The sequence below is a fragment of the Furipterus horrens genome, unplaced genomic scaffold, assembly GCF_987537825.1.
Source record: "Furipterus horrens unplaced genomic scaffold, mFurHor1.1.pri manual_scaffold_5, whole genome shotgun sequence".
In the NCBI taxonomy this organism is placed as follows: domain Eukaryota; kingdom Metazoa; phylum Chordata; class Mammalia; order Chiroptera; family Furipteridae; genus Furipterus; species Furipterus horrens.
In genome coordinates this window covers 46,724,685-46,837,130 of record NW_028327175.1, presented here as the reverse complement: position 1 = coordinate 46,837,130, position 112,446 = coordinate 46,724,685, and the positions used below count along the sequence as shown (strand labels likewise).

Below are 112,446 nucleotides of genomic sequence, written 5' to 3'. Positions count from 1 at the left end.
TTCCATTAAGTACAGAGAATTTCAAAGGAAAGATAACTACTAGTGATTAATGGTTCCCTTTTTGATGACTAGAACACTCCACTACCTAAAATGGTTTCAGTAATTTTAGAAAAATATCTTGGAGGTTCATGATTGCATCAAATTGAACATTACCTAGTGTCTGATATCTACTGTGATCTGCTTTACCCTTAAGGATTACCTTCTAAAATTTGGTCACACCAGCAAACTGAAACAGATTCTTAATGTGTAAATAAAGAATTTATACTAACATTACTCATCTGTGTAACAGTATTTTACAAATACATTTCTGCCTTGTATGTCCACTAACATTGGTGTTGTGTTTTAGGTGTTATCCAGTATTTCATGGGTGTGATTAGTTACACTCTGTTTGCATATTTACTATCAAACTTTCTTTGTACAATATAGTTCATTTGCTTATTTTTCGTTCTAAAAAATAAGCAGACCTCAGTTCTGTATTATCAAGTGCTTACCTTTAGTTGATGTTTTGCTTTCACCTTCCAAAACCTAAGTCATTTATACATTCCCCATTTCTATTAGTGGCAGAATCATTTGTTAAAATCTAATTGTGAGAAAAGTTCAGCTTCTGTTACCCTGAGGTAATTGTATTATTATAGGGATAGTCATTCCCAAGGAACTAGCCTAGCTTTTCTCCCTAAGTGTCTGTGTTCTAAAACTTCTGTTTATAGATCTTAGAAAAGATACTAATTATTCAGAATAGCAAGTCTAACCGAAATGCTCATGTTTGTTTCCTTGACAGTTTTTTCTTTTTTTAAGTTTAAAAGTAGTAATTAAACCTATATTTTGTGATTGTTTCCTGGTCTGTGTTTGAAATTCTTGCCCTTTTCTTTTCCCTGATTTCATTGATGAAAGTGTGTTTAGATACTGAATTTGTTTATAGACAAATGATTTTGTTAAAGGCACAATTAATCATATTGTTCTACCTTTAAGACAGACTTTAAGAAATAAACCAAATTTAAAACAATGACTATAGATTAATATAAAGATCTAAATCTCAAAGCCACAAACATATAATTCATTATCACAGAAGTGCTTTGACCTAGTTGCGACACCAACATTATCTCTTTTATATTATATGTGACTACAAATATATTTCCCTTTAAGGACATCAGTGCAATCTTTTTCTTTTTGAAATCCTTTTTTCCTGAAATTATTTAAATTTTTCCAGTTCTAAAAATATACTACCCTAAGTTCAGAATATAGAAAAGGCTAAATGTATAAACATTGGTTTTTTTTTCATGTTTCAAGTAGAAAACAGTTCCAACTAGGAATTACTATAAGTGATGAGGAAAAAAATGTTTAAAATACCAACTACTGATTTAATGTCTTAAGAAATTAAGAATTACAGGTGAAAAGATAGATCTAAATAAGTTCTTCTGAATTCAATTTAGTGTAGTGTCCTTTTCTCATATACCTTTAATGTGAATACGGTAGTTTATAAACTTAAGTAACATTACCAAGTATTAATGCTACATTTCTTAGGATTAATGATGAATAATGAAGTGTGAGGTGTTATATATGACAAAATTTTACAGCCTAGGCCCCATATTAAGTGTGCACTAACTCTTAGGATAAAAGGTATTTTCAATGATACTGGCTTTTCCAAAATGACAGATGCTGATATAGTAGGATATTGCTTAAACTGCTTTTTTTAATCATTCAATTTCATGAACATCTAAATGACAACCCCCAAAATAAATACCAATTTGTAAAACTGGGCCATTTTAATGTTCTTTACAATAAAGTAAATAATTTTCTTGATGGCTGCGGACATGTAAGCCCTTGTAATATTGTACTATGAAGAAACGTCATACTCAAGTTACTTGTATGAAACTGCTATCAAACCAGTAAGACTGCATTTATACATCCATCATTTTCAGGATTATTGGTAACCTGGGCGTATTTTCCTAAGGAAACAAGATGGAGAAAAAGAGGATGTCAGCTAATAAAAATTGTAGAGAATATAACTTTTGCCCCCAATATTTCTAATTTACTGCTTTTAAGAGTTATAAAACTTTCTTTTCTTTCAAAGAATATTCAAGTTTGGAAATATCTGGGCACTAAAAGCAGAAAAATAAAATGAGGAAAAAATATTTATAATTGCTACATGATACACTTCAGTTTTTAATTATTGCTGAAATAATGTGGCTGTTTGATATATGCTATCCTCCCCCACTCATGGTTAATTTATTGTATCTTCTTCCAGTATTTTTTAGTTAAACCTTTGCCTTTGCTTCCCTTGTAACTAATGCCGTTTTAAATAAACAGCATCAAAATCTAGCAATGTAGTATACTGCATAACTAAAACTAATAAGGTAAGTTAATAACAATTATATTCAAAACTTTCTAAAAAAAGTATTCTTTTTAAGGTTTAAATCTGATTTACATCCAATTTTAGCTTATCTAGCTCTTGTGCATTAAAACTTGCTGTGTACTTTATGTCAACTTGAAAATGTCTACTTTCAGGATTAGAAAAGCAACATCCCCACACTAAAAAATTTACTTACCCCAAATAACCTTGCCTCCTTGGGTCACAAGGCCCAACTCGCTTACATTCACCTCGATGACAGTACCTTTGGTAATAACACCCAAAGTTGTATAGAGTGGGGATGAAGGATTCTTCTTTACACCAAGTATTGGCAGGCAAAAGGTGGCTTTCAGTTCAGGATGTGTTACGTGGGCCTTCTTGAAACGTAAGCCCTAGTAAGTTAAACACAAGAATGTTAGAGCCCAAATTGTTAACTATTGAGTAATGATTCTTTTTTGCTTTTTTTCATTTAGTCTCAACAACAACAAAAATGGATTGAATGTGAAATCTTAAGGCATCACATAAAAATACTAAAAATTTGAGTTATAGGAAAAACACAATTTCCCTTATTAAAAAATAATAGTAATAACAAAACTAGGATTAGCAGGTTAAGACTTGTTCCCAGGTTATATAGTATGTGGCTAGAATCAGACTTTATAAACATTATGATTCCAAGTCTATAAACCTCATCTAACTTCCATGATAAAAAAGCAGGCTGGTGGTCAGCTTTCTTTACACTGTTGGTAACACTGGTCAAGGACTGGAAGATTCCAGAGGAGTCTCTGTTAGAAGACACCACAGTCACCCAGTCACCTAGATTCAGTCTTCGGAGTGTAGCACGTTAAAAAGCCGCAACACTGCAGTCTCTTAAATATGATAATTACCTATACAGAGGTAGGGAGCAAATGATACTATCAGATGGCATTCAGAATGGTATAATTTTCTTATGTCAGGCTGGTATGAAAATTATACCATTCCGAATGCCATCTGATTAATTCACAGTGAGATACATATATATGCCAAGCTACTGAAAGCCCAGAACAGCCTGACTGGTATATCTTCTCCCTGTAGAACTGATAAGGTTACTAAACTGTAAATGACTGTGAATATGAAATCAAAACAAGGGGAGTCCATGGTGTAGTCTAGTGATATAGGTGGCTGTTTTCTTAAATGACCACAGACACTCAACATTTTTAGGCTTTGCAGGCCATATGGTCCCTTGAAAAACAGTGCAGAAAAAGAATTGCCATGGACAATATGTAAATGAACAGGCATGGCTGTGTTCCACTAGAACTTGATTTACAGAAAAAGGCTGTTTGACATTTTATAATCCAATTATTTAGGTCGAGAGCTTGAGTAACAGTGCCAACTTTCCTCTCTGATTCTTTGTTTCTCTAAGTACGCTGGATATCCCGTTGGGAGAATAATTCAGTCTGTTTAAAGGATTTTCAAAAATTATCTTCAATTATATTTGGGGGTGGGGCAAATGCTTTTAACCATTACTGGTATAAAAAGAAAGTCTCACTTTTATATTAAATTCTCTTTTTGCAATGATGGCATACTGAATGTTTTCAAAAGCATTACTACTTTCCTTCCTAAACCAACACTGACTCGAAGAAAGTCCTGTTCAGGTTTTTTAATTATTCTCAGATAAGTGTCAGGCATATAGTAGAACACTTACTGAATGAGTAAAATGACTTCATTTGGAAAATAGAGATTCTAATATGTCGTTTTTAAAAGTCAAGATTCAGTGACAATATAATTAAAATTTTTGGGGGGAGATAGTAAATGGATCTTTATTTATTTTTACATGAAAATTCTTTTTCATCTCAAGTTCTTATTGAAGCTTTAGACAAGATTTTTGACAGCAGGTAAAAATCCTAGGCAATACCTCTCATTAACTCAAAATACCAAAACTGGCCTTAAAACAGCTTTCAACTTGTTTTTTGTATTAATTTAGGAATTTCAGGAAATTGCACGTACTTATGCAGTTTAACAAAGGAACTAGTATTTGAACCACTGCGCTCTTGCAAGGGACTTACCATTGGCCTAATGAATCTTTCATATTTAGGTGGTTTTCTAGTAAAGCCATCTCCAACAAAGCAGACTTTAGTAACCATTCTCTTCCATGCTTTTTTCTTTCTCTTTCCAGTTCGAATAACTTTTAATACCTCTGTTTCTCCCTGGGCACGAACTTTGGGTAGAGGGACTTCCCATTTTCCCTAAAAATAGACCAGTTAAAATTTATATTGTTAGTAAAAGACAATGAGGACTTACGGTCAAGATGGGAGCAAAGGTAAACATGCTTCACCTCCAGCACAACCACAGGAAGAATTACAACTAGACCTCAAAACAATGCCCAGAACTGTCAGAAAATCGAGCTGTATGGATTTAAAGAAGCCACGTGCATACAGATGGGTAAGAGGGTCAGAGCCGTGGTGTGGCATAGAAAGGCAGTGGCAGCAGAATGGGCAGCGGATAAAAATCAGGAGGGCTACCTTGGGAGCGAGTGGTCCCAGCCCCAGGCCAGACCCCTCAGCCCAGGGTTCCAGTGCCAGGAAGATAAATCCTCATGATTTCCAGCTGTAAAAACCAGTGGGGGTTGGGGTGGCAGAGTAAATTGCTTACAGGGCCTGCACAAACTTAAACATACACAGACCCAGCCCCTCTGGAATTCTGCACCAGGCAGCAGCTGGAAGGGCACCAGTCACATAATGAAGTGAAGTGACTAGAAACAGGGTGAGTGCCAGGCAAACGTCCAGAAGCCAGGCAGCAGCATTGTTCCCTCTCTCAGCCCTCCCCACAAAGTGGTGAAGTGGGTGGTCCTATCCTGCCAATTACCTAAAGCTCCCCCCACCCCCCATGATAATTTATAGGTGACTTTTCTACAATAGGCCATGCTAAGATAGGAAGTCAAAGCAGCTCTACCTAATACACAGAAACAAACACAGGAAGGCTGCCAAATTAAGAAGTCAAAGAAATGCCCAAATGGAAGAGCAAAACCCCAGAAAAAGAACTAGATGAAATGGAGATAGCCAACCTATCAGATTGAGAGTTCAAAACAGTGATGATCAGGATGCTCAAAGAATTCACTCAGTATGGCAACAACATAAAAACACCGGGAAGAAATGACGGTTACACTAAGTGAAATAAAGAAAAATCAGCAGGGAACCAACAATGGAGGGGATGAAGCCAGGATTCAAATCAACAAGTTGGAACATAAGGAAGAAATAAGCATTCAACCAGAACAGCAAGAGGAAATTTAAAAAAAAACAATAGTATGGAGAGCTTTTGCCAAACGTACTGGGTGGAGTGGGGTAAGAAGGGAAAAACTGGGACAACTGTAATAGCATAATCAATAAAATATATTTTAAAAAACCAAAAACAAAAAAAAGACAATAAAAAGTTAAATATATTTTAGTTATACAAAGTATTCGCTTTTTTTCTTAAGATTTTGGCGTCAGTTGTTTTCTAGAGGTCTGCTCAGTCTCCTCACAAACCCCCAAATAACTGGAACTAATTTACATATCAAAATGAAATGGTTTGCTTAAGCTAAAAACCTCAACACCTTGTTATGGATGAAAAAATCCTACACCTGTAATAAGGCAGTAACTTCTCGAGACAGTAAATATGCTCAGTACTAAGTAGTTAAAACTAAAACTAGAAGACTGTCTAAGACTGTCTCCACCTCATATCTGTATTTCTACCTCAAGTGGATTTTGAGATCACTAGTAAGACAAAACCATCACCAAGTATTTTCTACTTCCCTAGAACGCAGACTGAACGAAAAAACTGAAGCAATGTAGCCAGTAGAAAGAATTCTGGATTTACTACTAACACTTAGATTCTAGAGGTTACTCTACTATTTATTTCATAGATACATGACCATGCATAACGATTCAGCCTCCTGGACTCCAGTCTCTTCATCTAAACCGAGGAGGGGTTAACTAGATAATCTCTTCAAGTTTCTTTTGCTGCTCAAGTTCTACCATTCTAATTTTGGTAACTACACACCAAAAACAAGCAGTAACATTTTAAAATTTGAATTTGGAGACTGTAAGTTCTTTATAATTAACACATATTTTGCTGCTACCTGAATTTCTGTAGCAGTCTATCCACAGTTGCTTAAAAAAACAGTATCTATGTCCTTTTTTGTTTTGGTGCAATCCAGAAATATTTTTTTAAAAACTGAATTTTTCAGTTCAGTCACTCCAGGATGTTTCCACTATCCAACTTTCTGACCAATTTTGACACACTACAGGGCAGCACAAACAAAAAGCAGTTGTACAGGAAGCTGTTAAAATATTAAATTTGAGGTTCATTGTTTACTCACTTTTTAATTGTATTTTTAAAAAATCTAAAGTGGCTTTCTAATAAGTTAAAAAAAAAAAAAAAAACCTGTTTAAAATGTACTGGGTGATGGAAAAGCAATTTTACTAGAACTTCAACATCTTAGTGTGACTACCATAGCTGGACTTTATGTTTTCAATTAAATTAGAGAAATAAACTAAGAACATCAAATTTGAATATAAGTAATTCTCCTGAACAACAAAAAGAAATAAACACTGTTTATTGCTTACCGCTTTCTCTTTTCGTTTCTGTTTAATCATATTGGAAAGTACTTTAGCTCGGGACTGTCCCTCTCTGTCCAGTAGGTACGCAGGTACTGCTCCTTCTGGAGTCTTTTCATCATTCTTTTGTTTGGTGTTTCTCTTTTCATGCATCTTGATACTAACAAGAAGGATAAAGATAATCATTTTTAATAACTGTCACTAAAAAGATCTTAACTTGCTACAAGAAATAAATGATCACTTACGTCTTTTTCATTTGTATTTTCTCAGCATGGCGCTGTTTATGGTAGAGCTTAGCCTTCAGACCAATCATCTTTTTTGCCTTCTTTGAACGTTCGTGAGCCTCTCGGCCTTCCTTCTTTCTCTTTTTCTCATGGTAATCCAAACGATATCCATAGCGCTTCCGGTGTAACTCAATATACTCGTTTTGTGGCTATAAAGGTGCAAGAAACGTTAATTTCTTTTAAGCAACATGTGAAGGGTAGAGTACCCTATATCACCCAAGTGTTCTCCCCTTTAAATAACTCCTGCAGTATTAAGCCTATTTACATGATGTATGTTAAATAAATTTTGATCCTGGATGATGTGAGGCATCAGGATCTGCATCTAAGAATCTCAAAGTTACTTAAAGGGAACTATCCAAAATTCACTGAACCACAAAAGGAATGATCTGATCCAGGACCTCATACAGTGAAGGTTTTGACACTATACAACTCTAACCACCAAAACCAAGATAAGAGAGTATTTCCATGCCCCCAGGAAGTTGCCTTGTGTCACTTTGAGGTCAATCCTTTTTTGCCACCTCCAATCTAATTTCTTTTGCTCTAGTTTTGCCTTCCCCAGAATGAAATGTAAATGGCATCTACAGTATGTAGCCTTTTGCATTTAGCTTCTTTCACTTAGCATAAAGCTTCTGAGATTCCCCATGTTGGTGCATGTACTGGCACTTCATTCCATTTTTTTTTTACTGTCACGTAGTATTCCACAGTATGGATATACCACCATTTGTATATCCATGGACCCACGATGGATATTTGTGGACACCCCCTCACCCCCGGTTTTCGGCAAATAAACGTGTACGTATGTGTTCATTTATTTAGACATATGCCAGCTGTTTTCCAAAGTGGCTGTACTATTTTGCATTTCATCATCAGTATGAGATCCCTTTTGCTTTTAAAGTGCCTTTTTAATTTAATATGTCAATTTTGTTTTACTTTAAACGTGCAGCCCCAGTCCATTTGTATTTTAAGACTGCAAAAATAAAATGATACAAAGCCAACTCCATCACGGAGAACAATACTAAATAACAATCCACAAGGTACCTCAGCAAAAAAATGACGTGGCAGCAGGATTACTGCCTACGAGAGCGGTTACCGTAGGCCCTGGCACCAGTGGCCACGCAAGCCACGCAACACGTGGCGAAACCAGGAATTTAACTGAGTGAAATCTGTCTCGTCCTAAAGCTTGCGCTCTGGCAAATACCCCATTCTGTGTCCCCAATGTGAGTTCTTTTTCATTCCAAGGAGCCAATCTTTCGAAGTCTACCCTCATTCCCTTGAGCAGTACCCCCCCCACTTCCGCCTACCACGCCTCAGCCCCAGCTCTTGGGGACCCTAGGCCACAACAACACAGACGCCCTACTTAACGAAGGCCGGAGGCAACCTCCTTACCATGATTACGGCCGCCGGGCGGCCGGGCGCAGTCCCCCGCGCGCGAAAACGCTTTCAACTTCCAGGTCTCAGAGACCCACGAACCAACTCCAAGCAACTCGCGACAGGAAAGGGTCACTTCTAAAACAACCGACTCCAGCAAAAGCGCTATGTATCCGTTCCGAATATCCGTTCTCCGCTCCTAGCGTGCAGGGCGGAAGTTGCTGGCAGGAGGTATTTGAGTGCTGTACCGCCGGAAGTTGTGCCTTGCCGTGTGGCGTGAGTCTGCCTAGAGAGGTTAGAAGTGAGAGGTTATAGGTTCGATTTTGGAGGTAACAGGACGTTCCCTGAGGAAGGCGGACGCTGCAACTTGAAACCTCTGCAGACTTTGGCGCGTCCTAGACCTATCGCTCTCCACGGCCAGTAGGGAAAAAGCCGGCCTCTGGGATGCGATTGAGTGCCAGGTGGGTACCGGACCGCGCGGTGCGAGTCCCGCGTGCTTAAGACCCTGCCCTGCCTTGGGCACCGCTGACCTTCAAGGATGTAACAGCCCTTCTTATACCATCGGGTTTGTTAAACAACTTCTAGTGAGCACGTAAGTATTCTCCAAGGCCTAAGGAAGTCTCAGCGTTATAGAAACTCAGTTGACAGGACCGGTAGGAAACCATTTTCCTTGAAGTTCGTTGACATATAGGGAAGAAGAAAATCACTGGAGAGTCATAAATGACTATCGGGCAAAAAAGTTTGAGGCATTGTGCTAGGTAGGCACTGCTGGTAAGAGATCCCTCCTTTTGCGGAGCTCACAGTAGTGGAAGTTACTTGTAAGTATGATGTTTGTCATGAGTAACTGTAAATCCAAGTGTTATGAAAACACACTAGAGAGGTGTATTAAAACTTTCTAGGAATTTAGGAAAGGCTTCCAAGCTGGGGATCAGGGGATTCTAGGATGCTTTCAGGCAGTGGCAACCTGGAAAGGTGTAATGGTGTCAGAACATAGTGTTTCTGGGGAATTTTGGCTAGAGCTCCCCCCGTATAGAGTAGGGAATAGGAGAGTACAAAGCTGTGAAGGTAGTTGGGGACAGATTTGTCATGTTAAAAATCTTAAGTAGGGAAGTGACATGTTTATTTGAAGGATATATGTAAAGAATGGATTAAAGCAGTAGTTCCTACGTTAGGGATTCGAGTATGTACTACCTTGTAAGACTGGTCATAGCTGATTGTCATCTGTGCTGTTATTTACTTACTATTTTCCAGAAATTAATTCACACTTTTATTTAAATTAACTTGATCCGAAACAACACTATCAATAAAATCACAGGTTTTGTTGGCTATTTTTTTCTAATATTTATTGTCAACTATTTTTTTTTTTTTTTTGGTCTATAACCTAAAATAATCATGGGCGTTCTCTTTGGGAAACATGGTGTTGGAGTAAGTGTTTCAGAATTGTTGGTCCACAGGAACCCTTCACGCTCTTAAAAAAGATTCAGATCTTCAGAGAGGTTTGGTTGTGTAGGTTATAATTGATATTCAGGTACTAGAACTTAAAACTTTAAAATATTTTAGTCATTCATTAAAAAATAATCCATTTTGTTAATGTAAGTAATATAGTTTTATGAAAACTGCCTCTTTTCTAAAATAGTTTGAGGAATGTTTTACATTGCATTACAGTTTTGTACAGTAAGTCTCTTTAATGTCTGGCTTAGTAGAAAACAGCTGGGATCTCATACCTGCTTCTGTATTGAATATGTTACTATATATCTTTTTAAATTTTTGGTTGAAGTGTAAGAAAATTCAGCCTCATATATACATGGATATGAGGTTGGAAAAGGAAGGTTTATTTTAATAATCTTTTCAGAAAATTGTAGAACATCTTAGATGCTGTACCAGGCTATGACAGTGGTAGTTTCTTAAAGGTTAGTTGCAGTGTGGAATCAAACCACATTAGTGAACTTTTATTGTTCTGTTATGTGAGAATCCATTGTTCTCTTTTAGAACAGATCTAACATGCATGATTTTGCAAACATCCTGAACTTAGGCATTTAGAAAAGAAGAAGAGGGAGTGGATTCAAGATATATTTAGAAAATAAAATCAAAAGGATTTGGTGACTTCCTGAATATGTATAGTGAATGTTTGTGTCTTAAGACACAGAAAAGAAGCAAACTTGAAAGGAATAATCATGAGTTTTGACATGGCTTCTTATATAATATTGGGCACAGTGGTGTAACCATATCTGTTTACTTTTCTCCCCATCCAGTCAGATGCTTCCATGCATTTCACATAGCTTTGATAGTGTACTTGAAACAGAGTGAATATTTAGTAAATGTTTTAAAACTAAAGTTGCTTAGTTTCTATGATCATAGAAGAAGAGGACTTGCTTTTGTGTATGTGTGTGTGTATTTTATATCAAATTATAAAGAAATTTTATTTAGAAAGTTACAAAGGAAGTAGAAGTGAGCCAGCTGGACTGCGTAGGCTCAGGAAACAAGTTTTAGAGGCAACAGAAGGACCCTTGGAGCTTAGGAGAGAGAAGGGCACAGATAATGTGCCTTGTGGGAAGAAGCGGGGGACAGGAAAGTCATGGGCGTGCTCTCAAGAGGGAGAGCACCGCTTTTGTAAATTTTCTATATGGTTTTACTTTTACATATTTATGGTAGAAAAATCAGGATATACAGATAAACTAAAAATTTATATTACCAATGAGAAATTACCCACATGTAGATGTTTGCTTACCTTTCTATACTTAATTCTGTACACTCACATAAAAATTTTGGTTCGTATGATGTAATTTTATAATTTCAAAAAATCTCTTTCTTTAATAGCTTCATATCTTTCTTGAAGAATTAAAGCATGTTGAAAAAACGGGACATTTTAAGCTTGGAATCATATTCCTCATGTTTAGTCAGAATTTCTATTTTCTGAACAATGCATTGCTTTTGATAGCTAAAAATATTGTTTCTACTTTTTAAAAGTAATACATTTTTACTATATATATTACATATGCCTTACATGTGTTACTGACATTTAATATGTAAGCTTAGTTTTATAATTTTGTATTTTTCTTTTCCAGAGAATAACAGAGGGCCAAGATGTTGTCTAACTTGAGGATATTTGCAGTGAATCATAAGAAAATATCCAGCTTGAATGTTAATGTAAGTTGGATTTTTTTTGTAAAATTAAATGCACTTCAATAACTTCAGTTAAACATATAGTGTATATATATATTAGTCTTTATCTTCAGCAGTTCTTGACAGGTAAGGGAGAACCTGTAACCAAGAAGAAGCATGCCTTATCATTAGTTTCTAAATTCATTTTGCCACTTTAAAATCACCTGTGCAGCATTTTGAAGAATAACTATTTCTGTATTCAATTTTGAGGTCATTAGTGGCCCAAGGAGTTAGTTTTTCTTCAGTGTTCTCATTGCTGCTGCTTTCAGACTATACACCCTGTCTTACCTTGGTGGAAATTTTAATAGCTTTGAGTATCTTCTTTACTCTTAACGTATTTTCTTAGGATATTAGTGTTTTATTGCTAGAAACTTGGTAACTAAAGTAGAAATAATATAGAAGGTACAGGCATGCATTCCAAGATACTATAAAAGGCAATTGTGGCAATCCCAAATCATTACATACACTAACTGTAACAATTCCAAATATATTGTCAGCCATTAAATGTGTATCTAGTGATCTAGGGATAAATTGGGGTGAAGAATATTCATCTTCTATGTGGGAACATTAGAAGATACATAGCCAGCTTTTTAAAATGCCAGTTTTTTCTCTCCTCACCCCAAATATTTTTTAAAAACCTTTGAGGTTTTTCTAATGTGTAGCCACTATTAAAAATCCTGGAAATAGCTGATGGTTTTAGAGTTCATCACCCCCACTAGCTGTAGAGGAGAACCAAGGAGTAGCCAGGGTGAGACTTTTAACCTTTGAGAGTCTCTGGGAACTTCAGAATCTTGGTTCCCAAACTGTAGCTATCAGAGTCACCTGGAGAGTTTGTCAAAACACTTGCTCTACTCCATTCCCCGAGTTTCTGATCCTCCTGTTTGGAGTGGGTCCTGAGAGCTTGTCTTTCTAGCAAGTTCCCTGTGATGCTAATGCTGCAGGGCTAGGAGAACCAGCATCTAAGGTCAGCTCAAAATAGAAAACCAGTATTAATTTTATTCTTTTTCTTTCCTGTGGTATAATTTGGGTTGTCACTTTTAAAAAGAATTGGAGTTAATAAATTGGGACTGCTTTAAGGACACAGTATTTTGTCCCCTGACAAAGCATAGTTATAATGGTAAAATTACTATAGTAAGTCATACTAACATAGGATTAATGTTGTTTCTTTTTCTCCTTACTAGAATATGTATTGCTCTAGAATAAAAGCAAGTTTAAAAAGAATAAAGCCACATGTACCTCTTGTAAGAAACTACAGTTCCCTGCCAGGTAATACTGCTAGATTTTCCTCATTTGATTTAAACTGCTTGCTTGCTTGCTTCTCTCTGCCTCTCCCCTCCTCTCCCCTTTTCCCTTCCTCCCGCTTTCCCCTCCTCCTCTCTCCCTTTCCTCCTCTTCCTTCTTTCTGTCCCCCACCCCAATCTCTCTCATTTGTAAGCATCTCCCTTATTAGGGGGCTCCAGCCATTTTGGAAATAGTGGCTTCTTTTACTTCTTGGCTATTTTCTTGAGATTATTAGAAATTGGGTGTATTCTGAAAGACACCAGGAGGGAATACCAATTGACTTATGCTCCTCATCTACTCGCCATCCTAAGGAGCTGAGTGAAGGGAAGGGTTGAGTCAGCTTTAGTAGCTGGCTCAGAAATTTAGCAGGTGAGTCTACTTGTAGAGTGCTCTTGCTATAAATTGATTTTCTAGTCCATTTCTGGTTTTCATACAAAAGTATTTTCTGCCAATAGAGGTTTACCAGAATGATTTATTTTGAAGGCTCGTGAGAGTAGTTTGGTTAAATATTTATCTGGGATAGTTTAGGTTAGATATTATGGCCATTAAAAGCAGGAAGCTAGAGGAACTGCTAATTCTGAATGTTCTTGCTGTGTTTGAAGTAAGCAAGCCTGTGGGAGACTTGATGAAACTAGTTTCATTCTTCTGTTATTACTATCTTTGCCATGTGAGAAAACTGAAGTAAAAATACCGATTGTCTTTGTGACTTGTAAGGGAATGTGAATTTAGTGGCCTGGCCTGCATTTTTGGTATGTATCTAGGCTTCTATATTTTGCTCACGAAAATTTATCTGTAGCAGTACAGATTACCTTTTCATCTTCAAACCTCCATGAGGTTTCCAAAATATAATAGAACTCTTGATTTATTATAGAAATTAGGGAGAACTGGTTTAAATAGCAGGAAGGTATAGATTACATTTATAAATTAACTGCATTGTTGCTTTAGCATTTTTAATAAAATATATGTCAAGCATGGAGTAAGACAATAAGGGCTTTTTTTAATTCCAGAAATACTACTTGGCCTTTTAGAAGTATATTATTGTAGTTTTTGTTCACTAGTATCTTTCAGCCCGACTTTAAAGGTATTGTGTCTGTGGGATTGCTGAAGGAAGGCAGGTTCCAAACTGTGCAAAAATTCATTATCAGCTGATACGGGGATCACTCTTATCTCTTCAAGCCTTGACAATGTAGGTTTCTAGGACTGTGTGTTTTATATTTTTCTTTGATTCAAGATGTACTGTCTTAAGATTATTTTTATGAACATTAATTCTAATTCTGCAGTTCTATTATGGAATTGTAGAAGGTTGCAGAGATTGGGGTAAATATATTTTTCTAAGGTTGTGATCTAGAAATTGATACTTAAAAACTTTACCTTACTTTATTATCATCCATAGCCCTTTTTTAGAGATTGCAGGAAAATAAATTTTAGGTAAATGGGCCTTCTTTTTTAATTAGAATTACAGTATTTGCTTAAAATTATATTTGTTTCTTTATCTGGAAATTAAAGGAAAATTTCCTAAACAGTTTATTTTTAACCCTCTTTCCATTAGGTTTAATAGGAAATGATATTAAATCTCTTCGTTCCATTATCAATCCTCCTATAGCTAAGTAAGTATTATCTTTTCCTTGATATTGTCTTCTCCATTGGCTGCCATGAAAAGCTACAGATTTCTCTCATGGGCTTGATTCAGCATTGTTAGTGAATGCTCTAATTTCTGTAACTTTTTGCTCTGCCTTATAAATACATGTTGGTATGTATCTTAAAAGCTATTTTGTTTTCATAATTGAATGATAAAAATTTTAATGTATCAACAGCACACTGTTCATAGAAATAAATATATTTCACAAGATTATAGTTAACTCTTTTGTTACTTATTTTGTTGGAGTTCTGTGGTAGTGATATGTTTTCCATTTTTCTAGTTTTTACACTACTATATAAATTATTGAAATACTAACCAGCTTCAAAATTTGCACAGCATAGATACTTAGGTTTTACAATTTTAGTCATGTCCACTTAATAATACGTGTCTTTTTTTCCCCCATTTTAAACAGAATCCGTAATATTGGAATTATGGCTCATATTGACGCAGGCAAAACTACCACCACAGAAAGAATATTGTACTATTCTGGATACACAAGATCACTGGGAGGTTAGAATGGATTCCTCCTTTCCCTGCCCCCCATTAGCAAAAACATCTTGGGAAAATACTTTGGGTAAGAAATCAACCTAGAGATTTTGAGTGTGGCATGGAGGCACTGATGTCTAAACCACAACATAAAGATAAGGTAGTTGCAACACCCACTGAAGGGTCTTTCTAGTTTTAACTAAACATTCAGACTCGTGAGACTGTCTTATGCCACAGTGGGCACTGGCCTACTTATGCTATAGAACAGAAACCATAACTTACCAGTGGACCAGCAATAGGAGTTTCTTTCTATAGGAGTTCTAGCAGCCCACATGCCTATCTAGGAACTATCTTCTTTGACTAGCCAAAAGCGATAGCTCAGTTGCAAGGTAACAAGATTCTCAGGAGCCACCCTGGTTAGAAGACTCATGACCCCTAGAAATGAATATCTACAGCTCCATGGACTGTCTTCAGGGTTTCCCACAAGGGACATGGCATACCCCACTCAGGGAAACCTAAAGCTATGTATCTCTACCAGGTATTTATAAATTTATTTATAGTTCTTCCCAGTTCAGATGTAGCTTCCCAGTCAAATTTCTTCCATAAGAAGTGTTGCCTACCTGACCAGTGTGGCCCAGTTGGTTGGAGCATCACCCTGTACATCAGAAGATTGGGAGTTTGATTCCTGGTCAGGGCACATACCAAGGTTGTGGGTTCGTCCTGATTGGGGCACGTATGGGAGACAACCATCAATCTTTCTCTCTCTTTCTCTCTCCCCACTCAACCCTCCTCCCTCTCTCTCTCTTTCTCCCCCTCTACCTCCCTCCCTCTCTCTTCCACTTTCCCTCTCTTCCTCTTTCTGTAACCTTAATAAACATTAAAAAATATTTTTAAAAAGAAATGTATTAAAAATAAAAAAAAGATATGTTGCTTAGCTACATAGTTGGTGTGCTTCTATTTTCTGATTTTTAGAAGATGAGAACCAGCGAGTTAACCAGAGGTCAAATTCTCATGCAGAGAAAGAAAGGATTTTGTTAATTTTTGCCCACAGTAGTAGTATGATTTATCTAAGTTTTGAATTTATTTTTTAAATTATAACATGTCAAGAACTGTTGCTCTTGACCAGGCACTCACTTTTGAAACCCCATGTAGCCTTTTTTGTTGTTGTTTTGTTTTTAAATAACCATGTCCTTGCTCCACTTTGGAAATTAAGAACCAACACACCTGTGGTATGGCTTGGATGTTCAGTGAGTCTGGGGTATGATGCTTGGGTGGTGTCGTCTATTTTGAAACTCTGTATGTGACTCATACACATTTATGATTATTATGGTTCTTTAATGAAATCAACCCTTTTATCATTATGAAGTGACTTTCTTTATCTCTGGTAAAACAATTTGGGTTGAAATTTAAAATGGAGGTCATCAGGTCTATCATACCAGAAGTGGAAATATCTTTTACCAAAGCTCCATAGTGGCTTTGAAATGCTCTGTATTGAGAAGCATTTCTCTGGACCCTTGGAGTTTGTTCTCAAAAGAGTTCATTTCAAATGGAGATTCTAGTCCTGGGTGTTCTTGTTCTCCCAGGATTATAATATTCATGATGATATGTTTCTAAATGTAAAGCACAAGACATTCTTATAGAATTACTGCTATGTCAATTGGAATATAACAGGCAGCAAAACATGTAACATTGTCAGGCTTCCTCTATTGTGTCACGAATCTGATGAGGATCCTTCCCTCACAGCCCCAATTTATATTCCTGAAGCAAGAGTCTGGAATGAGGAGGGCCCAGGCAACTTTCAAGTTATCTGTTTTTTAATTGTGGTAAAAAACACATAATATAAAATTTACCATCTTAACACTATTATCAGCACTGTTAAGTGTATTAACACAGTTTGCAACCAGTCCCCAAAACATCTTATAAAACCCAGACTCTCACCGCATTTAGCGACTTCCCATTTCTCCCTCTGCCCAGCGCCTGGAAACCACCATTCTCTTTTCTCTTTCTATAAATGTGACTGCTCCATACAAGTGACTGACTTATTTAACACTTAATGTTCTCAGGGTTCATCCATGTGTCAGAATTTACTTCTTTTTTTAAGGCTGAATAATAAATACACTGTATGTGTATGTAAGATAGATTTTGAGGTTCAGACAGAGGCCTAGAAACCATCCAATTGTGGCAGAACTTGTTCCAGCATTGATTTTCTTAGTCATATTAGTAATCATAAAGAGAGAATAGGAAATAAGTTTTTATTGTTGGGAAAAAATCTTGATATTATCATGTAAGTGATTTAAAAGATTACTAGTTTAGAACTTTTGGTTAGTTTTTGGTCTTTGTCTCCTTAATAATATTTGTTTTCTTGGTTAGTTATGTTGTGAATAACTAGCAATACTAATATATTTCTTTCTTTTTTTTAAGTGAAGGCCGTCAGGCTTGTCATGCCATTATGATCTACAGGCTTCTCGGCTGTAGTTCTTTTTTTAAAAAATATTTTCTACTGTTAGCTTTTATTTATTTATTTATTTTAGGTTTTATTTATTTATTTTCAGAGCAAGGGGGAGGGAGGGAGAACGAGAGGGAAACGTCACTGTGTGGTTGCCTCTCACACGCCCCCAGCTGGGGGCTTGGTGTGCAACCCAGGCATGTGCCCTGACTGGGAATCAAACCAGTGACACTTGGTTCACAGGCCGATGCTCAATCCACTGAGTCACAGCAGCCAGGGCCTAATACATTTCTTTAACATAGATATTTAGAGTTGCTAACAGATATATTTTCTTTTTATTTCCCTTTCTGTTGGTGCATATGTGTATATATATTTATGTACACATGTGCACACACCAAAACATGATATGGGGAAGCTAGCTGTATTTTAGAGGTTGAATGCTGATATAAGTAGTAGTAGTATTATAAGTCCGTGATGACTTGCGTTTTTTAATTTTCAATGGTAAAAATCAGCTTTTTTTCATTTAAAAAAATGTTTTTCAATTATAGTTGACATACAATATTATATTAGTGTCAGGTGTACAACATAGTGGTTAGACATTTATATGACTTAGGAAGTGATCACTCTGATAGTTATTACATCATTATTGACTATATTCCCTTTGCTTATTTTACATCTTTGTGACTATTTTTTAATTGTATTTTTTTTCCATTACCATTTAGTCCCCTTATACTCCCTCCCCCTCCAATCACCACACTGTTGTCCATGTCTGTGAGTCCTTTTTCCTTTTTACTCAATCCTTCTACCCACTAATCCTTCCCCCCACCTTAGCTGTCAGCCTGCTCTCCATCTATGAGTCTGTCTCTGTTTTCCTTGTTTGTTCAGTTTGTTCATTAGATTCCACATATGAGTGAAATCATATGGTATTTGTCTTTCTCTGACTGGCCGGGGATTGTAGGTGCCCTGACTGGAAATCGAACCCACAACCTTTTGGTTATGACATGATGCTCCAACCAACTGAGCCTTACCAGCCAGGGCAGTTTCTTTTCTTCTAATTGCATTTTATCTCCATTCAACTGTACAAGTTCAGACCTTTATCCCTTCCCCTTTTATGTCTTTGTTGTCTTATGCTTTGAGTTCATTGCCATATTACAGTAGCTATTGTCTTCTCTTTTTAAATGTGTTTACCTTCGTTAACCATTGTTGTATTTAAGTTTTTAATATTCTGTGCTGAACAAGGGTTGCAGTTTCCTGCTCTGTCTGTCTGTTAGTCATGTTACTCATAGTTTTGTATCCTTTTGTCTTTTTGTTTCAGGTAGAACAACCTTCAGTATTTCCTATAATTCAGGTCTTGTGGTAAATTCCCTTAACTTATATGTATGTCTAGAAAAGTCTGTTTTTCTTCTTCATATCTAAAGGATAACCTTGTTGGATATGTTATTATTGGCTGGTGATTTCTCTCTCAATAATTTGAATATTTGATTCCAGTCTCATAGCTTGTAGGGTTTCTGCTGAAAAATCTGATGATTATCTATTGGGATTTCCTTTAACCTATAGGTTACTGTCTTCTTTTCTCTGACTGCCTTAAGATTTTTTTTTTCTTTGTCATTAACTTTTGACAGTTTTAATATAATGTACTTTTTGGGTTGAGATGATTAGGTGTTCTGTTAGCTTCTTGGATTCAAGGATCCAGTTCTTTCCATTGATTTGGAAAGTTCTTATCGATTATTTGTTTGAATAAGTTGTTTCCTTCTCTGACTCTTCTTCTGATATACCCATTATTTTTGTACCCCTCTTTCTAATGGAGTCAGATGGTTCTTAAAGAGTTTTCTTTTATTTTCTCTCTTTTTTTAAACTCTTGATTCTCTTCTTATAGCTGGGTCATTTCTAGATTTCAGTCTTCTATGTCACTAATTCCTTCTGTGTGGTCTACTCTATTTCCTAAGCTTGCTAGTTCATTCTTCATCTGTTTGCTTTTTTATAATTTCAGTCTCTTTAGTGAAGTACTCCCTTTGTTCATTGATTTTATTTCTGAGTTTGTTGAATTATTTTTCTGAGTTCTAGTGTCGTTGAGTTTTCTCAGAACTGCAATCTTGCATTCTCTCTCATTTAAATCAGACTTCCATGTCTTTAAGTTTATTCTCTGGAGACTTTTCATTTTATTTCTGAACTCTCTTGTTACTTTGGTTATTTATTGGGCGTAATGGATTATTTCTCTGTCTGGGCATTTGTGGGAATAAAATCTTTCTTGCTTTTTTTAAAAAGTATTTGACTCTTCACTGTTCAGGTTTATAATAGAGGTCTTTCTTTTGTTTTCCAGTAGGTGGTGCTGAAGCACAATTTTTATTTTCTCTTACTGGTACTTCTGGGCCTTTTGGGTCTCTGTGGGGTAGTGTTGCCTGAGCAATGGAAAACGCCCCATATTCCCTGAGCATGTGGGGATTCCCTTTACAACTTAGTTGCTTTCATATCAGGGCACCATCCCATGTTGGGAAGTGGCAGGTGGAGGGTCTCCTGACCTGTGTGTTCCGCATGCAGCCTTCCTGCAGCTGAAGGCTGCCAGCTGTGCCACCACAATGGGTGGGAGAGGGGAGGACTTGGGGAGGCAGGTTTGTGAATCTGCAGCTCTGTTCTCTCCAGTGGTTTTAGCAGCAATGAGTACAGACCACTTATGTTGGAAAGTTTTTTTCTGGCCTTTTATGAACTGTTGAGTGAGGATTTTATAGCTGGGCAGGCCCCAGGAGGTTGGGAGTGGTGAGTTCCTTTGTCTAAGGATCCTTGTGATGGCGGTTTGTGGAATGTTGTCACCTTTTGCACAGCTTCCCTGCTTCTAGCCCTGAGCTCAGCCTCAGTGTTTGCCAGCCTCCCAGGCCTGATTATCGCCTCTGCCCCTCTGGTCTGGTCTGCTTACTTGGGGCTGCATCCCCACCCTTCGCTGCTATAGCATTCACTGGGACTGCAGCGAGCACCAGCCTGTGTGTGCAATTTCAGTCTCTGTTCTTTTTCCCCGTCCCGTCTCCCATGTTCGCTCTGGTAACCAATGAGCCCACCTTCAGAGGTGTCAATGCGTGGATCTCTCAGACGTGTCTGTGTATTGAAAAGGGAATCCTTTGTTGAATTATAGCTGTCCAACTTGTAACTTCAAGGGGAGAGACTTAGAAGTCCTCTTTCACGCTGCCATGTTGCTGCCATGTTGCTGACATCCATGTTGCTGACGTCACTCCCCTTATTCATATTTTTTATGTTTTTCCTTTCTTCTTTTAGAAGTTCTCTTAACATTTTCTGAATACTGGTTTAGTGGTGATGAACTCCTTTAGATTTTATTTTGTCAGGGGAGCTCTTTATCTCTTCTTCAATCTAAATGATAGCCTTGCTGTGCAGTCTTGCTTATAGTTCCTTGTCTTTCATCACTTTGAGTATTTCATGCCAATCCCTTCTGGCCTGCAAAGTTTCTGTTGAGAAATCAGCTGACAGGCTTATGGGAGCTCCCTTGTAGGTAACTAACTGCTTTTCTCTTAGTGCTTTTAAGATTCTCTCTTTGTCTTTAACTTTTGGCATTTTAATTATGGTGTGTCTCAGTGTAGGCCTCTTTGGGTTTATCTCATTTTGTACTCTCTGTCCTTCCTGGACTTATGTCTATTTCTTTCACCATGTTAGGGAAGTTTTCTGTCATTATTTCTTCAAACAGGTTCTTAATCCCTTGCTCTCTCTCTTCTTCTGGTACTCCTATGATGCAAATGTTGGTACACTTGATGTTGCCCCACAGGTCCCTAAGCTACCCTTATTTATTAACCCTTTTTCTTTTTGCTGTTCCAGTCATTTTTTGCTACCTTGTCTTCTTCTAATCTGCTGTTGATTCCCTCTAACATATTTGTTATTTCAGTTATCATATTCTTCATTTCTGATTGGTCTTTTTCTTTTTTTATGTTTTTTACATCTTTGTTGAAGTTCTCCCTGAGTTCATCTATTCTTCCCCTAAGTTCATTAAGCATCCTTATAACCAGTATTTTGAACTCTGCATCTGATAGATTGTTTGTCTACATTTCATTTAGTATTTTTTGTTTGTTTTTTCCTGGAGTTTTGTTCTGTTCTTTCATTTGGGACATGTTTCTTTGTCTCTTCATTTTGGCTGACTTCATGTGTTTGTTTTTATGTATTAAGGAGATCTGCTATGTCTCCCAGTCTTGGCAGAGTGGCCTTATGTAGTAGGTGTCCTATGTGCCCCAGTGGTGCAATCTCCCTGGTCACCTGAGCCAGGTGGTTAAAGGGTGTCCCTTGTGTAGGTTGTGTGTGCTCTCCTGTTGTAGTTGAATCTTGATTGCTGTTAGCACGTCAGTGGGTGGAATTGACCCTCAGGCTGGCTGGCTGTGAGGGCTGGCCATGAACACAGCAGATGAACTGTTGTGCAGTTATTGACCCCATGGAGTGGGAGTCACTTTAGTGGGGCTCTGGTGCCAGCCAAGTTCACCGTTCTTGTGTGTCTTTTGTGGAGCTGGTTGGGGATCCTCTGGTGTGGTTTGAAGCTGGCCATCAGATGTGTTGGTTCTTGAAGCTCTTGGGAGGGGCTCTGATGCCGGGCAAGGTCAGCTGCAGCTTGTGCCTGGCTTGGGTCATCGGGTGGAAGCTACAAAGTAATTTTGTGGTTGGTTGCCATTTGTGCTGGGCTGAGAGGCATTTTGGAGAGGCTATGCTGTGACCCTGGGCTGTCCGCCACAAGTCTGGGCTTGGGATCCTTTGGTGGGCACCACGATGTGAGCTAAGGCCGGCTGCCACTTGTGCTGGGCTTGTGCCCACTTAGCCTAAGCTGTGTTCTAAAGCAAGACTGGCCACTGTTTATGCCAGGCTTGGGGGTCACCTGATGGAAGTCACAATGCAAGCTCAGACCAGTCACCATTTGTGCTGGGCTTAGAGCTGCTTAGCCAGAGATTCAGAGCCCACCATGGCCAGCTGCTGCTTTTCAGGATTTTAGGCCTTTGAGAGATTTTAGGAAAGTCTGCAGCTTGAACCAAGGCAGGCCACTTGTTTCAAAAAGCTGCTGGAAGAGGTTTGGTTGGGTGCACAGGCTGGGTGAGGTGGAATCTCAGGGCATCAGCAGGGCAGAGCAAGAGGTACAATGGAGAGCAGATTTGGTTCCTGCTTGTGCTATCTGTTGATTGGGGGTGGACTCAACAAAGGAACAGCAGTGCCAGCTCTTCCATCTCCAGCCCTTTCAGCCCTTGCCCTAAAGCTAGTCAGTTTAGTTCCTCCCAGTGTGTCCCTGGTGCTTTTCAAGCGGCTGCCCCTGTGTTGGAGTCCAGAGCAAGTGAGTTTGTGAGCAAGCAAGTCCTGGAGTGGGTGCCTCAAGAGGATGCCCAGCTCTCCAGCAGTCCCTCATCTTACTTAGACTCAGTCTCTGCTGGCTTCACAGCCATATGTTAGGGGAACTGCTATCATTGGCACTGGAGCCCTGGGCTAGGGAGCCTGGTGTGGATGCTACCCCTGCCACTGTGGGTGTGGGATCTTCCTGTTCTGTGTCTCCCCGCCTCAACTCACCAGCCTCAATATAGCTTCTTCTTTATATCTTCAGCTTTAGGACTTCTGTTCAGCTAGTCTTTAGGTGGTTCTCAATAATGGTTGTTCTATAATTTAGTTGTAATTTTGATGTCATGGAAGGAGGCAAGCACAGCATTTACCTACTCTACCATCTTGGCTGGAAGACCTCTTTTTCATTTCTTTTACTGTACAAATTTAATCAGACTAAAATGCATAAGTTCAGACTTTTAGGGGAAGGAGGTTTGAGGACTGGGTGAGAAAAGTGAAGGGATTAAGAAGTACAAGTTGGTTGTTATAAAATAGTCATGGGCATATAAAGTATGGCACAGGGAATACAGTCAATAATTATCTTAATAACTATATATTGTGTCAGATGGTACTGGAACTATCAGGGGGAACACTTTGTAAAGTACATGATTGTCTAACCAGTATGTTGTACACTGGAAGCCAATACAGAAAAAATATTGAATGTAAACTAATTGAAATAAATTAATTTTAAAAAGAACTTTTATTGCAGATTAATTTCAGTGACCTTTTTGGTCATCAGGATGAACTTTATCCATGACTTTATGCTGTAGAAGTTCTACCAACACTTTATCTGCATTTGTACAAGGAAACCTACCCCCCCTTTAAAAAAAATTTAGTAATGAGAATAGTTTGTAAAGGATAAATTGAGGAGTTTTTTCTCTACATTTTTCCATAGAGCTACCACTTACTTAACATTTACTGAGCTGGATACTTTATATATATATAGTCTTCTCTCATTCTTATCACAACCCTGCAAATTTGGCTTTATTAGCCTGCCTTTACCAACTAGGTTAAGCAACTTGCTCGAGTTCACAGAGTAGCAAGCAATAAAGTTGGGATTTAAATCTAGCTATGTGCTCTTTCTTTGCACTGCTCTGCCTTTGATCAAGATACCAGGTGAAAGAAACATCAGATAAAGAAGGGATAATGTAAGTTAAATAGGAAAAAATGAAAGAAGTATATGGTTCAGTAAAATTAAAATATTTAAACAGATTTTTAATCATAGTTATAGAATAAATTTTTTTATGGGAAAAGTACTAATCTTGCTGAAAAATCTTTTTCTATAACAAGGATTTATTTAGAGAAGGGTTAAGGACTCTAGATATTAAACCAAATATTTTACAAACAATGTGTTTAAAGCCAATGAAATTGTCAGATAGATATCAAATACCAAGAAAAATACATTTGCAATTAAACCTAAGTATGTCATTTTTTTCCTGATTAGATGTTGATGACGGAGACACAGTGACAGATTTCATGGCTCAAGAGCGAGAAAGAGGCATCACTATTCAGTCAGCTGCTGTGACGTTTGATTGGAAGGGGTATAGAGTCAATCTCATTGATACACCAGGTATGGCGATGTTCCAGTAATGTAGAGATGCTGCCTCATTTGAGGTTTTTGTTTGTGTATGTGTTTTTTTTTTTTATTTTTTATTGTGGTAGAAAACATATATTGTAAAACTTACCATATTAACCATTTTTAAGTGTACAGTTCAGCAGTGTTAAGTGTATTGACATCGTTGTGATGTAGAGCTCCAGAACTTTTTCATCTTGCAGAACTGAAACTGTATCCATTAAAAAACTATTCTTTTATGTCTCCTCCTACCACTCCTCCTACCACTCCGTTCTACATTCTATGTCTATGGAATTGACTACTTTAGATACCTTACATAAGTAGAATCATACAAAATTTTTGTTTTGTGACTGGCTTATGTCACTTAGGATAAAGTCCTTCGGGGTTCATTCATGCTGTAGTAGGTGACAATATTTCTTTCCTTTTTAAGGCTACATAGTATTCCATTGTACATATTTAACACATTTTGTATATATACCATTAATCCGTCAGTAGACATTAGGGTTGCTGCCACCTCTTGGCTATTGCGTATAATGCTGCTATGAACATAGGTGTGCACATATCTTTTTGATATCCTCCTTTCAATTCTTTTAGATATATCCCAAAAGTGGAATTGCAGAGTCATACTTTTAAATTTTGTTTTAAGATTTTAAGTGTTATATTTTTCATCTTTTTCTTAGGTCATGTGGACTTTACTTTGGAGGTTGAGCGCTGCCTAAGAGTGTTAGATGGTGCCGTGGCTGTATTTGATGCCTCTGCCGGTGTAGAGGTAAAAAAAAATTGCCAAAGTAAAATAAAAATAGAACAGCATGATTCTTTTTTTAAAAAGTAGACTGTATCAGATTTAGTTTACTATAACCCTTTATTTGGTAAGCTGATAATAGATCAAATTAAGATTAAAGGAAATTAGGCTGTTAGACTCCACTAGGCACAGATATAATAGATTCAAACCATTTATATCTAATATGTACAAAAAGTAGAATTAAAAGGTGTCAAAGAGAAAAGCATATCAGAATTGCAGTTTATAAATACAGGTATTGGCTTATTTTTTCCCCTTAAATCTTTTTCAGTTTACATGAACATTCAAACAGTTATAGTAAAAATACATGGTTTTTATCACAGAAGCATTTTTATAGTATGCCTCTATTCTTTTAAAATCACAGCTGTCTGAATTAAGATAAAAGTCTGTATTTCACAGATCAGAACATGTAAGTTCAGTGTTGTGTTACAGTACACAGGTAAGTGAAGCCAAACAAAAAGTAAATCTTCTGATTCTTAGTTAAGTCCTCTTTCCATGACTCTCATTACTTCCTAGGTGTGATTTCTCTTTGTGTGGCAACCTATTTCACCCAAAGTATTACTGAGCATGAAGCATACTGTTCATCACACTTCGTTACATTCTTAGCTGTGTTAATCTGATAGCAAAAGAATGACTCTGGAATTGTAAATACAGTGTGGCACTAATTCTTTGCTAGAATAAGGCCCAATTCCATGTTATAGTAGAACGTTAGATCTCTTTATTCCATGTGTAGTAACAGTTATTTTTTTCCCAATGTGTGCTCTTTGATTTAGGCACAAACTCTCACAGTATGGAGGCAAGCTGATAAACACAAGATACCTCGAATATGCTTTTTAAACAAGATGGACAAAACTGGAGCAAGGTATTTATTTAAAGTGTGTTTCTTTGGTTTATCAAAGTAAGAATACAATTTGACTTTTAATTAACTATAACTTAAATTTAGACATAGCTTTTCCCTATAGAGTATGAAATCTTTATATTTAGTCTCCCTTTTTAAAAAAAGCATCTAATTCATAGGTTAAGTAATAATGTGAGATTAATGGAGAGCTGATAGATGGCGAACCATCCCGATTCTAATATAGAGAGACTATATTCTGTTTTCTAGGATGGTGGCAGTGCTATGTCTTGCTGGTTTCCATTGGTTCTATTTAGAGCTATATGGTATAGTCCCTGTACATATTGCTAAAGGTTATGGTGCCTCCTATGAGCATTGAGGTTAGAGAATTGTTTCCTGTAGTTGCCTCAGAGAACCATGTCTTCCTTGCCCCCTGATTTTCTTTAGCTACTGAGTAATATTCTCTCCATAGAAGGGAACTGGGAGAGGAGAATGTAGATAAATGTTTTAAGACTTGCATATAGAGCAAAAGTTACTGCTCAGAGACTTACAGAATGGTAGTCCAAGATGATTCATTATTCTGAGAACATGGTTCAGAATTCAGAATATCAATAATATGTGAAGCATTTGGAGAAAATACGGAAGAGAGAATCAAGAATACAAAGGATTGTAGGAAAATGTGATAGGGACTTCAGGCCAAGATGGAGGCTTAGACGGACACGCTCGGTCTCCCTCTACAACTAGAGAGGAATACAACTACTTCAAAACAAAAGATAACTAGAAATTCCAGAAAATAAAACTACACGGAAGCCCAACGTACAAAGTTATAAACCAGCGGCGCCCTTTGGGCAGGTAAGAAGAGCGAAAGGGGGCGGAGCTTTTGCGGTAGCACCAGGGACAGCGGCAGGGAGAACAATCCCGGCTGCAGTCTAACCCCGGCAGCTTGCGACCCCAACGCTGGGGAAAGCAGCCACCACATCACCTCGAACAGTGAGGCCCAGGGGGGCGGGAGGACAGATCCCAGTCTCCTAGCGGAATAACTGCAGGAATCCATCTTGGACCCCTGCCCCCACACAAAGCGCCACAGCGCTGCGAAATAGGTTGTGGATAGCCACTGGTCGCTGGGCAGTGACGACAAAGCGCCACAGCGTGGCGAGAAAGGTTGCGGATCGCCGCCGGTCGCTGGGTTGTGACGAGTACACAGGCACCGCCCCCTATAGCCAGACCAAGAAAACAAAACGCATCTGCCAAAATGAGGCAGACAACTATAGAAATCCCGGTGGCGCAGCTCACCAGGCAACAGATGAAGAACCTGACAGATGAACAAATAAGAAACCTGTCAGAGGCTCAGTTCAGGGCCATTGTTATCAGGTGGCTTACAGAATTAACAAAAGATCTGGAAAAAGATGAGAAAGAATTGAAAAACACTCATACTGAAAGGAACAAAACCTCATACGAGACAGATGGTGAGGAAATAAAATCCAGAGTTCAAATCAACAAATCAGAACATAGAGAAGGAACAAACAGTCAACCAGTGCAGAGAGAGGAAACGGGAAGCAAGGAAAATGCTGAGAGGATCAGAAACCTCTGGGACAGCTGTAAGAGATCGAATATACGGATTATCGGATTGCCAGAGGGCGAAGAAGAAGACCTAGAAATTGAAAAATTAAGTGAAAATATAATAAAGCAGAACTTCCCAAACTTGGGGAAGGAAATAGACTTACAGGTCCAGGAAGCACAGAGAGTTCCAAAACAACTGGACCCAGGGAGAACCACTCCAAGACACATTATAATCAAAATGTCAAAAGTTAAAGATAAAGAGAGAATATTAAAAGCAGCAAGAGAGAAGAAAAGAATCATGTACAAAGGGGTCCCAATTAGACTATCAGCTGACTTCTCAAGGGAGACCCTGCAGGCAAGAAGGGACTGGCAAGAAATATTCAAAGTAATGAAAATCCAAAACCTACAACCACGAATACTTTATCCAGCGAAGTTGTCATTCAGAATAGAAGGGCAGGGAAAGTGTTTCCAGGACAAAGTAAAACTGAAAGAGTTCATTAGATCCAAACCACTGTTATATGAGATGTTAAAAGGACTGGTTTAGAAAAAGGAGGATCAAAACTATGAACATTAAAATGAAAACTGCATCACAAGAAACAACAACAGAAGCTAGGGAATTGAAACAAAGGCAAACTAAATAGGCAATGAGAGTGGAAAAAGTATAGGTATGGGGAGCATATGTGGGGGAGGTCAGCAAGGAAGGGGGAGAGGGAGGGAGATGGTATAGGAATTAAGAAACATCGTAGGAGGGAATGGAATAGACAGAGAGAGGTTGAGAAGAACTATGTACAACCAATGGACATGGACTAAAAGGGGGGGACAAAGGGAGGGGGGGGCCACCAGGTGGAGGGGAGCAGAGGGAAGGGAAATTGGAACAAATGTAACACTGTAATCAATAAGACACATTTAAAAAAATAATAATAAAGACTACAATACATAAAGAAAAAAAAGAAAAAATGTGATAGGGAGAGATCCTGGTCTGTGGTGGCAGAAACAAACATAAACTATTTCTTCCCTAAAACCTCACAGTAAGCTTGTGCTTATATAACTTGACAGTAATTCTAAGGCTGTTTGTTTAAAGGACTTTTGTTTTGATTCATAAAAGCACAATCTTCAAAGTGTTTGAGACTCAAATTCTGACCCTTTTCTGTTTGGAGTTCCTTGAGGTAAATGAAAATACTACTTTTACTGACTTAACGTACCTATGATGGTGAGAGAAGTGACTAGATACTAAGCTGATTCTCAAAGACATTGGGACCAGAATAAGTCAGCCTGTGTGCCAAAGAGGACATCTGTGCCATAGGTAGCCAACCCCAGTGTTAGCAGATAATGTTAAGAATACCAAGATAAAAGTATAGAAAAATTAGACTGGCTCTTGGAAGAAAGCTGGTAGCTGTGTGTAATAGCAAGTGCAGTTATTCAAAGAATCCTTGGCTTGTAATCACAAATCTTGCATTTGAATCCTAACTGCAATTTATTATCTGTGATCTTGATCAATTCTGCTAACCTTAACCTCAATCTTTAGTTAAGGTGAAGCTAGCAATGATAATACCTCCTGTATGGCAGGATTCTGGTATATACTCAATTACTGTTATCTGAAATTGACATTAAAATTTTATTCAAGATGTCCTATATTCCTGTGAATTTGTGAATATTAGGGACTATGAAAAGGGATATAATTTTAGAGAGCATTCTTGAACCTATTTTTAAAATCTTAACGTTGTTAACTACTGTGTAATTATTTTGCTTTCTACAGTTTTAACTATGCAGTTGAAAGCATCAGAGAGAAGTTGAAGGCAAAGCCTTTGCTTTTACAGGTTGGTTGATTAATAATAACAGCTCCTCAGTTTCCTCATCAGTTTATTTTATTGTGACATACACATTTCTGAAGCGGTCTCAAATCTTTTTTGGAAGAAATTGGGATATAAATAAAAATAGGTAAGATAATGGTAATAATAGTGGACATTTGGGGGAGAGATATGATTTATCACCAATGCTGTTCTAATTGAGTGATCATTTAATAATGTTAGTCTTACTTTGATTTATAGTTACCAATTGGTGAAGCCAAAAATTTCAAAGGAGTGGTGGATGTATTAAGTAAAGAAAAACTTCTTTGGAATCCCAATTCAGACGATGGAAAAGACTTTGAGAGAAAACCCCTCTTGGAAACGAGTGACCCTAAATTGCTGAAGGAGACAACTGAAGCAAGGAATGCCTTAATTGAACAAGTAAAATAAATATTTTCAGTTTAAAATTGCATAACTATTTAGAAACTTTAAAAACATTTTTGTGAAATGTAATATAAAATTGCATAAAGAACATGTAAAGTATAAGAATATTAAAGTGAACACCAATATATGTACCACCTGGCTTAAGTAATAGAATATTAGTAATACTCTTGAATTTCCATGTGCCACTTCCTGCTCATCTCTCTCTCTCTCCCACTAATTATCTACTCCCCCAACTACTATATTGATTGTAGAGTTTATCTTTCATTTGCTTTTCTTTATAGCTTACTACAAATGTATGTATCATTAAAGAAGTAAGTTTTTTATGGTTCTGAACTTTATATAAACGGAATTACACTTTTTGTATTTTATTACATTGTTCAGCGTTATGTTGGAGATTCATTCATGTTGTTACGTGTGGTTATACTTCACTCACTTTTAGTCTTATATTGTATGTCAATATATGATGGTATCACAATTTATTGTCTGTTTTCCTGTGATGAATTTTGAGGTTACCTTTTTTTTTGCTGTTACAAACAGTGTAGCTATGAACATTTTTGCATGTATCTCCTTGTGCACATAAGCAAAATTTAGTTTAGAGTTAAACTTAGGAGTGAAATTGCCAGATTAAAGGGTACATCCATCTTTTACTTGACCAGATGTCAAATAATTTAGAAAATTTTTAAACTATCAATTTATAGTTAATATATAATTTTAGACCTCATTCACCTTCAAAATTTTAATATAGAGTAGTAATGTTGTTAATATTGGATTGGCCAAAAAGCTTTTTTTCTGTAAGATGGCTCTCATAGCGCTTAGATGTCTTTAACTTCATTTGAAACAATTTTGTTAGATTGTATTGTGACAGCTGTCATATCAGCATGCATTTAAAAAAAAAAAAACATTTTGGTGAATTTTTGTGTAGTCATTTTAATATTGAAGATGGAAGAAAATACACAACATTTTTGGCATGTTATACTTTATCATTTCAAGAAAGGTAAAAATGCAACTGAAAAGCAAAAAAAAAGATTTGCGCAGTGTATGGAGAAGGTGCTGTGACTGAGTAAATGTGTCAAAAGTGATTAGTGAAGTTTCATGCTGGAGATGTCTTGCTGGATGATGTTCCACGGTCGGGTAGACCAGTTGAAGTTGATAGTGATCAAATCTAGACATTAATTGAGAGCAATTAACATTATACCATGCGGGAGATAGCTGACATACTCAAAATATCCAAATCAATAAAGTCATTGGTGAGAATGAAAAATGTATTTTATTTTATGGCAAAAACTAAACAGACTTTTGGCTAACTCAATATAATATTTATAGGATATTTTTAGTATATAGAAAATAACTAAAACATCTTAAATAAAATCCCTGAATTTTATGGCAGAGAAGAACATTTGAGTCTGAACTCTGTTTTTCTTTCCTTTAAATTTATTTATTGATTTTTTTTTCGATGATTCGAGAGAGGAAGAAACACTGATGTGAGGGAGAAACATCACTATGATAGAGAAACATCAACTGGTTGCCTCCTGCATGCACTCCAACCAAGGACTTAACCCTCAACCTAGGCATGTGCCCTAACAGGGAATCTAACCCACGACCTTTCCGTGTATGGAACTGATGCTCCAACCAGGGCTGAACTCTTTGATTTTCTTTTAAATTAAACTGGTCAAAATGGATCTCATAATTAATTTTTTATTCATTTTTTTGTATGAAGTTATTTTTGAAGTAATTATTTTCCATTATAATATAGTAATTATCAAATTTATCATTAACACAATAATCATTGTTATTTTTATTATCAGATAATAGTTATTGAAGACTTATGATCTAGCTTAAATGCTTTACATATATTATTTTATCCTCACAACAGTCTATTCTCATTTTACAAGTGAGGAAACAGAGGCTTATGGTGCTTAAATAAGTTGTCATATAGCTAATAAATAGCAAAGCTGGAATTTGAACCCAGTTCTGTGTCAGTTTAGAGCTAGAGCTCATACTCTTTGCCATACTGCTTCTCAAATTTGGGGGAGGGCACATAGAATAAAAATGGAGTTGACATTTATTAATCAATAATTAGGTGCATAATTGGTTCTTCTTTGAGGTTTTGTTTTATTTAATGAAGGGGCTGTCAGAATAAACCTAAGATGGATTTTATAATCTAGTTGAGTAGCCAATGTAAACTTGCATATATGTCTCATCTTGTTCGAGGACATGAAAGGCACAATTTTATTTTCATTATATACTGTCAGTAGATAATAAAGTGGTAATTACAAGGAATACATATGTATGTAAAGAATTAGTAATACCACATCACACCTGTTAGGATGGCTACTATCAAAAAAATAAAATAAGTGTTGTAAGGCTGTGGAGAAACTGCAGCCCTTTTGCATCGCTGGTGGGAATGAAAGTGGTGCAGCCACCATGGAAAACAGTGTGGTGGTTCCTTAGAAAATTGAAAATAGAATTAACAGATGATCTAGCAATTCCACTTCTGGGTATATATCCAAAAGAATTGAAAGCAGGGTCTCAAAGAGGTATTTGTACATCCTTGTTCATAGCAGCATTATTTATAATAGGGAAAAGGTGGAAGTTGTTTATCAACAGAGGAATGAATAAATAAAATTTGTATACACACAATAGAATATTATTCATTATTAAAAAGGAAGGAAATTCTGACACAGGCATTATTAAAGAACCTTGAGGACATTAAATTGCTAGTTAAAATAAGCCAATCACAAAAAGACAAATACTGTGCGATTCCACTTACATGAGATATCTATAGAAGTCCAGTTTATAGAGACAGGAAGTACAATGATAATTGCCGGGCTCTGGGTAAGGGGAGAATGAAAGTTATTTTATGGGTCTGTAGTTTTGGTTTTGTGAGATGATAAGTTCTGGAGAGTAGTTTTGTATCACTGTTGATATACTTTGCTGTTCACTTAGAAATTACTAAGATGGTAAATTTTCTTTTTTTTTTTTACTTTTTTTTAATGTGTTTTATTAATTACAGTGTTACATTTGTTCCAATTTCCCTTCCCTCTGCTCCCCTCCACCCGGTGGCCCCCCTCCCTCCTCTTGTCGCCCCCTTTTAGTCCATGTCCATTGGTTGTGCATATAGTTCTTCTCAACCTCTCAGTCTATTCCATTCCCTCCTACGATGTTTCTTAATTTCTATACCATCTCCCTCCCTCTCCCCCTTCCCCTTCCCTGCTGACCTCCCCCCAATATGCTCCCCATATCTATAGTTCTTTTTCCACTCTCATTGCCTATTTAGTTTGCCTTTGTTTCAGTTCCCTAGCTTCTGTTGTTGTTTCTTGTGATGCAGTTTTCATTTTAGTGTTCATAGTTTTGATCCTCCTTTTTCTAAACCAGTCCTTTTAATATCTCATATAACAGTGGTTTGGATCTAATGAACTCTTTCAGTTTTACTGTGTCCTGGAAACACTTTCTCTGCCCTTCTATTCTGAATGACAGCTTCGCTGGATAAAGTATTCGTGGTTGTAGGTTTTGGATTTTCATTACTTTGAATATTTCTTGCCAGTCCCTTCTTGCCTGCAGGGTCTCCCTTGAGAAGTCAGCTGATAGTCTAATTGGGACCCCTTTGTACATGATTCTTTTCTTCTCTCTTGCTGCTTTTAATATTCTCTCTTTATCTTTAACTTTTGACATTTTGATTATAATGTGTCTTGGAGTGGTTCTCCCTGGGTCCAGTTGTTTTGGAACTCTCTGTGCTTCCTGGATCTGTAAGTCTATTTCCTTCCCCAAGTTTGGGAAGTTCTGCTTTATTATATTTTCACTTAATTTTTCAATTTCTAGTTCTTCTTCGCCCTCTGGCAATCCGATCATCCGTATATTGGATCTCTTACAGCTGTCCCAGAGGTTTCTGATCCTCTCATCCTTGCTTCCCGTTTCCTCTCTCTGCACTGGTTGACTGTTTGTTCCTTCTCTATGTTCTGATTTGTTGATTTGAACTCTGGATTTTATTTCCTCACCATCTGTCTCGTATGTGGTTTTGTTCTTTTCAGCATAAGTGTTTTTCAATTCTTTCTCATCTTTTTCCAGATCTTTTGTTAATTCTGTAAGCCACCTGATAACAATGGCCCTGAACTGAGCCTCTGACAGGTTTCTTATTTGTTCATCTGTCAGGTCCTTCATCTGTTGCCTGGTGAGCTGCGCCACCGGGATTTCTATAGTTGTCTGCCTCATTTTGACAGATGCGTTTTGCTTTCTTGGGCCGGCTATAGGGGGCAGTGCCTGTGTACTCGTCACAACCCAGCGACCAGCAGCGATCCGCAACCTTTCTCGCCACGCTGTGGTGCTTTGTCGTCACTGCCCAGCGACCAGTGGCGATCCGCAACCTATTTCGCAGCCCTGTGGCGCTTTGTGTGGGGGCAGGGGTCCAAGATGGATTCCCGCAGTTATTCTGCTAGGAGACCGGGATCTGTCCTCCCGCCCTCTGTGCCTCACTGTTGGAGGTGATGTGGTGGCTGCTTTTCCCAGCGTTGGGGTCGCGAGCTGCCGGGGTTAGACTGCAGCTGAGATTGCTCTCCCTGCCGCTGTCCCTGGTGCTACCGCAAACAGCACCACCCACTTTCGCTCTTCCTACCTGCCCAAAGGGCGCCGCTGGTTTATAACTTCATACGTTGGGCTTCTGTGTAGCTTTATTTTCTGGAATTTCTAGTTATCTTTTGTTTTGAAGTAGTTGTATTCCTCTCTAGTTGTAGAAGGAGACCGAACGTGTCCGTCTAAGCCTCCATCTTTGCCGGAAGTCTAAGATGGTAAATTTTATGTTATGTTTATGTTATGTTATACCACAATTATGCATTTTTTAAAAGTTAGAGAATAAGATAAGTGTGGATAGGAATCAATGTCCTGTGTCCTTAAGGTGAGCAGTGAAAATAATAAGTGATATATTTTCTGTGTTTACTATATGTTTGGGCAGCATAATTAGAATTGGTTACTTAATCCTCACAATAGCCCTGTGAGGGGGTTACTGGTATTATCCCCATGAGTAACCAAGGAAAAGAGAGGTGGTGACATACGTGGCCAGTTTTTGAATAATTTCTGAAGTAGTGGAGTCATGTCCAGGCAGGTTGACTCCAGAAGCTGTGCTTAACCATTCCATAGGCTGCTTTTCAGGAGGATGCTTTGGTACATTTTTGCTGTAGTTAGCTGTTAAAAGTGTCTTTTTCTCACCAAGTTTACAAGTTTTGTTCCCGTGTACTGATAGGAACTTTTGAAACTTTTACTCATTTTATGGTCAGCTGAATTCTTCTGTTTCATAATGGCAGATGATTATGAAAAGAACGTGAATTAGATAATTGCATTTTTATTATTGAAATTACATCTACAAACCCCCAACTTAATGTATTTCCTCAGCGCAGGATTAGTTACAGTAGGATTAGTTCTTTTAATTTGACTGTCTCAAGAGATCTTGTGAACATTGGGATTATTTTATGAACTAAGACCCCCAAATTTATCTAAAAACAGCAAACCATTGTTTATCATTGACTGTAAATTGTGCTTTTTTTTTTTTTTTTTTTTTTTTTTTTTGAGCAGAGTAGATAGCACTTTATTTTCTTTGAAAGGAAAACTCCTAGAAGATAGGAAGAGGTCCTTGGCCTGGATAAGTTAGGTCATGTAGCTGTCTTGAAATATTTGGATAATATAGATTTGTGGTCTCTAGACTTAAGTTGGTAGTTGGACAAAATGCGAGTCATAAAACTAAAGGCCTTTCTTTACAGGTTGCAGATTTGGATGATGAATTTGCTGACTTGGTTTTAGGAGAATTTAGTGAAAATTTTGATCTGGTACCAGCTGAAAAGGTAAATTTTATTATTCATTTACCATGACCAAATTTTACTAATTGGATTTGCTTTGCTTTCTCTGTTTTTTTAAACTTTGCATAGCATTGGAAACTATGTTGACTTAAACAAAAATTAGGAGAACATAAAGATAAAGCCACTACTGATACACAAGTACTTAATAATGGCAATTATTTACTATTCTTGGCTATACATTACAAAATGAGAAATTGAATCTTTTTTACTTGAGTCAGAAGAAGTTAATTGTTCATTCTCAGCCTTTTCCTCTTCATCGTGATCATTTTTCTGAGCACTTTTTAGGGAAATTATAGGTAGAAATTTTGTATTTAAAATTTACGAGCTTTTCAAAGTACTATGATGATCATTTTAATCAGAACTTTTTTTATCTAAATCTCTTTTAATTTTTAGAGGAAGCTTATTGCAGGTCTTATTTGTTTATTTTTTTGAAAAATATTAAACCAGAAACTAGACAAGTAAATACTGGTAATAATTGAATTATGACAGATTTCTTCAAGGCATTCATGTTGTTTGTTTGTTTATTTTATTTTGTTTTTCCTGCCAGGGACCTTTTCCCATGAATTTGACAAACCCACTCTTTATTTTCCTTCACGAAACAGAAGAGTTACCAAACAAAGTGTTTTTAAGTGGTAATGTGTTTAATATTGGGTTGGCCAAAAAGTCCATTTAGTTTTTTCTGTAAAATAGAAGACACATTTTTCATTTTCACCAAAAACTTCATTGATTTGGATATTTTGAGTATGTCGGCATCTCCTGCATGGTATAACATTGATATCAATTAATGTCTCAATTTGATCTCTATCAATTTCAACTGGTCTACCTGACTGTGGAGCATCATCCAGTGAGAAATCTCCAGCATGAAACTTCACAATCCACAAACTTTTTGACACCACATTCAGTCACAGCACCTCACTATACACTGCACAAATCTTTTTGTGTGTTTCAGTTGCATTTTTACCTTTCCTGAAATAATAAAGCATAATATGCTGAAAATATTATATATTTTCTTCCATCTTCAGTATTAAAATGGCTACACAAAAATTCACCAATTTTGAAACGTTTTTTTTTAATGCATGTTGATATGACAGCTGTCACAATATAATTAATAAAATTGTTTCAGATGAATTTAAAGACAACTAAGCATTACTAGAGTCATCTTACAGAAAAAAACAACCAAACTTTTTGACCAACCCAATAAGATCCAAGGTGAGCCCAACAAATTTACTTATTTTCCCCAAAAAGAATTAAAGAAAAACATGAGATCTATAGATTAATTTTAAGCCGTTTAAAGTTATTTGAGGTGGGAAAAATAGTTTTCTTTTGAATGAAATATCATAATTTTGAATTTTTTATGTAGTATTTGAATGCTTAAATGTGATGTTTATTATGCCCTTCAGTCACATAACATGATTTCTGTTTTCAAAGAGTTTACAGCCTAAAGTGGACTTGACCCACCATTTCTCTTATCAGTAGCTTGCAATCATACCCAAGCTTTTCTTAGTTTTTGAGGTCTTTCAAAAACAACTTCTACTTTGGTTTCTCATTGTCTTTCAGATATTATTTAATATGGATCCAATTCATTTGGAAAAATTGTAACTCATATTTATATATTTAATGTCTTACCAGTTTCTCTATTTGATTAACAACATTAAGTTGCAAGCATATTAACTCATTTTTTCAAAAAGTATTTTCAAATACCAACTTTATTTTAAGCACTTCTCTGGTTTCTGGGGATTTAGCAGTGTTTTCATTGGACCTTACTATAATGCTCATATGAATTTTACATGTTAGTGAAAGGGGAGACAGACAATAAACTAATATATATTTATTATTAATCACTACCAGGTAGTGACTAATGTTACAAGGAAAAACAAAGAATAAGGCCATAAAGAATGATGGAAGGACGTGAGAACTGCTGTTTTACATGGTTGATTAGGAAAGACATATAACTGTGAGCTATTTTGGTGACACCAATATACTGTATATATGACCATCTTGTGGTCACATAAAATATTTATTTATACCTCTGCTTTGTAGCTACAGACTGCAATACACAGAGTAACACTGGCTCAGACAGCAGTGCCTGTGCTTTGTGGAAGTGCCCTGAAAAACAAAGGGGTCCAGCCCTTATTAGATGCCATTGCTATGTATTTGCCTTCACCTGAAGAGCGCAACTATGAGTTTCTGTAAGTATGCAAGTACGTAGATTAAAATCTTATAGCCTTGAAAAAACAGGTAGGCAAATGGGTCTTTTTTTTCCACAAAAAGTAGTTGAATCACCATTTTTGAATAACATTTGGTGAGAAATATCATTGTAAATAATATATAGTGCCATAGTAGTTTTTACTTGAAAGGGACATTTGTTATCTCTTATAACCTGCTACCTTTACAGATGGAGCTAAGGATGTAGATTTATTTATGTGTAAAAGTATGCTGTCCCTGCCATCTCAGTTTTTTTTTAAGTAGTATACTGGGGACATTTGATAAATGTTCTGTAGATATATTTATATCTAGTCTATATTCCAAGATTTTTTGTAAGTTCAAAATATTTTGGAACTGTAAAGAAAGGTCATTGTTTTACTTCTATTGTCACTAACAATTTGTATTTATTAATAAATCCTCTAACATCTGCTTGAGTAGTGTTCAAAATGGCAGACAATACTGTACTTTAATCATTTTAATGAGGACATTACTCACTTTTCCTATCAGCTGCAGAGGCATTACAGTGAAGTGATTATAAGCATGGACTATGTACTAGCTGTATTTAAATTCCAGCTCTTGCAAGTTGTTTAGCCTCTCATCTCTGAAATGCAGAGAATAGGACCTATCTCATAGGATTGTTACAAGATGCAAATAAGTTAATACTTATAAAGCACATGGAACAATATTTATTAAGTAAAGTTAAAAACTGGAGCAATAATATTGGAGAAGTTCTGTAATAGAAATGTCTGACCTACTTTGAGTTATGGACTCCATTGAAACTAACGAAAATACGGAGCTTGTCCTAGGAAAAATATACCTGTGCACAAAATTTGGCAATTTCAGAGGGATCCAGAGTTTCTGTAACCTATTGATGAACACAACTTAAGGACATCATTCTGTAAGAATGTGCCATGTAAACAAGTTCAGATTTGTAGTATCAATTTATATTGTTATGTAACTGGAGAGTAAGTGGGAGGAGAATGTAAAAGTAATAATTGGAAAGTACCTTTTTATTTACCCTGCACAGGTGTTTTGAGAAAGTGGTGTAATGTTCCTAGGTATGTTTCTTGAAGAGGAAACTCTTGGCTCTGGAATTATTTGCGAATAGAGGTAATATTTGGAAGAGACCTCATTGTTTTTAGTTTTGAGGGATTAATGGTAAGATCTCCATTAAATAATTTAATCCAATGGAGGAAGAGAGGTACTGACATTACTTAATCAGCCTGGGTAGCTAAACTAGAAGATATAAAGGCCCTATGGAGGACTTCAAGATTAAGTTTGCAGTGATTATGACCTGATCTGTGTAAATATACGGAAAGTGTATTTTAAAGGCTTTTCTGGAATGTCTCCTTAATTTTTATAGGCAGTGGTATGAGGGTGACTTATGTGCACTGGCATTTAAAGTTCTCCATGACAAGCAGCGGGGACCCCTGGTTTTTATGCGCATTTACTCAGGCGTGATGAAACCCCAGTTGGCCGTCCATAATATTAACAGAAACTGCACGTAAGTAGAAGCTTAGATTGTTTTCTAAAACTACTTGTTTCTTTAAAAATGCTTTTACTAATATATATCATAGTTTTACAGGGAGAGAATAAGTCGTCTACTTTTGCCATTTGCTGACCAACATGTAGAAATCCCTTCACTGACGGCTGGTAACATTGCTTTGACTGTTGGCCTTAAACATGTAAGTGACTAACAAATGGTTTCTCTTAGGAAGTAACAGTTTATATATTTAATTAAAAGTAGGTATATTTTATAATAGCAAAAACCCATAAATAATGCAAATGTCCATCAGTAATGGAATAATGAATATTTTAGCATATTCGTCAACACGGTTGAATCTCATACACTTAACAGAAAGAAAGGAAGAGTATGGCTCAGTGGATTGAATGCCATATGGCAAACCAAAAGGTTGCTGGTTTGATTCCTGCTCAGGGCAACATGCCTGGAATGTGGGCCAGGTTCCCGGTTGGGCGTATGCAAGAGGCAACCAGTCAATGTTTCTCTCCTCCTCTTTCTCCCTCCCTTCCTCTCTCTCTAAAAATAAATAAAATCTTTAAAAAAGAGAGAGAAAAGTACAAAAGACTATTAATAATATGGATTATATTTATATAAAGTTCAAATTCAAGTAAAGTACTATTCTTGGATACGTATGTATGTTTTAAGATTATATAAAACATTGTTATTTCCATTAGATTTGTTTTCCTATTTTGATCATTGCACACAATTTCATGTAACCTTGTAACCAATCAGGTATTAACTGAAGATATTTTGCCAGTGAAAGGCTTCATGAGGGCACAGATTTTTGTCTCTTTTATTCTCTATTCTTAATCCTTAGACTAGTGCATTAGGAACTTTATGACTTCTATAGGATGAAAATACTTGAAGCTATCTGTATATGTTTTTGGTGGGTGAAAACTAAGGATATTTCACTTATATATGGATTAAGTCAAATACAGTTTCTCATTAAACTTGTGTGTATTTGGCATTAGAATAAACATTGTTATTTTTAACTTTTTTTTTATTAGTTTATTAAAATATAAAAATAAAATTTTACCTTTTGCGACAGCATAGCTAGACCTGGAGAACATTATGTTAAGTGAAATAAGCCAGTCAGAGAAAGACAAATATCATATGATTTCACTCATATGTGGAATCTAGTGAACAACCTGAACTAGCAAGCAAAATAGAGACAAATTCACAGAGAGAGAGCAGCCTGACAGCTCTGGCAGAGGTGCGGGGGATGGGGTATGTGGTTGTTCGGAGGGGGAGGGTTAGAGCCAAAAAGAACTCAAACATGGACAACAGTGTGGTGATTTTGGGGGGGGGGGGGGGTGGAGGTAGAAGAGAGTATAAGGGGGTTAAATGCTAATGGAAAAAATAAAAAATAAGCTTTTAACATTTTCAACTCTTTATGAATTTGCAAGATTTAAAATCCTTTACAGAAACTTCCCATGGTCCGGAACTCGGACTTCTAGCATTGCAGTGTCCTCTCTGAAGGCAGGGGCTCCTTGTACCTATTTGAAGGAGTTACAGAAGTCTGTCTGGGCTAGTGCTTGAGTAGGAATATCTTTACAGAGACAGAAACTGGCATAGAACTTTATAATATATAAGTTTAAAATTAAAATTATAGTTTAAAAAAATAACTGGAGTCTACAAGGAAGCTATCAGTTTTGCATGGTTAAGGGTATTCTGTTTAATTGCATATTTTAGTTAATAGAGGATTTTTGGTAAAATAGTAATAAATTTTTACTGGTGGTAAAAACTGTTGGATTTCTACCTAACTTGTCTTTAATGATTGAAAATTTAGGACGGTACATTTGTTTTGCCAATTGAATTTTGGATATATATATATAGTGTGTGTGTGTTTTATTGTTAGACTTACAATATTATTTTGGATATAACTTATACAAATTAAATTATATTTACTTGTGCAAAATTATAATAAGCTTTACAAATCTGTCTCTTTTAAGTACTGATGAAAAGAAAGTGCTATGTTGAATTTTTTCTCATTCCGTGGTTCTTGGTGGAAGTTGAGTGCTTGCCAACAGCCTGTTTTATTCCAAGGCATCTTCTTTGCTTGTAGACGGCCACTGGAGACACCATTGTCTCCTCCAAGTCCAGTGCATTGGCTGCAGCTCGTCGAGCCGGAAGGGAGGGAGAAAAGAAGCATAGACCAAACAGTGAAGCAGAGAAAATCTTACTGGCTGGGGTGGAGATTCCAGAACCTGTTTTCTTCTGTACCATAGAACCCCCTTCAATGGCTAAGCAGCCAGGTACAAATAGTCTTGGTCAATCAATTAATTAGTGCTCTGATAATTTAGATAAAATAGTTACATTATACCTTCAAAAGATTTCTTATGTGGTTGAGTTTAATTTTATCAGAATTTATTGGTAAGTCTTGTGATGAGTCTAGCTTTTTATTTAAGATATTTTGATTTTTACGAACTCCTTTTATTTATTTTTTCCTTTCTTATATCTTGGCCATTTTTCTCATGTCATATTCTTCCTTAGTCTTATTTTTGTGGTACTACCTATGGAATTCCAAGTAACTTACCTCTGGATTACCTTTCCAGTGTATTAAATTAGTGACCAAAACTGATTCAGTTTCGCATCACCATTTGTAAAATTGCCACTTTTTCTTGTTTTCTAGATTAACCTTTGGACCTTAGTGAAGATATTAGTAAACTATGTTAATGTTGACTGCGCTTTTTGAGTGTTTTGTACTTTATTTTTAAGCATATTCACTCAGAATTCTTCGTGGCTTTTCATTACTTAAAGCACAAACCCTAACTCTTTAGTATGGTATATATAACTCATTATTCCAGCTATGTCATTTCCAATTAAATTTGGTTAAATATAGCAGAAAATCCTCAAGTAGCAGTTGCTTTAATGACAAAAGTTTACTCTTCTCTATTGTAAACTGGACCTAGAGTAGGCAGCCCAGGGCTTGGGGTGCAGCTCCACTCTGTCATCAGGCACCCTGGCTCCAATCTTCTGTCTTGCCTGAGTGTGTGGCTCCTGTCCTTAGTCATCTCAGGATGGCTGCTGGAGCCCTGGGCATCACACTGGGGTTCCTGGCAGCAGAAAGGAGTACCGAGCACAAAGAAGAGGTACCCCTTTCCTTTTTAAGATTTCTTATATATCATTGGCCATCACTTAGACATATTGCCACCCAGTTGCAAAGGAGTCTAGGAAATGCAGCCTTTTAGCTAGGCAGCAGCAAAATGGAATGGGAGGCTACTAGGAGTCTTTGCCACCAGTTTTCTTGCCTGGCCTCCCTTCGTGAAACTTCTTCCTTTGTTCTGAACCCTCTTCTTTCACCCAAACAAAAATAAAAACAAACTACTGACACCTCACACTGCTGTAATAAAGTAGTTCTGATGTCCTGAAGATACCATGATCTTTTTGCATTGCTATTTCTTTTCCTTTGTTCTCTTTTGCATTATGAGGGCACCCCTGAATTTGTCTGCTTGGAAAATATTGACTCTTTCTTTAGGTCTCAGTTGAAGCATCATCTGGTTTTGAAATCCTCACTGAATTCCTGTATTAGACTGTTAAAGGACAAACTCGAGTTCTGTAGGTGGCATTAGAAGCCATTTTCCCCCATTGAAAACAAGCTGGACTCGCGGATTATGGAAAAACAAAGGCAACCTTTATTGCCTCCTGTGTCTTTTTGAGTACCTAGTGCCTAGTGGGAAAGAAAGGAGGATTCCTACCCAAGTAGTGGTTCCAGTTCCTCACCTCTCCAGCTGAAGGTTACATGAAAGAAATCCAAGTACCGGTATAAGTCCCCAACTACTGAAGGAAACTGAGTCTTGTCCAGTTGGTAAGGGAATGGCTAGATTCAAACAGGAGGGAGTTTTCTTGTTACCTTAAAATGGCCTGAGGCTGGCTGAAGTAGTCTGGGCTCTGGGAAAGGATCAGGTGACAGGAATGTGGTTCCCAGTTACGTCAAGGTTGACCACACACTTAAGGACGGGGGCTCCCCAATCAAAATAACCTTTGAGTTCTTTTACATATATATGGAAGTCATTTCATATGTCCAATGTAGTGTGGCCACCTGTATTGCTGGTCCTTGGACCCAACTTTGAGGTATTGCTAGAACAGCCGCATTTTTCAATAGAAATACAACATGATCCACTTATGTAACTTAACATTTTCTTACAGCAACATTTAAAAAATTCACAAAATTAACTTTAGTAATTTGTTTTACTTAACCCAGTATATCAAATACATTAGTTGAACATATAATCAATATAAAAAAATTGAGGTATTTTGGTCTTAAAAAAAATTTTTTTTATGATAAGTCTTTGGAACCTGGTGTGTATTTTACACTTATAGCACATGTCAATTGGAATGGTAACACCTACTGATGGCTAGTGGCTACCATTTGGGTAGTGGTCTACAAAGTCTGGTTTACATACCCAAGAACAGCTTACATGCGTGACTGATGAGGTTAGTTCATTAATCCATTGCTCAGTTCTTCAGCTACCCTTTGTGGACCTTATAACATTTTTTATAAAGAGGTAGGAAATAAAAATCAGTTAATTGTATTAAAGTATGGTTTTTGATGTGTATTTAATGAAAATAATATGTTCTTATTTCCTCTTTGGTTCTGATTATTTATCATAGAGTGATTATGTTACCACCTCTTTATTCATGATGTAATTTAGCTTCCTTTTACCAATTTTTCATTATTGCCTGTATTTTTGAAGGCACTTTGCTTTTTTGTCAGCTCTTAGATTGATCTTTGCAAAGCATAATCAGATGCTGTTGCTATTCCACTGAAACCCCTCAGTGGCTTCCCATTGCAAATTCAAACTCTTCACCGTGGCCTACGAGCCCTGCAACACATCTCCCCTCTCATCCAATGCCACCCTTCCTTCTGCCCACCAGTACCAAGCTTCCCTGGTGTTCTCATTGTTTTTCCAGTAGCAGATTATTCCTTGCACAGCCTTTTCCTCTGTCTGGAATTCTTTTTCTTCAGCATTTTGCTCATAAGATCATTTTTTAAATGTCTCTACCCAAATCATAGTGGAGAGGCCTTCCCAGATCACTTAATATCAAGTAGCCTCCCGTCACTATCTTACCACCTTATTTTATTCTCTACAAAACATTTACAGCTGTGTGAAATTTTTTTTTCAAAATTTGTTTGCTTCTTCATCTGTTTTCCCCACTAAAACATATTGTACATTATCTAAAAAATGAAATGTAAAGATAATTGCTTTTGCTTATCCCCCAGATTTGGATCATGCACTGAAGTGCCTTCAGCGTGAAGATCCTAGTTTGAAGGTGAGGCTTGATCCTGACTCTGGACAGGTAGGCATATTGTTACTTAATCCCAGAAATCTGTCAATAATTTATTGTGTGTTTGTGTGTGTGTGTGTGTGTGTCTGTGTGTGTCTGTGTGTAAGTGACTATATCTAAAACATTGATTAGTCTATAGCCCTGAAAAAGAAACTTTATTTTTGGTTCTCATAATAAAAACTTATCATTATTATGTTATGTTGACTGTTAAGCTAAATAGACAAATTCTCCTTAATTTTTAAAAATAATTATACCTCACTTATCTCACTTAATATAAGCTACTCTGCAACATTTAGACTGTGGTTCAACCCCGAGACAAAGCCTTGAGCCTCTTATGCCAAGGCTTAGAGAGCGGGCATACTAAAGGGAGGGCAAAGGTGCTTTTAATGATAATGTAGGTACAGAATTGGGCTGTATATTACAGCACAAAAGAAGAACAAATGTTTATTCTTTATCTTCATTTTAGGAAGGCAGGTCTAGAAGGCCAGGTTTATATAACTAAGAATAGTTTAAATGTGTAACTGATAAGGTTAGTTCATTAATCCTGTGCTCAGCTCTTTATTTCAGCTACACTTTGTGGAACTTCTATCTTTTATAAAGAGGTAGGGTACACGTATCAGTTAATTGATTGTATTAAAGTATCACTTTTGATGGTGTATTTAATGAAAATAATTAAATAGGGTAAAGTTTACATAAGATTTTAGAAAAAGTTCCTTAAAACGATTATAAATTTGTCTTAAAGAGGATGAACTGATGTAGTTTATCTGAAAAATATGGGGTACTTTATTTTCCCAAATGCCAGGTAAATGAGCAGTAATTTAACTGACCCTTAATGCTACAACAGCAGTTAAAACAGAAAGCTTTCTATTTTAAAAACCGCCAATGAAATGCATGTTTTTTAAAAAATAGCAAATAACACACACGTGTGTGGATTAAAGAATTAAAATTTCCTTGTCTCTTAGTCCTGTTCTACACAGGTAATCACTGAACGCTTGATGAATATAGCCTTTCACATGTTTTTAAACATTTGTTCTTCTGCTGTGCTATAAGCACAGTATATTTTTTCTAAATTATATATATATATACACACACATATATATATTTACATACACACACACATACACACACACACAGATATTAACAAGTCATTCTGTTATTCTATGACTTTGTTTTGTTCCAAATAATTCACTTCTTTAACTTTACATAAAAGTATAATAACCATACCCAAAGTCTTTTGTGTTAATGTTCCTTGCAATTATATCTTTATTCCAGCAAAGGATACAAATTAGAACCAACCAAAGGAAGAGACTCACAGGGGCAAAGTCTGGGACAGTTCTAAATGAGAAGCTTTCTTTATCCTCAGGGATGTATTACCCACCTGGCAAAAAGTGTGGCCAACCAGGAAGCCCTACCTGGGCCTTTGGTGTCTTAGTTTTTATTGGTGCTCAAGCACATACAGCCTGTGTGGTTGACCTGTATCCTATAATACCTGTAGGTTTGCATAGACACTTTTACTCTCCAGGTTGGAACTGATGTGGCTCTTCCGAAGCCTGTATCATAAATCACATTGACTAGACGGTAGATAGAGCCCCCAGACCAGCATAGACACTCCTATCAGGCAGCATCCTGGCCTAGATGTAATTTCTCAGTAGCTGAGGGCAACAGCCAGATCTCTCTTTGGGTAAATTCTTTACTACACAGATGGCATATGAATAAAATGGCGCAAATACGGATTTCTTGTACTATACTTTCTTATATACAAAGACCTTATTTAGGAATAGCTATTGTTGCTTTAAAAACAAAATGCATGTCTTGATTGGTTTTGATACAATTTTGGCTTTTCTAACAATGGCCCAAAATAACATTGGTTCTTAGAAAATAAAAGTCAATTTCTCTGTCACTGGTCTGGAAGTTTGGCCTGCCCACAAAACTGTAAGGTGCCCAGGATGGTTGGGAAATACCCACATGGATGGAAATGTTTGGGAGAAATTTATTTCTTCCATTCATGGGATAGTGCCCTTATCCACCTGTTTCAAGACAGTTGCCTACTTCTTCCTTCAGAGAAGGAATTTTTCTTTTCCTTAAAGGCACAGCCCAGAAGTTGCCAACATCAGTTACACTCATGTTCCATTGGCCAGAACTTAGCTATGTGGTTGGGGAGTGTAGTCCTAGCTGGATTCTATTTGCTCAGCTGATAATTCAGCTATTATGGAATAATAATATCATAGAAAAGAATGGCCTGGTAATTCACTCTTAATTGATTACCCCAATCAGAAAAGTGAAAAATTGTTTTGATGTAGGACCCCAAAAAATTTAAGAGAAACTCAGTTTGTAATTAGTGAAAAATAACCTAGATTGATATACCTCTATATAATATTTTGAGATAAACATAATTTTTCTTGATCTTTGTTTTATTTTCTTTCTTTTTTTTAACCAGACTGTCCTATGTGGAATGGGGGAGTTACATATTGAGATTATTCATGACCGAATCAAAAGGGAGTATGGACTGGAAACCTATCTGGGGCCTCTTCAGGTGGCGTACCGAGAGACCATCCTAAATCCAGTTCGTGCCACAGGTAAAAAAGACAACATTTGCTGTTTTTGTTTATATCTTTCTCACCAGGATCTGTTTTCTGAATTTCTTAATTTAGTTGCAAGCAGGATTCAGCTCACAAGTGTTTTTCATCAACAGGGACAGGTTTTATTTGTATATTTTTTTATTTTTTAGAATTCAAACATTTTTTAATTTTAATTTTAAAGCCCTGTTCCATTACCACTCATTACATTTGCTGGACAAGCCACTCATCAATCAGATGTGCTTTTCAGGAGGCATAGAATGGAATAAGCCATTGAAGCAGATGGCTCATCCCAGTCCTTCCTGCCAGAATGAGTATGTGAATTTGAAGTTGAATCAGATGCATTCAAAAGAAAAAGGAATACTCTATATATGAAACTTTCTTTTTCATAAACCTAAAGGTAACCACACACACACACACAAAAACCTAAACTGAGACACATAGATAACTTAAAAAAAAGGAAACAGTGAAATGAAGTTGATGTGCTATTTTTACTCTATAAAATGAATGGAAAATAATTTCCACTATTTAATAAATATGGTAATCCTATGCTGACGGAAGTGCAGTTTTTATATTTTTGTTGCAAAATGTACGAATTCATGATTCATAGTTTTAATTCGATTCCCTTAAGGAAAAGAACATGATATTATTACTGTTCTTCCCAAGAAGACAACATGGACAGGTTTATTTAAAAATATAGGGAAAAGATTTTTGGTATAACTAGGTGCTCTTTAGCGACTAAGTGATTTCTAAAATGGGCAGGTGGTTACTTTTCACTAAAACTTGAAAAACTAAACAAATAGAATATAGGAGCAGATGACATGAGGTTTTCTGACTCTGAACTTTGTATATCCAGAAAAACTAAAAATACTGGGAACATATAAATGACATCTTTAAAATGAAAGTCTGAACTGGTTAGAACGTAATAGAAATTTCCAGGGGTGAAAAAGGAAGCTGGAGCAGGAATCTTGTAAAAAAACTCAACACCAATGCCACTAGCTATTCTGGAGGAGTCTGTAGTCATATCTAACCTAGGAAATAATTAACTAGGAAAGTCTTCTTCATAAGAGAAGAAAAGAAAACTTGTCTCACTGGCTGTGGGAACAAGGGGCAAAAGTCCTGACAATTTGTAACCATAAGCAGCTTCTGATGGGATTTTCAGCCTAAATTTATAGAATCAGTATGACCTGAAAAAATCCAAACTGAGAAGAATTTAGTGTCAAGTGCATTCATGGATTGGTAATATTCCCAGGAACCTCGTGAAAATAAAGGGCCTCTATACATAAATGTGTCTTCAGCCCAGGCCTCAAAGTAAATCCCACAGATCAAGAAAAGTCACAATAAAAAAAAGTTTTAAAACCATGAAAAAAGGCACAATGAGCAAAAAGGCAATACAAACAACAAACATTAGACCAGCAAAGGCCTCTGATATTAAAATTATCAGATGCAGAATATAAAATAAGTATATTTTTTGTTTTTGAAGAACTAGACAAATAGACCAGTGCAACAAACCAGAAAGCCTAGAAACAGGCTCATACATAATGCAGAAATTTAGTTTATGTCGGAGTAATATTGCAGCTCAGCAGGAAAGGATGGACTATTTAATAATGCCCTGGGATAAATATCCACATGGAAAAAGATTTAATCAGAGTCCTACTTCATACCATACACAAAAGTCAATTCCAAATGAGTTTAAAGACCTAAATATGAAAGAAGAGTTGCAAAATCTCCCTTGGAGCAACAAAATATAAATAAAATAAGTGCTAGCTCTGGCCGGGTGGCTCAGTTGTTTAGAGCATCATCCTAATATACCAAGGTTTTGGGTTCGATTTCCGGTCAGGACACTTAAAAGAAGCAGCCAATGAATGCATGAATAAGTGAAACAACAAAATGATGTTCCTCTTTCTCTCTCTCAAATCAATCCATAAAAATAAATATACATTTTAAAGCAAGAAAATAAGTGCTAAAGTATGCCAAAAACAAAACAAACAAACAAAAAAAACCCATAAACTTTATGATAGATAAATCTTGAAATTTTTGGAAGAGAATATAGGAGAATTGCCTTACTAACTAGGATAGGGTTGGACTTACATAACACCAAAAGTTGAAAGTAAGAGATTGCTAAATTTGATGTTATTAAAACTAAGAATTTGTTTGTTAGAATATATGGTAAAGCAAAGATATACCAAAAGCTGAGAGATGATATTTGCGTCCCATAAACTGACAAAAGAGTAGTATCCAGAACATATATAAAGAATTTCTAGAGATCAGTAAAAACATGACAACTAAGTAAAAAAATGAGCAAAAGATATGGAACAGGTATTTCACCAAAAAAAGAATACCCAGAAGGCTCCTAAACATATTAAAATATTCTCAATCTCAGTAATGATTAGGATCATGCAAGTTAAAAGTCTGAGATGCCATTTTATACCATCAAAATGGGCAGAAATTAAAATCTGACAATGCTAAGTGGTGAGATGTTGTGCTTTGGAAACGCTTGTAAAACTTCTGGTATAAGTGTAAAGTATGTAACAACTATGAAAACAATTTGGCAACTTTCTTGTGAAGTTGACCATGTGCAGACCTTACTATTTAGCAATTCCACTCCTAGGTATATGCCCTAGGGAAACTCTTGTACATGGAGAGACAGATAGGCATCTTTGTAATAGCATTGTAACTTTTAAAAAAATGCAGTAGAAAAAGAGCCTAAATATTTGTGGACAGTGGAATAGATAAATAAATAGTACAATGGTCACATGGTGGAATACTATATAACAGTGAAAAATAACGGTCAATATCAACATGAATCAGCCCATGTGACTCACAAATGTGAAGCCAAAAAAACAAGTTGCAGAATACACACTTTATACTAACAAATTCAGAATGAAGCAGAAATAAATTGTATTGTTTGGGATATATGCATATCTGATACAACTCTAAAGAAAATCATAGTAATGATTAAATATGATGTCATGATAGTGGCTGCTTCAGAAGGTTTCTAGGTTACTAGTAATGTTCTGATTCTTTAGTAATTTTAAGTTTCCTGAATGTTTATTTTATTTTTAGCGTATGCACATATTTGTAAGTATAAAATAGTTCATAATATACAAGTTAGCTTAGAAAGGACTTAAGGTTCTGGCCATTGTGGCTCAGTTGGTTGGAGTGTTATCCTGTAAATTAAAAGGCTGCGGGTTTTATTCTGGTCAAGGCACATGCCCAGGTTGCGGGTTCGGTCCCTGGTCGGGCTGTGTGCAAGAGGCAACCTATGCCAATCAATCAACTTGCATCGATTATTCTCTCCCTCCCTTCCCCTCTCTCTAAAACCAGTAATCGTGTCCTTAGGAGAGGATTTAAAAAAAGGAGTTATGAAGAAGAATTGTAGACTGTTATTAATCCTTAGTTTTGTATTACATGGCCATTCACATAAATACAGCATAATTTGTTAGAGTAAAATACTGCAGATTGTGATAGCTGTTGGTTGTTGGTTAATGAAAGATAATATTTTTAATTTTACAGAAAGACATTTCACTAGTTCTTTTGGGAAAGCATAAACTTTATATATATATATATAATATTACTAGAAGAATATATGAAATTTAAATTTTTAGGTTAGCAGGGTTAATGTCCTTTTAATTTTCATTAGACGACTTCTTGCACTCTAAATGTTTTACTTTTAAATAAAACTTGTAATTAAAAGGATTTCTTATAAGAGATGTTTCAAAAAGTTTGAGTGTAACCTGCATATCAAAATTTGTGTGATCATCTGGCTCAAAGCATCTTTTTACTAAAATTTTATTTATTCATTTTCAGAGACAGGGGATAGGAGTGAGAATGAGGGGGAGAGAAACATCAATTGGTTGCCTCTTGTATGTACCCCAACTGGGGACAGACCCGACAACACAGGCATGTGCCCTGACCGGGAATCAAACCAGCGATCTTTCACTTTGTGAGACGATGCCTAACCAACTGAGCCACACTGGTCTGGGCTGCCTCAAAGCAACTTAACTAAAGCAATATTAATAGGTGATTCACAGCAGGTTTTTAACATTGATAAACATGGAAGCAGATACTTTCTTGGTAGAACTACTTTGACATTTTTATACTGTATTTAGTGCCATTATAAATATTTTCTCCCACTTTATCTTCCATGAGAGCTTGGATTTATTAATTACGAGTTTTCCAAGTTGTGACACCTTGACAGCTTTTCAGAACAACTCTCTATATTCAATTTGTTTACAGATACCTTAGATAGAACCTTAGGAGACAAACGGCATCTTGTGACTGTAGAATTGGAAGCAAAGCCCATTGAAACATCATCAGTTATGCCAGTTATTGAGTATGCTGAAAGTGTTAGCGAAGACATTTTGAAGGGCTCCCAAGAGGCCATTGAAAATGGAATTCACACTGCATGCCTGCAAGGTAAGGTACGCAGATGAGAGCAACATGAGTACCACACTCAACCATTCAGTCCCTCCCAGTACTGCAGATTATTCCACTCTTTTTCCTAACTGTGTAGAGTTTTCTCCTTTTCTCTTCCTATTAAGTGTACGTTATACCTTTGATAATTATTTCATAGTCCTTGGGTACTCTTCTGTTTTTTCAGTCTTCTGTTCACTTTGCTTGTCAGTTTTGGAGGTTTCTACTGATATATAACTGAGAGTTTTTCCTCAGCCCTGTTCAGTCTACTTATGAGCCCATCAGAAGCTTTCTTATTTCTGTTACAGTGATTTTATACTCCAGCCTTTCTGTTTGTTTGTTTGTTTGTTTGTTTTTAGAGAGAGGGGAAGGGAGAAATAGAAACATTGACACGAAAGAGAAACATTGGTCAGACGCCTTCCATATGAGCCCCAGCGAACCCATAACCTAGGCATGTGCCCTGACTGGGAATTGAGCCCACAACGTTTTGGTGTACAGAACAATGCTCCAACCAACTAAGCCACCCAGCACCCAGCCAGGGCTCTGTTTGGTCTACTTTATCTGTTAGAGCCCTATTAACCATAGTTGTTCTACATTCCCAGTCAGATCATTCCAACATCCCTGCTATATCTGGTTCTGATGCTTGTTCTGTCTATTCAAATTGTACTTTTTGCCTTTTAATATGCCTTGTAATTTTTTCTTGATAGCTGAACCTTATGTACTGGGTAAAAGGAACTACTGTAAACAGGTGTTTAGTAACGTGGTGGTGAAGTGTGGGAGATGGGAAGCGTTCTGTAGTCCTGGGATTAGGTCTCAGTCTTTTAGTGACCCTGTGCCTCTGGACTGTGAACTGCACAAGTGTTTCTTATGGTTATTTTTTGTTTGTTTTTTGTTTTTTTCATCCTCCTTAGGTGGGACATGACGGTCAGAGTGAACTGGAATAGGGTACTTCCCCGATCAGACTCTGACGATGATGATACCCTTGCAGGTTAGGTTCTGGTTAACTAGGTTTCCCTGAGGGTAGGCCTTGTTAGGAACAGACTACTCTGGCCCTGGTCAGATAGCTCAGTTGGTTAGAGCATCATCCCAATATACAAAGGTTGTGGGTTCAATCCCTGGACAGGGCACATAAAAGAGTAAACCAATGAATGCATCAACAAGTGGAACAGCAAATTGATGGTTTTTTTTTTCTCTCTCTAAAAATAAATAATAATAATAATAAAACCAAAGTGCTCTGAAGTACCGGTTTTGATTTGAAGTTGGTTGAATCACAGATGCAAAACCAATGGATGCAAAGGAGAAGGGTAGACTCTTAGTTTTGGGGATGTCAAGAGTTACACGCAGATTTTTGTCTGCTGGGGGTTAGTTCTTTTAAATCCTCCATATTGTTCAAGGGTCAGCTTTATTTCATAATGGTTTCTTTTCCCCTTTCCCTGCCAGAAGCACAAGGAGACTTTTCTCTGATATTTACTGTGAGAATTTGCTTGAGTTCCTGGAGATAAATTTCACGGAACTGCCCCCTGCCTCTGCCCACCCTCTAGTCCCCAGCAAAAGACCAGGTCCCCCTAGAGTTTTTAACTCTCAAACTTGTCCACACTGAGCCTCCAGCAATTTATCAATTACAGTTCAGTTTTTCCTACCTTGGCACTGGTTCCTGGGACTTTTCCTGCTAGTAAGTCTCTACTCCAGGAAGCTTTGACTCCCTGTGTTTGCCTTCTCTCCATTCTTGGGGGAAATGGTTTGCCCTGTGTTCTCCCCTCCTGCAGATCTAGTCTGTTTTTCTTTTGCTTGTTAGGACTCAATGATGACTTCCAAGCTCCTTATATGCTGAACTGGAAACGAAATCCTCTCCCTCTTTCTTTACATTTCTCAGTTACTCCTCACTGCATATTAAGTCCTAACACAAATTTTCCTCCTTGCCTAGGACCATTGCTTGGATCCCCAATTCAAGATGTGACAATTACTTTACATTCACTGATAGTTCATCCTGGTACTTCTTCAACTATGATTTCTGCCTGTGTCTCAAGATGTGTACAAAAGGTATGTAACTACCCTAATGCTTTTTGCTTTAAGGTGACTCTCCTGACACTGATCCATGGACAGCTGCACTTGTAGTGCCAACCTTGTGCCTTTTCTTCCTGAGCCTTATAGTCAACGAGAGTTTTTACGATGGAGAAGCTTTGGTTTGTTTTTAATCACTAGGGTTTTATTTGCAAGATGATCTAAGAACTTACTGTTCAACATAGGTAGCTATGAAATATCCTCTGATTTTGGCAAATAGGCAAGTTTCGTTAAGTGGCAACTCTGCTTTCCCCATCCCAGACACATAGCCATTGCACTGTGAGATCTGATTTTCTATAGTCTTATTTCAATCCATAATTATAAAATTAACCTTACATACCCTAAGCCCCTGACTTAAGAAGGCTGAGCTTATGAGGTCTGTCCGGGGAAAGTGCATTGTTAATATAATGAGAATGGTTTGCATGACAACATTGATGAAAACTGGCTGCCTAGGAGAGTGGACTGGAATGCACATGCGTGAATAGTGACGATTTCGCTATACTAGTCAGTGGCTGTGGTAGACACCATTGAGTGAGCATGTGTCCTGTGTGGCTGTCAGTTCAAAATTACTGAGTGGGTAGAGCAACAAACCTGCATGAAATGTTGCATTAAGTTTGAACATTCCTTGGCGGAAACTATTTGGATGAGTCAGAAGGCCGCAGCTATGGGCAACTGGTGATTGGCAGCCTCATCACAACAACGCACCTGCTCATGCATCACATCTCACGCAGAGTTTTTATGGTGAAGCATCAAATCACCCAGGTGATTCAGCCCCACTACAGCCCAGATTTGGTGCCCTGTGACTTCTGGCTCTTCCCAAAACTAAAATCACCTTTGAAAGGGAAGAGATTTCAGACTGTCGATGAGATTCAGGAAAATATGACGGGGCAGCTGATGGTGACTGGGAGAACTGTGTGAGGTCCCAAAGTGCCTACTTTGAAGGGGACTGAAGCGTCATTGTCCTGTGTACAGTGTTCCTTGTATCTTCTTAATAAATGTCTCTGTTTTTCATATTACATGGCTGGATACCTTCTGGACAGACCTCATATCAGAGGAGTTGAAAGTCATACTTTTAAAAAAGTTTTTGATTAAAACACTATACTTTAAAAATACAATTATTTGATATTGTTTGCCTAAGTATATAGTTAGAAATATCACCTGTAGTCATGATTAAATTGTTAAAAACATGTACCTTCTAGTAATTTTTAAAGTTTCTCCTGAAATTGGTGTTAATATTGAAGTAGTGATAACCTGAAAGAAGAGTAATTTTCTAAATTAACCCAAGCCCCGATATATTGGCCAGTCCTTCAAAATCTAATAGGCTTTCTAAAAATAAAATTGTAGGTGTTTCGGAGTTGGTTAACCTTTTTATTAAGATCATAACTAGAAAAGAAGAATTAACTTTATGGGGCCTTACATTTATTCTTTAGTTTTAATTCATTACTTTAGATGAAATACGCCTAAAGAAAGTACGCCAGCCCTTGTTGAGCTTTAGCTAATGGGGAAGCTACTTCCCTCTGCTTATGAGAAGTTACTGATGGTTCTTATATTTATTGAGCCATCCATGGTGTGTTACACTGCACTGAAATGGACATATAGAATGCATGTTTTTCTTGACCATTAAGAGCTTTAGATTTAAAAGGGAATTAAATATAGCTAATAGCCAAAATATTAGGTAGAACAGACTGAGAACCATAAAAGCTGAGAAGTGCGATCTGGGTAGAACCATTGGAAAGAAATTAATATCGGAGCTGTGATGATTTGGAGAATTTGGGCACAGTGGGGAGCATTCCAGATGGAGAAATTAAAGAGCCCCTTTCACTGTAGGTATCAGATGGAGGCAGGGGAGCAGTGAAAAACAGTGTTGGAAAAGTAAAGTCAAGTCAAACTGGAGAGGAACCTTTAAAAGGTATGTTTAGGAGTTTGAGGTTTGTTTTGAGAACAGTGATGAATTGTTTTTGAAGAGGGCAGTATAGTCATTAGGATCCAGGAAGGATTAGAGTAGGAAGGAGCTACTTTAGGACAGGGAATGGGCTAGGTCTGTACTAGGACCACAGGCATGGAAATGGGAATGCAAGAGGAATGGAAGTCGCAGGTTACTTGGGGACGAGGCAGTCAAAGATGCACGTCCAGGTGAAGTCAAGTCTGGTGATGCTGTCAACAGAAATAGGAAAGAGCAGACAAGCGGGTTTGGAAAAGGAAATGCTGAGCTTAGTTTGGGTTGCCGTAGGGTATTAAGACACTATCCAAAAGCAGGCCAGTGGAGTACAAGGCTAGAACACTCAGAGACTGTGAGCTGGGTGAGGTGTAAAGTTTTGAGGAAGATACGTAAGGACATCTTGGAAGCACTGCAATTAGGCAGTGTTGACAAGGAAAAGATTGTGAAGAGAAAAGAGGACCAAGGACAAATCCATGAGCACAGTATGTCTTGTTTAAGTTACACAGAACTCAATTCTTTCCTGAGTTGTAGCATTTTTCTTCCTAATTTTTACCTTTTCCCATTCCCTTATGCTATTCTAAAAGACATGTGAAGTGGCACAGAGCTCTTCGTAAGAACTGACAAGATACAGAGGGTATCAAATTAGTTGTTTGCTATTGATTGTCATTCTTTTAGCAACATTTAATTCAAAGACTATTAGATACCTTTTCTATAGATATCATTTCAGTTGATAATGATTTTAAAGGCTTAATTAGCTATGAAGAACTGAAAGATTGTTTTACTGTGTGCTTTTTGAAATTTCTATGATAAAGAATATACTCTTGGTTTTACTAATCTGTCCATTTTTCACGATTATGAGGGCAAGTAGGGAGGAGAGAAAAAGGAGGGGTAGCTGAGGTATCAGGGAAAGAAGGGTTAGAGGCCCAGAAACTTTGACAGTATAGGTGATGATAAGGGCCCCATCAAAGGCCTTACTAGTAATGAGAACTGTGGCCACCTGACAAAAATAATAATTTTGATCCATTCACACCCGATGGCTATTATCGTGTTGGCTGTAGTCATTTTTTTATTTGACAATCTAAGGGAAAAGAGGTCAGTGCCCCTGACTGAAAAGTCAGGTACTGCATGTTTTAAAGAAAGATTCTTGTGGCTCACCTGTTGAAAATCACTGTGTTAGAGGGTTAAGATTTTTAGGTTTTGTTTCAAGACAAATTAAGACAGATTCTAGGTGGAATCATCCAAAGCAATGTTTCCTCTTTCAGATTGTTTTTAAAGGGGGAGAGAATAATCCTTTTACTACTTGATGCAAATAACTATAATTATTTGCAAAGCAGTCTTATAAAACAGAAATTGGCTTCTCTCTTCCTCAGCCTGAGCCATGCATTTTGTCATAGTTGGTGTCATGGATGTGGCAGCGATTAACCCAAGCTTTCTCAGGGAAGTTCTGATTTCAAAATATTAATGGATTATTCACGGTTTTCTCTTATTAGTCAGGTTATGTGTCATTTCAGGGTTAAAAAATACAGTGAATGATTAGGATGGAATATTCATTGCTGTTTTTTGCCAGCTTTCTTTTTCACTAAAGGTTGACTTGATAGTAAATATTGAGAATTGATAAGAAAATTATCAGGAGGTACTGCTTTCCTGGTTATTATGACATTTATAAAACATTTTTTAAGAAAATCATTCTCTCAAATTTAATGTCAGCTAGAAGAAATTGGAGGCAGTATGTGCTCTGGCTAAGATCATGGTCTCTGAGATCAGTTTTGGATGCACCCCCTGACATTTACAATCTTTTAACCTTGAGCAAGTTTTTTATTCTTGTTCTGTCTGTTTGCTCATCAGTGAAACGGGAATACCAAGGGGACTCACCTCACAGAGTTGTGGAGGGAGTACATGTGACACAGGCATAATAAATAGTGCTTGGCACAGAGTAAGCACTCACTGGCTTTGGATATGCTACGTTGAGCTTGGGACGTCTCTTAAATAAAAACTACCTTTATGAAAACATTTCAGAAAGTCCAATTTACACTTCAGATTACATTTATAGTTTATCCTTTCCTCCAGGCAATATAAACATGCAAGTTTTAAATATATGAAATGCTAAAAATCTTACATTAAGGTCATATCTAGGCTAACTCCTTTGGATCTTAGTGGGATTGGGAACTGATCATAGTAGCCCAACACAGAAATTAGGAAACAGAAAAAATTTCAATTCTTCTCTGAGGAAAAACAATTAATAAATATAATGGGGGGGGTTGTGCATGTGTGTGTGTGTGTGTGTGTGTGTAAAGAGAGGTCATACACATATTTATTCATATAATACATTGTAGTGAATTTAAATTCCAGAGAAGGAAAACTCTGACTCCAAAAAACCTCCGCTGCCTTGCGGCATACCTCTTCAGGGGAAAGGCTAAGGGAGTAAACCCTGACAGAAAATCCGGAGCCAGAGTCCCTAAGGCGGTTTGACGTTGTAGTCAACACCGGCAACTCCTGCGGCGCACCTGAAGCCAAGCTGTATTGACTCCGTCTTTCCCTTGGACCCTTCAGCTGCGAAGAGAGGGGGGGTCTGCTGCATGGGCAACAGCAGACCCTCCATATCACCCTGCCCAGGCTCTGTAGCTTCAGCGTCATCGCAAGATGTCGATTCAACACGGGAGGAGACAGATACGATGTCACTCCCGAGTCGGACTGCACAGCCATTCTCGGCGGTGCAGATAGACTCTTGGGAAGCTACACCATCGTCTCTCGAGATGGACGGCTGCCGACGACGACGACGACGGGGTCGGTTGGGAGCAGAAAGATTATCAGCCAAACTCAGATAAGGGTGAAGGCACATTCCAGAGCCAAACTCTCTTGTTTATATGGTTCCCATTGCTAATCCTAAATTTATTACATCTCACCTGATAACCAGAGGCTTAGAATTTGTAGGGTATTGTTTTGTTACTTTTCAAGTCTGGCAGGCTGGAGAAGATAGCTTTTTAAATCACTCACCAGTACTTATGGTATTTGCAGACTCCATCCAAAGCCCACTTACCAGGTTGTTTGACGTAATGATACCATTAAAGATGGTTTCTGACTGGTAGCACCAGTAAGTTTTCTTTATATTACTGCTCCTTCCCCAGTTTTTGCACACTTCCTACTTGCCCTACACTATTTTTGCTTTTTTCAATTTCCATATTCTTTTATGTGCTTGTTCTTCTTGGCCTTTAAAATCTAAAATTCTGAACAGATAATCTACAGGGGTGGGCAAAACTTACTTTTTTTCTTACGGAAATTAATAAATAATAATACAAGAATAAACTGTGTTTCATGTATTCATGACTGTAAACCTACTTTAGCCAAATCCGTATTTATTTTAAATAGAGGATGCATTTCTATTACCTTATTGCATTAAATTTCTCTCTATTTCAAGCTTTCCCCTTTGCTTCCCTCTCTGATTGCCCTGACACTTGTCATAGATTGTAACTATAAGCATCAGGAACAAAACAGGACATTGAAATGTGAAGAACTGAGTCTTTGATTGAAGGCTTATTTTCTTGCACGGTACCTTTGACCACATATTCACAGGTGCTCTCTGTAATTTGGCTTTCCTAAGCTCCACCTCCCATACAAGAGATCTCAGATGTACTGTTGTCACCCAGGTACAAGTAAACATTGAAGTTTTGACTTCTTATAAAACGATGTCTCTATAGAGAGGAGTTAAAGTAGGAGTATGTCCTTTTGCCAGAGCTCTATGCTTAAGAGTATGGGAAGTATTAATTTTTTATGAATTTAACAGAAATTTGATTTCCAATCTAGGGAAGAGGGATTAACATTCTTTGCCTTTTTTTTTTTTTTTAGGCTCTGAAGAAAGCTGACAAGCAAGTTTTAGAGCCCCTGATGAATCTCGAGGTTACAGTGACTAGAGATTACCTCAGCCCAGTCCTGGCAGATCTGGCACAAAGAAGAGGGAATATCCAGGAAATCCAGACTCGTCAGGACAACAGAGTTGTTATTGGATTTGTTCCCTTAGCAGAAATTATGGTAGGTACTTTGTGATTGAAAAGGATGCATTCTTTTTTTTTTTTTTTTTTTTTAATACGGGAGGTATATATGCTGAGCAAAACCAGACAGTAACACTAAAGGAAGCATTGGGGTTTTGATTTAGAGGGTGCATGTAAAATTTCAGCCACTGGGAACCGTGAGGACTCTGGATTTAAACTGTAGGGGAAATCCAGGGGATTGCGGCAGCATGGGGGTCATTTCCAGTCCTCAACAAAGTGTGCTGTACGAGAGTGTGGCACCAGTCCACCACTTTTTCTCTTCCAAGCTCTTATCCTCTTTCTACGGTTGCCAGCGTTCAGGCCAGTATCCTTCTCCCCGGCAGCCTCTTCTGCTCTAAACAAGCACCTGAGTGCTGGCAGAGGCATCTCACCAGCTGCTGGGACCAGGGAACACACCTGAAGGGCACCCACCCTACTCTGTTTGTGTCCACCACAATATTGCTGTATCAAACTTTTCCTGAGATAAATGGTTAAATGGCCCATTTGAAGTGATGTGGTTAAGTTACATAATCACTTTTCCTGGGAATGGTCAAAAGATAAGCAGCCAGAAGAGAAACTTGAAGCTTAAATTGGATGAGCTAACTGATTTACATTATTTCGATTAGGGTTATTCAACTGTGCTTCGAACGCTAACATCGGGCTCAGCTACTTTTGCCTTAGAACTATCTAATTATCAAGCCATGAATCCTCAAGACCAAACTACACTGCTCAGCCGCAGAAGTGGCTTGATGTAAGTGCTTTTAGAGCCTTGGAGAGAAATTCAGGACCACCTACCTATTTTCAGTAAGAACAATTTTTATTGCTTTATTTATTAGACAAATAAATTACTGTTTCAATACATTCAAGGAACTGAAAGATATAACTTAAAACTGACAGTGGCACTGTAGCTGCCCCTTCTCCTTTATGTCATGAGAAATGTGCTTTGATGTTGAAAGTTAATGTACGTGAACTATACGTGTATATACGAGGTCATTCATGTCAATAAAGATGCAGCCTTCTTGAATATATTCAATGATATATATATATATTTTTTTTAAGATTCTATCACAGAAAATTGCCCGTCTTCTATAGATAATGTATCAGATAGTTCAATTAATACAAAGATATATTTTATTCAAAAACAATATACCAAATCTTAATTTATGTGATTTCAAAACCAACAAATGGCTGTGGGCTTTCTCCCTCCTAGTTTCAGCTCATATGTCACAATATCCAGTAAAAAGAGGCTGTGCATCTATTCCGCGGCTGTAGGAGATAACAGAAGAATAAAAGATGTTTTAGATTGGTATAACTCACCTCCATTTTAAAGAGCTTACTAGCTTAAATCAGAATCACCAACAATAGCACTAATTATTGAAAAAAGATTGTTAAAGTGATTCAAGATGGAGGTCCAAGTTACACCCAAATTTAACATAGCTATAAAATGGTTATAAGTCCAAATATTACTTCTCCTTATAGGCATTATTCTCAATTTTTTCTAATTAAATCACTACTTCTTAGGTGACATACATTTCTATTTATTGCAAAAATACTCAAGAAGCTAGCTAACACTAAGGTTAAAAATCACCCTGGACTTAATAGTATCCTAGCTTGAAAAATAAATAGTCTTACCTGACCATTCTGCAGCGGTGAACTGTTAGTCTTTTGTAGGCATCGTCTATGTTTCTGATCTCTTTCTGACTCCACAGTCTCTCACCAACAGCACTTGCCCGAGGCCTAAGAGTTAAACCACATGTCTCCCAAAGCTGTTTAAATTCATGTTTTCTTAAAGAAGTATCTAAGTTCTATGCTTGGGGAAATTCCTAATGCTTTCCAACTTGGATGGAAAAGGAAAATTAAGGCACCTTAATGCAAATATCATCACTTAAATTCCATACCATAGTCTTGGAGTGAGGTTGGTTGCATCCACATATTCTCCCCATAGACAAGCTTCTCCACCAATGACAAGTTGTTTCTGTTCCTGAGAACCTGCATTAAAATCATTGGATTGATGTAAGTTAAGTAGTTGCAGCTTAAGGCTTATATACTGAGGCAATAACGATTCCTCCTTCTATCTTTGTCCCGGGGCAACATCTTTCTCCCGTGGTCAGCTGGATCTTGGCAGACGTTCCCGGTAGTGGCATTGTAGTCTCACCCCAACCCTGTGGTTCACAGAGCTTTGTAGCATGTGCCAGTATTAAAGATACTGATTTGCAAACCGATTTGGTCCCCAGAAACATTTTTTCCCTATGAATAGTGTGCCAGGGAATAAAAATTGGAACACTAGTGACTACCACTCCTGCTTTGAATATCTATCTCTTGGTAGTAAAAGAGACTAAGCACCTAATATTTGTTTTATAGTAATTATGGCCTCGATTCTCAGAAAAGGCTTTCCAGAGAAAGATATATCAGTTCCTAATAGACCTACAGTTCTGAAACTTTGTAAAACAGTAAAATCCTTTTTCTCAAAAGAAATTTTATATTAAAGTCTAGTATACACAACAGGACAGAGTAGAACTGTTCTTAACAAAAGGGGTCTGAGAGCCTGAAGCTCCCTCCATGCCTGCTGCTCAGAACCATACGACTACACAACCTGATATCCACTGAACGAGATTATAGCCTTGCTTAGGTGCCTTGGAGAAGCAGTTCAGAAGAGGAGATGCAAGGTTAATGCAGTCAGACATCTTTAAAAAGTAGAGAGTAACAAGACTCACCCGTGAAAATGGAGATAAAATCTAAGGGGATCTGCTTTTCAAGTTCTCTTATTTAGGTAAGACTTTGGTTTCTTTCATAAAGTTTCAAATGATTCTGATGCCCTTCTTTTTAAGTAAACACAGATGAAATCAAGGATTAAACATAAAAGGGAGGATAGGTAGTAGGTAATAACTAGGTAAGGACTTCCTGTTGGGAAGGTAGGGAAGAAAACCAGGGTAATGATGGTTGCTTCACTTACCACTAAAATCAAGAGGTTCCACTTTATAGTATTTTATCCAATCTTGTCCATAACTGATCAAGTCTAAGTACCACGGAGCAGAAAGGATCACAGGGAAGCCAGCGGCTGTGATTACACTTAGTTCATTAGTATACATTTCCTGTTTCCATACTTGAACAACAGTGCCTTGCTGAAGCTATTAAAGTTAAAAATTGCAATATATATTATTAGATCTAGCAAATACAGTAGATGAAATTGAAAGTCCAAGACTTATAACTGGAAAAACAACTTTAAGATCCTTGAAAAATGTATGCATTGTCTTCTTTCCCTTTCCCCCTCAGGGTTAGTGCCAAAAGCTATTCCTTATAGAAACTTAAAATTAGATGTTGCATCAACCTTCAGGGTGGATATAGAACGTTTGCCTACTTATGACATGAGGCAGGTGTAATGGCCTAAGGCTGCAGTCCCATTTCTACCATGGTGCTGTTTCACTTCCCGTGGAACTGGAGGATGCCACCAGCCCTTCTGGAAGGGGAATACTAATAGCTGGACTTGCAGATTCTCAGTTGCCCCAAAGGAAAATAAGGAATTCTGACTATGTTAGAGAGATGCCATTTAAAGGAAAAAGTATACGTTGACAATTTTACTTAAAGCTACCTTAATAGCAATAAGGACTCATCTGTGTATTTTGCCGTTCCCTGCAAAAAGGAACTTATTTCAAAGTACTTCAATTTGTGATTAATGACATAGGAGGGGAGTGATGAGGAGGAGGCACTAAAGATTGAAGTAAATGGAAGAAAAGAAACAAATACCATTAACACTGGTCTCAGTTTATAGCTATTGCCTAATAAAAGTTTAAATGGAAAAGGAAGCTAATTTCCCCAAAGTGTGAGGGAGTGTTTCATAAGGGTTTGTTACATCCAAAACATTAGAATATTAAGCCTCTTAGATTATCAGAATCAAATGCAGGTTCACACATCTCACCTTCATTACATTATCAAACACCTCTTGCCAGACTATGGATCCCTTCTTTATAGTTGAAATAATATCCAAAAGCCTAGCATTGAAAAAAAATGTTTTAAGTTATTTCAGATAACAAGGTTAACAATCTGCATACTGTCTACCAAGAACTTCAACGTTGATAAGTACCTTTTAGTATAGCACAGCTTTACAGCAGAACCAGCTCAATGTGGGCAGTAAGCCATGAGGCTTCTTCTTTCTAGAACATGCTCAGATGTTGACACAGCAGAGGGGTTTAATAGTCATCTGCTGAATGACTGAGCCTTTAAGCATGCTCCCAAAACAGGGAGACGTGGCAAGTCATAGGGAGGCGTCCAAACAGTGATCTCTAATAATTTCATGGCTATCTTAAGATAAAAGAAACTGTAATCTAGCTTATAATGTTACCTAAATAACATTCAACAGTTTCTCACAATCGGTCCACAAGTATTTCCTGATGCGTACACAATGCCATGTACTCTGCAGGATAAATAAATTAGAATGTATCACATGAAAAGCTAAATAGGAACAGGCTGGAATCTGGGCTTGCCCAGTGCAGGAGTGGGCACACGACAGCCTGCAGCCTGCTTTTTGTATGGCTCACGAGCCGAGAACAGTTTTTACACTTCATCAAGTGTTGTTTAAAGAAATAAAAATGTGCAACCAGATGTGGCCCACAAAGCCTTAGCAGCTACTATCTATCTACCCTTTAAAGAAAAAAGTTTACTGATCCCTAGTGCATAGCAGCACCGTCCAGTAGGACATGATGCAGTGATGGGAATGTTTTATACATGAACTTTCCAATATGGGAGCCTCTGACTAGTCTCCTCCAGCTAATGAACACTTGAAATGTGGCTAATGTGACTGAGGAGCTGAAATTTTAATTTCCTTCAGTTTAAATGCAAACAGCTGCCTGTGGCTGTGGCCACCACACTGGACAGCACAGGTATAAAGTTAAAAACAAGAAACAAGAAACAACCACCCTCCTGGAGTTGAGACAAGGGAATGAATTGCTGGATGGTGATGAAGACTTCAAGGGCAGCCAGGCTTCCTGCTGAGCTCTCAGAGCATGTGACTGCTGTCCTAGATTTCAACAATTAGTCACTGCAAAGGTTCAGCAGTGCCATGTTACTCAGTTGAAGAAAGCAGTGGTTATTGCTTCCCTTTTTATGATTTTTCATACAAAGTGTACATCTAAACTTTAGCAAGGGGGGGAGACAAAATGCAAAAATAAAACAGTACTAGTAACAGCTAAAACTGTTACAAAAGGCATTGAAATAAAAACACAAGTCAGCTTTCAAGTAACTTACTTTTGCATATAGAAAGATTCTAGCTTTCTAAAATCTTTGCTGAAGCCTTTCTGCTTCATGAAATCCTGGATATTTGGATTGGACTCCCTTAAAAAAAGAAAGAACAATGACTAAAATTTCATTAAAAGTTTGCTATGCCTAATCTATTTAAAGCAGCAAACATCCTTACTATCATTTGGGCTAACTTAAAACTGTTAAAGTTGCAGCGAGTAAAATAAGCCTAAAAACTTAGTTATGAGTTATCTTTGTGTTCCACTACAAATAATTTTTTCCAAAAGCTGACTTCTTGTAGAAAAGGCTTTCCTTACCTCCTGCCTCTCTTCACCTGAGGCTGTTTGCAAAGAGGATGTTTTTATTTGAGAAATCTCCCCACTCACTCACTTCCCTCTTTCACTAAAGCTGTTCTCAATCATTATTGTCTTTTTTCTAAATCTCCATTTTCTTCTGCATCTTGATTCTCCTTCCTAAAAGCTTTTACTTTCTTATACCACTTAAAATCCACCACCTCAGGTGTTGTGTTGACAAGTTAAAACCATGCAAGCAGAGATATTACTCCAAAGCTTCCCTTTTCATGTGAGGACCTTTAAACCTGCTTCAAGTGCAACGGTTAAAGAAAATAAGGTTTTAAAGAACTGTCATACCAACAAGCAAATTCCACTTCATCTCCTCCCAAATGAATGAACCAATCTGGAAATACCGAACTAATTTCTTTGAAAAATTCAGTTAGGAAGCTGTAAGTTGTATTCAAAATAGGGTTTATAGGTCCAAAAGTCCCAGACTGACGTGTGTTGTAACATGGGGTTAGGAGATCTTTCTGACCTGGAGGAAAACATGAAGATTCTTTTCTTAAAAAGTATTTTAACCAAAAGACATGGCTTAGCACATGATTATATTATTTTATTTTGTTGAAGCTATAAGAGATTTTATACAGGAAAAGATAAGCATGTTTACTAAGAGTTACTATGGTTATTTCTTCCAAATAAGATGAGGGAGAATTGTTTCCAGAACCCTACCCCTGTACCTCTGTTCTCTTTCCATCAGCCATTTTGAGTTTTATTCACTTCAAATTTAATCTTGAATATTAATGACTCCCAAATCTTCAGCTTGCCCCAACCCTGTTTTCTTGAACTTCAATCCATATTTCAGAATCCCTGCTGAACACGATTAGATATTTTATCTGCCCTTCAAATACAGTCTAACGAAAAACAAATCTTCTGTTCCATAAGCTCCTTCTGTAGCTTCTCCTGATTTTTGTATTATGGTAATAACACCATCCTCCTAATCTATAACAATTCCCTCTCCTGAAGTCAGTCAGTTGCCAAGTTCTGTGAATTATACTTCCAAAATGTCTCTCAGCTCTCTACATTATTTTCCACTTCGCCATCACCGTTCTGACCTAGGACTTCAACTTCTTTTTCCTCCCATTGTGTCACGTTCACATAGGTTTTCCAGAAGTGTGGCTCCCTCAAGTCGCTCTTCTGTTCCACGACATTCCCTGGTTTCTGTGTCCTGGTGACACCCACATTCCTCCCTCAGGGCCCTCTACATTGTACTTTGCAAGCTCATTTCCCACTCTTCTCCATGCCTACCATACTAATAATATCTATTGAATGGTTGTAAATGTTAGGTGATATGCTGTGTGCTTAAAAAAAATTATCTGATACCTACTTCTAATACAACCCATTCTAGAGATGGGGAAACTGAGGATGAGATGCTCTATAACTTACCCAAGGCCACTCAGTTTATAAATGGCAGAAGCAGGATTCAAACCCAGGCAGTCTGGCTCCACAGCCAGTTCTTAACCACCCTGTAGTAAAAATTCCTCCTACTCTGCTGCGCTATACTCCAGCTGAATGCCTTTCCCCATGTTATTTCCTCTACCAGAAACATGACTATGTTCTTTGATCTCTGAAAAGCATTTTAACTGTTAGCTCATAAAACCATTTCTTGAATTTACCTATGTTCTACCTGCCATGGTCATATTTTCAAGCTTCCTTTGTCCCTTGATTTTATACTTTAGGCAGTGCCTAGACACAGGGACTTGCTCACAGCAGCCACATAATAGTTTTGAATTTTATCTGTCAATAGTGCTACCTTTTATGTAAATCACAACTAAGAACAAAATGAGAAAATACCAAGTCATAAAATAAGAGGTGCAGAACCTCAAATATTCACTTTTTGCAACTCATAAAACACTTACCTTTCCCCCAAGACTGTGTATGTCCAGGGGTATCAAATTCTGGTATGACTCGAATCCCCCGTAATCGGGCATATTCAATCACCATGCGGACTTCATTTGGTGTATAAACATGAGATAAAGAATAGCTTCCCTGAAAAAACCACATTGATTAAAATTAAAGCGTATGAAATGGATTTCGTCCTGAAAACTGTTAACAGTTCTGTTTGCAGTTTCATGTCTCATAGCTGACTTTTCCAGTATCACAGTGTATTAAGTGATGTTTGATAACTCATTTAAATTGTTTGCCATATCTTATCCATATGCTCTCAGCACACTTAATTCCACATTTACTGATAGAACCAACTGTCAAAACCAACCCCTCTTGTTTCAGGAATGTTTACCATCATGCTGTTTCAACTTCGTGTAACCATATAACAAAACAGAAGCAAAATGACTCCAAAGTGAAACTTCTGAAAATGAAATATATTGCCTTTGTCAATTCAGAATCGAAATTCACAGATTACTACAAAATATAGCTATTATCTTTCAAAGTCATTTTAATTACTATCAGCTTTAAAAAATTTTCCCTGAGACATTCTGGTGACCAGTGTCTTAAGGTTACCCTCGGTCCCTTTATAAATCACTTGAAAAATCAGAACTCAATATTGATTGTAACTAAAGATAATGGTCTACTAAAGGTATTACTGTAGCACATTTCTCAAGGTATAAATATATATATTCAACTCCTTAAAGTAGCCTTGCCCCATCCCCCAAATAAAATTTGTATCTAAGCAAGACTAGATCTAATATCAAGTCTACCAGCAGAACCTGTTAAGTGACTCTACAGGAATGCAATTAGCAAAACCCAGACTATGGAAAACTATAGGACAAATGACTTAATTTCTTCATCAAAAACTAACAAATTATAAGAAAAAGAAAAGATGTGCAGGGGTGGGCACCTAAAGGTCAAAAAAGAATTAGTAGATATGAACTGACCACAAGTATGGACCTTAGCACCCCAATGCAAAAAAAAATTATTTTAAGAAAAAGGTCTTGGTGAAATGTAAATAATGATTGGCTATCTGGGATTTTGTTAGTTTTTTATTATTTTTTTTAAATGGGCCTTTTCACAAATGAGATATGATGTCTTGAATTTGCATCAAAACAATGGTGGGAGGAAGTGTAGGTGATATAAGATTGACCATGTACTGACTATTGAAGCTGGGTGATGAAGACATGGAAATCTGTTAACTTATTCTACTTCTGTATACATTAAAAATTTTTCATAATAAAAAGTAAAACCAAAACATCAGCGCTACTAGCATTTCAGCCTATGCTATGTTATAACATTGGAGAAAGCTTTGGAATTATCGCCAGAGAACGAAATTCTGAGTCCTGGCTCTACCCCTTTCTAACTGCAACTATGGACAAGGCAGCTTCTCAGTTACTGTCTTTGCATTATAGAGGGATTAAAAGTACATGATACTGAGGCTCACTCCCAGCTCCACTGGTCTATAATACAATCAGTTTGAATACTTGTGAGACTACCATTATTTTCTAAGAAGCTCTCATTTCTAAAATTCCCTACTTCATGTAGCTTTTCAGAGAGAAAAAGAAATAGTCATTACAGAATTCAAAGTAGTTGTTTCAAACATATATATAGTTGGACTACTTGAGAAATATAATTAGTTAACCTTACTTGAATCATGAATGCGTCAGGTCTCCTACATTAAGGTTTTTAAATTTTATTTATATAGCCCCTAGAGATTATTTACATTTATGATAACAATTATAAAAACAGAACAGTTTTATGGATCTAAAATGCTAAGCCACCATCTATTTAAAAAACCAAATATTTAAAACCACAAATATCTAACTTTTACACTTCTATCCATAAGAAGAAATATTAAAGCTACAAACTGCTAGTGAAACTACCAAAAATTTTAGTAGACAGACTACAACATGAATTACTCACTTTATTGCTTAATTCTGGAAAAGTGATGCTCTGATAAGGGAAAGACTGGTCATCAACTATGTGCCAGTGGAGAACATTAAACTTATTAAAAGCCATAGCATCCTGCAAAAAAAATGTTTAAAAATTATATACCACAGATAACACACAATCCAATTTACATATCTCCACTCAGAATTGTTTCCATTGTGTGTGCTTCCTTATAAATTTTTCAGCAAAGAATATGAAAGAAGTTTAATTCTATACCTAATATCGTTTACATGGCATGTTACTTTTCAAAAAACCTCTACAGGGTTTATATTAATTTTGAACAGTAAGCTATAACTTTGCTGTATGGGGAGGGAGCAAGCTTATAAATTCCCAGTAAGTATTTAGGAGTCGGCCAAGAATGGAAAATAGTTCTTGGCTACTACTACTATGTTTGGAAATGGAGCAGAGGAAAAATGAGGCATTCATTTAAGTACCAGGGTTTCTAATTTCCACAGTTCTGAGATTTGATTGCCAGCCCTTCCTCAGAAATAAAAGAAATATGGTACAAATTGAATACAATTCCAATCAAAATTCTCAAAAGTTTTTAGGGGAAATTGACATGTTTACTCTGCAGGAAATAACAATACAATGTGTATATAAAATATAAGTAGATTATTCAGAAAGGAAAAAAATAGTAAGGGGGAATATTTGCCCTACAAGATAATCAAAATTTAAAGCTTCCCTTCTCCTTCATCAGGACTGAAGAGATTTGCTGATGCATTTGGGAGATAGCTTACATACAAGGGAATTGTGCAAAGAAATAAGTATATGGAGGATAATGGCAGGATTTGCATTGTCAGAGAAGCACGTTCCTTGTGGCTTTTAATAAAGACCAGGAGATGGCAAAGGGCCAGAAAATAAATATTTTTATTTTGGAGCCATATGGTTGTCACAACTGATCCTGCAGTTGTAAAGCAAGACAATGTGTAAACAGATGGACACAGCTGTATTCCAGTAAAACTTCATTTGCAAAAACAGGTGACAGGCTGGGTTTAGTCCTTGGGCTATAGTTTGTCAGTCTCAGTACTGCAGTTATTGAGATAAGTGCTGTTTTTTAGGAACTCCAAAAAAGAAATATTAATGGGTATCGGGGCATGTTGTTTGCAACTTACATATGGTTTAAGAAAAAATACCTTTAAATAGAGGAAGAATAAGGCAAATATGACAAGAATTTTTAATTGCGTTGTTTGGGTAAACAGTATATGGGAATCCTTTGTACTCTTCTTACAACTTTTCTGAAATTTGAATTATTTCCAAATAAAAAGAGAAAAACTCTTCTAAAGTTATAGAATTAAAACCATCTGTAGTGGCCCAAGAAGATAAACTGGTAAGTAGGACAGACTGGGAGTTCAGAAGCTGATTTGTGCATTTATGGAATTTAGTGTTTGCTAGTCATGATGCTGAAAGCAGTGAGGAAATTATAGATTGCTCAGAAATGATGTTGGGACTACAGGCTAATCAGTGGCAAAAATAAAATTAAAACAATCACCTATAATACACTAAATTCTAACTGAATCAAGAATTTAATAAGAAAAATAGAATATTAAAAGAGAATTTGAGAGGCTATTTTTATATTTATACCTTTGTTTTAGAGACCTCTCTTAACACACCTCCCAAGGTCAAAAAACAATAGACAAGATTGAAAGATAATAATACTTTATAAAGAAATTAAAACTTCTACTGGCAAAAGACACTATATAATAAACACGGTTTAAAAACCAAATTTAGAAAACTCCACAACAATATACGGTGGATGAGAATATCGTATACATATAAGCATATAGAAAAGTATCACTGACACCTCTGTAAACAAATATACCATTAAAGAACTTTAAATTAATAAGGAAGGAATTAATGTCCTAGAAGATAAAATGGATATAAAAAATAAACTTGTAGTTTGCAATGCAAAAAATCAAATAGCTAATAAGTAAAAAGAGGTTTATATTCACTAAAAATCAAAGCAGTACAAATTAAAACAAGGAGATACTTTATCACCAGATTAGCAAAGAATATGGCAAAGGTGTGCCTCACTGTTGGCCAAACATACCATGGTATGACCATGTGGCAGTCAGTACCAGAAGATAAAAAGTACACATATTTAAGCCCAGAGATTCTCTTCTAAGAATTTATCTTCAGAAAGTAATCCTGACAAATGTGCAAATATAAAAATGTTTACTCTGCAGTGCTGTTTGTGATAATAATACATTAACCTAGATGTTCATCAGCAGGAAGCTGGTTAAATACACATCACAATATGTAAAGAATATTCAGCTGTTTACAAAGATGATATAGACCTTATATATTCTGTCATAGAGAGATGTCTATAACAACCTGTTTTAAACGTAGCAAAGTATAATCCCATTTAAGTTTTTAAAATATATTATTTGTTAGTGTATTCATTTTTTAAGTCTAAATGGGACATAAAAGCTTAAGTTCATCTTTGGTAAATTATGGGATCGTCGTCGGCAGCCGTCCGTCTCGAGAGACGATGGTGTAGCTTCTTAAGAGTCCATCTGCACCGCCGAGAATGGTTGTGCAGTCCGACTCGGGAGTGACACGGTATCTGTCTCCTCCCGTGTTGAATCGACATCTTGCGATGATGCTGGAGTGTCCTCTCCAGTGAAGCTGAAGCTACAGAGCCTGGGCGGGGTGATATGGAGGGTCTGCTGTTGCCCATGCAGCAGACCCCCCCTCTCTTCGCAGCTGAAGGGCCCAAGGGAAAGACGGAGTCAATACAGCTTGGCTTCAGGTGCGCCGCAGGAGTTGCCGGTGTTGACTACAACGTCAAACCGCCTTAGGGACTCCGGCTCCGGATTTTCTGTCGGGGTTTACTCCCTTAGCCTTTCCCCTGAAGAGGTATGCCGCAAGGCAGCGGAGGTTTTTTGGAGTCAGAGTTTTCCTTCTCTGATGTGCCCTGACTGGAAGATCGAACCAGCGACACTTAGCTCGCAGGCCGACGCTCAATCCACTGAGCCAAACCAGCCAGGGTTTAAATTATGGGATCACTACCTATTTTATTAGTATTTACATTGTACAAAGCTTTTTAACTAAAAATTTATTTTTCATAGAAGTGACAGTAATGTCTTTTGGAGGAAAAAATCAGGGTGTTAATGTAAATGTAAAAATAATTTTTTTATAACATGCTGTGTTTGTGAAGATGAAGTGAAAGTCCAGAAACACCTGGGAGGAAAGCCTCCCCCTGCTACAAATTGGCAGTGATGATGGGGATGAACCAGGAAAAAGTCCCCAAGAGAAAAGTTACCGTCAGCCTGGCACCTAGCTCTTGCCATCCAAAGTTCCATATTTCTTTGGAACATTTCCCTAGGTATAAAGCAGCTCCCAGACTCTATGCCACTAATAAAGAAGGTAAGCAGAGGTCACACAATTAAAGGACATTAACTAGAGGTACAGTGACCACATATTCCTAACCAAAGTCTAGACCCATGATTTGACATTTGTAAATTGAAGTATACAAAGAGGGCCAATGGACAGCATTAAAAGTCTTTCTCTTAACCCTGGCTAAATTTGTTGAGTCCCCTACCCCACGTCCCCCCCCCCCCCCCATGAAAACAATAGGGTGATTCCCTAGCTAGGGGAGCCTCTACTTCTCAGCTGAGGAAATATACTTCACAAGGGAGAGAGGGAAGGAAGCCCAGTGCTTATACTTAGAACATGAAAAATGAACCCCCCATTACAACTTGTATAATAGCATAAGTAACCAATGTAAAGTAACAACATAATAGGACACACCTTCAGAATACACAATGGATTAAAATAAAATAATTACCTACCAGAGTTTTAAGAATACTCTTAACTGGCAGATAGTGTCTGGATGTATCAATTAAAATTCCTCTATGAGGAAACCTTGGAGAATCACTGATGGTAGATTCATTGATGGTGAACTACAAGACAAAATAAATTTCGATTTATTTTTAAAAGCTTCTTGAGCTCAATAAAGCCTACATTTATCTATGCAAGTATTGAATTTAAAAAGATTAATTTAGAACAAAAATAAGTGTGAGATTTACATTTACCATCTAAGATAAATATTTTGGGAGAAGAAACCTTCAAGAAACAATAGCTAAAAAACTTGTATTTTCTTGCAGTAATATGTCTATCCAGAAATGTTAGTAACATATGATAATCATACTTACAGCCCCATAAGGATCTCGATAAATTAACTGGCTAAAGGTCTCTAAACCTAGGGAAAGTAAAATGCATGATTTATTACATAATTTATAAAATAAATTGAAACAACAAAAGTTGTATTATCCAAACAGAACCATAACCAGGTAAAGCAGATAAAATTAAATATAGTGTTAGACCTTTACTCTCTAACATATTTTCTAAAACCAAAGCTCAGTTTTCAAAAAAAATCCATTGCTACTAATAAGAATGCTTTATTTCATTGTTCCAGTAGCCTGTGTTTTGTTTGATGATAAACATAAAAAAAATAGTGATTTAATAAAACAAAATACCAGTTCCTAATAAATTTATAGCATTATGGATAAGATTTTTATGATAAAATGTTATAGAAACTTTAGAAAGTACCTAAACTTTAAGAAGGCTAAAAGGCTCAAAAAATTGCCGTGAAAGTATAAAGGCCCCACTTACAATGTTTTACTCATAGCCGCAAAGACTATCTCCCGAACATTTTTTAGTCAAGTTCCCTTAATACAATATATTACAGGACAGTCCTGCTAACTGGCCTTCAGTCTTCTAAAATTTATCATTCTAGCTAACAACTATATAGCCAGGGAAAAGTTTAACCTAAGAATAGTTCAAAGTCAGAATAAGAGGGGATAAATTCTTAGAAAAATACAACCTACCATGACTAAAATTATGAAGAATTAGAAAATCTGAACAGATTGATTACTAGGAAGGAGATTGTATCAATAATAAAAAACCTCTTAAAAGCCCAGGACCAGAAGGCTTCACTGGTAAATTCTATCAAATATTTAAAGAAGAATTAATGCTAATCATTCTCAGATCTCCCACAAAATACAAGAGGAGGAAACACTTCCAAACTCATTTCACAAGGCCAGCATTACCCTGATACCAAAATGAGACAAGGACACAGGAAAAGAATGTTACAGCCCAATGTCCCTGATGAACACAGATGCAAAAAAGATCCTCAGCAAAATATTAGCAAATCAAATTCAAGAATACATTAAAAGGGTCATACAGCATGATCAAGTGGGAGTTACTCCAGAAATGTACAGATGGTTCGACATCCACAAATCAATGTGACACATCCCATTAACAAAATGAAGGCTAAAAATCATGATCACCTCAATAGATGCCGAAAGAGCATTTGAAAAACTTCAGCATCCACTTATGATAAAAACTCTCAAAAAAGTGGGTATGGAGGGACTATACCTCAACATCATAATGGCCATTTATGACAAATACAGTAAAATTAGGGAATACAAAATCAATATACAAAAATCTGTTTAGTTTCTATACACTAACAACCAATTATGAGAGAAATTAAGAAAACAGTTCCATCAAGAAGAATAAAATAGGAATAAGCTTAACCAAGGAGCTGAAAGACCTCTACTAAGAAGAGGCAAAAGAAGCTTTTGTACAGCAAAAGGAAATGACCCAAAGCCCAAACTTTGAAGTTCAGACTGCGAAATTCACAGCAAAGCAATTAAGGTTTCTTTCTGCCTGCTGCTTACAGTCTAGAGTGTTCTAGCCACTCTTTATCTTTTCACACTATTCCTTTAAACTTGGTTATGTTTCTAAGTCCATAGGAATTTAAAATGGGGGAAGGGGTCTCTCCCTTCTCTATCAGCATTGTGTAACTCCTGACTCTTCCTTCCCATGTTTTCTCACCAAGAAAAAAAAGGCAGAATTGTCCCATTCCCCAATGCATTCAGACGAAACTGGTAACATCACCACTATATGGACAGTTGGACATGGGTTGTTTTTTTTTTTTTTAAACCGGTTTTCTCTTTATTTGCTACTGCACTGGTAGGTTGGTTCAGTAATAAATTGGGAGAACTTTTGTTTTAATGAACAACTGAAAATAAATAAATAAGTAAAATGGGGTGGGAGGAGCTTGGTATGGAAGGCAGCAAGAAGTAACAGTGAAACCAAATCCTCTCATCAGAGCGGGTTGGGGCCATTTATAATGGAAACATCACAGTCCCAAGAGCATCAATTAATTACAGCACTGAATGTAATAACCCTCAAGCATTTTTAAAAGGACAAATGGAAATCATTTTGGAAATGCCCAATAAACCATTCTGTAAAATGTTTTAAGGAGCCAGCTTGCTGTGCTTGATTTTCCAAAGCACCAACTGAAAATATTTCTTTACTAGAAAATAACAATAAAATTACAGATACCTTACCTCGTAATATGCCCCAGACTCTGTTGGCCTTGAGGAAAGCCACTGGTTCTTTCACAAGTAAAGTATCTGTATTGAAAAAAAAAAAAGTTTGTTAATCCCTCAACGACACACAGTGAATTTCCTAAACATGGAATTGGTACTTCTGGACCATTCTTTTCTCCTGAGCACCAGACTTGTTTTCTCCAGCTGCCTTCTGCAGATCTTCATTTAGCTGTCCTGTAGATTCCTTTAACTCCACATGCCCCAAACTGAGCCCTTCCGCCTTTCCTGCTCCACACACGTCACCAGACCATCTCCTCTGTCTGTGTCTTTGAGTCACATCACCGCCCTCTAGCCAGTTGAATTGTTCAAGTCAGGAACTTGGGTGTTATCTCCATGATTCCTCACTTTCCCCTCCAGGAGAGTAATTACTTCCAACTGCTCCTCAATAGAGTAGCGTCATAGTTAAGCTGAGAATTCCTTTGTGAAGCCTCTGGGATCACTCAAATCTTCCAGTCCGTATGGCCGGAGAGTGATCTCTACTCTTTCCCTTCTCCTTCTGTGCTTCACTTGCCCTGTACCCACCTTTCCCAATAGCACCTCAATCTGCCTTAAGACTCACTTCCTAACTCACTTTAGCTTAATTCAACTTTGTGCCACTCAATAAAAAGTTCACACTCATCTAGGGGCTCTGGTTGGCAGCTACTAGGCAAAGGCGGTGCTATATCTTTCAGTCCTTGAAATCATACTCTGCCTAATGAGGTCCCAATAGCCATTTTAGTCTTACAGTTTGGGGTGGAGTCAACCACAGATTAAATACAGCACCATATGGTCCAGAGAGACTGAAAACTAAAGGGTGACTGATGCAGACTGTGCCACAGTCAAGACATTCAAGGCTACAGGTTCATTACTCAATATTGTATCTGGGCCACATCATCACCCTCCACCTCCACCGCCACCACTCAGACTGTCACAAGATAGTCAGCTGCAGGTAGGGACAGAGTTCTGTCAACAGCCAATAATCATGTGACCCTCTCAGCTGACAGCTTTCTGACAAGGTTACCTTTTGCATCAGAAGATCAGGTGATGAGTTAGCTGAAGTCAAGGCTAAGAACAGTAATGCTCTTAGGACTACAATCTTATCATGATTCCTCCCCATCTATATCAAATCTGAGCTACCTAGAGCTCACAGGTCTATTAGTCACAGTTTAAAAAACATTTTTTTTTTGCCATGTTATAGTTTTGAGATCTCCCATAGTCACAAAGAATCATCTCAAAATGTTAACATGTTGTATGTACTTGATGCCAATTATTCTCCAGTAAACTGGGGATTGGCTGATATTAAAAAGGATTTTGATTCAACTCAATGCAAAAACCACAAATATAAAGCAGTTGGAAGGAGATTTTGTTTTCTAAATAAATGAACACATAAGCTACAGAATTTCAATTTTTATTTCAAAACCAAATTATTAGTGTTAACAATGATTACCTTCCTGATTTGAAATGGGAGTGGCATCTTTGACTTTCCAGCTATCCCTTTCTATACTTTTGCACCATACTTTTGTTTTAAAGGGTGTACATACAAATATCAACAATATGTTATCCTTTAAAAATTATGAAATATTATAGATCTCCTTTGAGATGCCCACTGAACTCCATTTACTGTCCTCAGAAAAAACATATAAGGCTTTCCCTAGGCATTTTCATATGGATATGTATAACAGGAAAATATAGTTGTTGTTTTACATTATGTTCCTGTTGATACCAAAAACACAAATTTCATTGAACATCCTTGATATATGTAATTATTTCTCTACAGCAGAAACTAGAGTGCTTTTGGTTCTGAGGGTATGCAATTTGTACAATTTTTATTGGTAAATAATGTTGTAACACTTGTTGCTTCCTTTGACATTTCCTCACGCTCTGGAACAACAGTTGCTATCTTGTTATTTCCGTTTGTGTGCGTTACTTTTATCATCCTCATCGTCACCGTAAACTTGTTTAAAACTTAAAGCTAGTTTATCCTTTCATGAGAGAATTTCATAGTCAGCTTATCTTAAGAAATTTCCTTTCAGAATAAAAAGGGTTTGCAAAGCTGAATCAAAGATAAGCTATAACTCTTATTTTCTGGAATGTGTAACATGTCATTGTATTGCCAACAGTTAGCAAAGATTCCTTGATAATTTAATGACCATGTTTATCTTCATTCAGACTGCAAAACTTAATTCATACAGTGTCTGAGTGCAGTCAAATGAAATCACATGGTTAGTGTTGGCAAATTATCCTGTTTCTCTGCTGTGCTATAGCATTGAAGAAAAATGAAGTTTTTTTTCAAAGAGATATATTATTAAGAAATCTCATCTATACCAAGAGGATGAAGAGATGTACTTATCTATCTGTGGGGCTGTCTAAGGACAAAGGAGTCACTCTTTTCTCATATACAGCATCTTTCTGTTGTTATATCCAGCTCACCCGTCTGCCGTCTGCACTCTTCTCTATCACCCATGTCCTCGTATTGCTCCTTTTTGATTCCTTGGTAAAATTCAACATTGTTCCCAGTCAGCACACCCCAGAAAAAGCCAGCCCAATTGTTTATTCCTTCCAAAAAAATTAGGGAAGAGCCTTAGAAAATGTTTTAGGCAACAGAAAAATCATGTAGCTAAATGTTGATTATATTATTGAGCAAATGGAATAGCTCCCCCACCTTGAGTTCTGCATATCTTTGAGTCAAATTAGATTATAAGTAGAGATCATACATATATGCACAGATCTGTCTTCAAAATAAAAGTTAAGAAATTACCTAGATGTCCAAAAAAAGGGATTAGCCAAGTTAGTTATGGCACTTCCAGACAAAAATATTTAGTGAGATACATGTGTATAATGTATGATAGTATTATATAAAAAAGCAAGATACAAGAACACATGTATAGAAGTAATCCCATTTTCATGTCATTATCATGTTTATACTTATATATGTAAAATATTTAAACTTATTGCTCTTTTAAAAAAATCTGAAATAACCAGGGTTAACTGAGTGCTGGAATTATGAGTGATTTATTTCCTCCTCTTCACTTACTGTACTTTTATCATCAGACTTTAATGGTAATTTTAAAACTAGCAATTAAAAACTCACTAGCCAAGAACTCACAATAGTTCATGGCATGGAGCCTGCTTTTGGCACTTCAGTCTGTAACAGCTTTAATGATGATCCAGTCACATTACAAAGGTACTCACAGGACTCATCTGAAGAGATATTGGGGAATGTTTCACACTCTGAGTCAAGGACAACTGAGACGAGAAGTTGCTGTAAGTCCGTTTTAACATGAGATTTAGCAGGGCGATGATGCCACTTGCGGGAACCAAAAATATAGTTGCTATATCTGTGAGAAATAAATTCAAACAAATTTTAAACCACAGTAGCCAAGTTTAAATACATACGCGGTAGTAGACATTGTAGTTGACCCCTTGAATCCATGCTTTCCATATTAGTCCAACGGGAGGCGCTCACTCCAACCTGCACATTAGAATCACCTGGGGAGCTTTTTCAAACTACTGATGTCCAGACCTTCAGAAAGAGATCATCTTAGAGAGGAGGAGCCAGGCATGGGAATTTTTTAAGTTACCCCCAAACTCCCAGGTGACTCATATGAGGTCCCCAGTAAGAACCAGCAGTTAAACCAAGGATGGTAATGCAATCACCCTTGAGTGTACAAGCAAATTCTGACTAGTGATGGGGTGGGGACGGGAGCGTGGTAGGAAGTTTCCTCTCCTAAATGAGCCGCAAGGAGAAAACTTTCTCTGTATGGGATACCTGAACCAGGTGCACCCACACTAACGATGGCACAGCAGAGGTGGAAGGAATATGGATTTCCTAATTATCCTGTTGAGCCAGTTAAGTCAATTAGCCCTGAAATTCTCCCTGCCTTTAGACTTCTTGTTATGTGAGATAATAGATTTTCTTATTGTTAAGCCAGATTGAGTCACGGTTCCTATTATCTTCCAACATGAGCATCCTAGCTAAGACATAAACCTCCAAGAAACACAGCCAGACCACAGATTTCTCACTAGGGCCTTGAAAGCAATTGTTTAAATACTATTTTTAGATGTTGACTAACCAGAAGGTTGTGTATGCTACTTATGTGTAAGAACGTCTTGTTTTTTCCAGAGAAGAGCTACACAAGTTCTGATGACTTTGGCGTGTAGGGGAGTTAACCAGTGGGAGTGGGATGAAGGCAGGTGCTCAGGGCCCTTTTCATAGGAAAATCTCCACAGATTCAAAAGGAAACCAAGATCACTGAACTCTATACTTATAAAATGATTAAGATGGTAATCTAATGTGTCTTTTACCACATTAGGTGCTGGCTTGTCCCAAATAAGGAGAATCTCAGCCCTGGATATTAAAGCCTAAAGCAGACTGAGAGGGTTCTGAGGCAGTAGTGTCCGTGGTGCAGGCATACCTCATTTTCTTGTGCTTCACAGATGCTGTGTTTCTTGCAAACTGCAGGCAAGACCTTCCACCACCATAAAGATTATGACTCACTTTATAGCGAGGCTTGCTTTATTTCTGTGGCTGGAACTGAACCCACAATATCTCTGAGGTATGCCTGTGTCTGGGTTCATTCAGCATTTCAGGAACTGAGAGAGTGCAGCTATTTGTTCATTTAAAAAATGACTAACATGTGATAGACCTTGTCCCAGAAGCTGAGGAAGCAGCCTTGCAAAATACATACTGCTGCAAAGCAGTTTGTGACAGAAGTTGGGCTCTTCAGACACAGGAGCCACGGGATTCTGAACCCTCTGCGTCCCAAGCTGTGTGTGCTCCTGACTGCCTGAAGCTCTGGACCGGCTCCATCATCTCTAAATCTTTCCAACCCCATCCCGCTTTTACTTTGAAATAGATACCATACCGCCGCTCCTGCCTTCCTAGAACGCTCACCTGAATGCTTCCAAGCCTTAGCCATAAGCGCTGTTTTACAACCTGCTTCCTAACAATGCAGCGTATAATTAAAGTTGCTTCACACCCAGGGCACAAATTAGTTCAGCCAACTCTAGATTACCTGCACTGCCTTGGAATGCCAAGCCTTGTTTTCCAATTATCTCACAGCTGATTCAAGTCTTGGTCATCCATTAACTTGTCATCCATGCTTTCTTGCTATACTCATATGTTAGCAGATTACTGACATATTTTACTAGTGCTTTGGCACAGAGGAAAATCCAATTTTAAAAACTGATGTGTTTTTTTTTAATCCTCACTCAAGAATATGTTTGCTTGTTTGTTTGTTTTGAGAGAGAGAGAAACATTGGTCTGTTGCCTCCTGTATGTGCCCTGACTGGGGATCAAACCCACAACCTAGGCACATGCCCTGACCGGGAATCCAACCCAAACCCTTTTAGTGTATGGGATCATGCTCCTACCAACTTAGCTGCCCAGCCAGGGCAAGTATATTTGTTTTTAAAAGATTACCCAGCTGTGATCTCCCTTTAGGTCAGGGGTCTCCAACACCCGGGCTCCGGTTTGTGGAAAAATTGTGTTCCACAAAACTGGTCCCTGGTGCCAAAAAGGTTGGGTACCACTGCTTTAGATGACCTTAAGGTACTTTTTCCTTCTCAATATCCCAAGGCAACCAACCACCTTGCTTTTACTTCTTCACCATTCTGACCTATTAGTAGGTTCAGTACCAAAGGCTCATTAGGGTATATGTTTAAAATGAAGGTAACTGTATCCATTTAGTTGTACAAAACTGAAGGAAAGAAACAGTCATCTCTGATATCGGCATCTCGGGGCTGGGCCTCTTCAGCCAGAGCCTAAGCCTCAGGCCTATCTGGAGCCAGCAGATGCTAATTAAGCTAGTTTTGCGTTTTTCACCCGCTGTTTCATGTCCTGCAGGTACAATTAAGCTATAACACCCACTGGGAACAGAAAAAACTGGCGGGTGGGGGATGGGGAGGCAGTACAAACAGGACCAATTCAATCCTTCAGGGCACTAACTCACCTTCAAGACTGTCCCACCTACGCGTGTCTCACAGCGAGGGAACAGCGTGTGGCATGTTTTAACTGTCTCCCCAAGTGCGATCTGCTTTGTGTGTGGCTAGCAAAGCTAGGCTGTGGGCTGCGGACTGCTTCCCCTTTATACAATTCACCCCGCCTGTGAGCTGCTATAAAGAACTGAAGAGACGTTGTGAGAGCAAGCATGTGACTGGCGTGGGGAATTAAAAAATCAGACACAGCGTTGCACTGAGCACATCGAAGTTACTGGATGAAAACATCGAACATTTCATATGGAACAGATTTTGGAAGGGAAGGGGAGTTCTAGGTAGTGTGCTCCAATTTAAGGACTTTCTACCATCTGAATTGTTACCAGGTTTGGGGGTAGCTGGTGAGACTGCCTACAAATGACAGCCAGCTTTAGGGACTCCTCGGTCCCCAAGCATTAAGCACTCATTTCCTCCTAGAACTCCAAATAACAAGTTCCCTTTCCCTCCCTCCCCCACTTCCATCCACCCGATCCTTCCCTCCGAAGAGAACGTGGCCAAGGATCTTGAGCAACCTACTCCCACTGAATACCCCACACGCCAGCCTGGGTACCTGGGTGCCCAGGATGCCCAGGATGCAGATGGGGAAGGGGAAGAACTTGGATGTCCTTCCGTGTTTCGAGCCGGCTCTGCTCACAGGTTCGAGCCGGACCTGTGACTGTAGTCAAGTCACTAACGGGCTCGGAGACTGTTTCCTCGTCTGTCAAACAGGGGTTCACGCTGGGTGGCCGTGCAGGTGCTAAAAGGCGCCCAGGTGTTCCTTTCCCTCGCAACTGCGCCTGCACGGCGTCCCAGGGTGGCGCGCCTCGGGGTTCTGGAGTCCCCGGGTCCCCTTCGCGCTCGGCCGCCGGGCAGGGGCACTCACCGCCTGAACGCTTCCTGAAGGAGGGCACAGGAAGGGCTGGCCTTGGAAGAGGGGTCGTTGGCGATGTGGAAGTTCTCGGGGGAGAGGTACAGCAGGCGCGAGGTCATCTGCACCGAGAGCGGCATGGGCCACAGAGCCGGACCCTGCGCGGCGAAGGCGCTGGGGACCTGCTCCGACAGCAGCGCCAGCACCGCCAGCGCCGCCAGCAGCCCGCGCAGCTCCATGGCCGCCAAGGTGTTCTCTCCCCTGGGCCCGCCGGCTCTGCCCTAGTTGAACTTGACTGCGGGGTTCAGCCCCGGAGGAGGAAGCGAGGAATCTGAGAGTCACCGAGTCAGCTGACCGCGCATCCCGCCCCGACTCCACCCCCAGGCGGGTAGGACCCAGAGGACTGCCCGCCTCCCCCGCCACCACCACCACCGCCACCCTTCCAACGAGCCCAAGTCCGGCCGCTGCCGTTTGTGCTCAGTCCTTGTCCCTGTCCCCAGGCCCTCGGGGAAACTGCAAAACTCACGCCACGAAACGCCCGCGTTTACCCACCCCGCAAATACCGGCACCGAGGTGGTGACTTAGTTTATTTGTCCCTAAATCTAGGCTTTGCTATAATGGCAGTTCCTCTTTAATTAATAAAGCCTCCCATTGGAACTCCCCAGGGCAGAGTTTTGAACACATGGGAGGTTGAAAATTATGCAGAAGATATTCCGTGAGAGAGTATCTTGGGGGTGGGTGGTGGGTGGGTAGAGGACTTTTTAGAACTTCGAAAGGACACCGTGGGCCAAATTAATAGGCAGATGGTACAAAAAAAGGTAATATATTTGTTATGAGAGATTATACTGTCAGTATAATTTTCAAAAAAAAGTTATGAACACGATGCTATTATGAAATAGAATGAAAATGTGTCAACGATTTTATTAAAGTCATTAATTAGGCAATTATTATAATGATAAGTCTGGTTTAAAGGCAATTTGATAAAGCACTGTTAGAATAAGATGGCTGAATTGTTAAAAATTGGGTAGTTTCGTAGAGTGACTCAGCCCTCTGTATCTGAGCCTGGGCACTCCCATCCCCATTCCAGAAAAAAGAAATTGTTTATAACGAATTCCCAAGAGCAATGCAAATATTTACTAGCGACAGGCCTCTATATAATATTTGGAGATGAGTAGCAGGTTTACAAGCAAGCAAAAACAATGTCGTTGAATCAGATGTGGCAGGGATTCAAAAGTTCTCTCCCTCTTTCCTCTTCCCTGGTTTCCCCTCCCCGCTTCCTTTTCCTTTCCTCTCCTCTCAGAATATATCTCTGTCTTTCAACTCAGTTGGTGTTTTGTTTGTTTGTTTGTTTTTGCTTCCTTCTCGGACAGGCTCCTTCTTCATTATGATACCCAGGGTATCAAGGGTGACCCCACAGGAAAGCTATGTTCCTCACTCCTCCATGTTAGTCCTGGTTAGGATCCCAACTGACAGGCTGGATCCATCCTTAGGAGGCAGCTAGAGAAGTCACATGACCAACATGAACTAGGGATCCCAGTTTTCCCCAAAGCAGAGGCATTCTGTTTCCCAAGAAAGAGAAAGGAATGTTAGACCAGAACCACAGATCTACTACAGAAGAATCTGAAAATGTTGATGCAAAGCTGCAAGAAAAGACTTCAGAGTAACTTTACGGGGAATGCTTCAAGTTCTAGAAAAGCAAGCCTCAGGGTCACACTATTCTTCCTTCATATAATCAACATACATTTTATCTGCAGTATCCTTTATTGCCACTTTTTACTGTTAATTGAAGGCTAACACAGCATAGTATTACCAAGATTCAATTTCCAATTCATATTGTTCAAATTACCATATGTTAAATGGCAACTTCACTTTGTGTGTTAGTTACCTATTGCTGTGGGAAAAAAAATTACTCCGAAACTTAGGAGCTTAAAGCAACAACAAATAAATTATAATATAATATCACAGTTTCTGTGGATCAGGGATTCAGGATCTTAGCTGGGTGATTCTGGCTCAGAGCCTCTCGAGAGGTTGCAGTCATCTGAAGGATTTTTTTGAAAGCTTGGCTGATACTGGAGAATCTGATTCTAAGGTAACTTCCATGCCTGTTGGCAAGAGAACTGAGTGGTTTTTTTTGCTGGCTGTTGGCAGAAGCCCTAAGTTACTTGCCGTGTGTGTCTCTCTGTAGAGCTTCTTGTGGATACTTAAAACATGGCAGCTTGGGGGCAGAGAGAGAGAGAGAGAGAGAGAATAGAGCCCACACAAAGAGAAAGAAGCCAGGATGCCTTTATCACTTAATTTTGTTAGTGATGCTTCCACCTTTTGAGCCATTAAAAAGTTACTAAATAAAGCCCACATTCAAGGGGAAGAAAATAAGCTTCACCATTTGAAGTGAAGATCCATTCTCTGACCACAAATTATTTATATTCCTCCCATGTGCAAAATACATTCCCTTCCTCTCAAAAACCCCTACGTCTCATCTCTTTAGAACATCAGCTTGAAATCCAGAATGTTGGCATATAGCTTGGTGTGGATGAGGCTCCTTGGATGTATCCTTACATATCCTCCAGTAATGTTCTAATCTGAAGACCTGTGAACTAAAGAGACAAATTATCTGCCCCTCACACATATAAAATACAAAGTGAGACAAAGGACAACCACTACAGTCAGTTCTATTCAAAAGAGGTGTCGAAGGGTCTGTAGCAACTGCAGAATCTAGCCGAGCAAATGCTGGAAGTTCCTTGATTAGGTTACAAAGCCTGAAAATAATCTCTCTGGCTCTCTGGGTTTTGGTTCTGCCTTTTGATTCATCTTTCCTTTTCATGAAGAGTAATACGTGTTTGCAGCTGAGTAGATTTATCAGCCTGCTTTCTACTTGTAGAATTTTGGGGGTGCAAGGACCTTTTTAAATTTGGTACTATCCTTATCCCTTTCAGTTCCAACTAGCAGTGCCTCTGCTAATATAATTCTGCTAAAAACTGTTGACTCCCTATGCATCTCACTGAGGTTCATGCCACTAGACAAAAAGCACACCCATCAATTTCTTCAAGGTATGTATGCCCTTCTCTACCCTGGGCTTCTGTTGGGGGGTAATACCTTTAGAAGCCCTTTACAGTAATTTAATTGAAAGGATCTGTTAGGCACACCCTTAAAATATTCAGTTGACCTGTCTCATTGACAGATACTTTGAGGCACCACAAATACATCTTCCTGGGGTCTTAAGGGACTTTACAGTCACAACCTTGGTTTCATGTTTAGCCTGTTTTCCTGAGAGTGCCCACATTTGATCTTTTCCTGAAAGCCAAGTTTTCATTTTAGTATCATTAGCTGCCCAGAGAGTCTAGAAATCTGTAAAAACAATCAAATCATGGCTCCTTTATGTTCAACAGTCCTTCCTTTTGCTTATCGTGCTCCTTTCACATTTCAACAGAGCAGAAGGATGACGCTAGGAGGCACGTTGAGCACTCTAGTTGGAAACCTTTTTTTTTTTTAAAGTATATTTTATTGATTATGTTGTTACAATAGCCCCAATATTTTTCCCCTTTGCTTCCCTCTGCCCAGTACCCCCCTTCCCTCCAGCAGTCCCACCCCCCCTTAGTTCATGTCCTTGGGTTGTGCATATAAGTTCTTTGACTACACCCTTTCCTATATTATTCTTAACTTCCCTCTGTCTGTTTTGTACTAATTGATTATGCTTTTTAATCCCTGCACCATATCCCCATTCTCCCCTTTCCCTCTCCCAGCTGATAACCCTCCAAATGATCCCCATACCTCTGATTCTGTTTCTATTCTGGTTTGCTTAGTTGGATTTTGTTTTTATTTTTTAGATTCAGTTGTTGATAGTTGTGAGTTTGTTGTCATTTTCATGTTCATAGTTTTGATGTTCTTTTTCTTAAATAAGTTTCTTTGACATTTCATGTAATAATAGCCTGGTGATGATGAACTCTTTTAGCTTTACCTTGTCTTGGAAGCACTTCATCTGCCCTTCCATTCTTTGTTTGTTGGACTTCCATGCAGTTTGATTTTCTAGAACTTCTAATTGTTTCTAGTTTTGAGGTGGTTGTATTCCTTCTTAGTTGTGGAGGGAGATGAAGCATTTCTGTCTAGGCCTCCATCTTGGCCAGAAGTCTAGCTGGAAATCTTAGTTAGGCCACTCATTTATTAGGTAGGCATAACTTCTACTTTCTGCGTGGCTACAGGCCATCGTGTGGCTAATATTTCTGCTGTGACATAACAGGGATCTCGTGTCCTCCAGTTTCTGGTAAGATTTTCCTGACTGTTCTTTAAGTGAGCTTCCTCAAGTCTATGCTTCTGCAGTTTACAAGGTACTTTATGCCTTCACTAACCCTATCTTCAGAGTCATTCCAGCTCCTGTCTACTGCATAATGCCAAAGTCACAGCCACTTTTTAGTTGTTTGTTATAGCAGCACCCCCACTTCCAGGTATCAAAATTGATATTATCCGTTTCTGTGTAACAAATTACAAACACTTAAAGCAGAGGTTCTCAACCTGTGGATCGCGACCACTTTGGGGGTTGAGCGACCCTTTCACAGAGGTTGCCTAAGACCATCGGAAAACACATATAATTACATATTATTTTTGTGATTAATCACTATGCTTTAATTATGTTCAATTTGTAACAATGAAAATACATCCTGCATATCAGATATTTACATTACAATTCATAACAGTAGCAAAATTATAGTTATGAAGTAGCAACGAAAATAATTTTATGGTTGGGGGTCACCACAACATGAGGAACTGTATTAAAGAGTCGCGGCGTTAGGAAGGTTGAGAACCACTGACTTAAAGGATGTGTACAATTAAAATGTTGATAGTGCCAAATTTCCTTCCAAATGGGTAAATGTGTATGTGTGTCCATTCCTCATAACCTTATCTCACAATATCATTAATCTTTTTCAATTTGGTAGGGTTTTTTAATTTCTACGTAATTACTTCTGAAGTTGGATAAAATGACCATTTTATATCTTCTAGTGAGAGCCTCTTTATATCTTTTGTGCTGTTTTCTTTCTCTAATGATTTGTACAGGTGATTTTAAAATTATAAATATTAATCTGTCCTGTATATTGCAAATATTTTCTCCTAGGCCATCAATTTTCTTTTATTTTTACTTACATGATATTTTGTCTTACAGTGGTTTTAACTTCTTCTGAGATCTAATGTGTTTATCTTCCTTTTATGGCTTCAGGATTTATCTTCATTAGGATTCAAACATAATAAAAATTCTCCTTTTTCTAATCATGTTATATTTTTGTTTCTGAGTTGCATGCTTTACTCTAGCCAATATTCATTTTTGTGCATAGTTAAGGTAAGGCTGTGAGGGAAGAGTGATATTAGGGAACATATAAAATGGAGTCACTTGAGCCAATCCTATGAAGGTTGGGGCATGGGGAAAGATTGTGTTCTTGCTCTAACTAGCCTGAGAACTTAAACTTTTTGAACTTTCCCATCCTGTGCCATTGCCTAGATATACATCTGGACAAACACTAGATCTCTAGATAACCCTTTGATTAACCCCATGAAGGACTCACGTATCCAAGCCACCTGACATCCATTACCCACACCACCAGCCATGACCAGACCTCCTAGCACCCATTCTCTGGGGCACCTGGCATCCATCATCCAGACTGACACCTGACTGATAATTGTCCTAGGCCAATTCATTTTAACAAGTGTCAGAATAATTTTTTATTTAACACACTTATTTAGACAGTATTTGTGAGGGGGAAGGGAGCATTTAGGAAATTTATCTTATTTCTAGCTCAGGTTTGCAGATAGATAATTGACCAGTCATTCAAGTCTTAGTTACAGGGAACAAAATCTACTCTATCATTCAAGTCTTAGTTACAGGGAACAAAGTCTACTCTTAGTTGGTTTTGGCAGAAATGAATAAACTGCAGGGTAAGGGCCAAAGACCTTGACTCTTGGCTGAAATTCTTTGAGCAAGTGCTCCTTTCATGACTAGGAAGCCATATGCTGAACAGAGAAGCCTTTTCTATAGCTGCTAACTCTGGAATCACACTAGTTCAGCTTCAGTCTGCACCATTAAAAGGGATATACCTCATACCCTGTCTCTTGTCAGTACTTAATTCACTTCTGAATTCAAGTCTTAAAGTAACCACATCTATATAAGAAACAAACAAAAAAAACCCCAAACTAACAAACAAACAAACAAAAAACAACAATCATGCAATCCTAGTAGCAAGGGGTTCTGGGAAATGTAGCTTTTAGCTTCTGTTACTATAGGAAGACACACTAGATAGGAGGTTGAAGTAGATGGAGCCTGAGTGAATTTAGCGTCGTCAGAGGCAGTACTGCGATGAACTGAGATGAGTGGACAGCCTAGGGTCCAGGCAGACAGGTAGGTGAAGCAGCCTAACCCTTAAAGAAACTCGAACAGCCTGTGGCTGGGAGGGAGCTCTGATACTGGAAGTGGCTCCTCTCTCTGACTACATTTCTCTGCTCTTGCGACATAGCCAGAAACAATCCTGAAATATTTATGAATTCTGTCACTGCAATCATGAAAACTGAGAGCGAACTCCATTTGGCACAGGAATGCTAAAGACTTTTCCAGAAGATCAAGAGGGGTTGGAGTTAAATCTGCTCTGGCCAATTCGCAAGCACTCCTCCGTGTTTTCAAGGTTAGCCATAGAAAGAGCTCTCTTATTCCCTTAGCTTTTAAACAGTGCCATCTGGTGGCTCAGCTTCTCCCTTCAGCACCTCTCCAGACCTGCACTTTTTTCTATTGATAAAGAATATTTATATCATTTGGCTATTCATTTAATCTGTTAATACAGACCAAGTATCAAGATGCTAAAAAAAGGAAATCCCAGATCCATCTGGAAATCTTTTGGTGACTAAAGGCTGCCATGATGCTGCAAAATGTGAAGATCCACAAGCAGCTAAACTTCTAAGACTCCTAAAATCCCAATCTCTGGATTAGGGGCAAAGGTCATGTTGGTGACTGCCTGTCTCCTAGCCCTCCTAAAAAATGTCCCTTCTTTATCCTCTACCCACCCTCCACAATTGGTCACGGAATGTGAGATATTATAATTATGGAGGAATCTGAAATGGGAGGGGACTGGGAAATGTAACGGCAAAGGGACTTAATTCGATGTATATAAGTGAACCAGGACATATGAGAGGACATCTGTTGGGTGAAAAGAAATGGCACCAGATACTCAGGCCAGGGTTTACTAGGAGGGGCACTGCTGCCGGGTCTGCACATTGACCTGCCCTGCACTCCCACATGAAGGAGTCTAGAAAGAGATGGGGGACTTTGTCTTCTTGGGGAGGGCAAAGTTCTTGGGGTTAGAGATTGGCTCTTGGCTGCATTGCTTTCCAGAGGCATTCAGTCTGGTCAGTTGCTTCAGAGATGAGGAGGCCCGAAGAGAATCACCCACACAATTTGAGGTTGATTCCAGGGCAGGGAACGAAGTTCCCCTCTCACTGAACCCTGCAGGCAGTTGGCACTTAAATTGCTCCTGCCAGTGTTGGCGTGGAGAGCTGTGTGGTGTGGTGTTGTGTGAGAAGGACCTGGAAGCTCAGCCAGAGCCTTCCGAAGGGTGCAAACAAGAACACCTTCCTTTTGCTGAAGATACACCGATTAGATGAGGGAGCTACGGGCTGCTCTGGAGAGCTGCCTATCTGAGCAAGGGCCTGTGTACCATAACTGGCCTGCAGGTATACCACAGGCAGGGAGATGAGGGGAGACATGGTGACCCTCTTCATAGTTCATGATGTCGTGAAGCCAGAGCAGTCTGGGGTGAGGGGTGTGGCCTGAGAACAGGTGTCACATACGTTGGGAGACCAGACAGGCACCTCCGTGGGAACAACCTACACCGACTTCATCATCCCTGAGTCCCCGTGTGACAAGAGAAGCAGGAGTAGCCAATAGCAAAGCAGTGCCTCTTCCTGGTCTTATCAAGGGGCCAGACTCCATATGAGCAAGAAACTACTTTCCTAAAATCCATCAAGGAAACCTCCTGGTACAAGGACAGAATCCTAGATCCAAGAAGCAGCTCAGATATGACCAGGCCCAGGGGTTTTCGGCCTCATTAGCGTCAGGCTCACCGCAGGAACATAGGGAAAGCACCAGTGCCCGCACGCCGCCCAGGTCTATTCAATAAGAATCATCAATTGTCAGACAAGGGTGATTTTTTTAAATATACAACTTTGTTGAGCATATTTGACATACAATAAGTTACATATATTTAAAGTGCACAGTTTGGTTACGCTTAAGGTATATAGCAGTGGAACAATCACTACAAACAAGATAATGGACATTTCCATTACCCTAAAATGTTTCTTCCGGCTTCTTCCTTCTGTCCCTGCCCTTCCTATCCCCAACTCACCTCCTATCCAGACAACTGTTGATCTTCTTTCTGTTACCATAACCTAGTTTGCAATTTCAGAATCTTATAGAAACGAAATCATAGGTTCTCTTCTTCGGTCTTGTTTCTTAGCATAATTATTCTGAGATTCATGCATGCTGCAGCATGTATCAATAATTCATTCTTTTTATTAATGACTGGTGCTCCATTGTATGGATATACAACAATTTGTTTATCCATTTACCATTTGATGAGCATTTGGGTTATTGCCAGTTCAGCAGAGATGAAGTCCCATCTGGGTAGCATGAATGAGGGACACTTACTATTTCTCCCGGCCCCAGAGCACTTAGTTGGTGACACTCTCGTGGCACTGCCATCCCTTCTTACAGTTGGTACTTTGTCATCCGTGTTTCTGTGTATTGCTCTAGCCCTCAAGGACAACGATAATTATAGACGATTACAATCGTCTCCACGGCTGTAGATCCCTTATGCATTCCCCACAGGCTCCATATGGAGATAGTTACTTTTCATCTTCCGATGAGGCCTTGAACTTCCCTTCTGCCCTGTTTCTGTTCAGACCACACTGCCTGTCCGGAAAGTCCTTCCCCTCTCTTCTCCGCCAGCCTCCTTGGCACCCTCCACCCCCCAACTCTGCTTATCAACATTCTACAGTCAGCATTGTGTTGGTTCAAAAGAGGAAAACAGGTCGATGGCATAGAATTGATGGCCCTGATACAGACCCTAGTAGATTAGATATAAGGTTTAATATGTGCCGGAGGAGTTAGCACAGGTTAGGGTAGAAGAGAAGGATAGTCAATAAATGGCATAGGAACAATTGATGAGCTCCTTGGAGGAAAAATCAATTTAGATAATCGTATCAGCCCTTCCAAAATGAAGTCCAGATTTATTGATGGGGTAGGTAGGTTTTAAAAAACCTAGAAGAGCCCTGGCTGCTGTGGCTCAGTGGATTGAGTGTCAGCCTGTGAGCCCAGTGTCACTGGTTCGATTCCCAGCTAGGGCACGTTACTAGGTTTCACGTCAGGTCCCCAGTTGGGAGCGTGAGTGAGAGGCAACCACACAGTGATGTTTCTCTCCCTCTCTTTCTCCTTCCCCCTCTCTCTAAAAATAAAAAGTAAGTAAACAAACAAATAAAAAAATAAAAATAAAAAATAAAATAAAAAACCTAGAAGAAATTGAGAGCTTAGCTTAGATTTGGGTGATGCTCATAAAAGAAAAAAAATCAGTACTTCAAAATCTCTCAGACTTTTGCATGTTAAAAAAGTGACCCAAATTAAAATGTACTCTTTGAACTTTAAGAAAATATTGTGGCAAATGCAGCTTGTAATGGCATAATATACTTATTATATAAAGTGCTCACACAGACCAAGAAGCATGTTATAGAAAATTGCCAGAAGATGTGTCCAAATAAGGAAATACTGTTGGCTAATGAACATACGAGCAAAAGTTCAACCTTACTTGCTGCACTCTAACATGTGTACAGTGCAAAACGGAAGATGTATCGGTCCTTTGTAGATTAAATTACTCAGGATTAGAAACGATGCAAGCACTTAATGATTACGCTACAGTTACCAGTGCTTGATCATGGCTGGCCTGCATCTGTGCCTCTGTATGTGCTCTCCTCACAGCAGGAGGCTCCTGGGGGCTAAGAGAAGCTATCACTTTAAAAGCCCTGCTATACACCAGACACTCCACACACAGTCTCTAAAACCATTATGGCAACCTTGCAAGGTACTTAGGATTGGTCTTATTTTAAAAAAGAGAAAAGTGAGGCTCTGAAGGGCACTACTAGGAGTCTGGGAGCCAGGACTGGAACTCCAGTTTTCTAACTACACATTCTGTTCCCACTCCACCAGGGCGGGCTGCCTCTCTGAAATTCTTATCTGGCAAAGAAGGCAGCTTCTGCTGTAGGCCTGGATCTAGAAGAACTGCTTCTCCCTTCCCCACTCCTCCCAGATTGGTAAGAAAGATGAATAAGAAGTTAGAAAAGAAAAACCAGAATAAGTACTGAGAAGGAAAAAGCAGAATTCAAAGGCAAAGGACAGAGTGCAGAGAAAAACAAAACAAAACCAGCTGCTGGGAAAGGTACTTACAGCAGCTCTTGGTATCCCTCCTCCCCAACTCCCCCTCCAAACCCTTCCCTCCCCTCCACCCCCCGCCCCTCAGCACACACACCACCTCAGGTAATTGTTCCCAGTGGCCATAGGTAACCCTGCTTGGACTGGGTCCAGCCTCCAAACATCAAGGCATTTTACAGCTGAATATCAAAGAGACAGGCTCCATCCCTTCATGGAGCAACAGGGCAGGGTGTCTGCTGAGGGCCTTTGCCCTTCCCAATCCACCCCTGTGGATAGTGGGTGTCATATAACCTTTGTGTGTGTGGTGGGGGGAGAGGGCAGTTAGTATTTGAAGATTCCTAATACACACTTCAGGGATGACTCGTGAGCTCTGAAGTATGCTCATCAAGAAAATACACTCTAGCCCTGGCTGGTGTGGTTCAGTGGATTGAGTCCCAGCCTGTGAACCAAAGGGTCGCTGTTTCGATTCCCAGTCAGGGCACATGCCTGGGGTTGTAGGCCAGGTCCCCAGTTGGGGGTGTGTGAGAGGCAACCACACATAATGTTTCTCTCCCTCTCTTCCTCCCTTCCCCTCACTCTAAAAAATAAAATCTTAAAAAATATACACTCCTAAACCACAGATTTCAATATTGTTTTTGATATCTAACAAAAGAGGGATGGTTAACTAACATAAGGAATGAGCAGAATGATTTCCTATCAGTGAAATGCAGAGTTGAAATCTGTGGCCGTCTAGAAAGACCTTATGGGTCCTGCTGCCCTCACACAAGCAAGTATGAGAGTCTCACAAGCTCAGTCCAAAGCCTTTGGAGTGCACCTGACCCTCAGACGCTCACTTGACCTGTGTTCTTCCTCATCCCCATGGCCTCTGTTTCCTGACCAAACTAGAAAGGTGGCTAATCCTGCCATAAAAGTATTGTTCCTCATTGGAGTGAGTCTCTCAAGCAAAGAGCTAGCTGGAATACCGGAAAAGAGGCGCGACCTTTCCCCACCTTCTAAGAATGAACTGTATGATCATTTTTATATGTGCTTCTTAATATAATAAACACTGGCATGTTTAGATGAATTTGGTTTCAGGCTCCCTTTTATTGTAATAAACCACGTGGTAGCAAGGTTGTCAGGGAGAGGATGTTCAGACCCCACTGTCTGAGCTACCATCATTTACAAGAATAACAATAATAACATATTAATTATATGACACTGGCGTGTGGAGACATGGCTTAGGTCAGTTTGCCAGGTGGCTGGTCCTTTTAGCCTGAGAACACATCTCCATGATGCCCTGAGAGCTTTTTCCTACCTGTGAGTATGAAGAAAAGACAGAGATGCTGATTTCAGAGATTGGAAGCTAAAAATTCCACTCCCCCCTCCTCAAATCCCTACTTTGGTTGAGAAGAGGAGAGACTTGACCCCAGTGATGTGCTTTCTCATTAGCTGCAATGACTGAGGCTCTCAGGGCCAGCTACCCTCATGCCCCAGGGCCAGTAGTGCTCTGCAGGCTGATTGTGTGTGTGTTGAGGGTGGAGAGGCTGGCTGGGGAAGGGGTGAGGGAAGTGACACCTGCTCTTGCTGAACCTGATCGTGTCTAGACTTCCAACTGGTCCAAGTGAGAATTTTAATTCTTGTAGACAATGAGAACCAGGCCTCCAATCACAGCCAACCAGGGCCATTTTCAATGTCACTGCCAACTTGACCTACTGTTATGGAAATTGCTCCAATTAGGAGCATGACATTTGCATGTGAAATGACAACTAAGCACTTGCTTAAGAGGCAATTTTTGTAAATGAAGCTGGGTGTTACTAAAATTGGGTATTTTATCCTTTGTTGGGATTATTTGTGACCCCATGAGAAGACAACCCTCTTTAAGAATTGCCTCATGGCCTGTCATAAATTACTTGTCCCTCAAATGCTTCCTATAGCTTGCAGACAAGCCCCTTGAAATAAGTGGGCTTCAATCACCAGTTTCAACAATTCTCCTGTCTCCAAGTAATAAAACATCTGGAAAATTGGGCTAAATGGATAAAACAGTCCTCTGTAATAAGTATCTGGCATCCTTACAACTCTGTATAATGCATTTTTTTAAATGACCAGATGTGGTACTTCTCTGTTATGAAGAACAGAGGCATGTTTTGTCATACTTTTTATTGCATTTAAAATGCAAGGTATATTTTCATGGCTCCCTGGAGAATGCTATCCCATTGATTGGGAATTTTTGACGTGTTGGTTTACAAACTTGAAAAGTAAGTGAGCCACTCAGAAAATTGCAGATATAATTTAGATAGTCATTACACTGGACACTCACAGGGAACTGGCTTAGGAAAAGGAATTCAGTCTATAAATTTTCCCTTCTTTCCTCGTGGGTTTGTTCCAAAGAGTCTCTGATCTTGTAGTGTTTTATGTTCTTATCTGTCTTCTGTAATATTTATGGCTTTATGAAGAAATGATTTCATCAAACTTGCTATTCACTTCTTCCCAATTTCTCATTAAGAAAGCTTAGCTGGTAACCCACCTGTGTAGTCTCCATTTTATAGTCCTTTGTGGGGTTCCCACAAGATGTTTTTAACATGTGTGCATGGGGCGGGGGGTAAAGATGTCTAGAACACAGTGCAGTGGGCTACTTACTATTCCACAAATCTCCCTGAACACTACACCGCACGCACACACACACACACACACACACACACACACAGTTTTTTAAATAAAGTTTGGAGAGCACAGAAAAGTACAAAAAAAAAAAAAAAAAAGACCTAAAAAATCTGTAACTATATTCAGTTATCACCACTGTTTATATGTACTTTTCATTTTATAAAAATGACAGTCCTGCTCTACCTACTGTTTTGTCACTTTGAATACCACAAACATTTTCCCTTTTATTGACTATTCCTTTAAAATATGTCGTGACGGGTAGACCATTTTTACTGAACTAGTTTACTTGGGGTCATTTAAACTTTCAGAAATGTTTACTACTGTAAATGAGATAAATATCTTATGTAAAAATCGTTATACAGGTCTCTGATTCTTTGCCAGAAGTAGAATTACTAGATCAAAGCATATGAACTTTTGTTTTTAAGACTTGGATACATTCTGTCCCAAGTGTTCTTCACAAAGGGTGCAATGCTGTATGTGGTCCACGCCCACTGCGAGGACACAGCCGTCCCGGGCTCCGTGCGCTCTGGGTTCTCCCATTAGTAACAGCTCCACAGCAGAGTGACGGCTCCCGCACCTGCCACTAACCGTGCCGCTGTCCCCCAGTCTGATATTTGCCTTTTAACTCGGGTGATGAGCTGGAAAATGTTGGTTGTTTTGCCAAGTTTTCTCCCCTTCCCTCACCCCTTGTTTAGAAGTTTTAAACTCCTTTTCTCTCAATCTTTTTGTTTATGGAGTATCCTTTGGCTTTTAAATTTTCCCAATTTGAAATCAGATTCTAGCTTGTGGCTTTTCTTATATTTATGTTTTTCTAGTTCATTGATGGTTTCATTTTTATATTTAACACACATCTATCCAGAACTGATCCTCGCAGTTTGCTTGACATGGGGAATCTTACTCTTTACCAAATGGTTAACAGATTGGGTCAGCCCAGTCATTCATTATTCCGTTTGAAAATAAACCAACTTTAAAGTATTAAAAGCAAAGGTTGTGTTATTTCTCTATATAGGTCTTGCTCACAGATAATTCACTGGTATTTGTTTCTCCATGGTCAATCTTTCCTGCCTGATATGTTTACCTCTTTTCACTGATGGCGAACCACAACTCCGCCTGACTCTGAAATGCTCCCCTTCCACCAGTTCTGTTTAGAAATGAATTCTCACTTTTGCTTCTGGGTTCCCCATTGTATTTCAACACAATGTGTATTTCTGTGGTGTAGGCATTAAAACATGAGCCTAAGAGAAGTCAGACAGCACACGATTAGGAACAGTCCAGCTGGACAATGGATTCTAGGTCTGCAATAGATGCCCATGTGAATCTCTGGGCCTCAGTTTACTTAATTGTAAATTGGCAGAGGAGCTCATGAGCTTGAAGTATGTGCTTTAAAAAGTACTATTTTGTGCCCTGACTGGTGTGGCTCAGTGTGTTGGGTGTCGTTCTGCAAAGCGAAAAGTTGCCCCGTTTGATTCCCAGTCAGGGCACATGCCTGGGTTGTAGGCTCAGTCTGCGGTTGGGGTGCAGACAAGAGGAAACCTTCAATCCATTTCTCTCTCACATCAATGTCTCTCTCCTTCTCTTTCTCCCTCCCTTACCATGTCTCTAGAAATAAATAAATAAAATCTTCAATAAATAAAATCTTCAGTAAATAAAATTTTCAATAAAATAAAGGACTTATTTTATTAAACATTGCAGGTAGGGCTCAGGGGTTAAAATAAATAGTGGTGGTAGATAGGGGAAATTACTGTACTTAAGAAGGCCTTAAAAAGCCTGAGTTGGAGTCCTCACTTAGCTATTTTAATAACTGTGTAGCCTTAGGGAAATGATTAACTTCTGCCAGTTTTTTCCCCCTTGGCAGTAAAATCAGATTTTTTTCTGACATAGGATCAAATCTTTCTAAAAAGATGAACTATACCTGGTTTATAAATTTCTGGAAAGATGTACCAATCTCAGTGGTAATCAAAGATATGCAAGTTAATTAATAGTGGGATACAATTTTTTACTGATAAATAAAAGAAATTTTTTAAAATGCTCACTCAGTGCTGGTAGACACTTTGGGAGTGCAGATTGGCATAATTCTTTTGGGAAGCAATTTTACAGGTAAGCACCTTAAAACAATCATTCTTTTGGACCAGTAATTTCATCTCTAGTAATTGAGGAAAAAAAAAAAAAGAAAGAAAAGAAAAATTCACCTTTGATACAGAAAAGATGTTCAACATAGAGTGATTGACAAGAGGGAAATCTCAATGCTAGGGAGAATGATTAGGTTGGCAGATTTTATAATGACATAATTCATTTAGATTTTTACTTAAATGACAGCAAAAAGAGTAATCCAAAATAAAATGAGCAAAGTGTTTTATGATCAGAAATGATGTAGTAAATTGTCATGTGCAATCATTAAAAAAGATGACATTTAATAAGAGTAACGACCTCCTGAGAAAATATTCATGTTATGTTAAGTGAAAAAGCAGAATATAAAATTGTCTGATCAGTATTATCATACCTATGAAAAATAGCATACACAGCACAAACACTATAAAAACATTTATGGGGATATAATGTACAGCATGGTGACTATAGTTAATAATACTGTATTGTATATTTGAAAATCATTAAGAAAATAGATCTTAAAAGTATTCAACACAAGAAAAAAATTGTTACTATGTATAGTGAAGGATGTTAACTAGACTTATTGTGGTGATCATTTTGTAATATATACAGGTGTTGAATCATTATGTTGTACACCTGAAACTAAAATAATGCTATATGTCCATTATATTTCAATTAAAAAATAATTTTAAAACAAAGAAAAGCTTAAAATCATGTTTTTTTGGAGGGTATGGAGGTTTTTTCCCTTTTATTTCTACTTCTCTATATTTTTCAGTTTTCTGCAATAAACACATATACATTTTAAACTCAGTTAAAAGTAAAACTTTTTAAAGAGAATATTTCTTCTTTAAACAAAAATATATGATTATGAAAGAAACAGCTGTTCTTTTCATAATCATAGCATTGTCATGAGGATTAAATAGAGCTGTCATGAGGGCAAATCCATGTGGACATGTTTTATAAGGTATGAAGTGCTTTACATGCATGCAAGGTGTCGTAATTGCACATGGACATGCTGCTGAAGAATTCCGCTGATTCAAATCTTGGAGTAAAGGTACTAAGAAAACTCATTTTATGAAGAAAACCTGAAGTGTGTAAAATGAACTCTCCATTCATAATGTGAATGATCTTTCAATTTGTTTCATAGGTTTGGATTTTTATGTGTTGAATTTCCTTTAACTGTAAGTCAGTTTCGAAATATGTCATGCCGTTCAGAACGCAAAGAGAAAAGACTTCTTAAGGTAGAGGAAGACCTGGGTCCTCCGCTGGTTTATCTGGCACCTGCTCCTTTCCCGGTTTTACCCTTCCACCTTTCTGCGTCCCTGCTGATTTCCCCCATTCTCGTTCCCATTCAGAGGATAACTCTTGGGATCAAGGACTGGACTTCAGTTTCAGCTTCCAGAACGCATGGGCATCTAATGAGCGCTTATTACAAGCACAACTGACCTCTGCTAAAACTGTGGGCTTGCCCTGCTGAGAGCCAGAGAGGGGATTAGTTACTCCAGCAACACCAATAAGCACGGCTGCCCATGGCACCGCCCGCTGCTGCCCGGCCTGCGCGTGGAGGTCGAGAAAAAGTGGGTTTCTCGCCACCACTTTCCCTCTGCTAGAGGGACGTCGACTGTGCCCAGCTGCCTTTCCGTTTCCCAGGGTCTTACTTTCCTGCGGTGACCCTTCTCTTCCAGTCAGCACCTTGTCTTTCCTGCCCTCCCTTATCCTTGCGCCTCTGGCCTTGTTTAATTCCCAAGCTGGAGTTCACAGAGCCTGGAGGATTGGAGGCATCTTTGATGGAATCAATCAAACAGTTTTTCTGTGAGTTTCCCCCCCAGTGATACTATAAAATATGATTTTACCAGGTATACAAGAAATGATCTAAGATTGAAAGACATTTTCTTGGAAAAAGACTTGTATTAAGGCTGCATTCCATGGCTGCTGGGAAGAGCAGACACAACTTAGGGAGCTTAAGCAAAAAGTTCTCATTTTTCTCACCTACCAAGAAGTCTCCAAGTGGTAGCTGCTGGCTCAGGGCAGTGGCTTCCTGACATCAGAGCTGAAGTCTCTGTGTTCTCTGGTCTTGTCCCTCAGAGCTAAAGGGTGGTTGCTGCAGCTTCAGCATCAAGGTCTGCGTTGGAGGCAAGAAGGAGAGGGAAAGACATGGCATCGGCCCTATTGGTCTCTTAATAGGAAAGCAAAATATTTCCCAGAAACCCCTTAGCAAGCTTCATTCTACATTTCGTTGGTACCAACTGAGTCACACAGCTACCCTAGCTAAGAGGGAAGCTGGGAAATCAACTGCTTGGTAAAGGAACAAGGTTGTTATGATTGCCTTAGACTGATCACAGTTCATTCCTTGGGGCTGCACACACTGTATGGAATAAAATCCGGTCTTATTGGCTGTTGGGCATAATGTGTGGGCCCAGCGAGGAGGAGGCCTCCGCAACACAGGCGCCCTTTCCTCTTGCATCCTTCCCAAATGTCCCTGGTTTCCTTGTCAAAGGTCAGAGTCGCTCCTCTTCCTTTGCTTCTGGTTCATCACGGTGTCTCCTCCCTGCCTTTGGGCTCCTCACCTCCTTCTCTATTCCATCAAGTACGCACAGAAAATTACCGGTCATTCCCCTCTTCACCCTTCACCCAGGGGGTGAAAAAACATTATTCCTAAGATAAGAGCCTTCTTTGACTTGAGAAGGATGATACTATATTCAAGATATTTATCAGGTTTTTAGGTTTAGATTTCATTTATTCTCATTAAAATGCAATTTCCAGGGTTGAGGAAGAAACTTCATGCTCAGATGACAATAAGGCAATGCTAGTTTTTTGCTAAAGGCCTCTAATGTTAAGTACTGACTGATTGAAAAGATTAGAGAGAAAGAATTTAGCGCAGTCCTCGGTTTTTCCCAGGGCAGGAGTGAGCTGGGCTTATTCCATGGCTCTTAGGTTCACACCTCCTCTCTAGAATCCCTGACCCCGCTTTCTCTCTGTCCACACTTACTGAGCACCTCTGTGTCTTTTCTCATTCCTGCCATCTTCTTTGACTTTCTTACCTCTTGCTGGCCAAGACCTCATATTTTACCTTGTGACCCCTTTTGAGTTCAGAATTGCCTGGGGCACTCCCTTTATCATTTTTGTAATTTTCCTGAGGCAGATAAGTTCCCCTGTCTCCGCCCAGCTCAGCCACTTCACCTGCTCCCTTCTGGGGATCGTGTGCTTTCCAGAGTGTTCTAGGATTAATGTGTCCCTGGCCCTGGCTATGGTTGGTTGTGTTGACTGAGAAATCAGGCATTGCATGTTCTGTTCCTAGTTTTGCTATGAACTTTGTGAGAGCTTAGGCAGGTGATTTAATTATGCTGAAAAAAATCAATACTGTGCTTGGAAATCATTTTGAAATTCAATATTTTTAAAGTATCTTGGGACTTGCACAAGTATTACTTAAGTACCAAAGACATGTTTTCCTCCTATTCTAAAAGGACCTTTCAACCATGAAAGCTTTTAAATATGTTATAAAGAAATATTAACATGAAACTTAACACTAAAAAAAAAAATTAAATAATGGGCAGAGGACCTGAATAGACATTTCTCCAAAGAGGACATACAGATGGCCAACAGAGAGATAAAAAGAAGCTTAATGACGCTAATCATCAGAAAAATGCAAATTAAAACCACAATGAGATATCACTTTACACTGGTCAGAATGGCTCTCATCAATAAATGAACAAATAACAAGTTCTGGCAGGGCTGTGGAGAAAAGGGAACCCACATGCACTGTTAGTGGGATTGTAAATTGATGTCACTGTGGAAAACAGGATGGAGATTCCTCAAAAAAGTAAAAATAGAACTACCATATGATCCAGCAATTCCACTTCTGGGTATTTATTCAAAGAAATAAAAAATGCTAAATTGAAAAGATATGTGCACCCCTATGTTAATTGCAGCATTATTTACAATAGCCAAGATATGAAAGCAACCTAAGTGTCCATTGATAGATAAGTGGTTAAAGATGTGGTACATATATACAATGGAATATTACTTGGCTATACAAAATAATGAAATCTTAGCATTTGCAACAACATAGATACACCTAGAAGGTACAGTATTCCCTCACTTATCGCGGGTATTATATTCCAGACCCCCCTGCAAAGTAGGAACCTTACACTTATTCTACACTCTTAAACCCACATAACTTTAACAACATACATATACAGTACCGCAAAATCCCACGATATAGAGAAAAATCCACGATAAATAATTAAATATAATATTTTTTAAAATCCCGCAATACGGTGAGGCCGCAATAAGTGGACCACGATATAGAGAGGGACTATTGTATTCTGCTAAGTGAAATAACTTAGAGAGAAAAAAGACAGATACCACTTAATTTCAGTTATATGTGGAATCTAAAAAACAAAATAAAGGAACAAACAAAGCAGAAACAAGATTCAGAGAACAAATTAATGGTTATGGGGCTTGGGGGATGGGTAAAAAAAGGTGAGGGCATTAAGATTACAAGGATAAAAACAGTAATATATAGCATAGGGAATGTAGTCAATAATACTATAATCACTATGTGTGGTGTCAGATGGGTACTAGACTTATCAGGTCGATCACTTTGTAAGATATATAAGTGTCAAATCACTATGTTGTACACCTGAAATTAATATATGTCAGTTACAATTTTAAAATTAAAACAAAAAATAAGTAAATATTTTTTAAAAAAGTTAAATGGAAAAAGAAGGATGCATGTTGCATTGACTTGAAATACCTGGAGCAGAAGCCCGGTCTTCTTCTGGTACGTGAATGCACACAGAAGTAGCCATGCCACAAGGCTGGAAGGCACTGTCCCCAAGACTGTCCTCACTTCTGACACCAACTGCAAGTTTGTGGGAGTGGGTTCCCCAAACCCCCTTTATTTTTGATAATTCACTGGAAAGAAGGACTGACAGAACCCACTGAAAGCTATGACACTCACAGTTATTGTATATGAAGGACAAAGATACAGATTAAAATCAGCCAGAGGAAGACACAGAGCAGAGCCTGAGAAGGTTCCAAAAACAAAGCTGTGTCTTCCCTGGGACGCATTACCACCCTGACATGGATGTGGGTCAGAACACATGGAATGCCACCAGTGAAGCTCACCTAAGCCTCGGGGTCTATAGGTTTTATTGGGGCCCTATCGAGTAGGCATGACTGATTCATCGATTTCCCACCAGTTGATCTCAGCCTCCAGCCAAAGCCCCCAACCTAAGTCACATGGTTGGTCTTTCTGGCATGGCAGGCTCCCACCCTAAAACTAACGGTTGTGTCTAGCTTACCCTAAGATCTGTGGTGTCTGGGCCGTGCCCTAAACAAAGACACTCCTATCCGGAATGACACAGATTACCTCTCAGAAGCAAGGACAAGGGATGGACCTCTCCTTGGGCAAGGCCAAGTTCTCTGCGACGCAGGATGCTTTGCTTCTTGTGCATTATTGATATTGGTGGTGCTGCCTCCAGAAAAGTACAAAGTGAGAGAGGCATTGGGGACACCCTGGAGGAGGCAGTTTATTTGTGAGTGCTGGAATTTAAAAACAGTAACTTTGGGGCCCATTTTCTTGCACACCAAAAAGACCTTAATGATACTGGGGGCATGTACCAAAGCCCTCGGTGCTGCCACTGGTCGCAGCTCACAGACATCAGTGCTGCTGGCATGACTGGGGCCCTGGAGCCTTCTGGGTTTCAGGACACCAGTGCCATGGAGGGTCACAGACACTTGACATTTCTGGAAACTAATGACTGCCCATCAAGTAAGTGGACAGAATCTGTAAATATCTGAACTGGAGATTTTGGGGAGAAAAGCCCTAGGGAATTCAAAGAGACCAAGCAGCATGAGTTGGAGACTGGACAGGCAAACCTGAATTTTTTATGCAACAGATGGAGATGTAGGCTGGGGATGGAAGACACCACACCGCACATGAGGCACAGAGTCAGTAACAAGAGCAGCCACAGGAGCTTATGGGCACAGAGTGTTAGAAAACATGTGACTGCCCTGGCTGAGGATGTGGCTCAGTGGCACAAACCAAAAGGTCACAGGTTCGATTCCTGGTCAGGGCACATGCCTGCGTTGTGTGTTCAGTCCCTAATCAATGCTTCTCTCTCACACCGATGTTTCCCTCCCTCTCTTTCGCTCGCCCTTCCCCTCTCTCTAAAAAAATTAATAAATAATTAAAAAGAAAAGAAAACATGTAACTACACAAATATTTAGTGTCATTTCAAAAGGCAAATACATTCTTTATTACTTGAAATATTTATTAGCCTTGTACTATGATTTTGATTACTAATTGTTACCCATCTATTTAACAATATTTACTGGATGTTTACCATGTACCATGCAACATTCTAGGTGCTGAGAATTCAGCAAAGAGCAAAACAAAGCTCCTCTCCTCATTAAGTTTGTTTCCTCAGGGGAGATATACATACTAAATAATCAAAAACAGTGTGGGGTCATGACAAGTGTACTGAAAAAAAAAAATAGAGCAGAGAAAGGGAGGAAGAGAGAAGCTGTTATTTTAGACTAGGAGTGGAGAGAGAATAGCCCCTCCAACCCTGAGATCTGAATCAAAGGAGAGACCTGGCTGTGTGGATATTATGGAAATGTGTTCTGGGCAGAAGGAGTGTAAGCGCAAAGGACCTGAGGCTGGAGAGAACAGCTAGTGATGGACGAGGCAGCCAGTGTGAAGTGGAAATGAGGATGGACGAGGAAAGGAGATGGAAACCATTGGGGGAATGTAAACTGTGAAGTTTATGTGACAAGGACAACGAAAGTTCACACAACCCCTCCCCCTTTCCTCAGCCTGAGTTCTGTGTTGCCTTGTGGTCCGTTTGTTGTCTTGACCAGGGGTAACTGTGGAAGAGTCTTGGAGGGAGCCGGGAGGTAAACAGGCTTGTGTTAGGAAGGTCATGGAAAGATGTGAACTCTGGAAGCACTAGAGGTGGGGTGCCCAGCAAAGGGGCAGGTGGGGGTTGAGAGAGGGGTACTGAGGGAAGTCTTCTGGGGAAGAGCAATGTTAGGCGGAGCAGCTACTGAGACAAGGGAACCTTGGGATAAAAGGCTTTAGGACGTCCCACTGTGTGTCACACAATGTGCTTCCCCTCTGCTGCTTCTCTAAGAGACTTCCTACATTAAGTTGCAAGGCTTTTTTGGAGCTGGATTCACGATTCCTTTGGATACAATACTCTGTCCAGCCCAGCCCCAAGATGGCCCAGCTTTACTCAGGTTTCATTTCTATTTGCAGTGTCCATGAAGTAATTAATGAAGCTATTTAATAGCTTTCCTAGTCAACTCGAAATATTTTTTCTCTTTAAACAGTTACAACATATCTTTTACTACTGGATATTTACACCTTCTCACCATCCTCAGCTGGAGTCCCAGATCCGCTATCAGCAGCTGTGTCGTCTCAGGTAAGTCACCTGGTCTTGCTAAGCTCCAGCAGTCTTATCTGTAAGTGGAGGGAAGTTTTAAACAATTTCTCCACAGAATGTTGAGAATTAAATGACACTGTGAATGTAAAAATAATGCAAATGACAGTCATTATTTTAACTGATCGCTTTTCTTTTAATTACAAATTCGCATACAACATGTACCCGATATATGTGGAATAAATTTAAGGAATAATGAAAACAAAAACTTCCAGGGGACGGTGTCCTCAGGCATTCATGACGGTCCAGCATTTGACATACCATCAGAGGCTGCCTAGAACTCTTGGTAACAGAACTGTTTACCTTCCTACCAAGGAGGCTGGGAAAGCACCAGAATCTGCACATGATGTGTGCCCAAGCTGACTTCGTGGAGTTTCTGCTGTGACACCCAAGGGTCTAATGAGGTTGTCTAAACTGAAAAAACATCTCAGCAGGGCCTGTGGTGGATTCACGTGTTTAAGTGTGTCCATGACAGGGTCAAGCGTGCTCTCCTTATTGAGGAGTAGAATATCGTTGTGAGTATTGAAGGCACAAGCACAGAGCCAGAAAACTAAATTAAAAAAAAAAAAAAAAAAAATTGACCTGGCTGCTGTGTCTCAATGGATTGAGTGTCGGTCTGTGAACCAAGTGTCACTGGTTCGATTCCCAGCTAGGGCACATTACTAGGTTGCACGTCAGGTCCCCAGTTGCGGGCGCAAGTGAGAGGCAACCACACAGTGATGTTTCTCTCCCTCTCTTTCTCCTTTCCTCTCTCTCTAAAAATAAATAAATAAACAAACAAAGAAATAAATAAATAAACAATTGAAAGGCTTGTTCTATAAAAAAATAAAGGAAAAAAAGGAAAACTTCCATAAAAGATCAACTTAGTTGTGCATAAATGTCAGTAGAAGATTCATTTGACCAGAAGAGACAAAATCTACACATCAGAGTTCAGTAAATTTGATCAAATTGCTGGAATCTCTTTCTTATCCTACATGAGTCAAGAAGGATAGAAAATGTTGCTTCTCTTTCTTATTTCAGAGTATGTGTGAAGTCCTGAAGATAAATTTCCCTTATGAATAATCGAAATAAATTCTCCCAAAATATAACATATATCTCTAGAGGTTATTGAAATTATAACTTAGAAAATAAATGCCGGTAAAATATGTACATTGGTGAAAAAAATTTTATTATGTAGAAGCTCTGGAAAATAACACATAAAGCAGCAAGAGTAATTATTGTACAACCTGGCTTTGCTGTGGAAAGGGGATTTAGCCTTTTTAAAAATAATAAACGGATTTTTTAAATCACTTCAAGTCATTTGCATTTAATAATAGTGCAGTGCCTAGTTGTGTGAATTAGCATAAAGACTCATTGCTAACTAGTTTTAACTGGCTTTGTGACACAATAATGAATGCAGCTTATTATAGATTCTGAGAGATCAGTGGTCTATAGCCCAGACCTCTATTCAAAGGTCAAAAAATTCCAACGCTTTAAGGGTTATATCTCTCTGTTTATCTGGATGTTGGTTAGAACATTCTTAAAATCTTGATGTTCTTATCACAGTCCTTATTAGTGCCTGGCATAAACAACCATGGGGTGTTTTTTTAAAAAAAATATTTTATTGATTATATTGTTACAGTAGTCCCAATTTTTTCCTTTTGCTTTCCTCTGCCCAGTACTCCATTCCCTGCAGCAATCCCACTCCCCTTAGTTCATGTCCATGGGTTGTGCATATAAGTTCTTTGGCTTCACCCTTTCCTATATTATTCTTAACTTCCCCCTGTCTATTTTGTACCTACCAATTACACAGGGGAACAATTTTTAACAGAATTTAGCAGAATTTATTTTTTAATTTACATACCTACATATTTCCTTTTCTTCATATCATGTCTACCCCTGCTATTTCTCATCATAAGTGCCTAAACAACCCTGACTTGTTTCGTTATATCTGTGGCAGTTTCACCATTCCCAGTCAAAGGACAAACATCAGCACATTTCTCAGGCAAGCCTATTTTTCATATTTTAAAGTAAAACTTAGTGATCAAGATAAGTCTTGGGCCCCTCACGAGGTGTGCAAGCAGTGTGTCGAGAGTTTATGGATGTGGACGAAGGGAACACATGATAAATTGCCATTTGGTACACCTGTGGTTTGGCGAGAGCCCAGAGATCATTCAAGTGACTGTTACTTTTGTATAGTGAAAACATCAGGATAGAACAAGAAAAATACATGTAAAATAGAGTATCCCAGTCTACCATTAGCTATATGCCCAGTGCCTCATTCAGCTGAAATCCCAGTGCCAGTTTTCATTGAAATACCCTCTTTCGAGAAACAGGAGTATGGTGAATAACTAAGTGACAGCAACGATGAAGATTCTGAAATTGAAGATGATTCAGTTCATAAGGTATTTGATCAGCATGAGTTAAATGATTTGGCACAAGATTTGGGACTATCCAAAGAGGCTTCAGAGCTCCTAGCATCAATACTGCACAAGAAAAATTTGTTTGAAAAAGGAGCGAAGGTATTCTACTTTTGATCAAGAGAAAGTGCATTTCTGCAGTACTTTCGAAGTGACAGTGGCTTTGTGTATTGCCATAACATACATGGTTTAATGGAGGAATTGGGAATTCCAATATAGAATGCAACTGAATGGCGACTGTTCATCGACAGCTCAAAGTGAAGCTTGAAGTGTGTCCTCCTCCACAATGGCAATTTATTTAGTGCAGTCCCAAGTGGCCATTCAGTTTGTTTTTGTGAAGAATATGAAGACATAAAGAGAGTCATTGATTTGTTGCAATATCACAAGCACAATTGGATCATCTGTGTTGACCTTAAAATGGTCTGCTTCCTTCTTGGTCAGCAACGCGAATACACCAAGGATCCCTGTTTTCTATGTATGTGGGACAACAGAGCTTGTGAGAAGCATTGGTTGGAGTCGAATTAGCCTCCAAGATCTGACCTCAAACTTGGTGATCCAAACATTCTACATGAGCCACTCGTTGACAGAAAGAACATTATGTTCTCACCTCTGCACATAAAACTGGGTCTCATGAAGCAATCTGTTAAAGCTTTGCCAACTGAAGGAGACTGTTTCAAGTATCTCATTTTGGCATTTCCTAGCCTGTCATTTGAAAAGATAAAATACCTTAATATGTAAGTTTGGTAGCAGAACTTCACTACTTGTACACAATTTGACTTACAGTAACAATATATAGCCTTTATATGAATAAAGTAACTCTAAATAAGCAGTATATTCAGGTAATTTTTATCTTTATTTTCCTTTGTATGTACATTTTGTATGATTTTTGGGGCAAAGGGAGGGTATCCTGTATCTTAAAAAGTTGACGTGATAGAAAAAACTGGGGTCATTTTTGGATTCAGATGCTAAAAGTTAGTCAAAAAAAAGTGTCAGATCTAACTCAACGAAAATTGTGTTCCCCAGTGTTATTCTTCTTAATCCCTGCACCATTTCCCCATTTCTCCCCCTCTCCCCTACCAGCTGATAACCCTCCAAATGATTCCCATACTTATGATTCTGTTCCTATTCTGGTTTGCTTAGCTGGATTTTGTTTTTATTTTTTAGATTCAGTTGTTGATAGTTGTGAGTTTGTTGTTATTTTAGTGTTCATAGTTTTGATCTTCTTTTCTTAAAAAAGTCCCTTTAACATTTCATATAATAATGGCTTGGTGATAATTAACTCTTTTAGCTTTACCTTATCTGGGAAGCACTTCATCTGCCCTTGCCTTCTAAATGATAGGTTTGCTGGATAGAGTAATCTGGTTGTAGGTCCTTGCTTTTCATCACTTTGAATACTTCTTGCCAGTCCCTTCTTGCCTGCAAAGTTTCTTTTGAGAAATCAGCTGATAGTCTCATAGACTATCCCTTTATAGGTAACTTTCAGCTTTTCTCTTGCTGCTTTTAAGATCCTCTCTTTATCTTGAACCTTTGGAATTTTAATTACGATGTGTCTTGGTGTGGTCCTTTTTGGGTCTAGCTTGTTCGGGACTCTCTGTGATTCCTGGACTTGTATGTCTATTTCCTTCACCAAATTAGGGAACTTATCCTTCATTATTTTTTCACATAAGCTTTCAGTTTCTTGCTCTTTCTCCTCTCCTTCTGGCACCCCTGTGATTCAGATGTTGGCATGTTTAAAGTTGTCTCAGAGGTTCCTAAGCCTCTCCTCATTTTTTTCAATTCTTGTTTCCTCATTCAGTACTGGTTGTTTCTTTCTTCCATATATTCCAAATCATTGATTTGAACCCCAGTTTCCTTTCCTTCACCATTGGTTTTGTGTGGGTTATCCTTTGTTTCATTTAGTATGGCCTTCACTTCTTCCCTTATGCATTTGCTGTACTCAAGCATATCTTTCAAGCCTGTGAGCATCTTTATCACCAGTGTTTTGAACTCTGTGTCTGTTAGGTTGTCTATCTCCTCATTGTTCAGTTCTCCCACTGGAACCTTGATCCATTACCCCTTTTGGGCCATACTTCTGTCTTCTCATCTTGACAGGCTCCTGTGTTTGTTTGCCTCTGTGTCTTAGGTAGAGGTGTTTCTCCTGTTACATTGTAAGTGGCGGAGCCTTAGGGATTCGTCAGTATGGGCGATCCGTTTCACCAAGTTGTGGAGCTATATGGGGGGGAGGGGTCTGAGAGGGAACAATGCCACTTGCCCAGCACTCGCCCCTTTTCCAGGCACTTCTCCCATTTTTGTATGGGACTGGTGTCCCTCTACTGTTGCCCTGGCTGTTGTTTCCAGAGTGGGTGGGTCTGTGGACATTCTAGGATGAGGGGGTGGGGCCTTTATACAAGCATACTCCACTGAGAGAGAGTCTGGCAGTTTTTCCCGTTGCCCCAACCACCATTGGTTTTCACAGTCAGAAGCAATGACACTTGATTTTCCCTGGCGCTTGGGACCGTTAGCTGTGTGGTCTGGTCTGGTGCTGGGAGTGCTCCACAGGTGTCCCTTCCTACTTTTTAAAACATGTGACTGCACTTTCCGTTGGCCTGCCACTGCTGCCACCACAACTTGTCCTCTCGACCCTGGCTCTGCCATCCTACCTGTCTGGATGAGTATTTCTTCTTTATATCTTTGTTTGTTGGACTTCCATGCAGTTTGATTTTCGGGAACTTCTAGAACTTCTGGTTGTCTCTAGTTTTGAGATAGTTGTATTCCTTCTTAGTTGTGGAGGGAGATGCAGTGTGTCTGTCTAGGCCTCCATCTTGGCTGGAAGTCCAACGACCATGTGGTTTTATATCTTTATATTAAGAGATATTTGCTGCTGTTGCTGATCGGAAAGGGCACCCAGAGCCAAAGAAACAGCACGTCTTTCCCAATGCCACCACACCTCCACCCTCCCTGAGACCACTTGCCACTTCCCCTCCCCCAAACCCCCTCTTCCTATCAACATGTAGAATCAGGATGCATTTTCCAGGTCATCAAACTCCAGCTTCAGATGGCTGGAGTCCAACTCCGGGACATTTAATGGTTCCCAGCCTCAGTATGTGCACAGCTAGCTCATTATATTCCCCCTTCTTCAGCTGTCCCTGCCAAAGGCACCAGCACCGCAGCTTGTGGGGATCCTGCTTTTTCCCTCTCTGCCTAGTCCAGACCATCCCTGTCTCTCCATTAGACTCACAGATGTCTCCCTGGTCCTGGCCTACCTGCTGCTCCCCACTTAGCAGTCAGAGTACTCTCTCTAAAATATATGCTCAATGACGTCCCCCCCTGTTAACCTTGAAGCATGGGTCATGCTGTGTGCAGGGATTCACCTCTCTGGTCTGTTCCTCCTCTCCACCCCCTGAACTTTTTACACACCCAGCTCAGAAAGCACTTCCTCTAGAAAGCCTTCCCTGACCTCCCTAGAGAGTCCATCATTCTCTTACATTCTATATAAAGTATTTATTTACTTGTCGATCCCCTTAACAAAGGAAGGAGATCTAACATCATCTCCAAGGAGCCATACTCTCAGGAGATTAAAAAGCTGTTTATCTAACTCATGGCACTGTTTTTGTGATTCTGTGGTTACCAGTAGCTTTGCTAATACTGTATCCTAGAAGGCCTCACTACTCAGGTGTGGCCTGCAACCCAGTAGCATGGGCATCACCTGGGAGCTTGTTAGAAATTCAGAATCTCTGTTCCCACCCTAGACCTTCTGAATCAGAATCTGCAATTTAACAAGATCTCCAAGTAGTTTGTATGCAAACTAAGTTTAAGAAGCAGTGGTTTAAGGGTTATTGATATCAAGAGTTTAAATAGAAAGTGTAGCCCTGGCTGGTGTGGTTCAGTGGGTTAAGCACTGGCCTGCAAACCCAGTTGCCAGTTTGATTTCCAGTCAGGACACACACCTGGGTTCCTGGCCAGGCCAGGTCCTCAGTCAGGGGCATTTGAGGGTAAGGGGACATTTGATATTTCTCTCACACATCAATATTTCTTTCCCTCTCTTTCTTCCTTTATCTCTCTCTAAAAACTAAAAAAAATTAAAAAATAAATAGAAGGTATAAAGTACCTGCTGATTCCTGGGGACAGGTGTTTTAAATGGGCTGGATTCTGGAGATGTGTTGGCTTCTCACGCTCAGTTCTGCACACCAGTGTGAGCTGGCTACACTTGAGTCCACAAGCATGCACCTGAGTGTGACCTACGGGGAGCTGGGAAGGCCCATCATCTACACCCTGGAGCCACCCAGGTGGGTGTCCAAGGCTATGTGACATCTCTATCTTTTGTTGCATAGGAAATTGAGATTTTTGGATGGGGTGACCTTATAGCTGATTAAGAACCCTTCAACTAGAACACCCCTACTAGTCCGAGCTCCCTGAAGGTGTGTCCTATTGACCCTCTGTAACCAGACATGTAGCAGGTGCTCAATAAACATTAATGGTTGGACTTGGCCTTAAGTGATGTACATCGTGCTTTCCCATACCTTTCAGGTCAGCACTGTAATCCTACCAATTTTGACAAGGACAATTTAATCATGACAGAATTCCAGGAATATTATCTGGATGTAAAGTTATTACTTTTAGCCAAATGTCAACATCAACATCATTATAACTCCTGGGATGTTTAACTCAGTACATTGTAAATATATGCATATACCTGGACATTCAAGCCAAAAGGAAGGCTGTCCTTAATGTTCTAAATGGAGATCCTGCAGGAATAGGTCCAGCTGGGAGGTTGGACCTTGGCCTGTTAGGTTGGCTTCAGTTGCCTAATGACCCACAGTCTTGAGAGCCCTTATTTCACATACTTCACTGGGTTTTAGTTATTTCACATGGGAGGTTAAATCTGGTCTCTTTTACTCTATCCTCGCCAGGAGTAGAAATTTCCCACTTTATGAACACATGGTATTTTTATGGTTTTTTAATATTCACTAAATTATCTAGCAATGGGAC

The 112,446-nt window shown here is 38.6% G+C and overlaps 3 protein-coding genes across 3 annotated transcripts; 1 reads left to right on the top strand and 2 right to left on the bottom strand.

Annotated features, from left to right (window-relative positions):
• Positions 1-1,662: 1,662 nt before the first annotated feature.
• NSA2 (NSA2 ribosome biogenesis factor) lies at positions 1,663-8,762 on the bottom strand. Its single transcript, XM_090276387.1, has 6 exons — positions 8,589-8,762; positions 7,164-7,351; positions 6,928-7,078; positions 4,390-4,569; positions 2,547-2,739; positions 1,663-1,946 (listed from the first exon to the last, which is right to left on the bottom strand). Exons 1-6 carry the CDS (start codon positions 8,589-8,591, stop codon positions 1,879-1,881), a joined length of 783 nt encoding a protein of 260 aa, XP_090132513.1. The 5' UTR covers positions 8,592-8,762; the 3' UTR covers positions 1,663-1,878.
• Positions 8,590-60,826, top strand: GFM2 (GTP dependent ribosome recycling factor mitochondrial GFM2). Its single transcript, XM_090279318.1, has 19 exons — positions 8,590-8,653; positions 14,563-14,620; positions 15,065-15,162; positions 24,369-24,494; positions 25,178-25,266; positions 26,070-26,158; positions 29,448-29,508; positions 29,740-29,919; positions 35,670-35,750; positions 37,806-37,954; positions 39,334-39,474; positions 39,556-39,655; positions 41,558-41,747; positions 44,717-44,793; positions 47,219-47,357; positions 51,597-51,776; positions 53,698-53,813; positions 59,617-59,799; positions 60,425-60,826. The coding sequence occupies exons 1-19, from the start codon at positions 8,590-8,592 to the stop codon at positions 60,551-60,553; spliced, it is 2,250 nt and encodes a 749-aa protein (XP_090135444.1). The 3' UTR covers positions 60,554-60,826.
• Positions 60,827-60,911: 85 nt separating this feature from the next.
• Positions 60,912-82,753, bottom strand: HEXB (hexosaminidase subunit beta). The gene is made up of 14 exons (XM_090276386.1): positions 82,454-82,753; positions 78,790-78,935; positions 75,577-75,642; positions 73,375-73,421; positions 73,012-73,122; positions 69,194-69,295; positions 67,240-67,369; positions 65,681-65,858; positions 65,040-65,126; positions 63,715-63,787; positions 62,752-62,926; positions 61,697-61,787; positions 61,431-61,535; positions 60,912-61,064 (listed from the first exon to the last, which is right to left on the bottom strand). The coding sequence occupies exons 1-14, from the start codon at positions 82,675-82,677 to the stop codon at positions 61,016-61,018; spliced, it is 1,584 nt and encodes a 527-aa protein (XP_090132512.1). The 5' UTR covers positions 82,678-82,753; the 3' UTR covers positions 60,912-61,015.
• Between the last annotated feature and the right edge of the window lie 29,693 nt (positions 82,754-112,446).

What these genes read in the sequence shown, in the direction of transcription:
- GFM2 (XM_090279318.1), top strand. Translation starts at nt 8,590, where the DNA reads ATGATTACGGCCGCCGGGCGGCCGGGCGCAGTCCCCCGCGCGCGAAAA. An exon ending in ATGCCTCTGCCGGTGTAGAG is followed by an intron (nt 25,267 to 26,069) that starts GTAAAAAAAAAT and finishes TCTTTGATTTAG; the next exon opens with GCACAAACTCTCACAGTATG. An exon ending in CAAAGCCTTTGCTTTTACAG is followed by an intron (nt 29,509 to 29,739) that starts GTTGGTTGATTA and finishes TTTGATTTATAG; the next exon opens with TTACCAATTGGTGAAGCCAA.
- NSA2 (XM_090276387.1), bottom strand. An exon ending in AAAATACAAATGAAAAAGAC is followed by an intron (nt 7,079 to 7,163) that starts GTAAGTGATCAT and finishes CCTTCTTGTTAG; the next exon opens with TATCAAGATGCATGAAAAGA. An exon ending in AGGAGGCAAGGTTATTTGGG is followed by an intron (nt 1,947 to 2,546) that starts GTAAGTAAATTT and finishes TTGTTTCCTTAG; the next exon opens with GAAAATACGCCCAGGTTACC.
- HEXB (XM_090276386.1), bottom strand. Translation starts at nt 82,677, where the DNA reads ATGGAGCTGCGCGGGCTGCTGGCGGCGCTGGCGGTGCTGGCGCTGCTG. An exon ending in CTTCAGGAAGCGTTCAGGCG is followed by an intron (nt 78,936 to 82,453) that starts GTGAGTGCCCCT and finishes TATTTCTCACAG; the next exon opens with ATATAGCAACTATATTTTTG. An exon ending in GGAACCTCTTGATTTTAGTG is followed by an intron (nt 61,788 to 62,751) that starts GTAAGTGAAGCA and finishes ATTTTAATGCAG; the next exon opens with GTTCTCAGGAACAGAAACAA.